Raw genomic sequence first — 126,238 nt, 5'->3', positions numbered from 1 at the left:
TATTTCTTTTTGTTTAACATTAAATATTTCCATTAATTCATTTATTATATCTTTCTCAAATTCTAATTTACTAATTTGTTTAATAATTCTATTATGTCTGTCACATTGTTTTTTAGTATGCCCATATCCTTTGCATTTATGACAAATAGTATTATTAACATGTCTGTCAGTTTTCTCATTATCTGATAACTCAATAGTATTTAAAACTGTTATGTCTCTTTCTCTGTCTGTCTCTATTGGTAAACTTAAAAGTTCTATCTTTTTAGCCAATTCTATTAAACTGTGGTTTTCAGTTCTGTCAATTGTTTGAAGTCTCTCATCAATTTCTTCTTTAAAACTATTATACTTTCTGTCTTTTCTATTGAGTACTTCTTTTACTATTCCTTCTTTTGCTTTTACTACACTATCACTATTACCATAATTATTTTGCCTACTATTGTGGACTTTGACTTTTTCTCTTTCATGTCTTATCTTTTCTTCTATTTCTATCTTCCTACGTAGGGATTCTTCACTACTATTTGGTTTTGGTTTTTGCATGTCCTTTACTTTCCCTACATCTTTCCTATTTTGTTTTTCATGCAATTCTTTCAAACTATCATCATTAAACCTATCATCTATCACTATTTCTTTTTCTAGCTTTCTACGTATAACATCTTCATCTATAACACCTTCATCTTTATGTCTTTCAATTCTTCTTCTATCATTTGTCTCTATTAGGCTTCTTTGTCCTTCAGTGTCTAGTACTGAACTAGAAATTTCTTTTAGTCTGTCATTTTCTATAGTACTTCTATCTCTTATACGTGTTACTCTTTCCTTAATAGGGCCAATTTCTAATCTGTCAGTTGCTTTTAATGTCTGTAAATTCTTATCAACTTCTTTTGAATTACTATTTATATACCAATTATCTGCCATAGTTTCTGTAAAAGATGATCTTTGATGGGGTTCAAATTCTATTTCTTTTTCAAAATGTGAATTTAAAACTTTCATTCTTTCATAGAGGTCCAAAAAGCTATCATTTTTCTTTTCATCTTTAATATATATATTAGATCTGTCAATATTTTCCAAGGACTCCAATTTTCTATTAACTCTGTCTAAAAAACTATTATTGTGTTTATTAGTCTGTCGGTTGATTTTATCTCCTGTTAAATTACTCCAATTATTTGTGTTACCATTATAATTATAATCATCCATATCACTGTCAGAGTCAGTTTCATAATCCATATCACTATTTGACCAATTATCATCTATATCTTTCATGCTATAACCTTCATCATAAACTATATCATCATAGTCCATGTTTCAATTAGTGTGTGCCTAGCCTAAGTGTGAACAAGCAAACAGATGATGAGCTGATAAATGTATTTATTCTCTTTCTAAGCAATTAATAATTACTGGCGGAACTATTACTAACCACTGGTATCCTTGCTATCGGGACCACCTCCTCGGGAAACTCCATTGCGGGACCACCCAAACACACGCCTGTCCGTCGGCTACAACAAAGGGGCTGACCAACGCGAAACTATGGTTTGCCAACGAGTCTCTAGGCTGACCAACGCTAACAAGGAGCAAGTAGTGGCTATGTAGTAATATAAGTTCCTAGTAACTTCTTAATTGCAAAGAAATAAAACTCATACACCTACCATCCATGGCTCTGATACCATTGATACCTCCATTGATACCTCATTGATACCCCACTGACTACCCAGGAGTGAGCACAGCAATAATATAGAAGCATAAACAATGATCAATGGAATGGTTTCATTTGGGGGAGAACCAATTGCAGCTTCAATGACTCAAATAATTTTTCATGTGAAGCTGGAGATTGTGGCAACGAAGTTTGCCAATGACCAGTAGCCAATTCCCCAGTGACCATACTCAATTTCACCGTTAACCAACAAGTACAAACCAATCCCCATATTGTCTCCTATGAACTGAACTTGAACTGAGGGCATAACGTGCCGGTCCGGATCCAACCAGTTGGTGGGTCTCTAGTTGGTGGTGGTACTGGATCATGCCATGTGGTAGATTGTGCTCAAGATTTTAGCAATGTGTGCCCACCTAACTTAGTGGTCAGGGGCAAGGATGGGAGCTATGTTGGTTGTCTTAGTGCTTGTGATGCTTTAAAGGATGCAAAACATTGTTGCTTTGGAGATTTTGCTAGGCCTCAGACTTGCCTGCAGCCTAATGGGTACTCAAGTATCTTCAAGAAAGTATGTGGTCTAGCCCACACTTATCCTGGTGATAATCAACCTCCAATTTATAGTTGCAGTGGGGCAACGAGTTTCAATATCACCTTTTGTCCCGCATAATTTTTGTCAGGCCTCTTCCCCAAAAAAAAAAAAAAAATTGTCTCTTTTGATAGAATAATAAACACTCATACAAAAGATTATACACAGTTCAAATTTCTAAATTGGAAAGAACTTGATGATGAATTGGCTTCGAGAATGGGTGCTACTCCACATGTGAGGATGCTGCTCCTACCCATTGTCAATGCATTGATGTCTTTCGTACCCCACATATGATAATGCTCCCCCAACTATCAAATTATTAAAATAAAATTGATAAATAATTAAAACACTCAATTATCCACTTGATTCCTCCCATGCATTATCAAAAGTAGAGCTAAGTATTCAAAACTCATAGATGTCATGACCATATGAGCAATGTTTACTTCTATTCCTTCGTTAGTATGTATCAAGGATAAGAGCCAGCTCATAGAGTCCAAGAATTCAAGTATTTATAATAAGTGATAACTACAATACGAAATACAAACTCAACTAAATTTGTAGATTGTGATAAGATAAGAAGAGTAATTTGTATCTCAAACGTCTCTGTATTTCAAACTTATTGTATCCCAAATATGTTGTATTTGACCATCTGTATATACATATATAAATGAAGAGCCTTCACCGTATTATAGTCAGCTGAAAACACAAATCAATTCTTTTTTTTTTTTTTTTTATGGCTTCGTTGTCTCTCTCAGCCTCATCCACTAACACCACTATTGCTTCTCTCACCACTCTTACTACTATTCATCATCTAATTACAATCAAATTAACCCGTGACAATTATTTGCTATGGAAGGCTCAAATTGTTCCCTACTTGGAAGGGCAACACCTCTATGGCTTTCCTGATGGGACAACAGCTCCTCCATCACAAACTATCACCGTTGAATCCAATGGTGAAACTCAAGTTCTTCTAAATCTAGAGTTCCAGCACAGGCATCTCCAAAATCAGATGATCCTCAGTGCAATTATCTCATCTTTCTCTGAAAAGATTCTCACTCATGTGGTTAAGTGTACCACTTCCCGTAGTGTTTGGCAAGCTTTGGAGCGCATGTTCACCTCTCAGTCTTGGGCAAGAACAATGCAGATTCATTACCAGCTTGCCACATTATAAAAAGGCAACTCTTCCATTGCTGACTACTTTCATCAGTTTACCAGTTTAGCTGATACTCTTGCCACCATTGACCAACCTCTCAATGATTTTAAGTTGGTCTCCTTGACTCCCTTTTGGTTGGCCTTGGCTCTAAGTTTGACTCCTTTGTTAAAACTGTCATTACTTGTATTGATCCCCTCTCTCTTAAGGACTTATATGGACACCTATTGGCCCATGAGATTCTCCTTGAGCAACAATAGCCCACTGATGATCTTTCTCTTACTGGTGCCAACTTTGCTAACAAAGGGAACTCTGCTCGTGGTGAATGAGAGGTGGTAGAGTGGCGACCATCACGTCCACCACGAGCGGAGTTCCCTCTGTTAGCAAAATTGGCACTAGCAAGAGAAAGATCAATAGTGGGCTGTTGTTGCTCAAGGCGAATCTCATGGGCCAACGGGTGTCCATATAAGTCCTCAAGAGAGAAGGGATCAACACAAGTAGTGACAGAAGAAACAAAGGAGTCAAACTCAGAGCCAAAGCCTTCTGAAAGGAAGGAGACCAACTCAAAACCACTGAGAGTTGGTCAATGGTGGCAAGAGTATCAACTAAACTAGTAAACTGATGAAAGTAATCAGCAATGGAAGAGTTGCCTTTTTTTAATGTGGCAAGCTGGTAATGAATCTGCATTGTTCTTGCTAGAAACTGAGAGGTGAACATGCGCTCCAAAGCTTGACAAACATCACGGGAAGTGGCACACTTAACCACATGGATGATAATCTTATTTCATGGGGCTGTAAAAAGCAAGTTACTATGGCTCGCTCAAGTACTGAAGCTGAGTACAAAGCTCTTGCCAATGCTGTCGCAGAGGTTAAGTGGTTACCAGCTCTTTTATCTGAACTTGGTGCTCCTGTGTCCAAATCACCCATTTTGTGGTGTGACAACATTGGGGCTACCTATCTCTCGATAAATCTAATTATCCATGCTTGCACCAAGCAAGTGGAAATTGATTTTCACTTTGTTCGGGATATGGTTGTTGATGGCTCACTTATAATCCGCTTTCGGTCTAGCCGGGATCAACTAGCTAATATCTTTACAAAGCCATTATCCTTATCTAGATTTGCTCTCCTTTTGGTCCAACCTCAATGTAATTCCCGTACAATTGAGCTTGCGGGAGCGTGTTAAGGATAAGAGCCAGCTCATAGACTCCCAAGAGTTCAAGAATTTGTGAGAAGTGATAGCTACAATACGAAATACAAACTCAACCAAATCTATAGATTGTGATAAGATAAGAAGAAAAATTTGTATTTCAAACTTCTTTGTATTTCAAACTAGTTGTATCTCAAGTACTTTGTATCTGACAATCTGTATATTCATATATAAATGAAGAGCTTCACCATATTATGGTCAGGCTAAAAACACAAATCAATTCTTATTTGTATCTTTACTGTATGAGAGCCATATGACTCATACCCAAGATTTCCAAGCTTATGACTCTAGATAAAAATTTCCAAACTTCTGCCATTGTAGCACTTCTGGGAGCTTCACAATGGCGACTTTCTGGTGACTTTAAGGCAACACTACCACTATCAATAAACTCCCCTAATTAAATTCCAGGAATCCATAGGAACAAAAGGCATGTTATTTGGATATGCTTATCGAAATTCTTGCAATCAAACTTCCTGTAGTTTGAATATGTCTCTTAGATCAACACAGTTTCAGTGTTTCTTGATTCTAAAATGTAATTCTCAGAATAAGGTTTCCATCACTACGCCCAAGTGTTTGCTCGAGTGATTGGACATTTGATAGCATTTAAAATTGAAGGCGAAAACCAAGTGTTCCCTAGCACTTTGGTAACAACTACCTGTTAAACTTGGACCACGTTTGCCAAAGTTTCTTCTATCGTAGTCGATACGTTTGTACATTGGAGCTAGAAGTATTACAACTCCTATTTATGAAATAGGATCTAAGCCTATGTTTTTCCATCTAATTTATTATCTTAGCATATATTTGTACACCTAGAACATATTTATTATTGATTTTAACCAGTAAAATGTTTGAATCATGAGTTATTGAAGAAAACATTTCACATACATAAAGATTTTTCTGTTTAAATAAACATTTTTTTTATATATATAAAGATGACTTTTTTTTTAGGAAATATATAAAAGATGGCTTGAATATATAATGTCCACTACATATGATTGTTTTTATTTATTATTATATATATATTTATAAATTTTATCATCAAGTGTCTATACCAATTAGTTTATTGGACCAGAAGTAATTTTATTAGTTGAACAAAAAAGGTCTAGAACATGGCAACTACATATCCTAACTCATAACCTTTGCATGAAAAAATTCATCCACCTTCAAAGCTAGCTCAACAATCTTTTCAACTTAAATTATCATATGAATTGTTAATCCAAATTCTACTAATTTTCTTCATAGTTCACATATGGCTCATGTTACATCATCCATAATGAATCAACTACCAACTTATTAGACGGAAAGGTACCTCCCCAAGTCTTAGATCTCCGGTTTAAACAAAGGTGGAGAACTGTTCAAGTACTCATATAATTTCTAAATTACACAAAAAAAAACATGTAACATGCACCAACAAAATCACAAACTCTCTTTAAAAAAAAAAAAAAAAAAAAAAACTGTAACTTTCTTGGCCTACTACATTTTATGACAAGAGATCACTTATTCTGTGCAATGGTGTGAATGTCGAACATCCAATAGTTCTGTTGAAACACACAGCCGTTAAGACTTTAGGATTGTCCAATAGCGTTGCAGAGTACAGAGAGAGAGAGAACAGAGAAAGAACATCAAAGGTGTCCATATTGTAATTTGCAAGGTCTCAAAAGTGTTTCTTTTCGTCAATGCATGATTCCACTCTCTGTTTTCATCAATTTCAGAGACTTCCTCTTAGGGTTCCTATCATCTCCTTCTCTTCTTCTTCTTCTCTGAATTTCAACTCAACTCAGCCTCTGATTTCAATTACAAGCAATGGCGAAGAAGAAGAAGATAAAGAACTCAGAGAAAGCAGAGCAAGTTGATAACATATCGAAGTATTCTCAAAAGCCCAGAAGCTCAAAACCCAGACGCCGTTTTGATTTTTCTTTCTTCTATTCCTTTCCTATCTCCAATTCAGGTCCTTCTCTTTCTCTCTCTTATGGCATTAACGTTTTTTATATTAGAAACTAAAGTTGGTAGTTTGATTTTTTCTAAGATGGGAGTTATCGTAATTTTTTTAGGAATTGATTGAGTTGTTCATGTTTCATTGCTTTTTATCACTTTGAGTTAAGCTGAATTATTAATTGAGTAAATCCCATTTGTCTGATATAACTTTTATTATGAATTTGAATTGAATTTTGTCAATTTCTGCTTTCTTAGTTGCAAAAATGGACTTAAATCTTCTGAGGGTATGTTTAGGATTTGTTGCAAACTAAGTAGCTTAGTGGGTTTTTCGTGGATTTCTATTTGTGGCATTGTTATAAGCTGTGTCCCCATGAAGAATTAGGAGTTGCCTTATATAGCTCACAAGATGTCAACTTGGGAATTAATGAATTATCTGTTCCTTTTGAAGATAGGCTGATTGAGGGGTTTATGTTATTTTTTTCCTCCCGAAAGATCGCTGATCCATAGTGTGATTTTGTAGATGTTTATGTACCTTGTTGGATTACTTGCTGCCTATCGGAATTCAGAAGTATTATGAGTTATGACTGTGTATGGGTTTGGATATTGTAATTTATGATATTACCTATAATAAATCAAATATATTCTTCGTGGGTTCCAGTTAGCTCAACTGGTAAAGTCTTTGATTGTTGAATAAGAGATCCAGTGTTGATTTTGTCTTTCTTATAGGCATTAATGGTCCAGTGAAATTATGCTCTTTTTGCTAATTGGGTGGTAGAAGAAGGGGATTTCAAAAAAAGAAAAAGAAAGATCATCTCTGTTACTAGAGCACGTGAGAGGATGATCCTTAGGATAATGCTTTGAGTACTCAAAGGGCTATTTAAGTTTGGAAAAATACTTCTTAAGTTTTTTTTAACTGTGTGTGGGCAATGGTCATTATAGTCTCATCTGTTCAACTTTACTGTGTCTCAGGAATGAACTATTATGTAATGAGTTTTTCAAAAAGCTTATTCTTTTATGAACTTTTTCTTTCAAACAATATTTGTCCACAGGTTCCTCTCTGGGGTCATCCTGTGGTGAAGTTGGATTGTCCAATATCACCACAAATAGTTTGCATGACAGGAATGCTGAGGGAAGGAAATTGCCTGAGCATTCTCTGGTTTGGTGCAGCAAGTCCCAGAATAAGGGACCACAAATTGCTTCCAATTTCTCTGAAACTACAGTTGTAGAAGTTGAAACAATAGTCCAAAATGAAAATTTTGGCTCCTGCAGTGATAGGTTTGTTCAGCACATTTTCATACCATGCAAAATATTTGAATCCAGTTACATTGCAATGATTATCTTTTTCCTTTTTTATACAGAAATGTTGGTGAACAATCAAGTGATACTGCAAGGTCACTGGAATTTACCCCCAAAAAATCACAAGTTACAGAAAGCAATAGTTTTTGCATTACACCAGGGAGTGTTGTGTGGGCTAAAACTGCTTACAAGACATGGTGGCCTGCTGAGGTATGTTATGCTACCATCTTCTATCGCGCTTTCTTGTTATCATTTTTTCCCCTCTTAGATATAAGTTATATTTTCTTTCTGTAACTTGATTTAAGGAACCATGTACAGCCTTTTAATGTAACTTAGGTGATATTTATGAAGGAGATTACGGGCTATCTCATCTAATGTGACACATGAAACATCCTTTTTCCCCTGGTACTTTCTTGTACACATCCTGTTCACTAGATTGTCCCATATTAGTAATAAAAGTCACATGATTTCTGAAATGTTATATTACATGTTTCAAACTTCCAATTTTTGAATCCTTCATTTTCCTCAGATCTGGAAAACAAAGTGTTTATTTCCTCTTCTAGAAACTTTGGAGGTTGGAGGTTTGGCGACAACTTATTTATGGGCTGGAAGAAAACTTGTTATACAATTGGGTTATGCTGGATCTAAGCAGATGATAGCTTGAACTATATAAATGATAACTATCACTTTTCTATTCTAAAGCAGAAGTCTTGTGTTAAATTCTGTTTGAGAGTCTGTTTAGGCTTCAATTTCATTCTATACTTCAAACTTTGTAGAGTTCCTGGATCATAGGAATTTTAGGTAATGTATATAGTTAAGTTGTAAAATATGAAAATTTAGAGTTGAGTGAGAATAATGAGGAAGAGAAGAGAAGAGAGATAAAGAGAAAAGAAAGAAAAGGTTGAGGGCATCAACCGATCAAGCCCACACCTTAGCATATATTTATATTAGGGTTCATAACATGGTTACAAAAATACCCTTACTAATATTTTAGAATAAATGACAACTAGAAGTAACTCTAACATATATTATATTGTATCTTTCCCTTTTTCCAGCACTTCCTTTGTATCCTGTGTACTAGGGTTGCACCCCTTCTACGCAACCTCAATGAATTTTTTACTTATCAAAACCAAGTGAAGATAAGAATTTTTTATTGGTAATTACATATGCACACAGTGGGTCTTGAACCCATGAACTCATCCTCGACCTTATACTTAAAAGGACACAAGTGAGGATACAAAATTTATATACTAGTTTCAATTAAAAAGTCGGTACTTCTGGATTGACAAAAAGTTAAGTGACATCTTCAGATCATGGATGAAAGATCCACTTCAGCTGACTCAAAGAACCAAGATACTGGCAGACATGTTTTAGTTGAGTTTTACGGTAGTCGTGACAAGTAATATTTCTAACCTTCTATGCTGATATTGATGTAGATCTTTTGATGGAAATTTTTTGGGACTCTGCATGGTCTTTGTCTTATGAGCTGACAATAAGCCTTTACTTTACAGTGCTTGGCTTGATCCTGCCAGAGATCTTTCCCTGCTTGAGGATGTGAGTAAGGTTACTCTAATAATTCATGTATAAGCTCAATAGTTCTGTGTTCATAAGTTTCTATGTTGATTTTGATTCTTGTAAACACCATTGCAGCCACTATTAAATAGATTTGTTTGTCTGCCTTTCTTTTTCCTCTCTTATTCACCTTCCTGTGTTAATGAAGGCAATTTCCAGTCTGTCCTTAGATATGTTGTTCACTGACCAAGCGGCTGTTATAATGCAACCTGAACAGAGGTTTTTCATTTGGGGGAAGGGTGGGGTGGGAGGGATGCTAGAAGTTTTTTTCCATGGTCTAGACTGTGATATGTAATGTGCAATTGATATATGCTATGCTTGCAACAAATTTTACATGAATTTATTGTAGTGGAGCAAAAATTTCAATTTGTAGAGCTGTGGAAAATCTCATCACATATAAACTCATTTTAGATTATTGAGGTCAGATCTTGGTGCGATGGCAAGTTCCTTCCACCAAAAGCAGCCAATCGCAAGTTTGAGTTGAGGAATCAGCCTCTCTAAAGAGAGGAAAAAAAAATTGGGGGGGGGGGGGGGTGTGGTTAAGGCTACTTACCATGACCTCTCCCAGATCTTGCAAAAATGAGAGTTTTGTGCACTGTATATGACCTTTATATAAACTTATTTTAGTTATGCTTATTCCTAGACCACCACTTGTCCCAAAAGTTCAAGTTAATGAGAAAGGGTGAATTTAATCACTTAATCATTATTCTTACACTTCCTTCATGTGTGGGATTATAGTCCCCCTTAATAAGATGAGTAAATTGAATATGGTATGTTCTTTATTTGGGGTTCATTGGGTCAGGCCCCGTGGTGTTGTGGAGCTTCTAGCTAGTTGGTCAAGCAAGTCCAACAAACACAGAACTAAGGTGATTTGGAGTATGGTTCCTCATTGCCTAATGTGGGGTATTTGAAGGGAACAAAATGCGTGTACTTTTGATGGGAATGAAAGATTGATTCACAACTTGAAGCTCACAGCTTGAAGTTTTCTTTCTTTTAGACTCTGTTTGAGTGGGCAAATGCTACGGGTGTTTTAACCTTTAATTCTTTGCATAATTTCATTGATTTTTGTTCTTTCACTGCTAGTTAGTTTATATTTTTTACTGTTGCTATTGCACACTGCCTGTGTGCCTTGTATTCTTTCATCTATTTTTCAATGAAGTTAATTACTTATCAAAAAAAAAAAAGTGGGGTACAACGTGTGGAATTTGTAACTTTCAAATGAGAGGTATGCGGAGACATGACCCAAACTTAAAACCACTTGCTCTAATAGCATAATAAACTACCACTTGCCTCAAAATTCTAAGTTGATAAGAACTGGTGAATTCGAATCTTTGCCTAATATCCTGCATGTTTATTGCTCCAGTGCTTCGAAGAAAGGAGCTGTAACCCTATGGAAGATTTTCAAGATGCTTTAAAACAAGTAAACTGATTCTAAGTCTGTAGTTATTGCATTCTCTGCCTAGTCAATGTTGTGTTCATATGTTCTCTCGTATTCTATCCTAATTGCAGGCCTTACAAAGGAAAGAATATCTAAGTTCATGTGGACAGTTGTTTAAGAGCCTTGATGGGCTGAATCACTCTGATCAGCAAGATCAGTCATCTGGTACGTACTTGTACTCTGCCTTAAGATTTCTTATTCTCTGCTATATCTGTGAAATGCCACAAAAAGAGATACAGGGAAGTCACTCTTAAGGTTAATATGGAAATAGTATCACATTCTTTTTCCTAGTGAATGAAACATAATTACAGTTATACAAATAGCCAATAATATATTCTCTCCTTTGGGATCTTATATCTGCAATACTATCAGATAGAATTGGCAGAGGGGATAACCTCTCTGTTTTCAAGAATTTGACACCCTCTATCTTCATCCATCTGATGTGTGGTATGGTCATATAAACACCTTTTTAACTTTTCAATGTTGTCTCCTCAATCTTATTGTTAAACAGGGTATCAACATCTTTCCTTTTAGAATGATGGAAGATAGTTTTGGACAACTCAATAGTTGTAATTTTTCTTGAATGACAGATTCCCACAAGGTCTAATTTTTTAGTACAAAGATAAAACTAAAAAGGAGTTTCTAATTTACTTAGGGACCTGGATGATTGAAAGATGCATAAATGTATCTTAGAGTGGCTAATTGGCGGAAATTTGGCTTTTAGATGTGCATCCTTATAAGTTTAACATGTTTAATGACATTCTTTTTGTTACAGTTCTGCATCCCTCTAAGATATAACACCATTGTACTGTAATGCTTCATAGACCAGATTTTGGGTCTATAAATCAGTTGCCTTTTCACCTTCTTAGTACAACATTGCTTGGTTAGCCGTGTGCTCTCTTTATTTTTTCCTTTCCAATCTAAATTTGGCTTCTGGTTCAAACAGATAAATGGACTTCATCAATTTCAAGCAGAGCAGAGCATGATTTCCTTGTAAAAGGGAGAGGCAAAAGGGAGCGAAAGCGTAAACTACAATTCGATGTGAGTTTCCATCACCATTTTTGTTATTGGTTAGGGACTTATATTTCACAATTGTTGACATGATCTTATTATGAGTGGAGCAACATCACTGTCACGGTTCCATCATTGACACCATTTTATTATGTTCCAATAGCAATATATCATGTCAGTGGTTATGAAAAAAAATGATGAAAAATGTTGATTGTTAGATTCATTGAGGATGTATTGTTTGCAATCTAATGACATTCTTTTTCAGGAGGTGACATTTCCACTGACATCAACTAAGAGGGTTCGACGGTTTAGGATAATGCGGTACCTTGGCCTTAGTGCTCCTATTGGTTCTCCTTTTTGATCAATTCATCATTAGTAATTGTAGAACTCGCCCTCACTTTCCATCTGTAAACAAGACACTATCATTTGAATTAAATAATAAATATATCTAATTTTACTACAAGCATTTATAGCAATTTGGGTAATTACACAATACAACAATCAAGCATTGATTCTCAAAATAATAAATAAATAAATAAATAATATAAAAAAATTCAAGCATTTTTCTCAAAACTGTTGGAGCCAACACCGAATCCTCACAAACTAATCAGGATTGATTATGTGTTAGTTTGGATACAAACGCGTTTGTGTTTGTGCTGGCGCTGCGTTTTTTGTGTGGAGTTTCGTGCACTATTCATGGAACCTGCAAGTACGGATTTCAACAAATTTTTCTTTAAAACTAGATCTCATGGCACTATTTACATATTTAAAAATTTTTCTTGCTATAATGTTTTTAGTTTTCAATTTTCAACAATAAGTGGAATCCAAATAGACCATATATGTATTATTTTGCGTTATTATTATTATTTTTTAAATTTGGTTTTAGCTTCAAATTGAGCCTTAAAGTTTCAATAGCATTAATTTTAATCCTGTAATTTCAAAAACGTCAAAGTCTAGAAATTTAGCAAAACATTTCTATACTGACGGTTTTTTTTTTTTGTGTGTTCAGTATATACTCATAAAATGTTAAAATTGTAATCATTTGAAGCTATACTATAACATTTATATATTTGAAACTTCTCAGTTTAGCTTCAAAAAAATATTAGACATTTGGAGTAGTATTTTTTATTCATAAATTTTTATGAAGGTGAAAAAATTATCACAAAAAAAATTTTAGATCCTAATATCATTTTTTTTATATATAACTTTTGAAAGCTAACAATGGCGTTCTTTCATTTTTTTTTTTTTTTTTTCTCTCATTGTTTAGAACTCTTGTTTTTATTTTATTCTATTTTTTTTAATTAACCTAATATTGTTTTTCTTTAATATATTCTTAAATCTTAACCATAAGAGGCATTGATAAAATATATTTCTTTCTACTTTTTAAAATGAAATTTGACACATGATGGTTTATTAATCACACCAACAAGAAAATCTAAGGAATAAAAAAAAAAATTTATAGGTTCAGTGGGGGAGAGAGGGAGAAAAAGAGAGGGGGGGGGGGGGGGGTTGTTTAATGGTAATTACCATTTAGCATATATATGCTTGTCCCCTTGTGTGCTTTTGTCCATTTCCTCACAACTTTTCCAATAATTAATTATATTTGGGGGACAGGGTTTCTGTAAGACAGCACATTGATTTAACAATCCTGAATATTTCTAATTGTTTCTTAGTGTGTTGTATTTTTCTCAATCAATTAAAATCAAATCAACCACCCTTCTTGCCTATGGTCCTTGAGGATTTTCTGCTTGTGGGATCTGTACTTTTTAATTTTGGTTTGTTTATTTGGTTGTTTATTGGCTTTGCAATTCGTTACTGTTGCATTTGTGAGTTGTGAGTTGTGAGTTGTGAGTTATAGCAGTAAAGCCAGCTAGTAATGTAAAACCATTTTCTGTCTTTAACAATTTGTCTTTGTTGCAAACTTGCAATACTTGGCTCTGTTATTGTTGTTTCTTTATGGAATTTTCTTTTTAATTGTATGACACACAAACCAGTAGGTTTTGAACGTAGGTGCATTTATGGCAAGCTCATTGGCATTGTTTCTTTCTACATTATTTGAATGTTCTGTGCATTGTCGGATTTCACATCATAATCCTTTCCCCTTGTTTGCTTTCATTTGGCAATTTATGAATTTCATTGATCAATATTATTGCGGTATGTGGTTTCAATCAGTGGCAATCTCTTTGTCTGAATGAACAGTAGAAAAATGTAGATGTTGTTGATTCATGTAAAGCATGAAGGTATACTGACCCCTTACTGGTTGGACCGGTAGGCTTTGTGCTTTAACTGAACAACCTAATCTCATACTTGTGCAAAGAGCCATCGATCCATAGTATTAGTGTATTACCGATAAGCATGTTTCTATATGAAACGCACACATTTGTGTAATTCAATAATTCAAAAAGGTTTTTAAATTAGGATAAAACTTTAGATACAAAACCTATTATATCTTAAGTTTTCTAATTGAATTCAATCACATTATTAACTAATACAATATATATAGTATTATCTTTTGTAATGATAATTAAATTCAACTATGTAGCTCATTGGTCAATGCAACCATATTGTTTTTTTTTTTTTTTTTTGAAATGCAACCACATTGTTAATTTAATTGGTAAAGTTAAGCTATAATACAAGCAGCACTATAAGTCTATACCTAAATTTTATCATTTAAACAAATGCGTGTGATTACAACTCACAACTAATGCTTTTACTTGATTTCCAAGCCAATTGATTCTGTTTAGAGTACTTGAAAATTTGTCAAGAAACTTGAAGCTCAACGATATTATTTGTGCCTTTTACAAGGAGGACCAAGATATTTCTCTTGGTTATTGTAAACAGAATTACAGTGATGCAGAATCATATGGAGATTGATGCTGGTAATATTATTCATTTCTTCTAGGGTTTTGCTTCTTTGCCGTTTTACCAAGAATCTCCTATTGGGATATAATGGTTTTTCTCTTTCAAATGAGAATAATTGAGATAATATTCCTGCCAGAGAGATCAACAGAATTTGAGTCCGGAAATATTATAGTGCGTTTGTGATTATTGGACAAAGAAAAAAAAATAATACACCATAGCACTTATCTATGTGAGTTTTGGATAACTTTTGAGTGTTTATATTCCAAGTGACGCAATGGACGTTTGGCACAGTCTATTTCATTTCATTTTCTTCGAATTTGAATGGTAGGTACGTGTACAGTTAAGACTAATAACATGATTGGTTTGTGCCAAACCATAATTTCTTTCTAAATTCTGATGTCTCTAAGGCTGTGACCTTCTAGTTCTAGATTATTATAAACGAAAAAATAAAAAATAAAATTGTGACCTTCTAATTGGAGCTGTCTTCAAAGAGTCTAATGAGGCCTGTCTAGGAGCTGTAATCAGAGATAGAAGGCCATATTATCGCTTCCTTATTGGAGAAAGTTGTTCTTTCCCAAACCGTGGGTGAAGTGGAGGCCTTGGCAGCAAGGAGAGCTATTATTTTTGCCAAGAAAATTGATCTTATGTCCATCATTCTTGAGGGAGATTGCAAGGTACTCGTTTCAGCCTTACAGAGTGAAGAACAACCATTTGCATCAGACGACCATCTCATTGCAGGAGCCAGAACTCATGCAGAATCCTTCCATAGTTTTAGAGTTTCCCATATCTTAATGATGTTTTGATAGCCGATTATGACTAAGTTTATTTTTCAATGAAAGTTCACAAGTTTTCTTCTCAAAAAAAAGAAAAAAAAAACAGAGTTTCTTCTTCTATTTTGACATTGCCCAAAAACATAGTATTATATAAGAATAAGCAATAATCTTGTTACACATTCTTTAACACGCACACTAAATGCATTGTCCATAAATTTGTGAGATAATATTAAATTTTAACTTGAGTTTTAAAAACACAATCTATTTTGAAAACATAATTTCGATACACGCTGTAGTGCGCTTGTGTGTGTGTGTGTGTATATATATATATATATATATAGTTAGGTTTAAGTTACAGCTAGTGTAATTTTAAACAATGTTCCATAATTCAATAACTTATTATTAAATTCATATTTTGATAATCCAACCGTTGAATTACATGTTTTATATGTTCTTAACATGCATACTAATTTACTATTCGATCCATAAACTCATATTTTATGCATTATTTTAAACTACAAAAATTTGAATTTAAAAAATTAAGTGATGATAAGGCTATTGATAAATCCAGTAGTAGATTTATCAAAATTTACATTTAATTAAAAAATATTAAATAATATAATATCAAAATCTAGTAATTAGATTCAAGTTACACCTAGTAATATTACAATAAATGTAACTTCAACTCAATTCATTATTCTTTTCCCTCGTAATGATAATCCAACCGACAGCGACAGTACTCAAGCTGTGGCTATGTAGTGGGGCTCTATTAGTATTGGTGAGCTGGGGCTTAAGTTCCACAGGCAAATAAATGAGCAATGAGTCAATGACTTGGGCCGACAAACTCGAAAAATAATTCACCTCTATATATTTCCAACCAAAAAAAAATAGAAAAAAAAAGCAGAGAATTACAAGACCCACCACAGATCCCTTGACGCTGACGGAACCAGAGGAGGACCCACCACAAAACCCAAAAACCATAAAAAAAGGAAAAAAATAAGAAAAAGAGGAAAATAGAAAAATAGAAAAATACATCCATACTAGCAGAGAATTAAATTAAAATTCTCAAATTATTTTTTAAAAAAAAACCGGTTACAAAATTATTATTATTATTTTTTTAAAATTCCGTTGAAACTTCGTTGAGGGCCCACACCTGTCAAAAAAGACGACCTTCTCACACCTTCACTGCGTTGTTGCTGTCTCTCAAACCCAACCCGGCTTCGTCATCTTACTTCTTTCCTACATTTCATTTTATTCACTTCCTCTCTCTCTCTTTGTCACTCTCATTCTCAATTTTTCGTTATGGCTTCTTCAAGCTCTGGAATCGCAATCCCTGCACCAGGTAACCTTCCATTTTCGCACACACTACTTCTCAATTCGCTTAATTTTTACTTCTTTTCACTCTCTTTAATTTCAAAATTTTGATTTCTCCGGTGCTTTTATATATACACTCAGAGGCCGTTCAGGTTCTCGTCTCGTTGCTAGCTGATGAATCCCCAATCGTCAGAGCCGCCGCCTCCGCTTCTCTCAAGGATATCGCCACCTTGTACCTCTCTCTCTCTCTCTCTCTCTCTCTCTCTCTCTCTGTGTAGTGAATTTGGTTGATAATTGAAGCTAATGCGGGTTGCAATTGTAGGAGTCCGCTACTAGTGCTTGACTGTTGCTGGGCTGTATCTCGAGGAGGAAGACGGGTACTGTTTCTGTTTGAATTTTACTTGAATTTAGGGCTTGATTCTGTTGTTTCTGTGTTAAAATGTGGAGTGTGATTAGTGTTTTTATTTTGTGTGTGTGTGTGTGTGAGTGATTCAGCGTTTTGGGAACATGGCTGGGATTTTTCAAGTGATGGCATTCGGAGTGCGAGCTATTGATAGTAATGATGTGGATCCTCCATTCATGACGAAGCTCGCTAAGATTGCCACGGCGGAGATGATCTCCTCCAAGGTTCTTGTTTATTGCTCAATTCTCGTTTGTGTTGGTGAAAATGCCTTACTTTTCCTACTTTGGTTGGTTTTTGATTGTTAGCATTAGCTTTTTGAGTAGGTTAATTTAGTTCAAAAACCATAATTCTCGATTAGAATTATTGTCAAATGTGTAAATTTGCCATTTTCCAAATAGATTAAGCTTTTGGGACAATCGTACAATGTTCATGATATTAGTGCAACTGTCTCCGCTCTACTTCCAATATAAAAAACTAAAAATTTCACATGTTGGGCCTCTAAAATTAAAGGGGAGTACTTCTTTGTGCTCCTTTGCATAATGAAGCTTTATTTATACAGATTTTTCTTATTTGTAAAAAAAATAAATAAAAGGGGAGTCTGGGCCCACACTTAAGAGTGTTAGAATTCTGTTAAATGATTTAATCTTCTATTTCTTAATAGTTTAAACTTTTGGGACAACTACTAATTTATCAAATTCGAAGTTTGGATTGATACTTGGGTTAATTGTTAAACCTTGAGTAGCTTGTTGATTAGAATTACTATGCGAAGAACTTCATCTTGTTCAAGCTAAGTAAAATTTTGCCTTTAGAATTGGAAAACTTGAAGCTTAATAGAAAGGTAGGAATGGGTCTGAATAATATTGATTTGTCCCAATTTCTGGATGGGTTTTACAAGCTTGTTGTGCAATTGGTACTATTTGACGGGGTTTCGTCTGTTGCTTCTATGCAAAAAAAAAAAAAAAAAAAAAAAAAAAAAAAAAAAAAAAAAAAAAAAAAAAAGACAAAGAAGGGTGTCGAGTGCTCTAACTTGAAAGATTTGACTATAGTAATATGTTATGTTGAAGGCAAAACAAGTTAGTCCTCTTTCCCTTTTAGAACATAGTAGCTTGATATTCATGATTGAGATATCTTATGGTTTTTTAAGTTGGAAAAAATGAGCTGATGAGGGAAATCGGGTTCTTTTCACTGCTTCATGCTTGATAATGGGTCTTCTCAATATTTTTCTTGGACTCTTTTTTTTTTTTTTTTTTGATAAGTAAGATTGTGCTTAGACTTATGTCTGGGAAATTATATTATTATTATTTTTAAAATATGAGATTCTTATTTAATGTTGAGATTGCGTGTACCATTTATTTTCTTGCAATTTACACATTAAAAATTTTATGAAAAAGTTTGACATTGAACGAGAGAAATAGATTTTCAGGTTGAATTTTGCTTGACAGGTGCAGACAATATAACTATCTCAAACAGTTGGTAACTACTATTTGTGTTTAACATGGACATGAGCTTATATGCTTGAGGGTAAAGTAGTGCTATATGAGAGCCTTGTAGCTTAATTGGTTGGCACTTCTTGGTGTTTCCAAGGCACATTTAAAAAAAAAAAAAAAAAAAACTCTTAGTGTTTCCAAGACATCTAGGATTCGAATCCCCCCTACCCAATTGTAACTAATGAATTATTTAAAAAAAAAATGTTATAGTTAAGGATTTCTTTTCTAGTACTTTTGCATACTACATGAGTATTGAGTTGAACTAGCTCTTTTGTTTCCTCATTATAAATTTAGAGTTGTATTTTATAATCAGTTTTACTCAAATGGTACTGAGAAAAAAAAAAGTTTTACAAAAATGGCACCTTTGCCATTATAAAAAAATGGGTAGAGGGTGAGGTTGTGGGTTCAAGATATATTAAGTGAGTGTATAACTTATCAATAAAAAAAGGGGGGAATGGCTTTTTGAAATCTGTAACTTTTGAGGATGTCATTCCTTCAAATTTGGTTTATAGTTATCTTATCTCACGTGCAACTATATGGCCCCCATAGCCAACATCCTATGCAATAATGCAAATACATAATTTTTGTCAAAGGTGTTACTTTTGCAGATTATGTTGCTTGGTGCTTCACAGGCTTCTTTTATATGCTCAAATGTTTTATTCCTGGAACAGCTTTTATAACTCTCTTTGGCCATTCTCTTTTATGTAGGAGATAAATGCAGACTGGCAAAGAGCTGCATCGGGCCTGCTTGTTTCAATAGGATCACATTTGCCTGACTTAGTAAGTCTCTTGACTTGTTGCTTATTCTGAACAATTTCAACAGTAGGTAATGTGAAGCCAACACGTTGAAATATATTTGGTAAAACTGATAATACATTTTTCTTTCTATATTATAGATAGAAAACTTGCCAATGAGCTTAGCTCAAATGGCACCTCCTCTCCTTGTAAGAGCAAGGTAGAGGGTGAGGTCAGGGGTTCAAGATCCACCTGGTGCATGTGTAACTTTCCTATAATAAAAAAATATAGGTTGAAAACTCTGTTGAATTAAAAATTCCTTGATACAAGCTAATGTCATATGGAATGGTCTTGCCCTTCTACATTATTTATAGAAAACATTGTTTAATTAGAAATTCCATTTACAAGATGAATGTGTTATGGAATCTTTATTACGAGAGAAGGAAGCTACGCATGAGACATTAAAAGAAAAGGGACCAATTGGCATATCATAAGAAACTTGAGCAACATATTTTTTCAAAAGTCGTGGATGAAATTACAGATGTGGCTGTTTTGGTGATGAGTGAGCTGGAAAACATTATAATGGATTCTGCAAGGTTTTAAGATTTCATCCAAGATGCTGATGGGTTTATTCAATTTGTTTTCTGCATTGTTATTTTGTATAGTTCCTCCTTATTTTTCTGTAAACTTTTATACATTTGGAATGAAGATTTGCTTGTATCAGAGTTAAGGGGCAGTAACTTGGAATAATTTAAAGGAAAATTTATTGAATTTCTTATAGTTAAACAATTGAAAATGTAAAATGATGCAAATTTTTTTTTTTCAGTAATTATTTAAAATAGATGAAGCATCTCAGAGAGGGAACTGTTAGTCAACATTTTAGAAATGCCGGTAGTTTGATTAATAGAATGGTTTGGATCAGCATTCAGTAGTTTTAACATTGCATATGTGTACTAAGACTATTTACCAACTAACTTAGTGATACTTTGGTGGGGCTAACCCTACTTTACATTTATAGCGTCCACACACTGTGAATATTATCTCCTAATATGCAATCAACTTAGCTTTTCCAAACATTTCTTTTTCATTGTATATGGATGATTCATAAGATATTCCTGATGTACAAATTAATATGTCCTCATTTAGTCCCTGTCTCTCTTCCCTAGCTTTTCACAAGTTCCGTCATTGAGCTTTTTTATTTTCAATTATATGACTATTGATTTTATTGGTTTGGCAGATGATGGAAGAAATATTTCTTCATTTGTCAGGGCCAAGTCCAGCTCTACCAGTAATGGTTCAGATTCTTGCAGACTTTGCTTCTGCCGATGGTTAATTATCACACTTCTCTGTTCTTTGTGCTTTAGACCAGCTTTGGATGTTTCTCAGTTATTACAATTTCTGCTTAAACTAAAGTGTCTGTTATACTTTTTAATTCTATTGAAGCATTGCAGTTCACTCCACGACTGAAAGGTGTACTTTCACGGGTTCTGCCTATTCTTGGAAATGTGCGAGATGCCCACAGGCCAATTTTTGCAAATGGTGTGGTGAATTTCTCTGACCTCATGAGTGGGACAGTTGATATCTGATGCAAGTTCTTGATTTATTTTTTGTAATTTGTTGCTATATTTAGGGTCTGTGTCTTCTGTTGTATTTAATAAGGATTGGAGTGAATGGCTTGTGAGGCTTATCTTTGGCAAACTGCGTGATGTATTCTGTGTTCTGGAACTGGTCAAACTTACATAACATGTGCATCGTGCAGATTGCACTGGCTAGGTTCTCTGCATTATATAAAATGGTTATTTAACTTTGTATCAAGTGAAAAGGGAAAAAAAAGAAGGTAGATTTCATATTGGCTTTCGGTGTTAGTCACCAAAATAAACTTTCAAAGAAAATATTATATATTTTATTTAAATCTAAAAATAAGTTTGACCTTTATGTGATTGACTTAAATTGTCTTTTTCTATTTTGGAGAAGACTTACGCTACTTAAGGAAAAGATAATATATTAATAGGCTTGAATTTGTAGATATGTTTAGCATCAAACTAGACTTATAAAATACGTTGGAGGTTTTATCATAACCTGTGTTCGGTTTTCCCTATCCTAAACTTAAAACACTTTCATGTCCAAACCTATAAGTTAAAAATTAGTATTCATATCTAGTGATCTCATGGTTTTCTGGATCCACTACATTTCTTTTATTTCCAAAGTAAATCTAGGCCAAGTTTGAGCTTAAGTAATTCAGTGCAAGCAATAATTTCATATTCCTAGCAAGATTAAAATTCTGTACATACAGAAATTACAAACAGATTCATTGGATGAATGTCCAACATTTTTCCATTCATGATATGTTCTTTTGGTTGTGTTACAAATTACAATATGCGAGTAAAATATTCTGAATCCTTTTCTTTTTGTTGTCTGATTTTGCTTTATGTATTTATTTTTTATCCTTTTTGACTCATATTAGCCTTGCAACTAGTAATATATGTTATTCTCTTTCAGCATTCAAGTGTTGGTGCCAGGCAGTATGGCAATATAGTGTGGACTTTCCATCGCATTCACCTCTTGATGGTGGCGTTATGTGAGATCAATTTGTAGTTTTACTAGTTTTTTTTCCCCTATTCCCCATATCATATTTTCAGGTTGTTCTGTCTGAAGTAAATATATGTGTTTTAGTGCAGGTCTTTTTTAAATTCTGTTTTTGAGCTTTTATTGAGAGTATGGGCAGTTTCACGGGATCTAAAGGTTTGCATTTTTATTTTTTTGGTTCTTTTGCTGGTATTCTCTCACTCTATGCTCTTTTTGAACCTTCATTGTGTAATTACAACTATACCTTGGTATTAGTCATGTTTCCATTTGTATTCGTTACTATATCTTACCTTGACAAATTTTTTCTCCCTGCTTCAAAACTGGTCTGGTGCCAAATTATTCTTACTCTGTTGTATGTTTTTTGGATGGATCATCTTTCTCTGCTTAATGTTGAGTCGTGCATCCACATTTGGTAGAGTTGAAATAATATGTCTTCCTCTTTCCTATCGCGTCGTTTTAAAACTTTTCTTTTATTTAAATTTTTTGTTTTATTGATTTTGCAGTTTGATGTTGAAAGAATACTTGTCTGAAAAGTTGAATTGTCACTAGAAAAAATGCCTTATGTACATGAAATTTTAAGTGTGTTTTATGCTTTTTCTTTTTTATTTTTTTATTTTTTATTTTTTTTTGCTTTAAATTTTCTAGCAATCTTTAGTGTTTTTGCCTGGTTGATTGGTTGAATTTTCTATACATGTCTTCCATTATTTTTATTTACTTGGATTTTTTAGCAATTTACAGAAGTGATTGGTTTTGTTATTTCACTTAATTTTTGTTTGAAATAGGTTCGTATATCTTCTGTGGAAGCCTTAGGTCAGATGGTTGGCCTTATCACCCGGACACAATTAAAGTCAGCTTTACCCAGACTTGTCCCTACAATTTTGGAATTGTAAGATTTGATATATTAATAATGCTACAAGTTATATGTTTATGAGGCTGCACTGTGTATATGTTGCGTTCCTATCTTTGGTAGAATAGTTACCTGAATTGTGGTTGTACATAGACATTCTCAAAAACTTGTACAGAGAAAACCCATTAATCATATGAAGTCAAAAGGGATGACATTAATATTTTCTGTTTTCTGTGCATCAGGTATAAAAAAGATCACGATATTGCCTTTGTGGCAACATGTAGTCTCCACAACCTCTTAAATGCCTCCTTGCTGTCAGAAAGTGGACCCCCTTTGCTTGATTTTGAGGTAATGGAATGCTCATTCTGCTTGTTTGTCCTCCCTAGTAATAGTTTTGTCGATGTTGGGCTTCTTTAACACCTTTCACATCCTGATGTAAGTGTACTGCATTCCCGTCCCTGCCTTGTACTATAGCAATATGAGTTTAAGCCTTTTAGGTAATTGGCCTTGTAACATAATTCCTTTTCAGGTGGGATTTATTTTGTCGGTTTAGTTTAATTTGGGAGAAGTGGAAGACTTTTGACAGAACTGTAGAGTATGTCCCTAGAAACATGATTCCTTGCAGCAAGTCCAATTATTACTTAAAATGTAATTGGATTGTTACTATCTCACTAAGATTTTCTGATCTTGTGACATTGTTTAGCAACCTTTCTCTTCACGTAGGAGCTTTTACTGTATTTGCCACCCCTTACCAAAAAAAAAAAAAAAAAGGAATAAAAATTTCTCATGAGCTCCTTTCATTCTTACTAATGGGTGCTGCATAGGGCCTTATAATCTCGTTTATGATTTTATTTTATGATGAAATGATGGTCTTTTCTGTTTAAACTTTGTCATGTTGACACATCTGGATGGAGAAAAACTTTGGATTACATTAAATATAGGTAGGGGTAGTAAAATTGGACACGAACTCGACATGACACAACATGAAATTAACAGGTTATGCGTTGAGGCTTAATGAGTTCATGTCATATTCGGATTGACACGACTAATCTGTTTAATAAACGGGTTGGGTTAGTGTTCAACCCATGGAACCTGTCTGACTCGTTTAATTAAATGACATTTTATTAATATAACCTTCAAACCCTAGGTATATAAACTTATTAGTTGTTGTGGTTTATTTTTTTGGACATATTGTGATTGATTATTTGTGATATTGAGATATGCTTTAATTTTGAATGATTATTTGTGATGTAATTACTTGTTAATTCTGAATTTTATATTAAAAATATTTATTTGTTTGTTTTTTCATAATTTTTTTTTTTTTTTCATTTTGATAAAATCTAATAAATAGGTCGACACGACCGACCCATTTAATAAATGAGTTGTGTTAGGGTTAAAGAATCTTGACCCGTTTAATAAATATGTCAGGTTAGTGTTGACTCATATAGTCGGATATTCATGAGTTGACACGACACAAACCTAACATGCGGAGACGAATTGCCACCTCTATATAGGTGTTTTCTGGTTTTTGAGAATTTAGAGGATTCTTTATGTGCAAATACTTGATATAAGCTATTCTTCTATGTTCTTCTATGTCTTTCTTGGCTTTAACTAGTTTCTGTAACAATTTTGTTTTTAAACAGAAACTGTTACTAGTTTGTAGACTTTGTAAATATTATATGACATTAAACAGCTATTCAGTCTCTGAACTCTTTGCAAATATTACATACTGAAATAATTGTTTGGTACTGGTTTATTCTTCTGATGGGTTGCAGGAGCTCACGGTTATTCTATCAAGTCTTCTCCCAGTGGTTTGCATTAGTAGTGACAGCAAAGAGCATTCAGATTTCTCAGTGGCATTGAAGGTGTAATTACCAATTCTGTTTTGTGTAAATTCTTTCAATATAAGAACTTCCATTTCTTCTAGTTAGTGTTGGAGTCCACTGCTTTTTCAAGCTTTCAAATTTGTTGAATTTATGAGGGTTTTTTTTTTTTTTTCCTTTAAATTAGTTTTAGCCAGTGGTTTGACTTTGTTTCTTCTTCATAGGACTGGCAGCAAGTCATTATTCGGTTCATGTTCTGAAATTTTTGTTTCTGACATTTCCTTTTTTCAATTGGAAGGATTAACATCTCATTTTCTTCTCCTGGTTTCTGTGCTACCCCCCTTCTTGGCATTGTTATTACTAAGCAGTTGTAGCAATGCTGATGGATGTTATTTCTTGCCTTAAGCCGTGTTTATCATATCAGTATGCTGTGTCTCATATTTTGATGATGATAGCTATTCTAATTTGGCACTGGACATCTAGATTTTTATGTTTGAATACATGTTTGCTTTGTGACAGACATATAATGAAGTTCAGCGCTGCTTTCTGACAGTTGGTTTAGTATACCCTGAGGATTTATTCATGTTCCTTCTGAATGTGAGTCCCATTTTCAGTTTTCTTTGTTTTATGCCTTTAATGTATTAACTTGTTCTGTAAAGATTATAATCTTATCAGTTACTTTTTTGGTGGATAGTGCAATTCTTTCTTTTTCTTTTTAAAATAAGACAAGTTTTAAGTTGGCATCTTTTCCTGTAGGAGTTCTAAGATATAAATAAAATTTTAATGTACTGCCTTTTCTATTTCTACATATTTCTGCTACCAGAAATGCAAGTTGAAGGAAGAACCTTTGACTTTTGGTGCACTTAGTGTTTTGAAGCATCTCCTACCCAGGTTTCTTCTCTTTCTGTTATCTGCGATGGTTATTCTTGATTCTCTTAAAGGATCTGTCCTTCTTATGACCTCTATTTTCAGGTTGTCTGAAGCATTGCACAATAAAAGGCCTTTGCTTGTCGAAGCAGTGAAGTTGTTGCTAGATGAGCAAGATTTGGGGGTGCGAAAGGCGCTCTCAGAGGTAGTTAGTTATGAGCTAATAGTCTTAGAGTCTTTCTTTCATTTTCTAATACTGTAGTAAAATATTCCTGTTTCTTATTAGATTCTGATTTCTTTGGTGGTAGTTGATTGTGGTTATGGCCTCTCACTGTTACTTGGTTGGTCCATCTGGGGAGTCGTTTGTTGAATATCTTGTACGGAATTGTGCTCTACCAGATCAGGACAGAAATGAGCTTGGGACCTCCAAGGAAGTCTTTGGGTCTAGCGGCACAAATGTTCCTTCCCAATACAAGAGATTGGAGGTTTACATCTGACTTCTATAGATATGAAACTTCAAATTCATTGATTGATTTGATTTATTTGTCAAAAAGAGAACTTCATATTCACAATTTCAGATGGCCCAAGTGATGGGATGGTATACTTAAAAAAATGGTAATTTTTTTTGTTGACAAAATTGGTAAATCCAACACTAGTTAGTGTCACATTGTTTCCAGTTTTCCAGTTATAGTACTGAGTCCTAGTGGATGGATAGCACTTTAAGGGTTAGGTTTGTGGGTTAGAAGCTAGATGTTACCTTACAATATCAAAATTTTGCATATATCTAGTCATTTCTGCCTGTTATGGCCATTTAGTACTAGCTTGTGTACTTCTCAGGTCAAAATTGGGGCGGTTTGTCCAACAGAGTTGAGAGCAATCTGTGAAAAAGGACTCCTTTTGTTGACTATTACAATTCCTGAAATGGAGGTATGTCAGATAGCTAAATCTTTAGTGGTGACTTTACCTTTAGTGGGTTTTCTTGGTTTCTTCATGACTGGTAATTTTGAACCCACTATAACATCTTCCTTCTTCATCTTTTAATATATATCCAAAAATTTTGCAGCATATTCTTTGGCCTTTTCTGTTAAAGATGATCATTCCACGGGATTATATTGGTGCAGCTGCCACAGTAAGAATTTTTCTACAACTTGTTGCATATTCCTTGTATGTGGGGAAATATTTCTATTCCCAGGCTTTCACTGTTTCTTTAAGTGTATGCTTTTGGTGTTTATGTGGCTTGTTGCATATTCCTTCTTAAATAAGATTCTGCCTAATTGTTGTTGGAAGTACAAACTGTGAATGTCTGAATTTATGATGCAATTATTATAAGAGTTGGCTGAAAGTTTTATCATTGTGACTTCTTTTTTTTTTTTTTTAATTTTTAAATTTTAAAAAGAACAAAAACTCTTTGCACAAATTCACACACATGCTGCTTTTACAGGTTTGCAGATGTATTTCAGAATTGTGCAGGCATAGACCATCTCATAGTGATAATATGCTTAGTGAGTGTAAAGCTCGTTCTGATATACCAAATCCTGAGGTAGGATCTTTGCTGGCATCTATAAGGTATTTAGTTTCTGATTTCTTTGTCCACTTTATGACAATAACATCAGCAAAATGGTTGGTGCACATGTTTAGGAGCTTTTAGCTCGCTTGGTGGTACTTTTGCATGATCCTTTAGCGAGGGAGCAGTTGGCAACTCAGATTTTGACAGTAAGCATCACTTGGCCATAATTAGTGTAAATTATGTATAAGTTTCTATATGTCAAAACAAATATGTAAATTGAGGGGTCCGCTATTCTCTGGTCAAATTCATATAAAAATAATTGATAGGAATGGTCTATTTCCTTATACTTGCATAGAATATATCAATGTACTCTACTTTCTCCTGAAAATTGAAGTGTTTCAAGTTTTCTTTCTGGTGCAATCTCCTGTCTTCATACTGCAAATGGGTTGTTTTTACTTTGTTTGGGGTCCAATGGATGATGTCTAAAAGAGTTGTAGTGACATAGGACAATCAGAACAAAACTGAAATAACGGAAAAATAAAAGATATGATCTAGGAGTCAGCACCAAGCGGGGAAACCACTAGGAGTCAGCACCTAGGGTAGACCTAGAGTCAGCACCAGACTAAAGAAAGACCAAACGGCCATTGTTTTCATTCATCAAAATGTCAACTATCTCTTCAAGAAGTATAATAGGTTGCTTATAAAGGATTACTAAACCCTAGTTCTAATTGGCTAGGAAACCCTAATTGCCTTATTACAAAAATAACCTTGCTTCCCAAATTAAAATACTAATAGCCCAATAAATTACTAGAACCTAAAACATAAAAATACAATTGACTTGTGAATATAAATAATATTAAATAATAATTTTCTTGCATCTCCCGCATCATGTAGACTTACTTTTTGGATGGAGGAAAGGGTTTGGTAACCATAGAGCTCCTTTTGCTAGGAATCTGGCTCCTTTATGTTTAATGCGGACACTTAGGAGACTTTATAGATTTTATTTTTGATTATAATTCTTTAGTAGGGTTTGCATCCACAACCTATGCATTCAAAGTCTTTTCTCTTTTCTCTCTGATCAATAAAAAATATTGCAAGACAATAACACATACACTTTGTAATTCTGAATCAAACTTGAAAAGGGATGTGGGAGAAGAAGGGGATTGGGGGGGCGGGGGGATGTGTTTAAAACCTAAAGACAAAATTGGAGGTTTTTGTATTTAATGAGGGATGAGTCTTTGTCTCTGTATTATATGGTTAGTATTCAAAGACTGGAAATTTTGGTTAGAACTTTGACATTTTTCATGAAATTGTGTGTGTGCCTGTGATGTGATGTTTTTAAAAATTATTTCTATGATGCTCCTTACATTGATTTTATTTGGTTTCAATTACAATACTTGAGTGGAAAAATATGTGTTTATTTGTTTTCATTGACTTGCAGGTCCTTTGTTGTCTAGCACCTCTCTTTCCGAAAAATATCAACTTGTTTTGGCAAGATGAGGTATATCGCTATGTGCACAAAACTGATTTGGGGTCTATTTGGGATCCACTATTTTTGCTAAAACTGAAAACTTTTTGCTGAAAGTACTGTAGATAAAGGTAAAAGTTAGTTAAAATAATATAGTGGAACCCATGAATAATACCAAAAAGTGCATTGAGACCCATGAATAGTAGCAAAAATAATCTGAATAGTAAAATAAGTTGGCAAAAATAATCTTTATCAAATGGGCACTTGGAATTGAAAGTTCATATTCAATTGAAGTTTTGAAGCTTTCTAATGAGTACACACTGTTGTGTGGGAGTGGAAAACAAATGAAATGGTTTGGCCAGTAAGCTTAAATAGAAATCTATTCTTTTGTTTTTGGCTCAAAAAATGATAAGAATTAAAATATATATATATATATATATATATTCTATAGATATATGAAAGTGGTAATTGTAAATTAAACATTGGCTGATCTCTTTACAATTATATTGGGTAAAAGTGGGTTAAGTTCAGTTCATTAGTTGACGAACATTGTGGGACCAGGTAGATCTTTGTCAATGTGAGAAGATTTTACATACATTTTAGATCTCTCATCCAGCCATTCATAAAAAAAGTTGGCAAAATTGTTTGGGGTTAAGTTTCTTCTTTTGTATAACTTATATCGTTTACAAAAGTATACAAAATGGTTTTTCATTAGAATCTAATTAATTGTAGTCTTTGCTAAGCTCTAGATTCCAAAAATGAAGGCATATGTTAGTGACACAGAAGACTTGAAGCAGGATCCATCCTATCAAGAGACTTGGGATGACATGATAATAGATGTAAGTCTCTTTGAGTTTATATTCATTCAGATGATATATGTTCCTCTTTCCATCGTTATATTTTGATTAAGTAGTTAAACACTAACAATAAACCCCGTGTGTATATTTTTCTCCTTTTATAAGTCCATTGTAGTTTTTTTTTATATGCAATAAAGATTTATTTATATAAAAAAAGTGCCACCCAAGTATATAGGAAGTATACGATTGGAGACCATACAATTAATTGCGCAAATTACATAAGTCTATTAAATCAATAATCAAACATAGAGAGTGACTACATAAAATAGATATCCAATCCAACAAAGTTTTAAAGAAAAAAAGGTTTAGCTTAGGCATAGTTCTCTTTGTATCTTCAAAGCACCAGTTATTCCTCTCCCTCCAAAGACACCACATCAAGCAATGGGGGGTAGCCATCCATATAGAATCATGTCCTATGACGCCTAAAACAACCTTGCCAACAAGCCAATAAATCAACCATAGACTTTGGCATCACCCAACAAACTCCAAACAAATCCAATACCATAGACCATAACTTCGAAGTAATAATGATCTACTGATTCCCCGTTACATTTGCACATATAACACCAATCCAGAGGCCACACGTCTTCTTCTAAGATTTTTGCCAGTCAAGATTTTCCCTAGGGCTGCAGTCCAAACAAAGAAAGCAATTCTAGAGGGGATCTTCGGTTTTCATATGCTTTTCCAAGGAAAAGATTGGATATTAGTATGTAGCAGGGCATGATAGAAACCACTAACCTGGAAACCTTCTTTCTTATCTGGTACCCAACACATCTTATCTTCCCTACTCCCCCTAAGGCACCATAAATAGTAGCCATGAAGTTTGACAATGGCTCCAATTCCCAATCTTGCATATCCCTTATAAAATTGACATCCTAGTGGAGAACCCCATAGGTAAACATTAATAAATTAGCTACACTCCCCTCCTTTGCATGACTAATTGTAAATAATTCTGGAATACATATTGCAAGAGAGTTCTCCCCACACCACTGATCATGCCATTTCACCTTAGTCCATCCCCGGTTTCAAATTGAATGTAACGTGAGAAAGTGGACCAAAGAGGAGCCCAAACTTGATTTCAATTAACCAAACAAAATTTCAACTCATCCCCCAAACAACTCCATAAGAAATTTCATTGAAGTTGTTTAATTCGGTTAGCCACCTCAGTGAGAATGAGAAATAAAGATAGGAAATATGTTAGTTAGTTAGATAGAGTACTTTTAACTAAAGTGACTCTACGTCCTTGGATAAGTAAATTCATTCCATCCTGCCAGTCTCCTTTCTATCTTCTCTAAAATAGGATTCCATAATGTCTTCTCCTTAAATTTGGCACCTAGAGGAAGTCCTAAATATTTCATTGGGAGCAAACCTTGCTTGCAACCTAGAACATCCACCAACATCTCAATTTTAGAAACTGCTCCCACAGGCACCAATTCCGACTTGCCCAAATTTATTTTTAGGCCCGATACTCCTGAAACCAGAGAAGAATCAGCCGGACAAACAAAAGCTGATTAAGATCAGCATCGCTGAATATCAGGGTATCATCGGCAAAGTGGAGATGAGATACCTTAATAATATTCCCACCGTATCTCCCACATTGAAACCAGATATGCAACCATCATCTACCGCCTGATCCAGCATTCTACTTAGTGCATCCAAAACAATGGCAAATAACAAAGGAGACAGGATCTCCCTGTCTCAGACCCTAGAACTCCCAAAAAGTCCACAAGGGTTGATACTTGAAAAAAAAATAAAGGTTTACATGAGGAATGTTGAAAACATGGCATTCACATTCTTTGAGTTTGATTTGCCAATGAGCTTTAGTTCATTGGGCACCTCTTGCAAGAGCTAGGTGTAGGGTGAGATTGTGTGTTCAAGACCCACTGGGTGCATGTGTTACTTGCCAATAAAAGGAAAAACATTCTTTGAGTTTGATTTACTTGGTATATGACTTGAAAATAATTTTTCTAAATAAGCAACAAAGAGGAGCAGCAAATTTATTTGTGAAAGTTGCACAATTTGTTTACTTGCATTAGGTGCATGAAAAAACAATATAACTATTGTAAAACTATCGATTCTCCCAAAAACTTAAGCTGTTAGGAAATGGTGAATTTAATCACTTAACCATAAATCTAACACTCCCCCTCACTTGTGGGTCTAGATTTCCCCTTAATAAGTGTGGGCCCAACAAGTGGGAATTTAACATTTTAAAAGGGAGATAAAGTAAAGTCAGGGATTGAACTCTGATCTCCTGCTCTGATACCATGTTAAACTACTGATTCTCCTAAAAGGTTAAGCTGTTAGAAAATGGTGAATTTAATCACTTAACCATAAATCTAACAACTATAATTAAAAAAAAAAGTCTTTATCCTTACAAAAGAATTAGAGTAAACAAAAAATTGGTCTAAATTATTTCTAAAAGTTGCACAATTTGTTTACTTGTATTAGGTGCTTGAAAAACAATATAACTCTAATTAAAATTAAAAAAAAAAAAAAAAATCTTTATCTTTACAAAATAATTAGAGGACATTTCTAAGTACCTTAAAAGTAGACAAGATGTGCTGGGAAACTATGGTATCCTGATTCTTACAATTATGTATAATATGTCTCTTTATTATTGGATGACAGTTTCTTGCGGAATCTTTGGATGTGATTCAAGACACCAATTGGGTGATATCTCTTGGAAATGCTTTCACCAAACAATATGAGCTCTATACTTCTAATGATGAACATTCTGCACTCCTTCACCGGTATTAAAAATTTTTAATTTAATATTGCTCCATTAGATTCAGGAAGCATTATTTAATCAATATTGCTTTCTTTTGCACTGGAAGTGATTTGATTTCTTCTTTTCTTCAAGTTGTGAGTGTTTTTGAATACATGATGTATATGTATCAGGGTATTTCCCTGCACATAGATCTTTGGTTCTAGATTTACTAGCACTTTTATGAAACTTGTTTTGGCCATTGTCAATGGAAAGTGAGGTTACACAACCTCTTAACTTTGGGAGGGTATATGTTTTTCTTTTTTCAGGTGCTTGGGTATTCTTCTTCAAAAGGTCAATGACAGGGTTTATGTTCGTGATGGGATAGATTGGATGTATAAACAAGCTGACATTTCAATTCCAACAAACAGGCTCGGATTGGCGAAAGCCATGGGACTGGTATCTTAAGAGTTTGGTGCGTGTTGTTTACTGTTTCCATTTGGTTATGTGTTTATAATATATATTGCTTTTGACTATTTTTAGGTTGCAGCATCCCACTTGGATACTGTATTGGACAAGCTGAAAGATATTCTGGATAATGTTGGGCAAAGCATGTTTCAAAGGTTTGTTACTATCTTGTAAGATAAATGTATTCTCTCTTTTTTCTTTTTGTATTTGCATATATACACACATGAGTATGTACAAATGTACAAATATATAAATATACATGCAAGCTATATATATGTAAGATGGGTTCAAAGTGACACTCTCTTCTCTATGCCCTTGGTTAATTGCTTTTTGTTATGGCTTTCTTGATAGCATGACATGCAATATAATTTTTGGCTTTTCCATTATTGTTAATATGATTGAACTTAGAGCATCCGCATCAATGCATGTAAAACTTTGCAAAATACAAAAAGCAACAAATTTTACACATTTTGCCCCAAAAATCTTCTACATCAGTCCTAAAATTGTGTATATTTACATATTTGCTACAGTAACCGTGCATATATATACACGGTTACTGTAGCTATGTATCCTATTATTTTATTAATTTCACATTTCGCTCTTTTTTTTCTCTCTCTTCTCCATCTGCAAAACCAACTCAGACTTCTTCTCTCTCTCATCATCTTCTTCTTCCTCTGATACACACAAACACACCCACACAGATGAACCAACACAGAGATGCACAAAAACACACGGACCGTTTGATGCTTGTGGATCGGTGTTGCAGCAGAGATCGATGCTTGCTAGCGGCAGAGATCCGTTAAACAAAACGTAGAACCCACCATCTCTCACTGTCTCACAGAACCTGCAAGAGCACTACCACCACCAAAACACAGATCCCACCATCCACCCAACACCATCCAACCATCACCACCCAACCACCACCACCATCACCCATTAAAAAACCACCACCACCAAAACCCGTTAAAACAACGGAAACCCAAAATACAACAAAAATTAAACCCGATCAACCCAAAATCCATAGAAAATCAACTCAAAATTAAACTATCAACTGAAAGCCCATAACCCAAACCCAAAATCAAAATCAAATACAAACCCAATGGTGGCACAACGCTTGAAATCAGATGAGAGAGATCCAACAATGCAAGCTTCGGTGACAGAGTGAGAGCAAGCTTAGAGAAAATTTGTGAGTGTGTGGGTATTGGATGAGAGAAAACTGAGAAAAGAAAGAGGTAAGAGAGTTAAGGGATTTGAGAAGGAGAGAGATGAGGGATTTGAGATGCAGAGACTTTGAGGGATGAGAGAGAGGCAGATATTGAGGGGTGAGTTTGTGGGTGAGGGAAAAGAGAGAGGCGGAGAGTTTGAGGGTTAGGGAAAAGTAGAATAAAAAAATATTATTTATATAAAATAGAATGTATAATAGATAAACTGATGAGGTTGTTTTGTAAAAATGGGTGTGTAAAATAGAAAAAATATGTTTTTTTTTTTTTTTTTGTGTGCAAAATAGACAGAAATTATGCACCATCTGATGTGGTTGCTCTTAGTACCTAAGGAATTAATTGATAACAAACATTGCTAAAATGCCTTTTAGACACCAAGTTTATGTTTAATTTCAATACTTATGTTTGGTAGATTCTAACAGTTACTGCAGGTTTCTTATCAAAATTTGGGGCTGAAATTAGATTATATAGAAGTGCCTATGCTTTTGTTTCAAACAACTATGTTTTCCCTTTTTATTAATGCAGGCTGGATGCTTTAATTGTGCCTTAATTGATTCATTAGAAGGATCTAGAACCCCCCCTGCCCCAATAGAAAAGAAAAATATTGTCACATTTTTTTTTTCTTTTATTTTTTAGTGGTATTTTTTATTGGGTATATAATATCTTCTAGGACAGTGTAATACTTTTTTGGTATTTTAATTTTTTTAACTAGGTCAGTGTTAGTCCCCACTGGCTCCCTTTTTCGTGTGTTTGTAATTTTATATGAGAAACGTGTATCAATTAAGGATATTCATGTGAACAAGCTTTTTATTTCATCTATTGCAGATTCCTATCCTTTTTCTCTGACAGTTTTAGAGCAGAAGAGTCTGATGATATACATGCTGCTTTGGCTCTAATGTATGGCTATGCTGCGAAATATGCTCCATCAACAGTTATTGAAGCCAGAATAGATGCACTTATTGTATGAGATCTTGTCTTTTCTCCTAATGCTTCTCCACGGGGATCTCAGTATATACTATAATTAATATATTCAGTTTCTGATGTCTTGTATTTGTTTATTCCTTTTGCAGGGGACTAATATGCTTTCACGGCTTCTTCATGTGCGCCACCCTACAGCAAAGCAGGCGGTTATCACTGCCATTGATTTACTAGGTCTGTATAATTATGTGAAATATGGTGTCTTAATTTCCTCCGCTGCAGTTTTACATTTTTTTTTTTTTTTGGAAGGATTTTGAGTCTAGGAATTCAGAGTTTGAGTGAAATTGTTCACTAAAAGTGAATAAGGTCTAGAATCCTTGAGAACCAAAAAGAAATGGAAAGAGAACCTCCAGAGGCTTTTATTGTTCTTGCTTTGTCTTTGAAACCTATTGGATTTTCTTTTTGTGAATGTAAAAATTGTCCATTTCTTTACTTAACCAAAATAAATAAATAAATAACAATTGTCCAAAAATTTCTTTAAAAAGCTGCCAAAGCTGTCAAATTACACTCCACATGACATTTACGTTATATATGCTATGCTGCACTCTTTGCAATTGAAATTTGTTCCTTAATAACTAATTGTAATTTGTCACATGTTTTATCAGAAGGGTTTGAACTTATTGAAAAGATAAGCATATCTTTCTTTATGATTATCAGCCTTGTGATGGTGATAATGCAGGTTGTGCTGTCATTAATGCTGCGGAGAATGGTGCATCATTTCCTTTGAAAAGAAGGGACATAATGCTTGACTATATTTTGACCTTAATGGGCCGAGAGGCCCTAGATGACAATGAAGACTTTGTTGATTCTAATCTTGAACTTCTCCATACTCAAGTATATTACTTATCAAATAATTATGTCTTGTTCTAAAGCTATCAGTTATGGTTTACTTTTGTTGGAACTGTTTTAACTTTTCCTCTTTATTGATGCTTTTGTAGGCCCTTGCTTTAAGTGCCTGTACTACCTTGGTTTCTGTGGAGCCAAAACTAACAGTTGAAACACGAAATCATGTGATGAAGGTACAAAATTTTGATAAATTGGATTATGTGTCATTAACAATGAGAATTTTGCCCTATAATATTTGTTTCGAATTCATAATTTTTTTTGACAAATTCGGCAGGCAACGCTTGGGTTCTTTGCTTTGCCTAATGATCCGGTAGATGTTGTTAATCCCCTTATTGACAACCTTATCACTCTCTTATGTGCAATTCTTCTCACAAGGTATTCTAATCAAAAGGTTTTTGCCTTTCCTGACTTGCTTATTCCTTTGAAAACATTAATGTTTCTTCGTCTCTAGTAGTTTTGGTTAAATATATTATATTAATTGATGACATAATTTGCTTTTGCTGTTACTTTTTTCTAATATCTGAATGGAGTATTTTCATAGAGATAATATTAGGTTCCATTTTTTGAATTCTATATTTTGAACTAGACTTTAAAAAATTAAGCGGAAGTATGTTATTGAATTTTTCATGGTTGCTTTTTCTTCAATAAGGAGTACTAATTCTATGGAAGCACTCCCAGTGGCTGAAGTTTCTAAACCATACCCGTGTAATATGTTACTTCTTGCATGCACTCTGTAGCTTTTATGTATGTATAAGTGATCCCTTAATACTGATCTATTTTTTTTACTGAGAGTGAAGAACAGTGGGGCTTATAATACAATCCATTTGCATAGAGCTGTATATATAACTCTATCTGTATGTGTATGTGCTAATTGATCTGTCATGTAAGATTTTACATTTATCTCTTCTAAGTTTCAAAATTATAAAACTCAGTGGAGAGGATGGGAGAAGTCGGGCAGAGCAGCTATTGCATATGTTGAGACAAATTGATCAGTATGTTTCTTCACACGTGGAATATCAAAGGAGAAGAGGTTGTCGGGCAGTATATGAGATGCTTCTCAAGTTCAGGACGGTTTGCATCAGTGGATATTGTGCGCTGGGCTGCCAGGGAAGTTGCATACATAGCAAGCAAGTTGACCGTACTGTGCATGGGAATTTTTCCAACTTACCATGTAAAATTGTTTACCGAGACAGCTTCCTAATCACTTGTTTCTTTCACTGTCTTATGCCAGTTTTTTAAAAATTTTGTTCAACTTTCAGCCGCATTTGTACTACCAAATCGTGAAGCATTGTGTTTAGGAGATAGGGTTGTCATGTATCTCCCACGTTGTGCAGATACTAATTCTGAAGTTAGAAAAGTTTCTGCTCAGGTAAGTGATTGGCAGCAGCTTTAATAGTGTCAAATAAGTTGATTCTCTATGCTGCATTACGAACCATCATTTATAGGTTCAAGTGCGTAGGCTGTATAAGTATACTTCCCAATTTTCTCTTACATCTGGTAGAAAAATCTCATAAACCTTTGTTTGGGTAGATCCTTGATCAACTCTTCAGCATCTCTCTTTCACTTCCAAGGCCTGCAGCTTCCAAGTTTTCTGTGGACATAGAATTGTCCTATGGTGCTTTGTCCTCCCTTGAGGATGTTATAGCCATCTTGAGGAGTGTAAGTTTGTCCAGAAACTCTTTCTATTATTTTCATTGTTTCTTCATTTTATTCTCTTTTGAAGCTGTGGAAGGGGAATTGTGAAACTAGGATGACATTTTTGGTTTTTCTATATGTATAATCAGGATGCATCTATTGATCCTTCAGAAGTATTCAACAGAATTATTTCCTCTGTCTGTATTTTGTTGACAAAGGATGAGGTAATTTTTTATTGAGAAATACAGTTGCTTGTGTTCCCAGATTATTGTACTTTTTAGTCGTTATATTTGCCTTTGAGTACATTACCCGTATACTTGCCTGTAGTCTTTGATTTATTACAAATGAAATTTACTTATCAAAAACAAAAGAAGAAAATTGAAAATTCAGAATCAATGCTGCAATTGCTTCTTCTTACATATCAAGAGCTTCTTGCAGCTTGTTGCTACCCTCCATGGTTGCTCATCAGCTATATGTGATAAAATCAAGCAGTCAGCTGAAGGGGCCATACAAGCTGTCGTTGAGTTTGTTACGAAGAGGGGGCATGAGCTGGTCGAAAATGATGTTTCAAGGTTTTCCTACTTAAAAATTTCTTTAGTATTAAAAAATTTCAGAATTTTGGAAGTGTGTATATCTTCTTCTTTTTCTTTTTCTTTTTTTTTCTTTTTCTTTTCTTAATAAAAAAATTATGAATGAGTTGTGTGTATATCTTCTGATAAGTAGATTGCTGTATTTTTTAGTAAGACTGATGATTTATTGCCAACAGAACAACCCAAGCTTTGCTCTCTGCTACAGTTCATATAACTGAGAAGCATTTACGTTTGGAAACTCTTGGTGCCGTATCCTTCTTTCATTTAGATTCATTAACCTGCCTGATGCTATAGTTAGCACCTATTTTTTGCTTAACTGTCTGTGGCTTTGTTGGATCAACTATGCAGTTATCCTTTTTCTTTTTGGTGGTTCCTTTGTCTTAAGCATATCCTTAACTTCCAAAAGATTTCTTCGTTAGCTGAGAACACGAGTTCAAAAATTGTTTTCAATGAAGTATTGGCTACTGCTGGAAGGGATGTAGTCACAAAAGATATATCTAGACTACGTGGTGGTTGGTCAATGCAGGATGCGTTTTATGTAAGTTATATTTGTTTAACAGTAAGAAAATTGTTGTTCTTAGACATTTATTTTATATTGTCTGTGACATTACCAGTAACCATAAGTGAGTGTTAAGTTCACTAATAAGCAGACAATAAAAAATAAATGCTCAAGTGACTTGCCTCTAGCCAGAGTACACTTAGGATTATGAATTGTGTTTGTATGTCTTTTTTTTCTTTTCTTTATTATCATAATCTTTGTTTTCTGCCTCTCAATTAAATAATCCATTTCGATGATTTATATACTAAATCAACTGTTTATTTAGTTATCTATTCTATACTTTTTGTAATAGGCATTTTCCCAGCATACGGTGCTTTCATCTTTGTTCCTGGAGCATGTGATATTTGTCTTTAGCCAGCCTCCAATTCTGAGAGGTGATTCCCGGAAAGGAGAGAACTCTAGTCATCTTGTTGACGGTCAGATGGAAGATGACGTTCTGCAAGCTGCTATTTTTGCTCTCACAGCATTTTTCAGGTCAGTACAATTGGATGCATTCATCAAGTCTCTACTGTATTATACAGTTGAAAAAATTTTGCAATGTTTTATGTTGTTGCAGAGGTGGTGGTAAAGTCGGAAAGAAATCCGTTGAACAAAGCTATGCTTCTGTTCTTGCAGAACTTACTCTCCAGTTGGGTAGTTGTCATGGTCTCGTGAGCACTGGTCAGTATGAACCACTACGGTGAGGACCTAGCTTATACTACCTGGTAGACCTATCATCATTTAATTTTCTGGTTATAAAGTTCACTGCTTTTCTTTCTTTCTCATTTTTTATTTATTTATTTATTTTATTTAAGAAAAAGAGTCTTGTAAACTGTAGCTTGGCAGCATTACTGGATCTCTTTTATTAAGAGAACCAGGGTTCAAATCCCCCCATCATCACTTGTAACAATGAATTTTCAAAAAGAAAAAGTTCTCAAAAAAAAGAAAATTCCCTTATTTGCTTTTCTTTTTTGGCAGGGCTCTTCTAATTGCATTTCAGGCGTTCTGTGATTGCGTTGGAGATCTTGAAATGGGAAAGGTAAACAAGCGTATGGGCATCGTATTCTATTACAGTGAAGGGAATTTCTAGTATTGTGATTTGTAATATTTAGGGAAAGAAAGATAATATCAGCTCTTATTTTTGTTTATAGATTTTGGCCAGAGATGGAGAGCTAACTGACAATGAGAGGTGGATCAATCTTATTGGAGACATAGCCTCCTGCGTTTCAATAAAGAGACCGAAAGAGGTAATATTCCACTTGGGATATTATATAATAATGTTATATATATATATGTGTGTGTGTGTGTGTGTGTGTGTGTGTCTACATTTATTTTTAGTATGACAAATGAAAAATTCTAACAAGCGGTGGAAAATGAAGTATGAGAACAAGGACACTAGGTATAGGGAATAAAACAATTCAATCATGTTCTATTATACTCATGGTCAATTTCATGTGAAATTGGTGACTTGGCAATGAAAACATATAGGACATATGATTTATTATCTTTCCATTACATCTATTAAAGCATCAATTTTCTTCTTTGGGGCTATAGAGAGTCAGGATTTTGCACTTATCGTCACTCCAGCCTAGAAGTGGTTTATATGATGGAGATGGGAACTAAAATTAGAAATGAAGTTGATACTCATGGTTAATTTCATGCGAAAATGGTGACTTGGCAATGAAAAATGATAGGAAAGATGACTCCTTCTCTTTCCTTTTCTTTGGTTATATAAAGAGTCAAGGTTTTGCACTTTTGATCACTCCAGCCTAGAAGTGATTTACATGATGGAGATGGGAATTGAAATATGAAATGAAGGGTTTGCAAGAAAGATGCTATAAATTCTAATTTCTTTACATCTTTGAGAATATGTTATTTTGCTTGAATTTACCTTCAAAATGATAGTAACTGCAGTTCAATTATTATTATTATTTAAAAATATATATTTATGTTTATATTTAAAGTAACTTCAGTTATTCTGTTTAAGCAGGCTAAGTTCGTAGTTAAAACCTTATATTCCTTTATTGAGTTCCTTAACCTTTATTGAAAGGTTTTAAGTTAATGCCTGAAGCTTTAATGGGGTAACAGTATTCCCATTTTTAAATGATTGGACTTGAGCGGTGTAGCTCATTGGTGAATTTACATTTGAGATCTACACCAAATTTCAACTTAATATTGTTTTTTATAAAAAAAATTCTGTTGCCAGTTTGTAACAGCTAGTATTTTACTGATTTTGGATTTATCTGGAATATTATTGATGTTTGTTATCTTGTGGTAAATTTTATAGGTTCAAAGTATTTGTATAATTTTGAGCAAATCCCTAAGTCGACCGCAAAAATACCAAAGGGAAGCTGCAGCTGCTGCATTGTCAGAATTTGTTCGTTATAGGTATGTATAGAAGAGTCTGGTGGGGGGGAAGACCCCTAATTCTGTCTAATTTTTGGTTAGGAGTGAGACATGTGGCATATATTTGATTTCATGCAGTTTACATGAAATTTCTAAGACCATTGGATTTTTTAAATGCCATGTATCTCACATCCAGCTAAAAATTGGAGCAAATTGGAGGATTTAAATTGGAGGGGGAGCCTCTCCCAAACCAGTGCTCTCTTTTTTGCACTGTTTTGTTTTGTTGTATTTTATGTAATTTTGTATGGAATGTTGCTGCTATTAGTATTTTAATTGTTCCATTGATGGTGTGATGGTTACTATTTACCTTGCAGTTGCAGCTGTCTTTTCCCTTGTTTTTATTTATTTATAAGTATGTAAAGAACCAATTGTGTGTAAAGAATATAAGGATGGAGATGATAACAGACACCGGACAGGGTTGGAATCATATTTGTCCCAATATGATGTGTAGTATAGCATCCCTTCCCTTTTTTTCTTTCCAAACAAGGGTGGAAACAGTGGGGACCCTCTGTGTTTGAAATGGTCTAATTGATGAAGATGAATAAATTTACTGCCTTAGGTAACTGAAGAAACAAAAAGGGAGAAGGGGGAGGGGATAAAAAAGGGGGGGGAGGAGTTCCTTATGGTAAAGGGCTTCATTATTAAGTGAATCTCTTGTTGGCATTTTTCTGACTCAATTGTTTTGGGCCAGATAAGGATAATGTTCTCCAATGTTATTCATTTTTATATTGATAAATTGCGTTCCATGTAGATAGCTGTCTAGCCCCATGTGTTTGATTCAAGTATTTTGGCCCAACTATTATCTTGATTTTGTCAATGTACCATTTGGACTCCTTTCCTATAAAGTGGGGCCCCACTAAATGTTTGGAACCTGAAGAGTAAGTTTAAGTTATTGAGTACTTTCAATTACTTGTGATTTTTTTTTTTTTAGATTTATAAGAGAGGTTTGCTCTTTTTGTTTCTATCATTTTTTTTTTTTTTGAGAATCATTCTGTTTCTATCACTTAATTGTTGTTAGTTTAATGTCTTTTTTTTTTTTTCCTTTCATTAATGTGTTTAATTGATTTTAGCTTATCGATGATTTCAAGTTCTTATAAACCTTAATGTTCTCAATAATGCAGTGGTGGGCTTGGTTCCCTATTAGAGCAAATGGTAGAGGTGTTGTGTCAGCACGTATCAGATGAGTCTCCAACTGTTAGACGGCTATGTTTGAGAGGACTAGTACAGGTTTTATATTTTATACAAACTTTAAAATTGTCATGTGGCATTGATTTTCTCACAAGTAGATAACTGTCAAACTATTTGTATTGTTCTTTTCCTTTTGTTTTTATTTTTTTTTTTTAAATTAAAAATTGGTTCCTATCACTATTTTTTTTTTTTTTTAGTGTTGAAAACTTTTCATGCATTGTTGTCTGATCCCAGTTCTGAAATAGGAACCTATAGTGTTGAGACTAGTATGATAACCAACTACACCATCCAGACATTCCTATCTTTATTTTTAATAAATTTTCAATGATCAAATTATTTCTTTTTGCTGAATAGTTGAACTCTGCATATACACTTGCTTGCAAATTTTCTGGCAGGCCCCACAGAATCATGGACGGCCAAGTACACTCACACGCCTTTTCTAGGCTCCATTTATTTTGGCTCTGTTTTATATGAAAATGGGCTTATGCATATAACTTTTTATGATGTAAACTGTTTTGTATTGAGAGAAACAGAACCTTAAGAGAACTGTTGTGTTAATTTGGTATCTAAATTTGGAAGACACATTGTACAAGCTGAGTTCCATACTAAAAATTTGATGCATAAACAACAGCATATTGTTGGGTTTAGTCCATTATATTTTATAAAAATGGATTTGCATTTGTGTATATGTTTCTCGTTTTCTTTCTTCTTAACTGTTAAGAAGTGACTTTTGCAAATTTTGCATTTCCAGATACCATCTATTGATATTCTACAGTATACAAGTCAAGTCTTAGGGGTAATATTAGCTTTACTCGAAGATCCAGATGAATCCGTTCAATTGACTGCAGTGTCATGCTTACTCATGGTGAATTCCCTTCATTGTGTGTGTTTCATAAAATAATCTCAGTGATTACATGTTTATTTATCTTGTACACTGCTATCTTGATTAATTTGTTTTGCACTCTCTTTTGACATGTCTTAGATACTTGAGTCATCACCCAATGAAGCAGCGGTGGAACCCATTTTGCTTAACCTTTCCGTACGGCTGCGCAATCTTCAAGTGCGTTCCTCTACTCTTTGGCATGTTTACTGAAATAAATTGTTATTTTGGTTCTTGGTATCTCCATTGTTATTGTCATATCGTGATTATCTGATGATATGTTCATATAGACATGCAATTGAATAAAAACATTCTATTGTAATTCTAGTTGAGAAACAAAGCAGCAAAGATGTCATCTTATATTGCAGATTTGCTTTCTTTCACTGCTATAATCTGCTGGTTAATTGATAGGATGTAAATGTGCCTTTACTACAATTTAATATTGGGGTGCAGGGTAGGAGTAGGGATGGCAATGGGCCACGTATTTCTTGTTCCCACCCTGCCTAGAAAAATCATTTCCCCTTGTAAGAGTAAGGTGGAGGAGAGGTCATGGGTCCAATTTGTGTAACTAACCAATAACAAAGAAAGTAAATTCTTGGTGGATGTAGCTTTCCCACAATGCCATTGTTGAAAGAGCTATGTGAGGACTGATTAAGATTGCACTTGCCTGAAGCTGTCCATCCCACCTGAGTGACGTTTTTTTCCTTCAAAAGAATATCCTTCATATACAATGTATTGAACTAACCCTTGCTAACCCTTGGTTAGTTTCTAACATTTTATCATCCTTGCTAATAGTCATGAACTTCCTTTTTATATAGGTTTTTGGTGTCTTATGTTTTGATGTGTATACTCTGCACTGTTTGGAGTAAGTCAGAAGTTAACTACCTTTTTTCAAGAATAATTAAAAATAAATGCAAATACTGATAGTTAACTAAAATGTGATTATAAATAACAGTAGATCATTAGAGTTACATAATGGCAATATGTCCCTATAAGTCTTTTTCACTTGTAAGTGGAAATTTAAATGGAATTAATCTTGAAGTGGAAAATGTGGCGGTTCATGGAAATTTCCTAGATAAGGTTCATACACAGGCAAAATGGCAGCTGCGTTTATATGCAAAATGATAGGTAACAACCAGCGTGTTTATCTATATTCAAATTCTGAAAGAATATCCCATGAGCACCTATTGCTCATTTATAAAGTGATTGTGCAACAGGAGCTAGCAGCTTTTAGTTTATTTCTTTTATACAATGTTGGGCAAGTATGCAAATTGAGGCTATTGATGGTTTCAATGGTTTGTAGCATCTGTATGTTGGTAATTTTCACCTAGTGGACTAGAACATAGAAACCTTGTGTCATCATTGGATACTCTAGGAAATTGGAATGTTTGCCTTTTCTTTTCTTTTTCTCTTTTTTTATTTATTTAATTGTTAGTTAAAAACTAACTATAAATCTTCTTTAGGAGAAGAGGAAAATCTCCAAAATATTTAAAATTCTGGGACATATAGTTTTACATTTATAGATCTAGTAGAAATGAATCAATTCATAGCTTTTTTTTTCCTCATCCTGTCATCCAGATCAGGAAATGAGAGTATCAACGTCAGAAGTTCAGAACATGAGTAGATCTAAACCAGTGAATCATATTGCATTTTCTATATGCAGTTCAATGTTAAAGTAATTTTGATTTTGATACAAGATTGCATCTTGCTTGGAATATGCTTATTACTATACAAAGATAAATAGAATCCTAATCTATATGTTGGGTACAGATGTGCATGAACATGAAGATGCGAGCCAATGCTTTTGCAGCATTTGGAGCATTGAGCAACTATGGATTTGGGGCACAACATGAGGCATTTGTTGAACAGGTCTTTTATTGAGTTTGATTTTACCAGCTAATTTCTTTTATGTGTGCGTGTTGTTGGAGCTGGATATTGTAAATCCTAGTGGAATGTGTGTTTTCACTGTTTTGTCTCATTGAACCCTTGATCCATATTGTCCTTTTGTAATTGGCAATGACATATTTCCAATGATTGTAATTCATTTTTCTTTCCCTTTTTTTTTTTTTTTTTTAATTTTTAATTTTTAAAAGTTAAAAAAAAAAATGGTAAGTTAAATGTGAACTCATGTTTGGTCTTGATTCTTAAGACTTCTCCCGTCACCCTGTTCTTATATAGATAGGAAAGGCCATTTGAACTAGAGCTTAACGATTGGTTTGAGCATAAAACATGTGTGCACAGGGTATTGTAAAAAATCACTATTATGAGTTTCTATTATTATTACCTTTACTTGTTGAACATATTTTTGACATTTTCCTCGTTGATCATATTTTGAATTACAAAGAACATGCTATGTTTTTATTTTTCTACACTTACTTACCTTGATGTCAATCATTTGTAATGCATGGTGGATATAAATTTCAGATTTGGCATTTTTTTTTCACCTTCACCATTCTCAGGTACATGCTACCATCCCTCGATTGGTTCTACATCTTCATGATGATGATATTAATGTTCGCCAGGCATGCCGGGTATTTATTTATTTTTACTATTCTTCCTCTGTTCTCTTGGCCTGAGGCCTGTTGGAGATTATTTAACATAACCTACCTCTCTCTATCTCATTAACAGAGTACTCTTAAACGAATGTTCAATTTGATGGAAATGGAAAGATTGTCTGCTCTGTTCAATACACATTGTTTCAATTCTGATCACCGGTACACAATACCTGATCCTAAAATGGTTTGAGTTTTAAATAAAATATGAATACATCATTTAATGCTTCATTGTGATGGAAACATAACATTATAGTTCCTCATCTATTTCAGAAGTGACTATGAGGACTTTGTCAGAGATCTATCAAAGCAACTTACTCAACATCTTCCCTCAAGAGTTGATACTTACATGGCATCAACAATACAGGTTCACAGCTGAAATACCTCATATTAAATAGGATGTAATACTGCCTTCGATCGTATAGTATTTGATTGTAACGTGATGTTAGGTCAAATTCAGATGACCTCAGTCTTAGCTCGGGTTGGAAACAATTAAATCCTCCCTCTCTCTTCTGCCTTCTCCCATATCTTATTAAAACACTTGACTCATTTTCTTGAATTTCACCACTCTTTAGTGCAATCATTGTTCTATATGCAGAGCACCCACGATCTTAGCTCACTCATCTTCGATTGATGTCACCTCTAGCTTTTCGTGAATGTACATGTTTCAGATATTATCTTCTTCTTTTTTTCTTTTTCTTTTTTTCATAAGACTTGGCATCTTAACATTTAGCCCTCCCATGTTATGGATTTTAAATGCTTAGGATAAACATGACCAAAGAATATTTAATATTTAATATCTCACCTGTAGCATACTCACACAAATATTCATTGATTGAACTTCATAATTCAGTCATGATTGCTAGCCTATAGCCTTCTTGTAATTTTTTTCCTTTTGGTTTAAGAAAATTGTGCTTTTGTTTTTTTTTTTTTTTAGTTGCTTTCCTATTCTTTTTCTTCATTCCAATCATTTCGGTATATTTATATATTTAAGAAAAAAAAAATCTGAAATCTAAGTTCATCAACTTTGAGATATAAGTTTATGCCACTCGAACCAGGGAAAGTGCGTAACTAATTAAGTTAAGTGGTTTTTTAGGGATGTCTTACCTTTTGTTTAAATGTGAAGCATATGCATATCTGAGTTGTTCACATTTTGATTTGGCAGGCTTTTGATGCACCTTGGCCAATAATTCAGGCAAATGCTATTTACTTCTCCAGTAGCATGCTATCTTTATCAGATGATCAGCACATTTTAGCTCGATATTATACCCAGGTATTCTCAGATGTAGGTACTAGCTGTTAGGTGTTATGATTGAACATATTTACAGAAATCGATTCCTTTCTTTCAGGTGTTCACAATATTGGTAGGCAAATTGAGTCGCTCAACAGATGCAATTGTTAGAGCAACATGCTCTTCAGCTTTGGGTTTGCTACTAAAATTCTCCAATCCACTCTCATGGAGAGTAGATAGCCTTGATCGCGTGGACTCAAGTCGAAGAGGTCATGATTTGTAGTCTACTAAGAAGTAGCAATGTACGATGGAAGTGAAAATGATAGGCTTGACTTGCGAGCTCTGAGACCTGCACCATTTAGATCAAATGCGTAGTGATTAATTTGTCTAATTCTCTATTGACCACAAGCCAAGCTCTGTAGTAATGTTCATAAAATGTACAATTGTATGCGATTTAAATTCATAGTGAGCTTAAGTTGGGCGTGGGCGTATTTAGGTTTGTTGTATGAGTAACTATAGTGTTGTTATAAAATTGCATAAGGTGTACACTGGGTGCTCCAAAATAATTTCACCTGCCTGTGATTGTGGGTTGTGATGTTTTGTTTTATTTTTCATCTGTTGTATTTCTTTAATTTGATTATATAAATTATTATTCATTGAAAAAGAAAAAGAAAAAAAAGAATGGACTGCAGTTTCTCAGGAATTTTAGATCACTTGATTATACTTTTTTATAGGACGTGTATTGGATTATTCAATTGTCCTCTTTGCAATCTTAGAAAGCTTTGCTTTCTTTCTTTCTTTACTCCTTTGTTTTGTCTTCCAACAAGATCCTCTCTAATTCTTCCTTCTTTCTTCATTCAATAGTTGAGAGATTTGAATCAAGAATATCCTCATTTTAAACGCTAAGTGGTGTCAATTAGTTAAGCTACAAGGCTCTTGACAGATTTTTTTTTTTTCTATTTTAAATTTTCTTTATTTTGTTTATTTCACAATAAAATATATATAATAAATCTATTTCAAATGAGGAGGGCCTATATAAAACATATTATGTACCCTTTACTACTTATAATAATAATAAACTTGACAGGTTTTCCTCTTTAAAGAAATTAAAGAGGATAATTTCACAAACATAAATGGACAAAATATTCTGAAATAGTAAACTTGACAGTTTTCCTACAACAGATATAATAATGACAGATCCCCCTTTAAAAAAAGAAATTTCACATGATAAAGAAATTGATCATAGTAAACATAACATTTTGAGTTTAATTGACAGGGTTATTTTTCAAAAATGGCATACAGAAGTCACTCTAGTAATTAATAAAGAATTCTCTTTGACAAAAGTTGCTTTGATAGATTCTGGAGTTGACATGAATTGTATACAAAAATGATTAATACCTTTAAAATATTATAAAAAATCATCTAAAAGATTAACTCAGGCCAATAAAGAAGAGCTGATAATTAATTATAAATGACTTAATGTTCACATTTGTAATGACGGATTTTGTTTTGAAATTATTTTTAAAGACCTTTCTTCTAAAGTTATTTAAAAAAATCTCTTTATGGCTTTACTCATTTTTTATGACAGATGAAGGAATTAAAATTAATGTGCTAGTTTTAAGATTCACCTCACCCCTAATCTCGAAAGAAATTCATTCTCTTAATAAAGTCACTATCCTAAAAGAAAGAATATGTAGAACAGAAAGACATCTGTCATTTCTAAAGTCAGAAAAATCACTTGTTAACCAATTGATAGATAATATCATAAAAAAGTTTAAACCGGATATAGAGATAGAGATTTATTCTTATTCTTCAACTACTTTTTTGCATAGGCACCGACATATAGTCCAAACACCTTGTGAAAAAGAATTTAATGGAAAAGATATAAAAGATGAAACTATGCTTACTTTAGTCAATATGAATGGATTGACAGTTTGACAGATATACCAAGCAAGATTGTGATAAATAACATACTCATACTTTTTACAATAGTTTCAAATATTCATACAAAAGATGTTTTAATAACTAAAATCAACCAAACCACTTAAAGTCAATAATAGAAAGAGAAAACAAAAAGACATAATAATGAAATTGATAGACAACCTACCTAATCATTTAAAAAGACAAAAAAGACTATTTACTAAAATTGAAAGATTCTATAGACATACCTATTGTTTGTATTAAGTATAGAAAATATGGACATCATGTTACGGAATATGAAAAAGAAGAAAAAGCTAAGAAAGAAAAAGATAAGAAAAGATAGCACATAGCCATTTACTCTTCGTTCAACCTCAATTCAACTATTAAAGTTAGTTATTTCCAATCCAAAGTTAGCTGTAAAAAAAAGGTTACTTCAAATCCCTGAATTGGCTAAAGTTAGCAGCTTTAGCTATACATTATTCCAACCTTCAATTCTCCTCTCTATGTTCATCAATATGAATCAATTGAATGAACTTCTAACCCTTCTGACACTTTTTGAAAAATTAGTAGAACTGCTCCGAAGCATTTGATTTCCCTTTTTTAACGTAGTAAGTAGAGAAAAACAATTCTTTAATCATAGGTAACAAAAATAGAGCAACTAATCCAATAGACAGAGCTGCAATAGAGCTTTGTTGATAATAAGACCATTTCTTTTCTTAGAGCCCCATAATCTTCACAATAAGCTATTGGGCTTTAGAAGTTAGAACAAGCCCAACTCAAGCTCAATAAACTGTAAAAACTCTGGACTCTCTTTCTTCACTCTCTCAACGTCTACAATGGCCACTTCTCGCTCCTTGTACCGTACAACCACCCAATTCTCCCAAACCCTTCTTCGCACTTTCTCTACCACCCCCAAACCCTCGCATCACAACCACCACCAACAGAGCCACAAGTTCCTCGAGTCCCATTCCTATGTCGGTAGCTGGTGGCACTCCGATCCGCCACGGGACCCCAAGGCCGCCGAGCGCAGGCTCGCCATGCTCCGCCGCGACTACGCCAAACAGGTCAAGCTTGTCCGCAAAGAGTACATCCGCGAGGTCGAGCTCATGCGCCTCGAGCAGCAGCGCAAGGACGAGGCCAGGAGAGAGGCACTTCGATTAGCGAACGAGGAAAAGAAAAAGCTCAAAGCCGAGGCCGCTAAGCTCCGAGCTCATGAGCGCGAGCTCGCCGAGAAAGAGTTCCGCCAAACTCTAGTACGCTTTCTCTTCTCTCTCTCTCTCTCGCTGTTTTTCTCTTAAATTCTTTATTTTGTGTTTGGTTGCCAAGGAAATGTTGAGTTTTTTGTTTTTTGTGATTTGTGTTTGGTTGCTGAGAAAATGTGGGAAAAGAGTTTTTTGAATAGTTGATTTCATGTTTGGTTGCTAAGGAAATTTTGGAAAATGTGGGGGATGTGAGGGTCTTTAAGTTTTAATTTCGTTGTGATTTATGTTTGGTTGCTGAAAAAATGTGGGAGAAATTTTTTGAATAAGTTGAATTGTAGGTTTCTTCATAAGTTGGGACAGAAGTTTACGAAAAGATTTCAGTTACCATTTTGGACTCTGGAGTCTTTACAAGTGTTTATTGTACAAATGCAGTTGAAGGAAAGAGCTGAGAAGCTTGAAAATTGGAGGATGAAAGAAACAAAGAGGGAAGAGAAGAAGAAAGAGAAGAAAGAGTTGCTACACCGGAAGAGTTCCTTGTGGATCGATGAATCTGAATTGGAAAAGAAGATACTCGAGGCTATTGTGGATACTACACCCCTCTGATTCTTTCGCTTTCGTTTTATATTTTTTTTTATTGGAATACCTTTTGATCTTTTAGTTGGAATAATCTTTAAGAAGATTTTGACGCCTCGAAGCATTTTTTGTGCTAGAATATGTAGCTTAGTCATGTTTTGTGTATTGGTGTTTGTCAATGTAGCCTTTTTAGTTTGCAGCTTTGTTTGAATGGTTACTAAAAAAAATTAAGAGATTGAATAGATTTCATTTTGAGCTTTCAGTATGTGAGTGCATGCACTTGGTAGCTTTTATGCAAATATAACTGATCCCTTCGTACTGATTTAATTTTTACTGAAAGAGTTAAGAACAGTGGGGCTTATAATACGCAATCCATTTGCATAGAACTGTATAGATAATACTATCTGATTGTGCATGTGCTAATAGATTATGAGAGATTTCATATATACTTTTTCTATTTATCAAAATTATAAAATTAAGTGGAGAGGATGGGAGAAGTCAGGCAGAGCAGCTACTGCATATGTTGAGACAAATTGATCAGTATGTTTCTTCATCTGGGGAGTACAATAGGAGATGAGGTTGTCTTGCAGTGCATTAGATGCTTCTTAAGTTTTGAATGGTTTGCATCAGTGGATATTGTGCAGCGGGCTGCCATGGAAGTTGCATGCATAGCAAGCAAGTTGACTGTACTGTGCATGGGAATTTTTCCAACTTACCACGTAAAATTGTTTGCCGAGAGAGTTTCCCAATTATTTGCATGATCCTTTAGCAAGGGAGCAGTTGGCAACTCAGATTCTGACAGTAAGCATCTGATGTCCATGATTAGTGTAAATTATGTATAATTTTCTATATGTCAAAACAAATATGCAAATTGAGGTGTGCACTATTCTTAAGAAGCAAAAAGAAATGGAAAGGGAGCCTCTAGAGGCCTTTTATTGTTCTTGCTTTGTCTTTGAAACCTATTGGATTTTCTTTTTGTGAATGTAAAAATTGTCAATTTCTTTACTTTTAAAAAAAAAAAAATTGTCCAGTTCTTTGTAAGAGCTGCAAAGTTAGTCAAATGACTCAATTTACACAGCACATGGCATTTACATTATATACCTATCAAAAAATATGCTAAGCTGTACTCTTTGCAGTTTAAATTTGTACCTTACTGACTAATTGTATTACATCATATGTTTTATCAAAAGGGTTTAAACTTATTGAAAAGGTGAACATATTCTCTCTTTTGATAATTAACCTTGTGAAGATAATGGTATTATTGTGATGTTGATTATGCAGGTTGTCTATCATTAATGCTGCGGAGAATGGTTCATCATTTCCTTCAAAAAGAAGGGACCAAATGATGAGAGGCCCGAGATGACAATAAAGGCTTTGTTAATTCTAATCTTGAACTTCTTGATATTCACGTATGTTACTTATTTTGTCAAAAATTTTATCAAAAAAAAATATACTTATCAAATCATTATGTCTTGGTCTAAAGCTACCAGTTATGGATTACTTTGTTCAAACTCATTTGACTTTTCCTCTCTAAGTATGCTTCTGTTGGCCCTTGCTTTAAGCACCTGCACTACCTTGGTTTCTGTGGAGCCAAAGGCAATGGTTGAAGCATGAAATCATGTGATGAAGGTATAATTTTTTGTTAAATTGGATTATGCATCACTAACAATGGGAATTTTATTCTAAAAATTTTGTTTTTTAATTCATAAATCTTTTGACAAATTCAACCGGCAATCCTTGGGTTCTTTGCTTTACCAAATGATCTGGTGGATGTTGTCAATCTCTTTAATGACAACCTTGTCACTCTCTTATTTGCAATTCTTCTGTCTTCTCACCTGGTATTCTATAATCAAAGGTCTTTGCTTTTCTGACTTGCTTATTACCTTGAAGCATTAATGTTTCTTCGTCCCTAGAAGTTTTGGTAAAAAAATGCATTCTATTAAGTGATGACATATTTTGCTTTCGCTGTCACATTCGTCTAATATCTGAATAGAGTATTTTCATAGAAATAATATTTGGTTCCATTTTTTGAATTCTATATTTTTAATGAATTATAAAATTTTAATTGAAGTGTATTATTGAATTGTTCAAGGTTGCTTTTCTTGAATAAGGAGTACCAATTCTGTGGAAGCACTCCCAGTTGCTGAAGTTTCTTAACCATAAGTGTGTAATGTGTCACTTCTTGCATACTATTTTTTTTTTTTTTTTTTTTTTTTCATACTAATGCTTTTAAGCTTGAACACTATGGCTGTTTCATAGGTCTTTCAGCATGTGTATGCATGCACCTGGTAAATTTTATTAACATATAGATGGTCCCTTCGTACTGATCTAATTTTTACCGAAAGATTTTTTTTTTGAGAAACAGTGGGGCTTATAATACGATCCATTTGCACAAAACTATGTATATACCTCGTGTAATTATCAAAATTATAAGACTTAGTGGAGAGGATGGGAAAAGTCGAGCAGAGCAGCTATTGCATATGTTGATTGTATGTTTCTTCACCTGTGGATTATCAGAGAAAAGGTTGTTGTCATGCAGTGTATGAGACGCTTCTCATGTTTTGGATGGTTTGAATCAGTGGATATCACTTCCCAATTATTTGTTTCTTTTACTATCTTCTGTTTCTTTTTCTTTTCTTTTTTTCTTTTTTAAAATTCTTTTCAACTTTTTTTTTTTTTTTTGAGAATCAATTCTTTTCAACTTTGTACTGCCTAGTCGTGAAGCATTGTCATGTATCTTCCACATTGTGCAGAAACTAATTCTGAACATAGAAACGTTTCTGCTCAGGTAAGTGATTGGCAGGCAGCTTTAAGAGTTGGTTCTCAGTATTAGTTTACTGACAGTCATTTATATGTGCAAATGTATAAGCTGTACAAGTATACTTCCTGATTTTCTCTTACATCTGGTTGAAAATGTCATAAACTTTTGTTTGGGTAGATCCTTGATTAACTCTTCAGCATATCTCATTTATTGAAAAACTCTTCAGCATCTCTCTCACTTCCAAGGCCTGCAGCTTCTAAATTTTCTGTGGAAATAGAATTTTCCTATGATGCTTTGTCCTCCTTGAGGCTGTATAGCCTTCTTGTGGAGTGTAAGTTTGTCTGGCATCTCTTTGTATTATTTTTATGAGATTAAATTCTGTAAGGTTGTGGTGTAAAATCCATGTTTTATTACTCCAATCCCAACAAGTCACATCATCTTATCACATATTTAAAAATAAGTATAATCATACCCAATCAATTCTAATACCCATATATAAATCCAGCCAAATTAGAAATTTATTGAGATATTATTAGGTGTGTTAGGATATATTGAATTTTAAGTAAAATACTAACATAACAATCTTTTATGGAATAGTGTAAAACATGAGTTTTACACCCCTATTCTTACCAAATTCGAACTCTATTTTTATCAGCTACCCATTTTTCTCTTCTGAAGCTTTGAAAGTAAAAATGTGAAACAAGTATGATATTTTTGGTTTTTCTTTGTGCATAATTAAGATGCATCTCCATCAGAAGTATTCAACAGAGTTATTTCTTCTCTATAATTTGTTGACAATGGATGAGGTAACTTTAAAAAAATAATTTCTCAAATGATCAGAAGGAAGTGAAGGAAACTCGTGGATGAAATGCATTCGGATTAGTGTGAATAATTCATATTTGTCCTCTTCCTATTCCGCACCAAAAAAATCTCTTTTCAGTATAGTGTAGGAAACATGGTACGAGTAAATGCTCTATGTTACCATTTACTGCGGCTGAAACTTGAAATGCAGCGTGTGGAATAGCTCCAAAAGGAAAGAGGGCGATGTGAAGAGAAAGACAGCTTGCAGAAGTAAATTGTATCCACAGAATGACAACCCGCAGAAGTAAACTGTATCCACAGAATTGTAAGTTCTATCTCTAACCTTATCATCTCCGAATGAGCCAGAATGCTTATGTAGGCTCTTACACCATAAGCAGGTGCCGTGTCTTTTGTCATATTTAAAAGAAACTAGGAGCCTACTTTATGGAACAAACTCTCAGTCTATCCTCCCCAATTGCCATGGCTTCCCAAGCCCACCAGATTCACTTTGTCTTGTTTCCTTTAATGGCCCAAGGCCACATGATCCCCATGATGGACATTGCTAGATTGTTAGCTCAACAAGGTGTGATAATCACTGTAATCACAACCCCAGATAACGCAACCCGTTTCAAAACGATTCTTGCTCGTGCTGTTGACTCTGGGCTCCAAATCCACATAATTCAACTCGAGTTTCCAAGTGAAGAAGCAGGATTACCAAAAGGGTGTGAGAATATCGACATGCTACCTTCGCCAGACTTGATCTTTAATTTCTTCACTGCAACTAGCATGCTACAACAGCCAGTTGAGAAATTGTTTGAAAAGCTGACACCCCGGCCAAGATGCATCATCTCTGACATGACTTTCCCATGGACAGTGAATCTTGCTAGCAAGTTTCATATTCCAAGGATTTCTTTCCATGGAACATGTTGCTTTTGTCTCTTTTGCTTGCGTAGTTTGCACATTTCCAAGCTTCTTGAGAGTATATCCTCTGAAACTGAGTACTTTGTTGTGCCTGGCTTGCCTGACCAGATTGAAATTAAGGTAACAAAAGCCCAGTTACCGGGAGCTCTCGCTACAAGTCTGAAAGATTTTAACGTACAAATGAGGGAAGCTGAAATGGCATCCTATGGGATAATTATGAATACATTTGAAGAGTTGGAGCCTTGGTATATCAAAGAGTACAAGAAGGCAAGAATGGACAAAGTTTGGTGTGTTGGCCCTGTCTCACTATGCAACAAAAACGACTTGGATAAGGCTCAGAGAGGGAACAAGGCCTCAATTGATGAGCACCAGTGCTTGAAATGGCTTGATTCAAGGGAACCAAACTCTGTAGTCTATGCTTGCCTTGGAAGCCTTTGCAATCTAATATCTTCCCAATTGATAGAGCTTGGGTTGGCCTTGGAAGCATCAAAAAGACCATTCATTTGGGTTATAAAGGGGGGAGATAAGTTGCAAGAATTGGAAAATTGGATTGCAAAAGACCAATTTGAGGAAAGGATCAAAGGAAGAGGCCTTATAATTCGAGGTTGGGCTCCGCAAGTACTTATATTGTCACACCCTGCTATTGGAGGATTCCTAACACATTGTGGTTGGAATTCAACTTTAGAGGGGATCTGTGCAGGCATTCAAATGCTTACTTGGCCCTTATTTGCAGACCAATTTTTGAATGAGAAACTTGTTGCACAAGTACTAAAAATTGGTTTTAGGATTGGGGTTGAGGATCCTTTGAAGTGGGGGGAGGAGGAGAAGATTGGTGTGTTGGCGAAAAAGGAAGACATTAAGATAGCCATAGATAGGTTGATGGATGAAGGAGAGGAAAGAGAAGCAAGACAAAAAAGAGCCAAAGAGCTCAGTCAGATGGCAAAGGGAGCTGTGGAAGAAGGGGGGTCTTCTGATGTCAACATAAAACTTCTAATCCAACATATCATGGAACAAGCAAGTGGTGGAAATCCAAACTAATGTATCAATGTAAAAGTCAGGGAAGGATTTTCTTCATTTCATTTTAAACTGCTTTTTGTTGTCCGATATATTACAAAGTTTTGTGACTTAGGTATCACAACTAGCACATCCCAGTCTCAAAGGATATTCCTAGTAGTCTATCACTGACAGTGACATCATAGTTGGTATTTGCTATGAGGTTGGAAAGAAGCTTTTTTATGCATATCCGAAATATACATTTTAAGTGTCAAGAGTCGTGTAATTTGCTGATATTGCTTAATTCTCCCATATGAGAAAACTTGAATTCAAATCCACTCTCCCATTTGTTGTAAAAAAAAAAAAGGGGGCAATCAAGTGCATTTTAAATATAGCATGCAGCTATGCAACAGCTTGACAGGACATCTTTGTTGCATGACGGTTAGTATTTATCACTGATACAAAATTTTTGTACCACTTTCTCCATCTTCTCATCCAAAAAAAAAAAAAAAAAACCAACTATTTTGTCATTATGGTAACTAAATTTATGGTTTGCAATTTTTATTGTTAAACACTCCACTATTTCTACTTTTTATTAAGGATAAAATTTTGTTACCAAATTAGTTGTAGCCTAAAGCTACAATTTTATTAAATATCTTTTTATTGGAGGTGGATTTTGACAAATCTACTATTAGATTATATTTTCTTCTTATATCCTTCATGCTTGCAAAATTTTTAGAAAATTATAGATCAATAGTTATGTTATCAATAAATTGTTTAAATTGCAAATTTTTGTAGTTTAAAATTGTGCAAAATAATATTTGATTGGCACAAAATTTGACATATGTATCAAAAGCATAAAGAATATAACATTCCAATGATTAGATTTTCAAAATATGTAGTAATGTTAATTTTTTTTAAAGGAAGTTGTAACCTTAAGTTACAACCAATTTTGTAACTAAACTTTTTCTTTCTATTAACGGTATATTCATTTCTTATATATTCTAAACTTTTTTAGTGTGTATTTGTTAATAAATTGAAATATACACAGTTAAGTTAATTTAGTCCTTGAAAATTTTAAAATGTACCAACCGCGTCATATATACTTAAAAAAGTATTATAGGTGTTATTTCAATGAACTGGTATACTACGAAAATGATTCTTCATAAGTTCAATATGGGAATTGATAAAGCATTTACAATTTTTATTGTTTAACGTTTTGATGTACTTTTTAAGTTATACTAGTCACATATGGAAATTTTGAATATTTGTTTTTTTGTTAAGTGAAAAATGAAATTAGTAGATGAGAGTTATGTGTTAGTCCCAAACTTTTCTTAAAATGGACCTAAGTGGATTGAATAGACCAAAGTAACCTGAATTAGACCAAAATGGACTAAATTGACCCTAATGGACTTAATTGGACTAAAATAAACTAAAGTGGACCTAAATGGACTACAGTGAACCGAAATGCATTGAATTGACCAAAGTGGACCGAATTGGACCAAATGGACGGAATGGACCGAATTGCTATGTTGATGTTGCTCGATAGGAGTATATCAACAATTAATGCTATACGTTAGTTTTTAAATATTATATAAATATAGATGTTATATGGGGAATTTTCTTTTGAGAATTTTTTATTGTTTAAAATATTTTAATGTAATTTTTCAATTATACAGGGAATTGATAAAACAAGAAATTTGGCAATCTTTAGTGACAAAATCAACCGTGTCACCCCATAGTGGTTTGTATATGTTTATAGTTATGAGTGATTCCGAGTTAGGGATGATGAATTAGTACAATAATGCGATAGTTAGAATGGAAAAAGGGATTTGAATCCAAAATGTTTTGAAAATAAGATGCCAACCAATTGTCATGTTATAATTTGGCACTAAAGAGTTCCAAATTTATCTCTTAAAGCAGCCCACCATTTTGGCTTTGTTTTTCTTGATAAAATTAAATGGGTGTCCACTGTCCCGTGCCCACTGGCCACGCCTAAAAAGTAAATAAATAGACAACCCAAAAAAAAGAAGTAAATAAATAAAATGGTTGTCGTTTTTTCAAAAACGGTTTGTCTTATTTTCCAAAAACCGTTTCGTTTTGTCATTTTGCTCTCCAAAATCATTGTCTTTAGCATTGTTCCTTTCAATGGAGATGGCAAAGAGTTATTATTATTATTATTATCCACAAGAAACTACTTCTAACTTCTACCTATGAGGTCCACATCGAATAAACCAATTAATATGCTTATGTATTCTCTTGCATCACAAGCAAAACTTACTCAATAAAGAGAAGCTTATCTAGTATTATATATATATATATATATATATATATGTGTGTGTGTGTGTATGTATGTATGTGTCGGTCACTTAATTTGTCTACCTCTAGATCATGCCCATGGCCTCTCAATCCCAACCGCTTCACTTTATTTTGTTTCCTCTCATGGCTCAAGGCCACATGATTCCTATGATAGACATTGCCAAATTGTTGGCACAAAGAGGTGTGGTTGTCACCGTGATCACCACAACACATAACAAAGCCCGTTTCGAAACATGTTTAGCTCGTGCTATTGAATCTGGGCTCCAAATCCGAGTGATCCCACTTGAATTTCCATGTGAAGAGGCAGGAATACCAGAAGGGTGTGACAATCTTGACAAGCTGCCTTCATTAGAGTTGGGCACGAATTTCTTCACTTCAACATGCATGCTACATCAGCCAGTGGAAGATTTGTTTGAGAGGCTGACACCACAGCCAAGCTGCATAATCTCCGACATGTGCTTGCCGTGGACAAGTGATATTGCTCTCAAATTTCACATTCCAAGGATTTCTTTCCTCGGAGGAAGTTGCTTTTGTCTCTTGTGCTTTCACAATTTACGTGTTCACAAGGCTCAAGAGAAGGTATCCTCCGAGTCAGAGTATTTTGTAGTGCCTGGCTTGCCTGACCAGGTTGAATTTACTAAATCCCAACTACCTTTTCCTAGAGATTCAAGAATGAAGAAACTTAGTGAGCAAATAGCAGCAGCTGACTCAGCCTCATATGGGGTCATTGTAAATACTTTCGAAGAGTTGGAATCAGCATATGTCAAAGAATACAAGAAAGCATGGGAAGATAAAGTCTGGTGTGTTGGCCCTGTTTCGCTTTGCAATAAGGATCGCTTAGATATGACTGAGAGAGGTAACAAGGCCTCTATTGAAGTGTATCAATGCATGAAGTGGCTTGATTCTCAGGAGCCCAGTTCTGTAGTCTATGTCTCCCTTGGAAGCCTATGTAATCTAACACCTTCGCAATTGATAGAGCTTGGGTTGGGTTTAGAAGCGTCAAACAGACCATTCATTTGGGCTATAAGGGAAGGAAATGAGTCAAAAGAATTGGAAAAATGGGTTTTAGAAGAGAGGTTTGAAGAAAGGATCAAAGGGAGAGGCCTTTTGATTTGGGGTTGGGCTCCACAGTTACTCATATTATCAAATCCTTCAGTTGGAGGGTTCTTAACGCATTGTGGTTGGAATTCAACCATAGAAGCAATATGTGCTGGGGTGCCAATGCTAACTTGGCCACTATATGGAGACCAGTTTATCAATGAGAAATTAATAGTGCAAGTACTAAAAATTGGTGTGAGGGTTGGGGTGGAGGATCCTTTACAGTGGGGTGAGGAGGACAAGATTGGGGTGTTGATGAAGAAGGAAGATGTTAAGGGGGCCATAGACAGGCTAATGGATGAAGGAGAGGAAAGAGAAGAGAGGAGGAAAAGGACTAGAGAGCTTGGGGAGATTGCGAAGAGAGCTGTTGAATTTGGGGGATCTTCTTACTTCAACTTGATACTGCTAATTCAAGATATATGCAACAAGCAGAATATGGCAAATCAGCCTAACACACTTCTATTATAAGTGATGGCCATCTAATGTAAAGTGCACAATTTGTTATAGGTAATTTGTTTACATTATAGCTGCTGCTTATCTTAGATATGAAAGAAGATTACAGTGCAATAATCTTTCACTTCCCATTGTTTCACCAACAACTTAGTGCCATAGTCATCTACTCAAATTATTAAAAAGAACTGTCCTTTTTTTTTTTTTTTTGGTTTGAAATCCGGGTTTTTTGTTTTTTGTTTTTTTTTTGCTAGGTGACAATTGGCATAGCAATTGGCATAATCTTCGTTCAGTCTGTTCGCATCTATCAATTATAAAACATACTTGTTGTAAATCTTGGTCAATTCAACATTAAGTTTGCTCCACGTAATGTTAGTTGGGTCTCCTCAAAAAGGAGTCATGATAAGATTGAAATTTATTATGGAATCAATTGACTTTTTATAGGAACTTGAACCATTTTTAGTCATGAATACATATATTCATTTAAATTTTTACGTGGCATTTAAAAAATGTAAAATATTTTTTTAATGGTCACGTCAATATTTAATATGTCAATAATACATTTTATTTACCATGTAAGTAATTTTCATCAGTAAGATAATGGTAGGGACCAAAATATAATGCATTTTTTATTTTAAGGTTTAAATGCAGTAAAACTAAAAAGTATAGACCAAAATAGAAATATGGTCAAAATGTAAGGAACAAAAATGCATTTACTTCTTAATACAAGTAAGACAATTCAGCCATGGTTCAATGACTTATGTGCTGTTCCTTAAGTTTTCTTCTTAAAATTCTGCCATGTGACTTCTTAATTAAAAAATACACTTCTATCATATAAAAAAAATTCACATGGCATAATTTTAAAAGGGAAACCTAAGAAACAGCACCTAAGTACTGTACCTAAGTCTTGCCCTTAATTAAAATATAGGACCCATTCAACTTTGTATTAAGGGCACACTTAGCTTATAAACAAATCATTTCCTTAAAAGCAGTAGCTTTAAACACTGGCAATTTGCTTCTATAAAGAAAGGAAAAGAAAGAAAGACTGGCAATCAACTGCAACTTGCTCTTCTTCAGCAACCAAACCACGAAGCCAAAAGACATATAAAAGTCATGGCCGGCTTGCATCAAGCATGATATTGTATATTAATCATCGGTGTGCTCATCACGTCATCTGCACGATTATCAGATAATACAAACAAGTAATAAGAATATACTAAAGAGGCACAAAAAGAATCTCTATAGTATTCATCTAACAAATTTGAACCTTAGCCATTTCAATTTTTCCAACACTAGCTCTAGCTCACAAAAACATCAATGGCATTTCAATCCCACCAGCTTCACTTTGTTATGGTACCACTACCATGCCCAGGACACCTTATTCCCACAACTGACATGACCAGACTATTTGCACAACGTGGTGTTATCATCACGATTATAACCACACCTCTTAATGTCATCCGAATCAAACCAATCATCAACCGTGCCATTGATTCTGGACTCCCTATTCGACTAGTCCAACTCCAGTTGCCACTCCATGAGGCTGGCTTGCCAGAAGGATGTGAAAACATCGATACAGTCCCCTCGCGTGGCTTATTTAGGAACTTTTTTTATGCTGTTAGTAAGTTACAACAACCACTAGAACAAATACTTGAAGAGATGGAACCTAGTCCAAGCTGCATAATAGCTGATAAGAATCTTGCTTGGATAGGTGACATTGCTACCAAGTTTCATATACCAAGAATTTTATTTGATGGAACAAATTGTTTCAATCTCTTATGTTGTCATAATATACTTGCATCCAAGGTCAATGAGAGTGCTAGTGTCTCTGATATAGAGCCTTTTGTTGTTCCTGGTTTGCCTGATCGAATTGAATTAACTAGAGCACAGTTACCTACGAACTTGAATACAAGCTTGAAGGATTTCAAAGATCTTCATGAAAAGATAAATGCTTCTGAAGAAGGAGCTTATGGGGTCGTGGTTAATAGTTTTGTTGACTTGGAACCAGAGTATGTTAAAGGGTATCGCAAGGCAAAGGGAGATAAAGTTTGGTGTATTGGGCCGGTGTCACTTTCCAACAAGGCAGACTTAGACAAGGCTCAGAGAGGTAACAAGTCCTCAATTGATGAAAACCAGTGCCTCAAGTGGCTTGACTTGTGGCCTCAGAACTCTGTTGTTTATGCTTGTCTTGGAAGTCTTTCTCGCCTTACATTGTTACAACTGATAGAGCTTGGGTTAGGCTTAGAAGCGTGTGACCGGCCATTCATCTGGGTGATTAGAGAAGATAAAAATGGGGAGATTGAGAAGTGGATAATTGAGGATGGCTTTGAAGAGAGGACAAAAGGGACGGGCCTCTTGATCCGGGGTTGGGCTCCACAAGTACTAATCTTGTCACACCCTGCAATTGGAGGATTTTTGACACATTGTGGTTGGAATTCAATGCTAGAAGCGGTTTGTGCTGGTGTGCCAATGGTAACATGGCCTATGTTTGCTGACCAATTTTTTAATGAGAAGTTATTTGTTCAAGTACTGAAGATTGGTGAGAGAGTGGGGGCTGAAATTGGTATTCCATTAGGGGATGAAGAGAAGTTTGGGGTATTGGTGAAGAGGGAGGAAGTTAGGGATGCTTTAGGAGAGATAATGACTGAAGGGAAAGAAAGGGAAGATAGACGAGAGAGAGCAAGAAAGCTTGCAGAGATGGCAAAGATAGCAATAGAAGAAGGAGGGTCTTCTTACCTTGACATTGCATTGTTAATTGAAGATATTAGGAAACTATCCATGGGACTTAAGCCTAAGTCATGAGACATTTGTGGCTGCACTATCTAAAATATAAGTAGCTTGTGAACTTTCCTTTTCTTTTTATTTTTGTTTTTGGTTGTGATCATAACTCATTATCAACTTGTTGCCTTCATTTGTTGGTGTAATATTATAACTTATTAGATAGAATATATGTACAATTCTGAAGGTGCAGTGACTTATAATTTTGAATTAAATTTAAATATATGTGTATTGAATTTAAAATTTTTATTGGGAAAGATAAAATTGTTTGGTCTGCATTGTCAATGTAGTCATGAATTTGAAATTAATTGGAAACTAAATGTACTATACCTAAAAGTTGTATCAAGTTTTATCCTATATTAACTTTTACTAGGCCTATTGGCTAATAATGGAGGGTACACCACTAACATCCCAAATATGTAAGTGTCACCATTTATGATAAGGTACGAATATGATCCTTTTCCATTAATTATAATCATCTAAAACAAAAAAACTCTATCTTCTTATTTATCTTAAAAAAATTATCCTCTCAATCTGTTATAAAATGGAGGGATCATCTTATGGATACAATTTTCATTTAAATCTTATAAGTGAAGACCAAAATCTTTCTAATCTAGGTTGACAAGTTTTCACTCCAAAATTTGATTCATATATTCTCATATGTAAACATGGGTGAATATAAAAAATAATAATTAGAAACATATTAAACTTCGTATTGAAGTCCTTGAAAAAAAAAAAAAAAAAAACTTCGTATTGAAGTTGAATACCATACAAATGTTCATTTTTTATATTTTTGTCTACTCTTAAAAGAACTTTGTAACAATATTATTTGATAGAGTATGGCAAATTATTCATTTTTGAATACTTAAAGAGGAAAAAAGAAGAATACTATATTTTCTTACTTCTTTAATGTAATTTATGCTATTGTGATAAAATGAATTTATATAATGTTTACATTTTTCAAATAAGTCATGAAAATTTCGTTGTTATGAAAATATATTGAAAATGAACAATTAATTTTTTAGAATACGATAAAATGATCCATTGAAATTTGTATATGATTTTTTTTTTTTTTATTGCGAATCATAATTTTTACAAGAATTAATAACGAGTTTGGTAAGAAATTTTGTATTAATAGTTTACGATGGGCAAGAGTCAGTTTTATATGGTTTAAGAGTAATTTAATTAAAAACAAGACTTGCTATAAAATTAAATTAGAGTATATAAAATCTAACTAGAATTTTGGATATTTTATTTTTCCTTCACTTTGATGTATTATATAGATTTATAAGAACCTAAGAAGCACCTTTTACTCTGCAAGTAATCCGCCAGTAATTATTATACGTGACCACCTGGTACCCTGGCCCATAGCCTTAAATCTATAAATGATTATTGTCATTTTTCAATGAGAATTCAGCTCTTTACCTCTATTTTGAGACATTAGGTAGTCAAAGAATTCTTTACCCAAAGATACTCACACCCCTTTTCTTTTTCTCTGTTGCGGTGTGTCCAAGTGAGATGCCATATGAGTGAAAGATGTTTTTCTTCTTGAGAAGTTTGAAAGAAGTTGATATACTTTTCTCATATTTTCTAAATCATCATCTTTTTTTTCTTTTCTTTTTTATATATCTATATAATATTATTATCAATGCACTCCATTTAAATTACATCAGCAACAGTGTAACATTTCAGTCTATTTTAATTTAATTCGGTCCATTCAATTAATTTCAGTCTAGTTTGATCAATTTTGGATTAATTGGACCATAAATTGATTCTTTTTTGTAGATTTCATTTTCAATTATGGCTTAAAGATTCTTTATTTTTCTTAATTTTTAGGTTGAAATATATGAATTTTTGTTGGCCAAAGTACTCTTTAGTTTTGGGCTAAAAAATAAAAACAAAATAGACATTGAAATTAGAGATATGGCCCCCCCCAAAAAATCAATAAAATGATAAAAATTCACAAGATTACCTTAAAATTCAAGTTTCAATAATATAGATATTATATTTATATTTGGAGAAAAAAAAATGCTACAACTATAAACTTATATAATATTTTAAACTTAATGTACCATGATACATGTGTTTCATGGAATGGGAGTGTACAATTTTTAAAAAAATATTTTTAGATATGTTCAAATTAGTCAACATATTATGGTATGTTTGAAAAAATTCTTTTTAATAACATCTACTCCATTTATATTACTACGAATTTTTGTTGAATGGAAAATATATTATATGTTCAATTACCTAAAACTTATAAAAATAGAACACAATTTTAAATACAAAGTTTACATTTCTTATAAAATAATAATATATTAAGTTTTTTCACGCATCCTATGAGTTTGCAACTAACTTATTTAAAATTTAAGATATACTTTTCCTATATAAAGTTTGGTTTAGGCTTGATTTTTTTTTCCTCAAATTTAAAAGGTTTTAATTTCATCTTTGAAAACTTTAAAAAGTATCAATATTAGATCCTTGAAATTTTAAAAATATATAAATTATTTTTTTCAATTTATCTGTTAGTATATTTATTCTAAGCATCCTACATTTTTAACTTGTAGCTTCACCACTTCATCCATGGGATATATAATTCTTTTAACAACAAACGGACAAAATGATAAAATTGATATCTTTAAAATATTTAAAACTAAATTACAACATTTTAAATTTTGGTGACAAAAAAATACAATTCAACCTTGTGCAAAAAAACATTTACCATCATTATTATTATTATTTTTGAGAAAGTATATTTACCATTATTAGAAATGGCATGTCGACTAGCTATATTCATAATTAGCCCACCACTTTGGTAGTACCCTAATTTTATTTTATTTTTTATAAAATAATTGTGTTAATACATAAAACTGGCTGTCATTCCTCCACAAACGATCCATCTTTTGTCGTCATTTTTTGTCTATTAGTTCTGGCTCTTTTTCCTTAAAATCATGGACAGCAAGCACCCAAGTCTCTCTCAATATTCACGAACACTCTGGCCTATTCTCTACTTTCAGTTGCTTGATTCCTATTCCTTTCTACTATGATCTTTTCTATGCTCAATCTACATGTGAGAGACGTACACTACTTCAGTTTTCGATCGAGGTGATGGTTTAATATTATCCACAAGAAACTATGCTACCTTTGAACCACATAATCTCTCAGAATAAACCAATATGTTTATCAGCTTATGTAAGCTCTTGCATCACCAGTAAGGCGCCAATGGGGTGTCTCTCTAGTTTAAATCTCACTATTATGTACAAGAAAGAGAAGCTAGCTTATATAGTAAATGACTGTATTTCAGCCTCTTTATTCGTCTACCCCTAGTTGCAAGCCATGGCTTCTCAATCCCAGCCACTTCACTTTATCTTGTTTCCTCTCATGGCCCAAGGCCACATGATTCCTATGATAGACATTGCCAAATTGTTGGCACAAAGAGGTGTATCTGTCACTGTAATCACCACAACACATAACGCAGCCCGTTTTGAAACAAGTTTAGCTCGTGCTGTTGAATCTGGGCTCCAAATCCAAGTAATCCCGCTTCAATTTCCATGTGAAGAGGCAGGAATACCAGAAGGGTGTGACAATCTTGACAAGCTACCTTCACTAGAATTGGGCACAAAGTTTTTCGGTTCAACTAGCATGCTACAACAGCCAGTGGAAGAGCTATTTGAGAAGCTGGCTCCTCGACCAAGCTGCATAATCGCAGACATGACCTTGGCGTGGACAGCTGATATTGCTCTCAAGTTTCACATTCCAAGGATTTCTTTCATCGGAATAAGTTGCTTCACTCTCTTGTGCTGGCACAACTTAAGAGTTCACAAGGTTCTCGAGAGGATATCCTCCAAGTCAGAATACATAGTCGTTCCTGGCTTGCCTGACCATGTTGAAGTTACTAAATCCCAATTATCTTTTTCCAGAGATTCAAGAATGGAAGAACTTTGTGAGCAAATGGTAGCAACTGACTTAGCCTCATCATATGGGGTCATTGTAAATTCCTTTGAGGAGTTGGAGCCAGCATATGTCAAAGAATATAAGAAAGCAAGAGAAGATAAAGTCTGGTGTATTGGCCCTGTTTCACTTTGCAATAAGGACCACTTAGATAAGGCTGAGAGAGGTAACAAGGCCTCCATTGAAGAGCATCAATGCATGAAGTGGCTTGATTCTCAGGAACCCTGCTCAGTAGTCTATGTGTGCCTTGGAAGCCTGTGTAATCTAATACCTTCCCAATTGGTAGAGCTAGGATTGGGGTTAGAAGCATCAAACAGACCATTCATTTGGGTTATAAGGGAAGAAAATAAGTCAGAAGTGTTGGAAAAGTGGATTTTAGAAGAGAGGTTTGAAGAAAGGATCAAAGGGAGAGGCCTTTTGATTTGGGGTTGGGCTCCACAGTTGCTCATATTATCACATTCTTCAATTGGAGGGTTCTTAACGCATTGCGGTTGGAATTCAACCATAGAAGCAATATGTGCTGGGGTGCCAATGCTTACTTGGCCTCTATTTGGGGACCAGTTTCTCAATGAGAAATTAGTAGTACATGTACTAAAAATTGCTGTGAGTGTTGGGGTGGAGGATCCTGTACAGTGGGGTGAGGAAGAGAAGATTGGGGTGTTGGTGAAGAAAGAAGATGTCAAGGGGGCGATAGATAGGCTAATGGCTGAAGGAGAGGAAAGAGAAGAGAGGAGGAAACGAGCTAGAGGGCTTGGCGAGATGGCAAAAAGTTCTGTTGAAGATGGGGGATCTTCTCAACTGAACTTGACATTGCTAATTCAAGATATTTGCAACAATGGTGAATCAGCCTAACACACTTCTATGAGTCGTCACTGAGTTTTTTTTTTTTTTTTTTTTTCCCCCTTCATCTCATATCAAAGTGCATAAGTTTTTGTCCTATTGTTGTTTTTACATCATAGCTAGTACTTATCCTCTTTTTTGTTGTTGTTGTTGTTGTTGGTTGTGTAGCTAGTATTTATCCAAGATATGAAAGAAGATTCATTAAGCATGCATTTACAGTGTAATAATCTTTCACTTTACATTGTTTCATCAACATATATAGCGTCATATATAGTCTTATAAACATATCATCTATATAATATTTAAAAGTTTAAGTGTAATATTTATTATCACTACAAACTTATTGAGCAATATCAATGTAGGATTTTAGTTCATTCGGTTAGCTTGGTCCATTTAATCCATTTCGTTCTGATTCTATTGAGCAATATCAGTGTAGCATTTCAATTTATTCTGTCAGCTCGGTCCATTTGATCCATTTAGGTCCGTTAAGTCCATTGGGTCCACTCGAGTCCATTCTCTCTCTCTCTCTGAGAGTAGAAGAGAGTGCCTCTATAAATTATTAAGTCCTATCTATAAGATCAAATGTGTAAAGCTAAAATTGCATGCTCTTAAAGTCCTTAACAAAAGAATGCTATAATGTAGAAGGAATTTACTACTAAATAACTTTAACAATATTATCCAACAACAAAAAATACTTTAACAGTATTGATACTCTGGGAGGAGAGGTTTGTGTAAAAAAAAGAGTTACTTCATTGATAATTATGACACATTCTATGAGTAATGCTAGTAGGTTCATGATAAAATTACATTTTTCTTATATAATATTAAAGTATTGTATTTTTTTATTTTCAAATATAAGTTATAAATTTATTTATTTATATGTGCTTCCTTTTTTTAGGGGAATATCTGCCTCATTTTTAAGTCATTCAAGGCGAATAGAGGATGGTCCATTTATAAGGAACATTATAAACAAATTCCAATTATAAATTACATTATTTAAAAAATATTTCATCTTATATAATAATTGAATGTAAAATGCATTATGTTTCCTTGTGGGGAAAAACATCCTACAAAATTTTAAACACTTTCAAATAACAAATATAGATAGCTTAATTTAGAAAATCTAATATATTATATCAACTACACTTTATTAGAAAATAATTACTTCATTTTAAGAAGTATTTGAGACTAACACTTATAAATCTAATTTAGTATTTTCATTTTTCACTTAACAAAAAAAAATTTGTCAAATTTATCCGCCCATCAAGTGACTCTATGACTATTTAACGTGAACTTCATTGATTTCTTTTTCCTTGTTAGGTGAAGACAAAAAGGGGATCGAATCCTTATGATGACCATAATATGGGTTTGAAGTGCCACTTGAAAAGAGATTACATACATACATACATACATACATACATACATATATATATATATATATATATATAATATCAATTCAGAAAATAAAATGTCACTTATGTTAATATTTTTAATGCTACAAGTTAGATTTCTAGTGTTGACCCTTCAATAAAAATTTTCATATAATTTGGATTTTATATGCATTGTATTACTAAGTATTGAAGGCTATAGTTGAAACTGAAATGATTGCTGATAAGCTATTTTGGTCATGAGAAATTTATTAGAATCTCAATCGAGCAAAGCATATTTTTAGTCATGCGAGATTCATACCGAAACTATCCTCAGATTGTTGTTAGACGCTTGGTCAACTAAGATCCAAATACGGAAAATTTTCAAATTTACTTTAAAGAGGCTGTTGTATGCCAAACTCTAGCCCAAACTCTACTTCTATCGTAACCCTATATTAACCCTAATCAACCCTAAATCCCCCTTGACTCAATCCTAGAGAGGGAGGATACTTAAAGTAAAGCTTAAAGCAACTGAATTATGAAAGAAATGAAGAACAGAGAGTGAAAGAAGGGGGAAAACTCAGAGAAAAAGAGATGTAAGAGAGACTATATATAGATCTTACAGAATTACTAACTTATTACATTGATATGTAACTAATTACAAAATTCTATTATATACATGTTTACTATAAGAGCACTAGCATTGAAGAGTAAATATACCCCCAGTTGTTATTTTAGCATCTAAACAAGAGAAAAAATCCCACATCCGGAGGTGGGAATGTAAATATGAGAACCAACGGTTCACAGGATGTAAAATATATATATATATATATATATATTGGCCTTTCTCTCTCTTCAAAGACTGGCAATTGCAAGTTGCGGTCCTAGTGGCTACAGTCCTACCAGCAACCAAAACAGAGTCCAAGAGACAAATGAAGGCCAAATGGCCAGCATGCATCGCACATGATTTTTGTATTTGTATGTTATTATTAACTAAAGGAATCACAAGGTTCAAGAAATAAGCACGACTATCAATTTAAAATAAGTTAAAAACAACCACACTTCGTACCAATCATCAACCCTGCCATTGAATCTGGGCTCCCTATCCGACTTTTTTGAAAAGGAAACAAATTCATTAAACCAACCAGGAAGAATCATACAGAGAGCCTGCAAAGCAGGACAGAGCAACATTAACTACACATATCAGATTGCAGAAAAGACAGATCTCGAACTAAACAATCCATGATTGTAAAATCCAAATTGTTGTAGTAACATTGGGCAGATTGCTCAAGTAAATACCGATCCATTAGAGCATTCGCATTGACCTAAAAATATTAAATATAAGGAAAATTTGGCATTCAGCCCCAAACGAGCTCAGCATCCGGAAGTGGGAACTTAAAAATGTAAATTTTTTTCCAGACTTCTACAGTAACATCATACATATATATATGGATAACGGTACTGTAGCAGTAATCTTAAATATGATTATTTAATTATCTATCTCTTACTTTTTATTAAACAATTCGAACACTTTTTCTCCTCTCTCTCTCTCGTTATTTTTCTTCTCTCTTCCTTCTCTCTTCAGACCCAAAACCCATAGTCACCGCACCACGGCGAGCCACCACCCATGCCTGCCCGTCTGTCTCTTTTATGACTTTTGAAAGTTTGCTCAGCGATAATTTAATATATCTTCTCTCTATTTCCCCCCACTTATATGTGCAGGAAATTAAGCCTCAGGTAAAGGAAGATGCAAAGGTTGTGAAAACAATAGGCAAGGAAGAGACAGTCAATGTTGAAAGCGAGAAGCCTAAAATTGTAGCAGTAGAAGAAGCTGAATCACACAAGCCAGTTGTTGCTCGTAAGGAGAGGAACATCAATCTTCCGCTTGACTTGGAAAAGACTGATAGAGATAGCGGCACCGCTAGTGTAAGCGGCAACAAGAAGTCACACTTTCACCATAATGTTCAGAAGCTGCAGCTGCAGCAGTCACAGCACACTCACAATGAAAAAATTGGTAAATTCAACTTTTTTAGTATTTATTTATTTATTTTTGGGTTGGTTTCTTATGGAGAACAACCTGTTTTTTGGATTGGCTGATGAAGCTTCACGATGGCAAATGTGACCCCAGGAGAAGCATAAGTTGGAATGAATAATTATATAGATTCCTGTTAATTGATGTTCTTATTAGAAGATTAGCTAATAAACTATTTTAAATAAAATTTAAATGAAAAATATTAAAAAAAATATATATTTTTTTAAAATTAATTACTTTTTTTTTCTCATAAAAAATTTCTAAATCCTAAACCGATACCAGAAAACTATGACTTGCTCATATGGAAATAGTAAAATACAAAGGAGCTTGAGTCAAGTCGGTTCATATTCAAGAAGAACCACCAGTTGCCACTCCATGTGAAAATTTGGAAACAATTAGCATTAGAAAAATTATTTGAAGAGATAGAAGTATAGAACATTAGTCCCAGCTAGTACCAGCTGCATAATACTAGCTGATAAGAATCTAAACTGAGTGAAAATATGGATCTAATATGTGATTTGAGTTTGTATTTTGACTGTGATTGTGATTTGAGTTTGTATTTTAACTGTGATTGAGTTTAGAGATGTTTGAGAGAGAAAATCTGGAATGGTTTTGTTGTTAGCCATTGTGAATATTGGGTAAAAATTAAGTATTTTAATCGGTGGTTAAATTTTTATGTCAATTAATTCTTTTGCTCATGAACAATAAATCATCAGACCAAGAAAATTACTATTGATTAGTAAATAATTTTTTTGCTAATGAACAATAGCTTAGAGAAACTGTTGGAGCAACAAATTTTGGGTTTAGAGAATTCGTTGGAGATGCTCACATATTATATATGGCAGAGATTGTGCAATAGATGCTGTCACAACATCCAAAAAGTATTCTCAAAAAAAAAAAAAAAAAAAAAAATCCAAAAAGTCACATGCCTTGCATCCCTGTTCTGACTGTAATTGTTTTCTCACACCTCAACAAACTCGATCTATATATACATATCCATAATTTGAATAGTTTTCATGCACAATATGTCAATATTCACATTTTTTTTTATCAATACCCTTTTCTAATCTCTATTCTCTCACCCCATCAGCTCACCATAAAAGACACCTAGAAGTAGAACGGTGCTATTTATCATCAGTCCCTCCTACAATCTCACACTGCAACAATGGCTTCCAAACCTGATCACCAGCTTCATTTTGTTCTGATACCCCTAATGGCTCCGGGCCACCTAATCCCCATGGTAGATATGGCCAGAGTATTGGCACAACGTGGTGTGACAATTACCATTGTCACCACACACCTCAATGCTGCCCGACTCAACATGACCATTGACCGAGCCATTGAATCTGGGCTCCCAATCCAACTCCTCCCACTCCGGTTTCCATGCATTGAAGCTGGCTTGCCTGAAGGATGTGAGACCCTAGATGCTCTCCCCTCACGAGAGTTTTCCAAGAATTTCTTCCATGCAGCTAGCATGCTGCAACAACCAATTGAACAATGCTTGAAAGAACTTCAGCCTCAGCCAAGTTGCATGATATCTGATAAATATCTTCCCTGGACATCTGATATTGCTCACAAGTTTCAGATTCCTAGGCTGATTTTTGATGGAACAAGTTGTTTTTCTGTCATGTGCATGCACAACATACAAATCTCCAGGATTTACGAGAGGGTTTCTGAGTCAGAGTCCTTTGTTGTGCCTGGTTTGCCTCATCGGATAGAATTGACTAAAGCTCAGTTACCCCCAGTCTTCAATCCAGGCTCGGTATTATTGAAAGATCAACTCCAAGCAATTAAAGATGCAGAACTAATAGCGTATGGATTAATTGCTAACACTTTTGAGGAGCTGGAACCAGAATATATCAGAGAATGTAGAAAGGTGAACAGAGGTAAAGTTTGGTGTATTGGCCCAGTGTCACTTTACAACAAGAACAACTTGGATAAGTCTGAAAGAGGCAACAAAGTCTCGATAGATTCAATCCAGTGCTTAAAGTGGCTTGATTCATGGCCTGTAAGCTCTGTCCTTTATGTATGTCTTGGAACCCTCAGTTGTATTAAACCTCATCAATTGATGGAACTGGGATTAGGCTTAGAAGCTTCGAATCGTCCATTCATATGGGTTATGAGAGAAGGGTACAAATCAGATGAGCTCAAGAAATGGATTTCAGAAGAAAGATTTGGAGAGAGAACAAAAGGAAGAAGCTTTCTGATATGGGGTTGGGCACCACAGGTACTGATTCTATCTCACCCAGCTATTGGGGGGTTCTTGACACATTGTGGTTGGAACTCTACATTGGAGGGGGTGTGTGCAAAAGTTCCAATGATAACATGGCCATTGTTCTCTGAGCAATTCTACAATGAGAAATATATTGTGCAAGTATTGAGTATTGGTGTGAGTGTGGGGGCTAAGTGTGCCATAAAGTGGGGTGACGAAGACAATTATGGGGTTATGGTAAAGAGAGAGGATATAAAGAAGGCCATTGACGTGGTGATGGATGAAGGTGAAGAAGGAGAGAAAAGAAGAAAAAGAGCTAGAGAACTTGGAGAGGTGGCTAGTAAGGCTGTAGAAGAAGGATCTTCTTACCAAAATATTACACTGCTGATTGAAGATATCATGCAGACATGTCATCACCAACAAAGCTAAGACATAATGGGATCCTAAAAGTACAATCTCCCAAAGACAAGATTGACAGCAAAAAAAGTTCGTTCAATTAAAAAACAAGGTGGATACAGGGATGGTCCATCTTTGTATCAGATATATTAGAGTACTTAAATTTAAATGCGATTGTAAGTTTTGTAACATTTCGTTTTAATTTGCACAATGAAACATATTTAGATTACTCTTAGGATGCATGGACAAGCCCGTTTTGGCCAAGTACCCGTATAAATTAAATACGCACCCAATAGATTTTTTTTTTTTTTTTTTTTTGGGTACAGCTTGAACGCAATTAAGACAAGTCTCGAACGCAGAAGATAATAATAAAAAATAAATAAAAAAATAAAAAAAGAAGAAGAAGAAGAGATCAGCTCACATCTAGCAATTCCACCATCGTGATTCGTGGATCTCTTCTTAAGTTAGGGGCACAAACCTAATTTCACACGCACTCTCTCTCTCTCGTCACAACTTCATTCATGCCACTAACAACCGTCCATCGTCGATTGGCGACTGATGAGTCACATTACATCCATCTCGCCGTCAACTGTCGACTGTTGAGTATTGATATGTCTTTTTGTCTCTCTCTCGCATTAATATTTGTGTCTCAGAATTTTTTTTTTTTTTTTTGAGTTGAATGTTGGTTGTTGAAGTAAATATCTTAGGTTAGGTTAGGTTATTTATCTTATATTAGTTCAAACTTGTGACTCGTGTGAGTTTTTTTTTTTTTTAATTGATGTGATTGATATAAGAAATTTATTTGTACATGAGTACTATTTTTTGACATTGATAGTGATGTAAATACAATGTATTATTGTGACAGCATTTACTAACATTATTTTATTTATTAATTAATGATATATTTAATTTATTATTGTTGTTATCTAATTCTAAAACCTAAAATAAACATAACTAATGTTTAAATATATATATAAAATATATCTAAAAATAAATATATATTAATTAATTTTCATATCATGTATAGGTCATACCCTAGTTTTACAAGAAATATTGTATTCCCATACACCATATCATGACGTACCTTGTATCATATTGGAACCCGTGCAATATAGGATTACTCTAATCAAACATATTTTAATCAACCCTAATGAGTGGTTTGGGTAATTCAAATATGTACATATTTTAACTGGACGTCCTAGAATACAAATTATTTATATCTCTTTTTATATGCCACTTTATGGTCTACTAATTATTATGTATTATATTTTTATTTTAGTTTCTTTATAAAGTAACTAAGGTTTGAAATTGAAAGCAATTATACACATGTTAAGTAATGATTGGTAGAACATAAAGTGTTATACAAAAAGTGATACAGATGATTTACATTAAATAACAAGTGGTTAGAGTAATCCAAATATGTTTGGTTAAAACATGACTCACAATAACAATAAAACATGTCTTTTTGATCATTAACAGAACTAATTAATTATACCCTTTTTTTAATATCAAGGACAGGCTTATTGCATTCATATACTACCTGTTTACCTTCACTATCAAGCATTATTTACATTCCTGCACTTGTATTTCCTTTTCACACACACTCAGATCGGGCAACTCAGTAGCTCATTCTTTAGCAAAATATGTGAGACATATTGTTGGTTTCTCTGTGTGGATGGAGGATGTTCCACCACAAGTCAATGATGTACTTTTAGCCGATTTTGGCTGATTTCAGTTTATTAATTCAGATGAAGGTTTCTCAAAAAATAAAAAAAAGATCATATTAGTCTATATAAGCTTTTGTATGCTCTTACGTCATGACAAGATAATAATATATATAAAGATTTTACTAACTTGTGCCTTAAAGGCACACAATAATATACTATTTTTGGAAAAAGTTTTATTGGGAATTGAAAAAATTTTGACAGCTTTTTCAATTTTCGATAAATTTTTTTCAAAAACGAATTTGTTATCGTGTGCTCTTAGAGCACACGTTAATCGGACCCTACATATAAATCCAAACAAGAAAGAGACACTATACCATTGAGGCCATCACCTGCATATGTTCAGGAATATCGAAAGACAAAAGGAGTAAAAATTTGGTGTGTTGGTGCAGTTTCTTTATGCAACAAGGAAAGTTTGGACATGGCACATGGCTCATGGTATAGTGTTAATGGATGCCTTTTAGTGAACTATTTTAAGAAAAATTTTATGAAAAAAGAAAAGAAAAAAAAAAGAATAAGGGTCAAGTTAACGAGAACTCTTAAGGTAATTGTTAATAGACTATTTTAAGAAAAATTTTAATACAAATTTTATGAAAAATATAAATGAAAAATGTTAACGAATGCCTTGTAGTTTAACTAGTACCTTCTAGTATTTCTAACAAACTTTGCTTGTAGTTTAACTAGTACTTTCTAATATTTCTAGCAAAGACATCCAAGATTAAAATCTCCCTGGCTTTGCATTGGTGATTTCAATGAGATTACAAGTCAGTCTGAGAAAGCGGGTGGTTGCCTACGGCCAACACACCAAATGGATTGTTTTCGCACTGCCATTCACCATTGTAGTTTCATTGACCTTGGATATGTTGGCTCTCCATTCACATGGTCCCGAAACCACCCTGTTGAAGGTCGTATTCATATCAAGCTGGACCGAGCCCTGGCCAACATGACCTGGAAGGCGCTCTTCCCCAATGCCATTGTCCATTATGTTTCAATGTCATCTTCAAACCACTCCATGCTCACCATCCGAATACAGCCCTCCAGACCTAGAAAACCACAATCCTGACCTCTCTTCCATTTTGAAGCCATGTGGCTTCAAGATCCACGGTGTGCCAATATCATCCAAGAAGCATGGCCCGAAGGTCTCTACAAGTCGGATGGTGATCCAATCACCAACTGTCATGCTAGCTGTCGTGACCAACTTATTGCTTAGAATAAACGTGATTTTGGTCATGCAAGGAATATGATTGCAAAGCTGAACTGGAAGCTTCAAGTCCTTGAGCATCATCCTATTAGCAACGATACTAAAATCCAGGAGGTACGAGCGTCTTTAAACCAATGGTTAGATGCTGAAAATACAATGTGGCACCAGTGCTCTCGAAATTTGTAGATCACTGATGGTGATAGGAACACTTCCTTCTTCCATCAGAAAGCATCAACCCGGAAAGATAGAAACTCCATTCGAGGCATTTGTGATGCAACAAGGCAATGGCGGGAGGATGATCACACTACGGAGAACATCATTCTAGATTAATTTAAGACCATCTTTCGCTCCAATGGGCCTACTAATACCTCAATCCTGGTTGATGCAATCCAACATGTGGTTACAGACAAGATGAACACCTTCCTTACCTGGACTTTCACAGCTGAAGAAGTCCACAAAGCTCTCAAACAGATGCATCCCAAAAAATCTCCAAGTCTCCATGGTATGTCTCCTCTCTTTTATCAACACTTTTGGTCTCTTACTAGTGAATGTGTCACCAAAACTGTTCTAGATTTCTTGAACTTGGGTATTATTCCTCCAAATTTTAATGAAACACATATTGTTCTCATTCCAAAGATAAAAAATCTCACGAGAGTGACTCAATATAGACCGATAAGTCTCTGTAATGTTATTTCTAGACTCACCTCCAAAGTCATTGCAAATCGGCTGAAGCGCTTCCTGCCCCATATTGTAAGTGAAAACCAAAGTGCTTTCATGTCTGACCGCCTCATCAAAGACAATATTATTGTTGCCTTTGAAACTATGCACCACCTTAATCAAAAAAGGAGTGGTAAGATTGGTGAGATGGCCTTAAAGTTAGATATGAGCAAGGCCTTTGATCGTGTTGAATGGGGTTGCCTGGAGGAAATTATGCAAAAAATGGGTTTCAATGATAAATGGGTGAAACTTATAATGCAATGTATTACCTCTGTTACATATTCTGTCAGGATTAACGGGAAACCCCGAGGTCACATAATCCCATCTAGGGGTTTAAGGCAAGGGGACCCTATTTCTCCCTTCTTGTTTCTTTTCTGCACAAAGGGCCTCTCAGCTCTTCTAAACCGATCTGCAGCTGCTAGCCAACTTCGAGGTGTATCGGCTTGCCCACTTGGACCGAGAATCTCTCATCTATTCTTTACTGATGACGGCATTATTTTTTGCCAAGCAACACTAGAACAATGCAGCCATCTTGAGCATCTTTTAACTATATATGAGCAAGCCTCGGGCCAATAGCTAAATAAGGAGAAGACTGCTCTTTTCTTTAGCAGAAATACCCCACAGGACACACAAGAAGAGATAAAACGTCGCTTTGGAGCAGAGGTGATCAGACAGCATGAGACTTATTTGGGCCTGCCATCCTTAGTGGGCAGATCAAAAAAACACCTTCAAAACTTTGAAGGAAAAGCTAGACAACAAACTCTCGGGCTGGAAAGAAAAGTTGTTATCCCAAGCAGGTAAAGAAGTTCTCATCAAGGCAGTTGCACAGGCCCTTCCCACATACACAGTGAGTGTCTTCAAACTTCCAGACCCCCTCTGTGATGAATTGGCTGGGATGATTCGAAGATTTTGGTGGGGCCAAAAAGAAGGTAAAAATAAAATGGCATGGCTGAGCTAGGACAGGATGTGCACACCAAAGGAAGAAGGGGGATTGGGTTTCCGGGACCTCAAGGCTTTCAACCTTGCTCTCTTAGCTAAACAAGGCTGGCGTTTACAAATGAATAGAAACTCATTGGTCCATAGAGTAGTTAAAGCCTGCTATTTTCCAAATACAGATTTCCTACATACGGAGTTAGGCACGAAACCATCGTTTGCATGGCGAAGCATTTTCGCTACTCAGATTGTTATGCAATCGGGCTACTGTTGGCAAGTAGGGGACGGCAAGTCCATTGGAGTGTGGACGGATCGTTGGCTGCCAAGACCCTCCACCTTTCATGTCCTCACACCCTTGACCTTATTGCCTGTAAATACTACAGTGGATTCTCTTATGGACCAAGAAAGTGGTGAGTGGAATCTAAACCTGATCAACCAGGTTTTCTTCCATGAAGATGCCACATCCATCCTAAGCATTCCTTTGAGCTGCCACAAGCCAAAGGACCGCATGATTTGGGCCTTCACTCCTAGGAGGCGTTTCACTGTCAACATTGCATAAAAAGTTGCAAGGACCATCACCCAGCTTTCTACCTCAGCTGAGACATCTCAGAGTAATGAGCAAGCCTGGTTTTGGTGCCACATTTGGAATTTGCACATACCCAACAAAATAAAAAATTTTACATGGAAAGCATGCAACAACATACCTCCCACAAAAGCCAACCTCTACCATAGACAGGTTATCGATGACCCCACCTGTGAGGCTTGCACACTAGCACTAGAAACGGTTGGACATTTATTTTGGGAGTGCAATGTTGCTAAGGAACTTTGGACCCTTTCGGGCATACCACTGGAGAGAACTGGGATCATTCATAGGTCTTTCATGGACCTCATCTGGTATCTACTCTTCAAACAGCACATGGACACCACACTTATTGAATTGGTAATCACAATATCATGGAGTGCATGGTTCAACCGAAACAAAACCCGCCTGGGTGAAGCAAGACAAACTCCGCAAGAAATTCTAAGACGAGCTCGCTCCATATTACATGACTTCCAGCTTGCACACCTACAGCCCACTCAGCTCAAAAAAGCCATGGATGGCCGTTGGATCCCACCTGTGTTTCCTTGGTACAAGGTCAACGTAGATGTTGCAGTCTTCTCTCAGCTTGGCATGATCGGTATCGGTGTGATTATTAGAGACCACCTTGGATTTGTTGTCGTAGTCTTAAGCAAACGCCTCCCTCTCCCATTGGATCCTTTGGAGGTAGAAGCAAAGGCAATGGATGAAGCCACTGTTTTTGCATGGGACATAAGAGTCAGAGATGTTATTTTTGAGTCAGATTCCATGCTGGTTGCCATGCTATGGAGAACCCCACGGACGTCCCGGTCTCTATCTCTACAGTGGTCTCAGGTTTTTGTTCAAGACTTCGTGCATTTCGTAGTTTCCTATCATCCCACGTGAGGCCACAAGGAAATAGACCAGCTCATCCTTTAGCTGCTTTTGCGAAGAATATTGACTCTTTTGTAACTTGGATGGAAGAGTATCCACCTGTCCTTGCATCTTCGGTTTCGCAAGATGCTATGTACTGTTTCGTTACTTAATAAAATGAGAGTATTTCTTATCAAAAAAAAAAATCCCTTCATATCCAACTATTGATGTATAAAATAAATAAATAAAAAAGGCATGAGAGAGAGAGTGAGAAATGTCATGCGCTTGCCTTCATGTAAGTAGAACAAATGACAAAGTTGTCTACGCGCGGTAGCATCCAAATTCTAAATGTTGGATGGATGTATTTTCTTTCTGCATGATTTAAATGTTTAAAACTTTTAATTTTAAATTTTTTGGTTAATTACATTCAAAGTTTCAAACAATCAAATTAATAACTCCCCCACGTTATAGACAAAGATTACATAATAGAGGCACATTACATAGATGTTTCCTCTATTAGAGTTAAGGAAAATTCTATTGTACACATGTATGCATTTACATATTACCAAAATAAAATTGAAAAACGTGATTTAAGCCACATTTTCAATTCTAAATATGTGACTTAAAGCCACGATTTCAGTTGTTTTGGACAATGTGTAAATACCCACAATATGTGTAAGAACTGGGAAAATTATTGAATACTTCAGAAATACCATAAATTCATATTCTCCCTCTCACATGAATTGTGAGCCCCACCATAAATTTAATTAATAGATCTCACAGTTATGTGAGAGAAGAGAGTACATATTTATCGTACTCTGGGAGTACGCAATAATTACCCCAAATACTGTCCATTAGGGTTAACTTCTCTTGTATAGATTCTAGCTCACAAGTTGACTACTCCTGCAAAGAAACACTAACTCAACCACTGTGTTTGAAATTAGGTGATAAATAGAATATGATAGTATAATTATATTTATATATATAGAAGAATTAAGGGTATTTTATTTACATAAGAGAAATTTACTAGGAAATTTAGTATAGAATCTATCATAAATTATTTTTAGGGTTTAAAAGAACATTGGGTTGTATTTTCACAGATTATTAAGTTAAAATGTGTTAAGAAATAATTATTGTATCTTTTCTTTTATTTATATTTTGTTTTTAACACAAAATAGATACTAGTTTTATTTTTTACCTATTAATTTAATCTTAATTCTCTGTATAAATCTCATTCTTAAATGGCAAAATTCTTTTGTTCATTCTTTGGCCCCCTTAAAATGAAATCCATTCTTCTGTCCTAGGTCGAGGTCATCGTTGAGGTTGGGTTTACAGCCATAAGCCATATTGCAGTTGCTTCGTCTCATTGATCACATTCCACCAATTTTAGCTAGCTAGTCTCTGCAATTCTTGTTCACTATTCCCCAATTAATCACACATGTAACAGAAACGTTGGTAGTTTTTCATATAATAACTTGAACCATACGGGCTCTAGCCTCAAAGTGAAAAGTTTTAACAATTTTTTTGGAGAAGTGGCTTAAATCTGTAAGTTTCTCCCACCACATTCACGACTTCTCAGTTCTCCTTTTGTGTGGTTTGTGACTATTATTGCTTTTACAACAACAAAACTTTAGTCCCAAAATTTTTAAGTTGGCTATAGCTTATGGATACTCAACAAATTAGCTGACTAGTACTTCTCCTCCTCCTTTCTTTCTTTCTTTTAAAAAAAAAAAAAAATTATTGTCATCGTCGACATTGTCATGGATAGCTTTGTCTAATTATTCTCCAAAGAGTCACTCATGTTCTCACCTATGTGAAGTCACAAATCAACAAAACTAAGGCCCACTTTGCTATTGATTGTTGAAAGCTTGTACTAGATAAATGTTTCAGGCTTCCACAATAACTCTAAAGCCGCGAGAGGGGTCTAGGATTATGGGGAATTTCTTAATTCTAGATCAGTCTTGGTATTTGGCTACTTGTTACCATTGACCTATCTTTTTATGAGTTTTTTTAATATTAAAATCACATTTATTATTCATATGAGTGACACTTTATTTTTTTCACATTGTAGGCACACATGTGTATCTACATATATATGTGAACTGGCGATTGGTGTATGGAGACACGTAATTAATTCTAAATTTTAACCCTATGAAGTAATTCATCCAATAAATAGTCCATCAATCATAAAGAAAATTCACGATTTTATAATTTATAAGGAGATGAGATTCACCCATATTTTGAGGACAAAATTCAGTTAATCCAACTTCTAGATTCCTTTCGTACTTATTTTACTTGCATAAAAGCAAGCTGGGGGTGGTATTTATTCCACAAATTATTTTACACAATTTTAGACTCACCCCAAAACTCAACTAAAATCCTGATTTCAAATCACAATTTCGAAATTAGAAATCACGACTTCAAACCACGAGTTGTTTTTATTTATTTATTTTCCCTATTGCATCACATCTTCAAGAAGTAGTGTAATGTTGAGGTAAAAAGATCCCCCTCTTCAATTTCCTTTTTTGCCACCTCTGCAAGCACTCTTGCTCTTTCCTCTTTTCTTTTTCTTCTCCTTCATCCATTACCATGTCTGTAGCCTCCTCAACATTCTCCCTCTGCACCATCATCCCAATCCCAAACTTCTCTTCCTCCCCCAAGTGTATAACCACCTCAGATCCCACCGTCACACCAACCTCCAATACTTGTACAATAAGCTTCTCATTAAAAAATTGTTCAATAAACAAATGCCAAGTTATCATTGGTTCTTCTTCTTCTTCTACTTCTTGTTATTTTTTATTTTATTTTTTGGGTCATGGACAACTTTGTCCAATTATTTTCTGAGTGTCATTCATGTTCTCACCGATGTGAATTATGAAGTCACAAATCCTCAAAACCAATGCCTACTTTTCTATGAGTTGTTGATGTTGAGATTTGAAGCTGCAGACACTTTGTCAAAAAAAATTTGACACAAAAAAAAAAAAAATGTTATCAAATATCTTATGATAAATATCACTACATTCATAAGAGTTATCAATAAAATAAAATAAAATTATTGATACTTAATACATTAAGCACACTTTGTTACACACCACTATTTACTATTTCACAAACTACTTATATCCTCACACTCATTTGCTATCTCACTACACTTCTTATTGGCTAGCTATATCACTTCTTTCTTACTTCTTGGATTCAAGCCAACAATTTTACCAGTCAAAAATTACAACTAAAGTAAGAACCTTTCCTTCTCACCAAACCATGAAAAGCATGCAAGGCATATCGCACATGCAGGAAAGTTATCACCGGCCTAATGCTGTAGAGTTGGTGATGACTCCTACAGTTGAAGGCTTGTACTAGACAAATGTTTTAGGCTGCTACAAGAGCTCTAGAGTCTATAGCCGCTGGAGGGGTCTAGGATAATGGGAAATTTTTTAGTTCTATTTATAATAAAAAATATTGATTAGTCATGGTATTTGGCTACTTGTCTCCATTGACCCATCTTTTTATGAGTTTTCTTAATATCAAAATCACACTTAGTATTCACTGACATTTGATTTTATTTTTCACTTTGAATGCGCAAGAAATTAGTTATAAATTTTGACCCTATGAGTGACTCCACCAAAAAACAATCAATCAGTCAGAAATAAAATACATGATTTGATAATTTATGAGAAGGTTGAGATTCACCCATACTCTTGGGGGCTAAATACAATTAATCCAACGTTTAGATTTCTTTCGTACTTGTTTTATTTGCATTAAAGCAAGAACACGTCATCTCTCTCTCTCTCTCTCATGCCTGAATAGCTTGATTTTTTTTTGCTTGTTGCATGATGTCTTCAAGAAGCAGTGTAATGTTAAGGTAAGAAGATCCTCCCTCTTCCATTGCCTTATTTGCCATCTCTGCAAGCTTTCTTCCTCTTTCTCTTCTCTTTTCTTTTTCTTCTCCTTCACCCATCACCATGTCTATGGCCTCCTTAACATTCTCCCTCTTCACCATCACCCCAAAATTCTCTTCCTCCCCCAAGTGTATAACCACTTTAGCTCCCACCCTTACACCAATCTCCAATACCTGTACAATAAGCTTCTCATTAAAAAACTGTTCAGCAAACAAGGGCCAAGTTATCATTGGGATTCCAGCAGAAATCCCCTCCAGTGTTGAATTCCAACCACAGTGAGTTAAGAACCCACCAATTGCTGGATGCGATAGTATTAGTACTTGTGGTGCCCAACCCCGGATCAAGAACCCTCTTCCTTTCACTCTTTCTTCAAAGCCATCTTCCAATAACCAGTTTTCCATTTCTTCTCTTTTATATCCACCTCTTATTACCCAAATGAATGGCCTTTTCGATGCTTCCAAGCCTAAACCAAGCTCTATCAATTGTGGAGGTGTAAGGCGACTAAGGCTTCCTAGACATGAATATATTACAGAACCTGGTGCCCATGAATCAAGCCACTTCAAGCACTGGTTTTCGTCTGTGGAGGCCTTGTTACCCCTTTGAGCCTTGTCCAAGCTCTCCTTGTTGCATAAAGACACTGGACCAACGCACCATATCTTTTCTCCTTTTGCCTTTTGGTATTCCTGGACATATGCTGGTTCCAACTCTTCGTAACTGTTAACTAGCACTCCATATGCTCCTGCTGCAGCTTCTCTCACCGTTTCACGAAAACCAATCAGATCTTTGTTTAAGCCTGGATTGAAGTTTCCTGGTAGCTGAGCTTTTGTGAATTCAATATGATCTGGCAATCCGGGTACGACAAAAGTTTGTGAATCAGAAACACTCTCGCAGACCTTGGAAACGTGTAAATTGTGAGTGCACAAGAGATGGAAACAGTTTGTCCCATCGAACAAAATCCTTGGAACATGAAACTTGTTCGCAGTCTCAGCTGTCCATGCGAAATGCTTATCAGTTATTATGCAGCATGGAGAGGGGTTGAGCTCTTCAAACAACTGTTCTAGCGGTTGCTGCAACAAGCTTATCCCTGTCAAAAAGCTTTTGATAAAGCTTGGTGAAGGTAGAGAGTCTATGCTTTCACTTCCTTCTGGCAAACCAACCTCAGCATATGGAAATTGAAGTTCAGCAATTCTGATGGGTAGCCCAGATTGAACAGCTCGATCTATGGTGGTTTTAATACGGATGGCATTGAGTGGTGTGGTGATTATGGTGACAGCTACGTTACGCTGTGCCAATATTTTGGCTATGTCTGACATAGGTATAAGGTGGCCCTGGGCCATTAATGGTATCAATACAAAGTGGAGCTGGTGAGGTGGTGAAGCCATTCTTAAATTTGCTACTTTTGGGAGAGATTAATGATGAATATGATAGATGAAGCACTTAAAGTTCTGTTTTATATAATTTTATAGTGCCTCTGATGTAGTGTCTCTTTCTTCTTTTGGTTTGGGCTGCCAGTGACGTAAGAGCATACATAGGCTTATAGAGACTAGTTGCACAATGATCTAGGGAATATGGACTTATTGTCATTTTTAGATTTTTTTTTTTTTTTTTTCCTTTGTTTAACCTTAGGATTAGAATGCAACACGTCTGTTCTTATAGAAATATAAAAATAAAAGAATGCTTTCATCAAAAATAAATTAATAAATAAATAAAAGAATGCTTTCATAAAAGTAAATAAATATATGCTTTTAGGACTCCCTCCCATAGCCAAAAGTTAGCTTATGAAGGTGTGGATGTCTGTGGGAGATTTATTAGACTTTGCACTTTGGTGTTGATTTGAACTGGGTGCGAATGGAATCAGTGTCAAGTAAAGAGCTAGTTTTATTTAGTATTTATCTTGGATTGAGGAGCACCCTCAGTACATAGAGGGTGCTATATATCTTATCTGATGTACCGTCTGACTCTTCTTCCTGATTGAAATGACATGCTACTTTCTCAGATAAAGAAAGACAGCAGTGCAATTACACAGCTATTCACCTTTTGTTGCTTCCCAGAAAAATGACAATTTGAGGAACAAATTCTAGGACACCTCAGTTGGAACTTGGAATTGCTCTAGCACCAAAACTTTTGTACTAGTTCACCGGAAAAAAGAAAACTTTTGTACTATGATTTTTGTCACATATCTTTGACAACTGTTTTATCTCCAGTCGCGTCAAGATTGTGGCACGGATTTTCTATATCAATCGAGAGAGATAAGGAGTATAAAAATTTATGTTTATTTTTAGTTTAAAATTTTACTTTTTTTTTATTCTATATGACTACTGACTATTTTTTTTAGAAAAATATTCATGTTAGAATATTTATTCTAAACTTTAGTTTATTAAAATATTAATTTTTTTTCACACACAATAATCATTATTTATTCTCTTTTTCAAATTAATTAATTAATTAATTAATTACAAAATATATATAGTATCAATATAAATTTATATAATTACTATAGTTGTAAATAGATTTTATAAAATTATACATAAACTAATGTGAGAGGTTTTGTGGATTGGTTGGAGAAAATGTAGAGCTTTTTCTATCGTATAAAGATTAATGTGAATGCTCTAATAGTGACATGATCTTGTGTAGTCTTGAGTCGAAAAGTATATGATATCTTACTCAAAGCTGAATAATAGGGATTAGAAAAAAAAACTGCTATTAATTTGTTAACTAGTGCCTTAAGTGGCATGTTGAAGATGCATTAATGCACAATTAATTAAATGTTCTTTTTATATATTTTCAAAAATAAATCAAATTGAACCCATATATACACATACACTACATTGAATTTTGTATGAACAAACTAATGATTTTTTTTTTCCAAAAAATGTGTCTTACATTTTTTTTATGGATAAGATAGAATCTCAATATATAATGTTCACTTCTTGATGATTTATTATTAAGCCAACTAGCCAACACATCAATCGATTTTTGGTATACACGAGGTTCAATAGTTCTCTTATACAATAGCAAAAGACTTTAATAGTTAAATTAATAGGAACTCATTTCATAATTAATTGTTACCTCTATCCCAACAATATTGTTGGTCTAGTTTTTAAAATCCAACTTTAAAAAGAAAATCATATAATGTACTATCTTTTTGTTAAAAAGACACAATTTTCTAAAACTACTTTCATTAATCTAATTCAAATGAAAGAAGAGTGTTGAATTTTAAATGAAGTATAGGTTAAGTTAGGAAATTTATTTATTGGCCTTTTAAAGAGGATTACATATTGGGACATTCTAAAATTGAATAGATTGCCAATAATTTGAGATGGGGGAATATTTACTAATCCTTACACTCCATTTGGTTGGGGTTAAAAGGGGAGGGGAAAATATTGTTTTCCTTTGTCTAGTTCAAGAGAAAAAACGGAGATGAAAATAAATCACTTAGGCCCACAACTTTACATCCGTCCTATTCAAGATGAAAACAAAGGAGAAAAAATATATTCCAAATCTTAAATTACACATGTATCCCTCAAAGTGACCATTTGAGTCAAGCAAATTAACTTCGAATTCCAACCGAGTCACTGTTGTCCTTCCTTATCCACGAAATCCCACATTGTCACCGCCCGGCCACAAAATCCAAAGCCATTTGCCACCTGGCCACCCTATTAGCCTTACGATATATGTTTAAACAAGACTTGCCATGCATGTTGACTTATGCAATAGGTAACTACAGTCATCAATCAAATTAGTGAGAACAAAGGGGATAAGCAAATTTGGTAGATTTTAATTAGTTGTGACCAAGAAGGGTATCCGTTTCTGTTGGAAATATTTAGGTCCGTTTAGTTAGAGGGGTGGAAAAGTGAAAGGATAAAAAATTATAGGGGGATGGAAAAATGAGAGGATAGAAAAGATTTAATTTTCCCTCATGTGTTTCTGATTGGAGGGGTGGAAAAGTGGAAGGATAGAAAATTATGAGAGGGTGGAAAAATGGGAGGATAGAAAATTATGAGAGGACGGAAAAGTGAAAGAATGGAAGACTCTTTTGTTTAGTAGAGAGGAAAAATGAGAGGATGGAAAATGAAGTAAGTATAAATTTACAATTACGTCCCTATTAAATAAAACAAAAAAGTAACATATTTTTTATTTAAAAAATTGTGTGTGAAGTATGAACACTTAATTTTTTTTTTTTTTTTTAAGGAGTACAAGTTAAAGGAAGATTAGCACTAAGAGAGAGAGAAGTACGGGAAAAGATCAAAAAGAAGAAAAAAAAATCGCAAAGTTAAACAAAAAGGAAGATATTTTTTGATAACCAAAAAAAGAAAAAGAAAAAATAGATAGTTGTACAATGGACTAGGATAAAAATCAGAGGAGAAAAAAAAAACAAAAAAAAAAAAACAAAAACAACCAAACTAGGCAGAGAAACGAAAACCCATGTGCAATTGCACATGGGTATTCCAGTCTTTTTAATGCATTGAGTTTTCTCTTCTAAGTTTTCTCTTTATTTTGAAAAAAAAATATTTTAGTGAATCTGGAGAGAAAACACTTGGATCCCACCATATTTTTTTCCTCTCCCCCTTCCAACTAAGCACCCATTAAAAAGTTTTCTCTCCTCAATTTTTCATCCTCCCTAAAATCTCTCCAAACAAATATACCCTTATAGTCCTTGTCCCATGATGATGAAGAACTCCTTAATCCTCTAGCACCAGTAGGACCTTGAGCCCCTATTGGCTATATAGCGTTTTTATCCGTATTAAGTTTAACAAAACTTAATGAAGAAGTCTAATTTAGGAAAAATTATAAAGTTTTCTAGTGGACTACGTCACTTGTCCACCATTCCATTAAAAATCTTTCATTTGTTTAAAATTGCTGAGTCAGTAATTAATTTCTATTTAAAAAATTTATAACTAACAATTTTAAATAAGTATGAATTTTTTAATAGAATGGTAAACCATATCACTTATCCACCATGTGAATCTTATAGTTTCTCCTAATTTAGTGAGTTGAAAGGTTAAAACTTTATTTACTATTTTTTTTTTTTTAAGTTGAAACTTAAAAGGTCATGACTTCATCAACCACATGCCTCGATTGTCACATATGTCAACAGGTCACTTCTTTATTATTATTATTATGAAATGATAAAGTCATCTAAATTATTTATATTTATAGCATCAGGTTAACATAAGTTTTTAAAACAATTGTTAATAAATTATAATAGAAATTTTTTTACACTACTTTCATGAGAAATATAAAAAATTATGAACAACATTTATTATTTTATCATTCTTTCAATAAAATGTTTTTAAAAATAACTCTTAAATCAATGCTCTAAGGGCATTAGTTAACATTTCCATATTTATATACTTAATTTTTAGGCGAAATTACAATATTGATCTCTTAAGTTTACTTTCTATGCACAGTTGGTTCCTTAAGTTTGAAATGGGCACAATTGGTCTCTCAAGTTTTAAAACTGAGTTGTGTTAATTCTTTTAATAATTGCCATTAGTGGTATTATTTACATAGCTAATGAAACAATGACTTCGCATTATTTTTAATGATGTCGCATGTTTTTCATTAAAATATTATAAAATAAATTTACACAAATAATATTCACAACCCAGTACCAAATTAAAAAAAAAAAAATGTATTTTCTATCGATTGTACAAAGCCCTAACCGCCACCGCTGATGGAGACAGCCCAAGCCCTAATCGTTGTCGGCTCCTTATTTCTTTAAGTTTGATATGCTTGGTGTTCGTGTGCCAACAATTATCATCTCCCCTTTGGATCAAGAAAGGGACTAGTAAGTTTTAGCATTGGTTTGTGAATCAGTATGGTCTTTCTATATAGATTTGTTGTTCTTTGTGCTGCATGACCTTTGTTTATAATTTTTTTTTAAAAGCCTTTTTATTAGTATATTTGTGATTAAAATATAGCTTAAAAGGTGGTGGAGTCCTCCTTTCTCATTGATCCCAATTCGGTTACAAAAATTTAACATTTTCTTTGTTGGTGGGCGGTGTAGATTGAAAGCTTTGAGAATTGAATTCTGGTTTTTCCTCTTGCTGAATTTTGCTTTTTTTAGGATTTGGAGCCAGCGGCAGTTAGGGCTTGGAATTTTGTTTTTTGAAAGCTTTGAGAATTGAATTCTATTTTAAAATTTTTTAATAAAAAAATGTCGCATTATTAAAAAATGTTAAGTCATTGTTCTGTTAGTCACGTAAGTAATACTATAATTAGCACAATTAGTAATTCATAAAAAGACTAATACAACTCAAGTTTAAAACTTGAGAGACTAATTGCACATACATGATAAAATTGAGGGACTAAATTTATAATTTGGCCTAATTTTTATCATTTTCACATTCATGGATGGACATCTCTTTTAGAAATTCCATAAAATATTAACAAATGTATATATGAACAAACAGTTTTGCGTGTTTCATGAATACTGACTGGTTCACACTAATACGCATGGCCAGAGTCCAGAGATCGATGTGAGGTCAAAGACATGATTATATTTTTATAATAGCAAAATGTTAAAAAAGAGGTCAAAGACATGATTATGTTTTTGTAATAGCAAAATGTGACTTTCCAAATTAATGTGACCGCACAGCTAGTGAATTCTCAGTGGGTGGAGCCTAATCCATATTGCAAACACTACTCAAGCATGGCAGAAGAAATCTTCAAAAGACTTATGATCATCAAAGACATGATTATTTATAACAGGACTCTTAAAAAAAATTACTCAAAATCTTCATTTCATAAATTAATTTTAACTTGACAACATTGCGTTGTAAGTATTTCAATTTCTTAAAATTATTTGTAATGGATTTTGAATTTATCAAGAATTACCGTCTAAGGAAGCAATATCTATTTATTTAAGTTTAAATCTTTGAACCTTTCTAAGGGTTTATCATCTAAAATTTCATTATTTGTGACAAAAATTGAGCAATAGCTTTTAGATTTTAAACCTATTTTTTCTCTTGTGGATATTTTCCCATTACAGTAATTTGAAACTTATATAATTGAATTTTATAAACTAGCTATATAACTAATTAAAAAATAAAATTGAAAAACCCAGTGAAAACTACCATATCTAAGTACCCAATACCAAACAAAATCTCCATTTATTGTCAAATATATATATATATATATATATTTATATTTATATATATAAGTTTTTGGACAAAATTTAGCTACAAATTAAATTGGTTGTAACCTTAGATTACAACCTTACTCAATATCTTTTTATTAGAAGTGAATTTTGACAAATTTAACATTAGATTACAACTTCTTCTTATATCCTTTATGCTTGCAAAATTTCTAGAAAATTAAAAATCAATAACTATGTCATAAATACATTGTTTAAATTACAAATTTTTGTAATTTAAAATTATGTATAAAATATAAACTTATAAATTATATAGTAAGTAATATCCGATCGACACAAAATTTGACATATGTATTAAGAAAGTAAGGAACATGCAATTTAACTGTTAGATTTTCAAAATATATAATGTAAGGACGCGATTCATAACGACCCGCAATAGTATCGGGCTCGCACGTAAAAAGGCTCAAACAATATAATTTGTAGAGCGTGGGTGTAAAGAACTAGGTTAACTTTGATATCATGAAAAGATTCACACTCACGTATATTGAAAGTTTAGAGCTGGCATAACGATCCTTCTCTCTGGTAATCAATACCGTTCTTTTTCTCTCCTTTTGTTCTCTTTCTTTCCTCTGTGTTTGTCCTCCTTTTTTATTTTCTCTTGTCCAAGATCCCCCCTTTCTGCATGTTCTTCTTTCAATTTATATACCCCCCTTTGTGTTTCATCCTCACCGCACACGTGTATGTTGGGTTTGGAGGATTTCTTTCTGTCCCATCTAGCACCTACTGGAACTTCCTATGGACAGCTGTAAGGCTGCTCCCTTACTGTTCAGGTATCACCTCCACATTAATGCGGCTAGAGAGTTGATTAAGAGGTCATTAATGCGGAGGCAGCTGTAGTTATAAATATTTGTTTGTCTTATCTCTTTCATTCCTGGTCAGTTATTCTATCTTTAGTGGTGACTTAGTTCTAAGGTCTGGTTGCAACAAGACTGCGTTCCGATCGTCCTTGGACACATATTGCTGAGGATTATGGCATCCTCGGACGGATACAGAACTTAACCCTCGTGATACTGACCACCACTCCCTTCAGTAATTACCTTATGACCTAACTTGGCTTCCTCGGACGGATATGCATCCTCAGATGGGCCACAGGCCCAACAATCCTAAACTTAATGGGCCGATTGGTCGAACGGCCCCCACAATAGCCTCTCAAAATCCTACTTTTCGACTCCTCGGGAGAGAAGGTGGATTTTGACGTCATAAGCCTGTACTTACGCGTGTTTTGGGGCATGCCCTTGACGCTTTAGTATCTCGATTTTGGCAGCATTAAATTTTTACAACGCCCTTGTCTCCCACGTTCGACGGTGAGATCTAAATCAAACGGCAGAAGGCTCCCTTGTTTTGTGAGCGGGAATTTCACCACTCACAATCCTCTCATGACTATAAAGGCGTTCTCTAATTGACCCTGTACTTTACCTTCGATGATTACGTGGTTTCAGAGCTCATACATTGTACCAGCCTTTCTTCATCCTTCATTACTCTTCTGGCAACTACAAATAATCGTACTTTGTCCGAGGTCCTTCCTTTGAACCTGTAAGTCCTCTCGTAGTTTCTACCACTTTCATTTCAAACCCAACAGTTTTTTCTGTTAAGTCTTTTTAGAAAAATGGGGAAACAAAAGAATCCATTTCGATGTCTTGTTGAGTCCGAGGAAGGTATTAGAAACTTTCTCTCTAAATATAAAATCCCCCCAACGGTTGGGATGAGGTATGCAGCCCAAGGGGAGTAGGTTGATGCCAGGCAAACTAGGGAAGTAGTTATCCCCATGATCGCCTTTATAGAGGGCGGGATGACTATCCCCATGGGTGGTATTACTAGGAGTTACCTCAATTTCTTTAGGTTATCCCCCACCCAGTGTGCTCCAAATATGTTTAGGGTTTTGGGAAGCATAGATGCTCTGAATAAGATAATGGACCTAAAGCTAACCCATCATGACGTGAATTGGGTGTACAACCTTCATCGCTTAACTGACCAAGGATATTATCTCAAGTCGAGATATTCTGAAGTAAGGCTAATTCAGTGCCTCCCCACTTCAAATAAGAACCTAAAAGATGATTTCTTTATTCTCTCTAGGGAATGGCACGATGGTTTGCCTTGTCCGACAGTAGAGGGAACACCAGGTGGGCGAGTAGTTTTAGATCTATATTATTTAGTTCGTGAACACATTTCGTTTACTTTTTTTTATTATTTTTGTCTCCAACAATTTTAAATTTAGACTCAACGGCTTTGCAGATAGACGCTACACGAAACCCAATCTCAGGTTAGTCAATAAGGCGAGCCTGGATAAGTTATTGAAGGCCGAAATATACATGAATGAGGCCGACGGTCAACTCCGTGCAGCACATTTAATTCTCGGGTATACCCCCCTTTCTTTTAACTTTCAGGCGCCGAAGTGCGTGATTAGAGCACGCGATCCTCGGCTTCACCGTATCAGTGTTGCCTACGAAGGGTTCATTGTTCCAGAGGGTATTCCGCTTCCCCAATACACATCTCGCACAAAACCTCTTTTCGTAGCCAACGTCTCGGCGATAACTTCTTCACCCTTACCTTCCCTCGGGAAAAAGGGAATAAAAAGGGGAAGGAAAAAGGAAAGAGGCGAGGAAACCGTTGTAACAGTATCTGAGTCCTCGGACGATTTCGGGATTTTTGATCAACCCACTAGCCCCGAGGAAGACCCTGACGAGATGGGGATACAAAGAAAACCCCAGAAAAGCTTGTTGGAGCTGATGGAAGGTCAGCCGGGAAAGACTGTACCTGCAAAAACAATACCATCCCAGGCTTCATCTCTTCCAGATAGGTCTCCTCCTCCTGCTCCTCGCCACCCTCCTCGGTCATCTCCACAACCAGCGCTTCCCAACACTGCTGAGCAGAAAAGGCGCAAAGAACAAAAGGGCAAGTCTCGTCCCATTCGAGAGGAGGATGTCCAACGAGCTGCAAAGTAGCAGAAAACTAAGCACCAAGCCAAGCGGGGCCAAGAGAAATCTGATTCCCCACATCTTGGGCCATAAGCATGGTTGCCTGCACTTATGCACGATGGGGAGCCCCTGCGAGATGATGCCTCTATAAAGGATTTTAACGGTGGCATAGGGTGTCACGTAGCCTCGGCCATAGAGGAAGCCTTATTGTTCCCGAAAGATATGGCCGAAATAAAGAATATGAGGAAGAATGAACTCGTCCTCGACAACAAACGATATTTAGGCATGGTAAGAAGCTATCTTCTATCCTTTTTCATTCTATGACTGTTACTCACTAATGTGCACTTTCCATTGACTATAGTGTTAACCCCTTTTTTTTTTTTGCAGATCATCCAAAATACTTTCAAGCTAGACGAGATGCTCAATGCATGTTCCGATTAGCTAGATGGCGAAAGGAAACGACGGGCAACGGCTGTACAGACCTTGACCAAATCTGAACAGGACTTGGCCGATGCAAGGAAGAAACTACAGGCCGAAGAGCAAGCTCGCAAGAGCGCCGAGTTGGCATTAGAAGGCTACTAGAAGCAGGCCGAGGATCAAGCAAGGCTTCTGTGTGAGGCGCATGCCGAGCTAAAGGAGACTCAGGAGCAAGCTCTTACTCTTAAGAAGCACTTGGAGGAAACTCAGAAGCTAAGGAAGCGAGCTGAAAAATTCAAAGAGCAAGCCGAGAAAGCGAAAATCAACGCCAAACAGGCAATGAATGAAGCTGAGCAGAAAGGCTACAAAGTTGGTATAGCTGAAACTGAGAAGGCTTTGAGAGCCGAGGTTCCGGAGGTATGCCGTATCTACTGCGCAAGAACTTGGAGCGAGGCTCTTAACCGTGCTGGGGTTGAAGCCTCATCTGAGTTACGTAGGCCAGAGAACATATTCTATCCCGAGGCGATACGCCCTTCAGTTCTTCAACCCCAGCAGGCTGATGCTCCTTCTTCAGTTATTAACCTAAATGAGGAGGTTTTGCTTCGTGATTCTTCTCCTCGCGGCCAACCGGAACCAGCTAAAGAGGGACTTACCCCTCTAGGAGCTTCCCCAAACAAGACCACCACCGCTTCGGAGGCAGAGACGGCCTCCTAGGGTTTTCAACGGGAATTGGACTCCACAGTTCTATCAATTGGGGGCATTACCAAAGTCAAGGATGGAATCACAACTTCGGAGGCAGACCTACCCGCCAACCAGAACCCATAGATCCAATTGAAATTAAAAAAGTAGAACCTGTTTTGTAACTTAATTAGACACTTAGTAAAGGACTTCCTTGCTTATTTTCTCATCGCTCTTGCGGCTCTATGTTATCTTTGCACTCGTATACTTTGTCATTGTAATTTTGGATGGGTTCATTTCAACCACCTTCTTAATTGTACGCCAACTTGCGTCCCAAGACCTCCCTCTGACTCCTCAATGAATGTTACATGGCATTATTTCCAGTCAAATTTATGATTAAAAGATCTATCACAACTCTTTTACTGTTCAATAATTCAATACATAACATAGGAGGTTAATCTCTACCCAGTTTTGCGGTCCGAGGACCTGATGTAACCTAGTTTCTATTTAACAATTCAATATAAATCATAGGACGTTAATTTCCACTAAGTTTGCGATCCGAGACCTGGCATAACTTAGTTTCTGTTTAACTATTCAATATACAATATAGGATGTTAATTTTCACTAAGTTTGCGATCCGAGGACCTGGCATAACTTAGTTTCTGTTTAACATTTCAGTATACAATATAGGATATTAATTTCCATTAAGTTTGCGATCCGAGGACCTGGCATAACTTAGTTTCTGTTTAACAATTCAATATAAATCAATCATAAGATGCAGGAGTACAGGATGTATGGTTGACGTAAGTTAAAAGAAAATATTTGAATTGAAACACTTTTATTAATAATAATACCTCTTGAGATTATTTACATTCCAAGGATGGAGTACAGGTTTATTATCTAGGTCCTCTAGATAATAGGCTCCTATTCCTGCTACAGAAGTGATCCGATATGGCCCCTCCCAATTAGGTCCCAGTTTTCCCCAATTTGGATTCTTAGTGGCCCCCGGGACTTTCCTCAGCACCAAATCTCCTATGGCTAACGGCCTCATCCTCACATTGCTATCATAGCCCTGCTTGAGTTTATGTTGGTAGTAAGCTAGTCGAAACATCGCGCTCTCCCTTCGTTCTTCAATTAGGTCCAAACTTTTTTCCAACATCGCATCATTGCTACCCGAAGAGAATGTACTAGTCCTTAACGTTGGGAATCCAGTTTCCAAGGGAATGACGGCCTCGGCCCCAAAGGTCATGGAAAAGGGAGTTTCCCCCGTCGAACGTCGGGGTGTTGTCCGATACGTCCAAAGCACATGTGGCAATTCTTCCACCCATTTTCCTTTCGCGTCATTCAGTCTCTTCTTAAGCCCATTGACTATTACTTTGTTAACAGCTTCAGCCTACCCATTGCCTTGTGGATAAGCTGGAGTGGAATATCTGTTTCTTATTCCCAATTCTGAACAATATTCCCTAAAGGCATTGCTGTCGAATTGGAGTCCATTATCTGAGACAAGAGTTCGGGGAATTCCAAATCGTGTAACAATGTTCCTCCAAACAAACTTCTTCACGTCTACGTCCCTAATGTTCGCCAAAGGCTCAGCTTCAACCCATTTAGTGAAGTAGTCTGTGCCGACCAGCAGATACTTCTTGTTTCCTATGGCTTTAGGAAAAGGGCCGACAATGTCCAACCCCCACTGCGCAAAAGGCCAAGGCTAGAGAGAGGGTTAAGAGCCCCTCCCGGTTGGTGGATATTTGGAGCATATCTTTGACACTGATCGCACTTCCTAACGTACTCCTGCGCTTCATTTCGCATATTTGGCCACCAATATCCTTATGTGAGGGCTCGACAGGCTAGAGATCTTCCTCCTGTATGGCTCCCACAGATGCCCTCATGCAATTCCTCCAGTATCGACTCTGCTGTCTCAGGAGGCACACAGAGCAGGTATGGCCCAGAGAAGGACCGTTTGTATAACTTTTTATCCTCGGATAACCAGTACCGAGGAGCTTTCCTTCGTATTTTTTCAGCTTCCATCTTATCGTCGGGCAACACGCCACTTTCAAGGAATTTTAATATGGGATCCATCCAGCTTGCTAACGGGTTGGTTTGATTGACTTGGCAAACCTCCTTCTCCGGTGAGGTAGGGGTACCTAGGTCTTCAACGATAATCACCCGAGGAAAACTTCGCACTGAGGTGGTGGCAAGGGTCGCTAAGGAATCAGCGTGGGTATTTTCACCTCGAGGAATATGTAATACGTCAAAAGACTCAAACTTCGCACGCATAGGCCTAACCCGATCCAGATACCCTTGCATCCGTGGATCTCGGGCCTCCAACACTTCTGTCACCTGACCGACTACCAACCTCGAGTCTGAAAATAATTTCACTGCCTTTCCACTCATTTTATGGACCATCTTCATTCCCATTATCAAAACTTCATATTCTGATTCATTGTTAGTAGCTGAGAATCCTAATCTTAACGATTTCTCGATGATGACCTCCTCGGGGGATATCAACACCAACCCCAATCCTGCTCCCCGTTGGTTTGCGGCCCCATCCACGTACACTTTCCAAAAATACTCTCCTTGTGCGGATATTAAGCCAACCGATTTCTCATCCATGTGATCTTGATTCATATTAACTTCCTCTGGGCACTCGGCGAACTCAGCCACCAGATCGGCAAGGACTTGACCTTTTACCGAGGTACGAGACATGTATTTAATATCAAAAGCACCCAGAATCGTGCCCCACTTGGCAATTCTTTCGGTGTAGTCAGCACTTCTGAGTATGGACTTAAGAGGCAGTTGGGTCAAAATAACCACAGTCTGAGCCTGAAAATAATGCGGAAGTTTGCGTGTTGCATGGACCACTGCCAGTATAGCCTTCTCTAACGACAGATATCTCACCTCGACTTCATGGAGAGATTTACTAACATAATAAACTGGCCTTTAGACGCCATTGTCTTCTTGTATCAAGACGAAACTCACTGCGTGAGGGGCTACCGCCAAATAGGCATACAACACCTCAACTACCTCAGGGTTAGACATGATAGGCGGCCTGGACAAGTAAGCTTTCAACTGCTAGAACGCTTCAGCACACTTCGCGGTCCATTCAAATCCTTGCCACTTATGCAATAGGCGAAAAAAAGGACGACACCTTTCAGCTGACCTGGAGATGAACCGATTCAACGCAGCAGTCATCCCTGTCAGTTTTTGCACTTCTTTTGGATTCCGAGGTGCTTGCAAATCGTTAATGGCCCTAATCTGGTCTGGATTCACCTTAATTCCTCTATGGGTCACCATGTACCCCAAGAATTTCCCGGCACCTACACCAAAGGAGCATTTCGAAGCATTCAAGCGCAACTTGTGTTTCCTCAGTATCCCGAAGATACCCGCGAGGTCTTCCACGTGCTCAGAAACCACTTTACTTTTGACAACCATATCATCGATATAAACTTCAATACTCCTACCTAGCTACGGTTCAAACATTTTCGTCATCATGCGCTGGTAGGTAGATCCGGCGTTTTTCAAGCCGAAGGGCATCACCTTGTAATGGTAATTCCCAATCGGGGTCACAAATGCAGTCTTTTCTTGATCGTCGGTGGCCAGCGGTATTTGGTGATACCCTTGGAAGGCATCCAGGAAACTCATCCTGGGATGACCCACGGTCGCATTCACCAACTGGTCGATCTTCGGCATAGGAAATGGATCCTTGGGGCAGGCCTTATTAAGATCCGTGAAGTCCACGCACACCCGCCATTTTCCAGTCTTCTTTTTTACTACCACCGTATTGGCCAACCACTGAGGGTAGAAAACTTCTTTGATAGCCCCGGCCTGTTTGAGCTTGGAAACTTCTTTTTTACTAACCGCCTCGGCATGTTCCTTTGATGGTCGCCGAGAAGGTTGTCTCCTGAGCACAACGGCAGGGTTCACTGAGTCGGTGACAAATAAAATTTGGATCCACCCCGGGGGCTTCATACGGGTCCCACGCAAAAACGTCCACATTGGCTCTGAGGAATTCCAGCAAACTCGCTTTCTCTTGCAAAGGCAATTTGACCCCAACCTGGAAAAATTTTTCTGGATCATCGGCAACAACTACCTTCTCCAGATCTTCACATTCTACCCCATTGGCTGGCACGTCTAAGCCTGATACTGGAGACTTTAATTGCTATAACTCATTGTCGGCCGTAGCCGAGATTTCTGCTTCTGGCCGATACTGTATAGCCGCTACTAGGCACTACCGAGCAGCTGCCTGGCTCCCTACTATTTCCAGCACTTGGTCTCCGGATGGGTACTTCACCTTCTGATGCAGAGTGGATGAAACCACTTTGAGGGTGTGAAGCCAAGGTCTGCCAACGATAGTCGTGTACAGAGAAAAAACATCCACGACAATAAAGTCCACCTCCACCACATCCGTACCTGACTGCACGGGCAGCCTGATTAGCCCCATAGGAGTGACCAACCTTCCCTCAAAACTTACTAGAGGGGAATTATAGGTTATTAAGTCCTCTGGTTTCAAATCCAGCCCTTTGTACAAATCTGGATACATCACATCTACGGCGCTTCCCTGATCAACCATCACTCTTCTGATATCGTACCCGCTTATCCTCAACGTTACCACCAAGGCATCCTCATGGGGCTGTATGGTCCCAGCCATATCCTCATCTGAAAAGCCCAAAATCAGGGGGACATGCCTCTTGGCTCTCTTCAATGCTTGAGAGTGATCCTCGGCTGGGGATCGGGACACCGACAACACTCTGGAGGGGCAAGATCCAGTCCTTCCCGGGGCCGCAAAGATAACGTTAATCGTACCCAAGGGGAGCCTTGATGAAGCGTCCCCACGCACCTCGGAACCTGCTTGGCTTGCCCTTCCACTGGAGTGATGCAAGAGTTGCTTTAATTTTCCCTCACGGACCAACTGTTCCAAGTGGTCCCATAAATTCCTGCAGTTATCCGTCGTGTGCCCATGATCTTGATGATAATGGCAATACAAACTCGGGTTGCGTTTTTTAGGCTCTCCCGCCATCTTGTTCGGCCATTTGAAGAATGATTCGTTCTTTATCTTCTCCAAAACCTGCTGAACGGGCTCCCGAAATACCGCATTAACAACCTGGGCGTCCGCCGAGCCCGGCTGCCCAACAAAGTCCCTCCTTGGTCGGCTGTTATTATAACGGTCCGACCTGAAATCCCTCCTCTCCTGAGGGATCACCTTGGCCTTTCCTTTCCCTTGAAGTTGATCTTCCTCTACCCTTCTGTATTTATCTATTCTGTCCATCAGCTAGTGCACACTAGTGACAGGTTTACCTGTCAAGGATTTCCTCAAATCGTGATCAGCTGGGAGACCAGCTTTGAAAGTGGTTATAGCCACAGGATCATTCTTTCTCTCTATTTCGTTAAACATTTCCCAGTACCTATCCGAGTAACTCTTGAGAGTCTCGCCTTCTCGCATAGATAAAGTCAACAAGGATCCCAAAGGCCGAGGAGTCCTACTGCATGTAATAAAGCGAGCACCAAAAGCCCGAGTCAATGTTTTGAAAGATCTAACAGAATTGGCCCTTAAGCCATTGAACCACCTCATCGCCGTCGGACCTAAACTCGATGGAAAAATCTTGCACATCAAAGCATCATCCCTGGAGTAAATAGCCATCTTCTGGCTGTAATAGCTTACATGTTCCACCAGATCTGAATGACCATCATACAGAGAGAACGCAGGCTGATGGAACCGCCGAGGATGGGTAGCATCGTCTATGTTTCTCATAAAGGGTGAACTGGAAATTCGACTCAAGGCTTTGTTCATGGCATCGTTTCCCAAGCCCCTACTAGTTGGACTTCTACGCTTACGTCGATGGTGGTGTTCCTCTTTATAGGAGAAAGTCTCGCTTGGCGGAGTTCTCGATCTCCGCCTATAACTAGTTCCATTCGACTCCTCAGATGATGGCTCGGAGCAAGGTGGGGAACGCTCCCGCCATGCATGGCGCAACTCTCTCTTCAAATCCACAATCTCACGTTGCAGATTCCCCTCATGCTTCGCGTGGGAGACGTGACTCTTCCCCCGAGAGTGGCTCCTGGTTGTATGAGTTGTACGTACACTCCCTTCATGGCCTTCTCCTTGTTCGGGACTCCTTCGAGGACCACCATGTTGAGAGCCCCTTGACTCGGCCTGGTGCAGGTTGACATTCTCCTGCTGCGGTCCAGTCGCGAGATGATGTGGGCCTAATTCCTCCATTAGAAACGTTGCACCGGAAGTCCTCCAAGCTAACACAAGCTCTTCCCACAGACGACGCTAATTGTAAGGACGCGATTCGTAACGACCCGCAATAGTATTGGGCTCGCACGTAAAAAGACCCAAACAATATAATTTGTAGAGCGTGGGTGTAAAGAACTAGGTTAACTTTGATATCATGAAAAGATTCACAGTCACGTATATTGAAAGTTTAAAGCTGGCACAACGATCCTTCTCTCTGGTAATCAATACCGTTCTTTTTCTCTCATTTTGTTCTCTTTCTTTCCTCTGTGTTTGTCCTCCTTTTTTATTTTCTCTTGTCCAAGATCCCCCCTTTCTGCATGTTCTTCTTTCAGCTTATATACCCCCCTCTGTGTTCCATCCTCACCGCACACATGTAGGTTGGGTTCAGAGGATTTCTTTCTGTCTCATCTAGCACCTACTGGAACTTCCTATGGGCAGCTGTAAGGCTGCTCCCTTACTGTTCAGGTATCACCTCCACATTAATGCGGTCAGAGAGTTGGTTGAGAGGTCATTAATACAAAGGCAGCTGTAGTTATAGATATTTGTTTGCCTTATCTCTTTCATTCCTAGTCAGTTATTCTATCTTTAGTGGTGACTTAGTTCTGAGGTCTGGTTGCAACAAGACCGCGTTCCGATCGTCCTCGGACACATACTACCGAGGATTATGACATCCTCGGACGGATACAGAACTTAACCCTCGTGATACTAACCACCACTCCCTTCAATAATTACGTTATGACCTAACTTAGCTTCCTCGGACGGATATGCATCCTCAGATAGGCCACAGGCCCAACAATCCTGAACTTAATGGGCCTATTGATCGAACGGCCCCCACATATAATAATATTTATTTTATTAAGTAAGGTTGTAATATTAGGTTACAACATATTTTGTAACTAAATTTTGTCCTAAATTTTTATCTAATTACTCAAAACTCAAACCATCATTTCTGAAATAAAATACTAAATAACACTATTAACCTATCATAAATAACACTATTATATCTTATATTATAATAAATTATGTAATGTATTTTTTTTTTTTTTTTGAAAAAGAATTATGTAATGTAATTGATAATAGACACTCAACAAACGTATATTATATTATTATTTTGGACGGTCAAACAAGCTTGACAATTGTGTTACATCCAAACAAACATATATTAAAAAGACGTAGTACTATTTTGAGGGGAGGCCGGTAAGGAAATTGTTGTTCATGATTGGTATATGTGTCAACATATTAAAAGGACACCTATCCCTTACCAATTTAAAGAAAACTTCTGTTAAGTTCTTAACGTTTCTCTCTCACACGCACGGAAAAAATAAAAATGCAAATCCTTCTTTCTTCAAAACCCCAGCAACGCTCTCTCTTCCTTCCTACGATAATATTTTTCCTTCTTACCCATAGCTCTTCATCAGTTCCAATTTTCTGGTAGTATTTGAAAACATCAGTATATTACTCCTTTTAATGATTTCCTTTAAAAGCTTTTAATAACATGGGGAAATCACATTCTGGCCCAAAATAAATGGGATTCTCCGAGAGCCTTAAAACAGTTAGGTCTGTGGACCCATGACAAATTTTAATTTTTGTGAGGTTGAATCAAAATGCAATCATCTTATTTTGTTACAGAAGATGCAATGAATTATAGCGTGAAATTAACCTGTACCTGTAAAGTTAGTGATTTTATTTTACCTGTGAAGTTGTAAAGTTAGTGATTTCTGGCATTGGAGATGATATTTGAACGTAACTAAGACGTAAATCTCTCAGGCTAGTTAAGTTTTGAACTAAACCATTTAGACTTGTGACATGTAGCATAGAATCATATGACCGATCAAGGGATGTTAACTTGGAAAGCTCTGAAAATTTTGATGAAATCTGGCCAGAAAAAAATTAGTTAGAGGTTGAGATATGTCAACCTAGAAAGATGGCTGTTCTTCTCACTTCTCACTGCAACTCAAAATCCCAAATCACCGCATCTCAAACCCACTTTTGCCAAGACATTGAGACACCACAAAAACCACCGCCACTGCCACAATATCTCTGCCAAACCACCACCAAAACTTCCGCCAAACTCCACAGATTGCACAAATTGTTCAAACCCATAGCCATCAATTTCTCCAACCCACTCAAATTCTTCACACGAATTCAACCCTCATCAAAATCAAATTCCAAAAACCCATTAAACTCCATTCAATGAGAAACCCATAAATTCATTAAAAAAAATGAGGAACCCATAAACCAGAATCAAACCCCAAAAATCCATCAAAGTGATCAAACCCTCGTCAAAATCAAATCTCAAAAACCCAGTAAGCCCCATTCAATGAGAAACCCATAAACCAAAATCAAACCCCTAACATTCATCAAAATCTAATCTCAAAAACCCATTAAACCCATTCAATGAGAAACCCATAAACCAAAATCAAACCCCAAAAACCCATAAAATCCCCATTCAATGAAAAAGCCCAGAAACCTGTTGAAATGGGCCGTGTGTATGACTTTAATTGCCAAGCCCAAGTCAACGTAAATAGAATCCTAGTTGTAAAAGGATTGCTCCTGCCGACTTTAACATATACATATATATATTGTATTAAGTGCAGCCATGTGCCGTGAGATTAAATAGAATTGATTCAAGAAAAATTCCAATTAACCTAGTGAGCAAGCCACATGAGAGAAAAGAGAGGCAGTCAGCTTCTATTCTTAATTTTTCTGTGAGAGAGTGCTAGGGTGTAATTGGGATTTGGGTTTCTTGAGAGTATTCTTGTGCACTATTGTATTTTTCCTGATAATAGTGAAATCCCTTCAACTCCGTGGACGTAGGCAAATTGCCGAACCACGTAAATATTGTCTTGTGCGTGTGATTATTTTTTCTTTGACGTGTGTTTTCTCTATTTATTTTGTTCCTCATAGGTTGGGAATTTTGGTTAAATTCCCTACAAAACCAACCCACAATTGCGAGCTTTAGCCATGGGGGAGCGGCTGTTTTTGGTAGCGGAGTGAGACCGGTGGAGAGGGATGAGTTGGATGTGGCAGGGCTGTGCTGGGCACGAAGGATGTGGCTGGGTATCCGAGAAGAGAGAACAGAGGAAGGAGAGAGAGAGAGAGAGAGAGAGAGAGAGAGAGAGTTAGTGGAGTTTTGAAGAGAGAGAAGGATTTGTTTTATTTTTTCCCGTGTGAAAGAGAGAGAGAGAGAGAGAGAGAGCGAGGCGTGAAGCTTAATAGAGTTTTCTTTAAACGGGTCAAGGACAAGTGTTCTTTTAATATGTTGACACATATACCAAGTTATAGGAAATGTTTGCAGCAAATCCTCATCCTTTCTTAAATGAATTTTACTTTATATCAGGATTCAGGACTCAGGAGTGATAAAAAAAAAAATAAAAAAAAAGACTATTGCTTTCATTTTTGGGCTTTTCTCGTTGACTTAAAAATCGTATCATAACTACTTCCATTTTATTGGGCTATCTTTGGGCCCAAATATTGCTGGATGTTTTGGTCTGAATACCGATTGTAGAACTTGACAAAATCACGACCCAGAAAAAAATATATATAATTGGGCTATAAAAATAAATTCCGAATGGACAGTAATTGGTCACGTGGTACAAGAAATACGAATGGTAGTTAAGCCTTGAAGAGTTAGAAGTTGAAGTTCACACGAGAATGGATGGTAGTGAAGTTGAATAGTGAAAAAAAAAGAAGAAGATAAAACCTTTGCATTTCAACAACATAATTTCATCCTTCAATTCATCCCAAACAATAATTTTGATCTCTCCATTCACACCCAATTCCAATGGCAATGGTTCCTCAAACCCAAAAGCTTCACTTTATTTTGCTCCCTCACTTGTCCCATGGCCACCTGATCCCCATGACAGACATAGCCAAGCTACTAGCCCAGCACGGTGTGACCGTGACCATGATCACCACTCCCCTCAATGCCGCACTCAGTAAACCAATCATAGATCGGGCCATTGAATCTGGGCTTCAAATCCAGCTTCTACAAGTCCAATTTCCATGCACTGACGTTGGATTGCCTGAAGGGTGTGAAAGCATGGATGCCCTTCCCTCCAAGGACATGTTCAGAAATCTCCTTATAGGCATTAGCAAGCTACAACAACCGGTGGAACAAATTTTGGCTGAGCTAAATCCTCGTCCAAGTTGCATAATTGCTGACAAAAATTTTGCCTGGGCTGAACGCACCGCTCTTAAGTTTCAGATTCCAAGGTTTGTTTTTGACGGTACAAGTTGTTTTTCTCTCTTGTGCACACACAATATTATCGTATCTAAGATTTGTGAGAGTGTGAGTGAGTTGGAACCTTTTGTGATCCCTGGTTTGCCCGATAGGATTGAAATTACTAAAGCTCAATTACCAAATGCTGTCAATATAGTCCCATCTAACACAACGGATATTCGTAATGAAATTAGAGAGGCTGAACTAACAGCATTTGGGGTGATAGTTAACACGTTCGAGGAATTAGAACCAGCATACATTAGAGAATTTCGAAAAGTCAGAGGAGAGAAAGTTTGGTGCATTGGACCAGTGTCATTGACCAACCAAGACAACTTGGATAAGGTTGCTAGAGGCAACAAGGCCTCAATTGATGAAAGCCAATGTTTAAAGTGGCTTGATTCATGGAAACCAAGTTCTGTTGTTTATGTTTGTCTTGGAAGTCTCGGTCGCTTATCATCTGCACAATTGATAGAGCTTGGTTTAGGCTTAGAAGCATCGAACCAACCTTTCATTTGGACTATAAGAGGAGGTGACAAACTAGAAGAACTTGAGAAATGGATATTAGAAGAAAATTTTGAGGATAGGATCAGAGGGAGAGGCCTTTTGATTAGGGGTTGGGCTCCACAATTGTTAATTTTGTCACACCCAGCGATTGGAGGGTTCTTAACTCATTGTGGTTGGAATTCAACACTAGAAGGGATATGTGCTGGCTTGCCAATGATAACTTGGCCGCTGTTTGCTGAGCAGTTTTATAACGAAAAGCTTATTGTACAAGTGTTGAAGATTGGTGTGAGTTTAGGGGCTGAGTTTGCTGTACCCTGGGCAGAGGAAGAGAAGTTTGGGGTGGCGCTGAAGAGGGAAGAATTTAAAAGGGCTATAAATCAGTTGATGGAAGAAGGAGAGGCAGCACAAGAAAGAAGAAAGAGAGCTAGAGAGCTTGGGGAGATGGCCAAGACAGCAATTGAGGGATCTTCCTATCTCAACATCAAACTCTTGATCCAAGATGTCATGCAACAAGTGGTCGGCAAATTAATATAAGATCATTTCGGCTGATGCGTGTGGAGTATCACTTACAGTTGTTTAATTAAGTTAAGAGTCTTGTAACTTTGGTCTGGTTTCTCAAAAAAAAAAAAAAAAAAAAAAAAAAAAAGAAGAAGAAGAAGAAGAAGAAGAAGAAGGAGTCTTGTAACTTAACTGATAATTTGATACATATTAATGTTTTTACAATTCAAATCCTCTCTCCTTCAATTATCGAATTATAAATAAATAAAGTCTTTTCATTGGAATCCTTACTTGTTGTGTATCACTTGAAGTATCTCTTAGCTCACAAATTGGTCTATATATCCATTGAATCTAGCCTAACTATGTTATTGGACAAAATTTAAGAATAAATATATTAGGTTCTCCAATTAAATTATAATATCTAGTTGCAATGACTAATAAGAAATAGTATACCAAGTACCAATAATATATAACAAATTTTGTAAAATCCATTTCAAAATATTTTTTTAAAACAAAAGAAAAGGAGAGAGCTCATAGATCTGGAGATTTTTTTTATTCTTGTAAGTTGTAACCCTCTGCTGAATGACATAAATCTATTGCCTCCTCTCCTTTACTTTCAAAATGCACTTTGTTTCTATTGTTCCAACTTCCAAATTAAAGGTACCAAGCCACAGTGCAGAACTCTTCAAATTCAGGATGAGACAATCTTTGTAGCAACTCTAATGATAATTCACAAAACGATCCAAGTCAAATAGCTCTTGAAAACCAGACCGCTTCTCTCTATGCAGTTTTGTTGTATGCCTTAAGAATTCTCAGACTTTGTTTCATCACGAACCAATTTCCTTTTACCTTATTCTTCCTTCCCTCTTGACAACCTTAATTTAGGATGCACGGAAACTTCATTTGGAATATTAATATACACATGTCGTACCTGTATTATAATGGTGTCTTATCTATTATATCAAAAATTGCTCATATTGTCATATCGTACCTGTACCCGTAGTTGTGTCGGTATTAGTATCCATGCACCCTAGACCTTAATTCTTGTTCTTGATCAATAATTCTATTCATTTTTTAGAAGGAAAAAAAAATTTTAATTGAGATGACCAAAATGATGTCCCAGTTGAACCTTTGTGATTTTTTTCTTCTTCTTACTTTTGTGAAGTTTCTGTTGATCTTATTCATTCTAAAAAATAAATAATGAAAAAAGATATCCAGAATGAAAAAACCCAAATTTGAGTTTTGCTTTAAGGATGGGAAGGGAATGTTATTTGGTTGGTGGAGCATCACGTACGTGTAGGCTTTATAAATTCTCTTTTTGTTTTTCTTCTACACTGTTCTATCTTTCTTGATTCATCTTCAATCCTAAGAGAAACCACATCAGTTAGTGTATTTTACACATTTATTTTTACACTAAAAACCTACTTTTTTTTTTATTTTACATATCAATTTTTACAAAACACCCACATCAGTTTATCTATTCTATTGTCTCTTTTATTTAAATCATCAATTTTCTCAATTTTTTTATTATTTCTCTCAACTACCCCCTTTACATATGCACTCTCTCTCTCTCTACCCATTTTTCTGATTTGTTGCTCTCTCTCTATACCTATCTCTCTACTCATCTCTATACCTATTTCTGAACACAAATCAACTCTCCCTAGCTCGGTCAAAGACCGATCAAACTCGGTCAAGCACCGATCAAGCTCGGTCAGATTTCCCTAGCTCCAATCAGGCAAGACCCATCTTGGTCAGATCTCCCTAGCTCCGATCAGGCCGGACCCACGAGCTCTGATCGTTCCAGTCAAGCACCGATCGTTCCACAAGCACCGATCTGTCTCTTTGTTGGTTTGTCCGTGTGGGTTTGTTTGTGTGTAGGTGTGTTTGTGTATCTCTGTGTTGATTTGTCTGTGTGGATGTGTTTGTGTGTGGGTGTGTTTGTGAGCATCTGAGGAAAAAGAAGATAAGGAGAGGAGAAGTTATTGAGTTCGTTGTGCATGGAGAAGAGAGAGAAAAAAAAGGTGCGAATGTGAAATTAATAAAATAATATATGGGCAAGCTAACCGTGTAAATATACACGGTTACTATAGCAATTGTATAAATATACACATCTTAACACATTTTTAGAAGTACTGATGTGGAGCATTTTTGAGGCAAAATATGTAAAAGTAGTGTATTTTTCTATTATACATGATTTTGCATCCACTGATGTGGATGCTCTAAGTAAAGTAGACAATGTCTCTTAGGTTGGCTGCTACATTGCTACTAAAGGTTTTTTATTTGCGAAAAGTTAACGGATACCTATAGGATTGGGTTAGAAAACATTTTAAAAACTTATAGGAAAAAAATAATTAAATTTTAATAGATTTTCATATTTCTCATAAAAGTAATATTAAAATTTTTCCTAAATATTTTATTAACAATTTCCTTTAAAGGGTATCCCTTAACGAGATTTTTTTTTTTTTTTTTTCATAAGAAATATATAAATTAGGCTGGATGGTTAACTTGCGTACCATGTGATAAATGTAGAGATATTTAACACCCACCAACTGTAATGGTTTGTAATAGCAAAATTATCCACACTATTTTGTCGGTTCAAGTTCCTTGCAAGTTGAATAAAAGGAAAGATTCTTGTTTAATTTTTATTTAATCACCAATGTCAATTATATCATGCTACAATGCATTTTTGGTTGACTAAGATATCAGCCATCGGAAGAGCTGAAGCAAGAAAACAAATCACTTTGCTTGGCTCCCAAACATCACATACATTAAATAATTAAATACGTCTCTTACACCAGTCAAAGCATATAACTTGGAGGAGAGGGTAAAGGAGGAGCTGCATTTGCATTGCATTGGTCATGTAGTACAGGAAATAGGAATGATAGTCAAGCTTTGAAGAGTTAAATTTGAAGTTGAACACAGCAATGGATGGTAACTATATATGATAAAACTTTTTGCATTTGAACTTCAACTATATACTCTCATTCTTCAATCAATCCCTAAAATAATTCTGATCCCTCCATTAACACCCCATTACAATGTTTCCTCAAACCCAAATGCTTCACTTTATACTGCTCCCTCACTTGACCCAAGGCCACATGATCCCCATGATAGACATGGCCAAGCTACTAGCACAACATGGTGTGACCGTCACCATAATCACCACTCCCCTCAATGCAACACGCAATAAACCTATCATAGATCGGGCCATTGAATCAGGGCTTCATATCCAACTTCGACGAGTCCAATTTCCATGCACTGATGTTGGATTGCCTGAAGGATGTGAAACCCTGAACGCCCTGCCCTCCAAAGATATGTACAAAAATCTCCTTACAGGTATTAGGATGCTACAAAAACCAGTGGAACAAATTTTGGCTGAGCTAAATCCTCGTCCAAGCTGCATAATTTCAGACAAATATTTTGCCTGGACTAACCAAACCGCTCGTGTGTTGCAGATTCCAAGGTTAGTTTTTGATGGTACAAGTTGTTTTTCCCTCTCGTGCACACACAATATAATCACATCCAAGGTTTATGAGAGTGTGCCCGAAATGGAACCTTTTGTGGTCCCTGGTTTGCCCGATATGATTGAAATAACTAGAGCCCAATTACCTAATGCTGTCAATATAGACCCAACCAACACAATGGATATTCGTAAAGAATGTAGAGAGGCTGAACTAGAAGCATTCGGTGTAATAGTCAACACGTTTGAGGAATTAGAACCAGCATATGTTAGACAAGTTCGAAAAGTTAGAGGAGAGAGAGTTTGGTGCATTGGGCCCGTGTCATTAACCAACCAAGACAACTTAGATAAGGCTGCTAGAGGCAACAAGGCCTCAATTGATGAAAGCCAATGTTTGAAGTGGCTTGACTCATGGAAACCATGCTCTGCTGTCTACGTTTGTCTTGGAAGCCTCAGTCGCTCACCATCAGCACAATTGATAGAGCTTGGTTTAGGCTTAGAAGCATCGAACCAACCTTTCATTTGGACTATAAGAGGAGGTGACAAACTAGAAGAACTTGAGAAATGGATATTAGAAGAAAAATTTGAGGATAGGGTCAGAGGGAGAGGCCTTTTGATTAGGGGCTGGGCTCCACAATTGTTAATTTTGTCACACCCTGCGATTGGAGGATTCCTAACTCATTGTGGTTGGAATTCAACACTAGAAGGGATATGTGCTGGTTTGCCAATGATAACTTGGCCATTGTTTGCTGAGCAGTTTTATAACGAAAAGTTTATTGTACAAGTGTTGAAGATTGGTGTGAGTTTAGGGGCTGAGTTTGTTGTAAACTGGGCAGAGGAAGAGAAGTTTGGGGTGGTGATGAAGAAGGAAGAATTTAAAAGGGCTATAGATCTGTTGATGGAAGATGGAGAAGCAGGACAAGAAAGAAGAAAGAGAGCTAAAGAGCTTGGGGAGATGGCCAAGAAAGCAATTGAGGGATCTTCCAATCTCAACATGAAACTCTTGATCCAAGATGTCATGCAAGAAGTGATGGGCAAATTAATATAAGATCATTTCCGTTGTTGTGTGTGGAGTATCATTTGTAGAGTCATTTCATCGAGGCAAAGAGTGATGTAGCTTAACTGAAATATTTTGATATTTTTAATAAAAATGTTCACACTTAAATCATCTCTATCTCTTGTCCAACTATTGAATTGTAAAAAATTAAAAGTAAATAAAAATGTCATATCGTTGGCTCTCTTGCTTATTGTGTATGTTATTAATTGGACAAAAATTTGGCATAATATCTTAGGTGCTATATATAGGTTCTTCAGTTATCATTTTCAAGGATAATTAAATTCAATGTAACCAAATATTCGATTTTTTTAGAAGAAAAATATCTAAATTTAATTGGGTAATTTAACGATATGCACCTAAGTAACTATACTTAAACTTTACCCTATACTAGCTTGTAATCTCATACATGCACATGCATGGGTATACTTAAAAAAATATACATTAAAATGCATAGAATATACATATATAATTTAAATATTATTGATAGTCATTCTTATATATTTTTTTAATTCTTTAAAAATTCTTGTAATAATATTGTTAGGTAGAAATTGTAAATTGTCCATTTTTTTGTAATTTTTTTTATTTTCATTAATTCTAAACTATTTAGTTTTTTATGCAATAACTCATTTGGATGGATATTTATGATGTATTCCCTCATTTGACTCCAAAATTAAGAAATAAAACTCTCTCTAAAAATAAATAATTTAAAAGATATACATTAAGATACATAGTATAATTTGTATATATATATATTTTAACTCTTTAAAAAGTCTTGTAATAATATTATTAGGTATTATCCTTTTTTATGTTCATTAATTCTAAATTCTTTGGTTTTTGTACACAATGACTCACTTGGATGGATATTTATGATATAATCCCACATTTGACTCCAAAATTAATAAATAAAATTCTCTCTAAAAATAAATAATTTAGAAAATATTGCGCAAAATTAAACTTCAATTACAGAATCTAATTGAATTTTCTCTAAGTTTTATCTATAATTCTCTAAGATTGCCAAAATTATCTATATCCCATGGATCTAGGATATCACCTCATGATATTGGGAGCATCTCCAACAAAATAGTTAAACCTCTTTTCTCTTCAAATTTTGGAGAACATAGTCAACATACTTTAAAATAGACTTTCAGTGGATCTATTTATACTCTAGTCAACACTATAAATAGAGTCCTAATAGTCAAACCTATTTTCCTTAATTGCTTACTGACTAGTCAATAGTCTAGCAATTTGGGAGTATCATTTATAGTCTAGCCAACAATTAAATTAAGTTATAATAGAATTTCTATCTTGTATCAAAAACAAAAATAAACTTTTAATAAATTAGCTAGTCGAATATTCATTTTCCTTAATTGCTTAGTGGCTCTAGAGAGTCTACACACCTAGATATAAAGAAAATTATACCTATTTTAATTATTGGTACTTTTAAGGTTCAAAAGCTATTAAAGAAAAACAAGAAAAAAAAAAAAAAAAGGTAAATAAAAGAAGTAAATGTTTTAATTGAACGGAAATTTTTTTTTTTTAAAATGCAATAATTTATTCTTTTTCATTAAAATGAGTATTGTGGGGCCCAATAATTTAAGGACCAAGCCCAATTGCTCCTGGAAAATCCGAAGGCCCAATCCGAGGAGAGCTGTGGCCCAAGCTCTACAGTACAGAGCACAAAACAATTTTTGGAAGGCAGCCGAGGACAGTTTGGTCCTCGGCAGATCCTGAATCCCACCGAAATGAAGGGATAAAACTGGTACAGGGACGAATTTGTAAGGAGATCCAAAATATCTTGGGAAAGTTATCCTTACTACCCTTCCGGATAAGACCCAACACGTGACAGAGCCGTACTCTGCAGCCTTATCAACCATACCCAACAATTCTGGGATTAGACTGATGGGACAAATATCAGTCTTGTAAAGATTGACCCTACACGTGGACGAAGGACAATGAACACAGACGAGTATAAAAGAAGAAAGTAAATAAATCTAGGGGGGATCCCATCCCACCAGAAAGAAAGAAAGATGACAGGGGGGAGAACATCTCAACAACACCGGACTTCACTGAAGAAGTTCGTCGTTGGATAACCGGGGTAAGACCTCAATGGTCCTCGGATCAACTCCGAGGAGTCCCATCCCATAGGGTGCGACGTCTTAGGGCTTAAATGTTCAGGCCCAACTCCTTTTTCTACCTGAATTCCTATAAAGCCAGGATCGGCATCGCCCCGTGACCAGCGGCTAGCTTTTCAAGCCCACTCTCTACAAATTATATTGTGAGGGATCTTCCGTGCGCGAGCCCAACATCCTTATTGGGCCGCCAAAGAATTGTGTCCTTACAAGTATATAAGTATTAAATTTTGAAATTAATTATATTATAAACTTCATTGAGTAATATTGTTTCTCAAGATAAACTCTAAAGTTTTTAATGCACAAGTAGATAATTGTTTTAATTTCATTATTTTATGAGTTTTAACAAAAACTTATATGAGTTGTACAAAAGATTTTTTTTAATTACTATAAATAATTATTCAGCAAAAAAAATTACTATAAATAATTTAATAATTATAAGTGAAACTTTGACTATGAAAAAATTACAATAACACTTATTTATGTACAAAATTCTTAATAAATAAGCACAATATAATGAATGTTGTGGGGCCAAAGAAAGTGTAGCCCCGGCCCAGGCCCAGTTTATCTTAAGGTCTGCAGCCCAAGCCGAGGAGAGCCATTACCGAGGACGACTTCCTCCTCGGCACTTCATTAAATGCCCAAAGAAAGGAGTAAGCTGAATATAGCGGGCAGGGCCAGGAAAAAGCAGCCAACACAGTAATGCGGAATTCGGCGTCTGACAGACCCATGCCCATGCCCATGCGCCTTTCCAGTAACTCCCAACCACTCTAGGTATGGGTCGACTGGACAGGCCTGCACCCCAAAAGTAGAAATCAACACGTGGATACAAAAAAAAGGGGAACGGAACACCAGTATAAAAGGCGAAACAAACAAAGATATATGAGGGGGCCAAAAAAAGGGTTTGAGGAGGGAGGCTAAGCCCGCCATGTAGTGTTTCCCGTAAGAACTACGACTAAAACCACTCACTTATGCCCAGGTCATACCTTTCAAGCCCACTCTCTACAAATGATATTGTGGGAGGCCTTTTTACTTACGAATCCAATCTTATCTTGGAGTTGTTACAAATTGAGCCCCTACAATTGGTGCCGTCTGTGGGGAGGTTTGTGTCTTGGCATAGGCGATGGTGTGGGACAGTACCTTTGTCATTTCTACCAGCCAGTTACAGTGTGCTAACGTAAAGTTTCGTTGGGGGCTATGATTCTTGACTAGGGGCTACACTTTATAGCGTCAGCCACGCAGATGGGTCAAGGGGCTCGGCCGAGGATCTAATTCCTCTAAAGCCAAAGCCCCATAAAAGAAAAACTACAAGTTTTGGACAGAACTAAGGCCTTGTATGGTCCTCGGATTCAAGCCTCTAGGGAAACCAACTACTTGGACGAAAAACTACAAGTTTTGGATAGAACCAAGGCCTTGTATGGTCCTCGGACTCAAGCCTCTGGGGAAACCAACTACTTAAAAGAAAAACTACAAGTTTTGGACAGAACCAAGGCCTTGTATGGTCCTCGGACTCAAGCCTCTGGGGAAACCAACTACTTGGACGAAAAACTACAAGTTTTGGACAGAACCAAGGCCTTGTATGGTCCTCGGACTCAAGCCTCTGGGGAAACCAACTACTTAAAAGAAAAACTACAAGTTTTGGACAGAACCAAGGCCTTGTATAGTCCTCGGACTCAAGCCTCTGGGGAAACCAACTACTTAAAAGAAAAACTACAAGTTTTGGACAGAACCAAGGCCTTGTATGGTCCTCGAACTCAAGCCTTTGGGGAAACCAACTACTTGGATGAAAAACTACAAGTTTTGGACAGAACCAAGGCCTTGTATGGTCCTCGGACTCAAGCCTCTGGGGAAACCAACTACTTAAAAGAAAAACTACAAGTTTTGGACAGAACCAAGGCCTTGTATGGTCCTCGGACTCAAGCCTCTGGGGAAACCAACTACTTGGACGAAAAACTACAAGTTTTGGACAGAACCAAGGCCTTGTATGGTCCTCGGACTCAAGCCTCTGGGGAAACCAACTACTTGGACGAAAAACTACAAGTTTTGGACAGAACCAAGGCCTTGTATGGTCCTCGGACTCAAGCCTCTGGGGAAACCAACTACTTAAAAGAAAAAGTGCAAGTTTTGGACAGAACCAAGGCCTTGTATGGTCCTCGGACTCAAGCCTCTGGGGAAACCAACTACTTAAAAGAAAAAGCGCAAGTTTCGGACAGAACCAAGGCCTTGTATGGTCCTCGGATTCAAGCCTCTGGGGAAACCAAGTACTTAATGGAAAAACTACGTTACAGGGACCTTGGAATCTATCCGAGGAGAACTCCCCATTAGTAGTTCGCTTAGTCCCTAAACTGCATGGATTCCCCAGTCTACTCTCGGATCCTCAATACCAAAGGAATTGAGGCGATACAGAGCAATATGTTAGTAAAACACAATCAAAGTCTCTCACTGCTCAGCAGCCCCCTTTCTCGGAGGGTATATTTAACATTTATTGTTCTCGGGCATTTGTTTTGCGTGTATCGCACAGCGCTCGGCCACAATCTCGGTTAGTTTTATGCGTTAATTTATTGAGAACTACCATTGCTATATTTGATAATGTCAATAAGTTTAAACTAGTAGGGATATGTTTTAAGACGTGCTTCTGCTCTAAGTATCATTAAAGGCAAGCATATATTTAATATTCATGCACAAAGCAGTTGCTGCAGAAAAGCAAAGTATTTAGAAAGAAATAAACTCATCTTTTATTAAGACAAAGGAATAGTACAGTGTACAATGAAAAGCTGAAATAAGCTTACATTAAAGCTAACTACGTAAGTAAAAAAGAAAAAATACAAGAGAGTAAAGATAAATCCGAAGGAGAAGCACAGAGGAGAGGTTGGCTGCTGTGCCAAGATGTTGAGTAAGGGAGTCATTCCTCAATACTTTTACATGCCCATAACTCAGGCAGCAAAAGAACCCGACGAGGGGCCTGCACCTTCAAAGAAAAGGTGCAGAGAGCACCTGGCTTCCGGCTAGCGCCGCTGAAGAAAAGGTGCAGGGAACCCAACTTGGGGCCTGCACCGTTGAAGAAAAGGTGCAGGGAGCCGGAAGTTGAGGAGCCCCCGCGAAAATTTGCCTGCGACAAGGCAGACGGCGTTGATGGCGGAAATTCCTTCTTCTGACATACCAAAAATCTGGCATGACCAGAACCTGTTTCGGATTTTGACTGAAAAAGGGAGAAGTACCATCTTCCCCCTGTCAAAATGGGGGACTGGCTTGAATCTGTGCCATCCTTGTCTGTACCATATCACCTTGAGGATTCAGTGCCTCTGAAGCGTGCGAAGATCTTTCATCCCCATCCCAGCCTCAAACATCTTACTTTGAGGCAGATGGGTACTAGAACTAGAGATCGTGGATATGGAAGAAGAAGTATGATTTTGAAGGGAACAAGAAAGTTCATGTGTAAGGAGAATGACCCTCTACCCTATTTATACACGGAGCAAACCGGTGGCATTTAACTTGTGCAAATTTCCAAGGAACGCTACGGACAAGGCGGACTGGGCTCAATTTCCAAACTCATCCTCAGCCGTAGGATCTGAAGATCCTCGTGAAGGCGCGCCTCGAGTACTGAAATATCAAAGGGCTCCGCGCGAATGAAAAATAAAGGAGCGTCCCTTGCTTTGGCACGACTCCCGTGTAAATGGAAAATGCAAATATTAATGGAGTGCAGAATCGGAGCAGGCTATAATGTAGGCCCAACATTATCAAAACCCTCCTCCCCAACTAAAAGTCGGGCAGCAGGCTTTTGAGGGGCTATTGTGGGGCCAAAGAAAGTGTAGCCCCGGCCCAGGCCCAGTTTATCTTAAGGTCTACAGCCCAAGCCAAGGAGAGCCATTGCCGAGGACGACTTCCTCCTCGGCACTTCATTAAATGCCCAAAGAAAGGAGCAAGCTGAATATAGCGGGCAGGGTCAGGAAAAAGCAGCCAACACAGTAATGCGGAATTCGGCGTCTGACAGACCCATGCCCATGCCCATGCGCCTTTCCAGTAACTCCCAACCACTCTAGGTATGGGTCAACTGAACAGGCCTGCACCCCAAAAGTAGAAATCAACACGTGGACACAAAAAAAAGGGGAACGGAACACCAGTATAAAAGGCGAAACAAACAAAGATATATGAGGGGGCCAAAAAAAGGGTTTGAGGAGGGAGGCCAAGCCCGCCATGTAGTGTTTCCCGTAAGAACTACGACTAAAACCACTCACTTATGCCCAGGTCATACCTTTCAGGCCCACTCTCTACAAATGATATTGTGGGAGGCCTTTTTACTTACGAATCCAATCTTATCTTGGAGTTGTTACAAATTGAGCCCCTACAAATGTGCTATCTTTTTATGTGTTTTCTAATACTAAAATATCTCGTTGTAATCACATGAGTGACATTTTAGAAAAAATAAAAAATAAATAAAAAATAAAAAATAAAAATTAGATACAATTATGTGCAGTGTGCATTAGATTTCCCAATGAAATTCAAACAAATTAATAACTATATTGAATTTGATTTGTTTTGGGAAATATAATATTGTTTGTGTTGTACTATTACTTAATGACAACATGTGTTTTGAGTTTAGTTAGATAACCTATTATACTGCACCTAATTAATGAACTATACCTAAAGTTTTTGTCCTTTTATTATCTAGATTGGTATGAAGTATTTAAATATGATGTGTATGTGTTGTGTGTGTGCACAATGTGTATGTATTTCCATGAGATTTAACAATATGTGTATTATAATAATACTAATAATAATGGTGGTGGTGGTGTGTGGCACTGATGAATTCCAAAACTACTTCATGGGTAATTGTCGAAGTTTGCACAAGAATTATGTTTTTAATATGTCTGCGGTTAAAATGGTTTATGAGAGTAGTTGACAACTCATTCCAATTATTCATTTATTGCCTTTATAGTTATTCTTTTTCCTTTAAAAAATAAAATAATATTAGTAGTAGTTGAAATAAGATAAGAATAATAATTTATAAAAGAAAATTGAAAATATAGAGAAGAAGAACTTTTTCCTATATAGAAGTTAAATCATAAAAGTATAAAACATCCAACAATGTTTAAGAGAGGTTGTGATGTGACCTACCATAATAATTTTTAGAATTACACTCTTTATTACATATTTTTCATAAAATTGTCTTATTTCTATGTGAGATTATAAATGATCTTTTGCAATTTTTACATGAACCCACAATTTTTTTTCACAAGTCATTATCTAATACATTAGAGTTACGTTACAATAAAGTTGTGGCTAAAAAATGTGTGTTCATAAATTGTTTGGATCTAAAAGGTAACAACATTGGAATTATTTGTACAGCCCCTGACAAGTGTTAAATGTTAATTCATTGTTCGGTGATTTGATGGTGTCTAAGGTGTCCAGTGTGACATTCAGAAGTTGGACAATGAGTATTCAATTGCAACAAAAATAGAGTCAATGGTGATGAGAGATATCCAGCTGTAATAATTTATGCGATGTCCATAAATACTAGAGCTGTCTAAAGAAATAACATAGCAAGATAAAAGTAGGAATCAAATGACAGTATTAGCATATTTAGTGAGAATGAGATCAAAATAGTATGCTTGGCAAAGTTAGTATGATACATCTTGCAAGACTAGGATGATGCATATAATAATGAAATAATGCATATACTATTACTGTATAAACTAATACATATACTATACTATATATATATATATATATATATATATATATTAAATGGTTTGGTTTTATGTTGTTTTCTTGACATAAAACCGCACACCACACTACAGCGTACAATTCAGTCTTTTCATTGTTATTTGCAGCACAATACAATTACTTTATTCTGCGGTTGATTTTAATTAATTTAGATACAATCTCGTGCGATTTGAGCGGTTTGGTAAACATCTATACTCTTGTCCATTATTAATGTTGGGAAATTTAGACCACGATTGATAGAATTAACAAGTTTTAAACCCAAGTTGTTAATTAGATTTATAACGAATAAAACTTGTCAAAACAAACAAACATCAATATCATGCACAGCAGAATAGTAAATAAGACAAGATATGATAACCCAGGAAAACCAATGAAATAAACTAGTTTCACGGTAAAAAATTTGGGGGAAAACCTTCCCAAAAAGCAATTCACTATAGTAAAAAGAAGTTTCAAATCTAGTACAAAACTTTTGTCCCAACACTCTACAATCCCTGTAGATGAACTTGCAACCTTCTACCGCTTTAGAACCTCTGAATTCTTCAATATATGAACGCCACATTTTTGCACAAATCCCAATACGTAACTAACTCACCAACTTGAAGAAGATTGTTAACTGTAAAGTTCTTCACTTTATCAATAATGAAGATCAAGAAGTACTTGGTTACAAAATCCTAAAGCGCAAAACGTAGTAGCTTCTCTTGGAGAGAATAAGGCACTTAGTCACTTTTTGCATGTATTCTCCTTATATTCTCTTATGTGACGACCTTTAAAATAAGCCTTATATATGTCTAGAGTTGTGAGAAAAGAAACACTATACAAATAAATAAGCATGGGTTGAAAATCAGATTTGAAAATCTGAATTTCATAATTCTCGATAGATACAGTTGTCAAGCTATCTGTCGAGACCTCGATAGATATATCTGTCGAGTTATTTGTCGAGATTCATTAATCCTCAATAGATACTATCTGTCGACAGCTGTCGAGAATCTATCCAACTTTAATGAACAGATTTTCTTCACTTGTTTCTTGGTCCAATCTTCATGACTTTAATAGTAGACTTGAACTCTTATTCTTTGAAATATTAAACACATCCTAGATCTACCCAATTACAAGTAAAGTTCGTTTTATCAAAGAATTAGCCAATTATAAATGACATATGTTCCTCACATGATTCACATATGTTCTAACAATCTCCCCTTTTGGCAATCTGTGACAAAACCACAATAAACAAATGAACATATAAGAGAAGTCATAAATCACTTAACTCATACTCACTTGTTGAATACAATAAAATCTATTCTAATACAAACTCTTGAAAAAATTTGCAAGAAGAGAATTCATGGCAAGAAAGACTTTGACAACTTGTATTTCTAAAACACTTTAAACAAAACTCATCAAAACATCTTAGTGTGAAATAGAAATAAAAGATTGCATACAATATAGAAACATGTGTATAAAGATAGAAAAGAAACAACACATGTAGAGGTGGGTGAAGAAGACATACATCATATATATATATATATATATCAAAGATAAACACAATGTATGTAAACATAGTCACAAGACCGATATACAAGAACAAGGAGGTAAACACTCCTCCTAACAAGATGAAACAAAACTCCCCTTACAAGAGCATGTATTTCTTCCCCTAACATGTAGAATCTTAAAAAGAAACCACATTTTCTCCACAATTTCTCCCCATTTTTGTCATGATTGACAAAGGGTACAAAAAGCTAGAAAGCTTCACCCGAGAAACATAAAGATGATCAAGGGAGCACAAAGAATCCATATAAATGTATGAATGTAATGAAACAAGATACTATGGATGACAAGATAAAAGAAACATGCAAAACATGTGAAAAATAATGCATGCAAGAAGATCTCGACAGATCGAGAAGCTGTCGAGCAACTATCGAGCAGAAGCCAACCTCGATGAATCGAGAAGCTATCAAGCATCTATCGAGCAAACAGAAACTTTCTCAATGGATCGAGAAGCTATCAAGATTATGTTAACTTCTGTCAAGAAAGAAGATCAAAGGTCTCGATAGATAGCTTAGCTGTCGAGAGGTATCGAGAAGCTGTCAAGATGTGCAAAAACAGTTTTTCAAAGAAGGGAAAAACATATATATGAATGCAATCAAGCATCCTACTCAACCAACGATCCAAACAACATTTTAAGCTCTCAAAATCATCTTTCAACAAGAAAAATGTCAAGCATTTAAATCCAAAACACACACACACACACACACACTAAACAAGTCTAACCAATTTTATATTTCAAAAACAAGTTAAGACAGTTTAGTGAGCATACATTAACACATGTATTCCTTGTGATGACCAAATCACATTTTACTTGCACATGTATCAAAAATAGCAAAAAATATTGCATGTTGTGTGTGAAAAACATCGCAAGATTACATAAGTGTCTACATGTTATGACGATTTGAGATATGAAAAAATCACTTTAACTCACACACAATCATAACTGCTTGATGGGGACTATCACCTTCGAGGTACTTCCTATAACTCTCATATCTCCTAGAAGACACGCTTGCAATCATATATATAGCATTTTAATTCTTTTTTATTTTACTTTTCTTTGCATATTTTTCTTTTGTTAAGTATATAAAAGAGAGAAAAGAAATATCCAATTATATTAAACTTTTGACATTGCACTTTTGCTATGCTTAAGCATACAGATGTCATTTCATGATTAGCGGGCAACCGTGGTAAGATAGTTATTTATGCCTTTCTCTTAAGATTTTCTAGTTCTTCTCGTCAAACAGAGTGATATAAGTATTAAGTATAAGAGATTACTTAATCGTACTCATCACAAACATGAGCCACAAAACTCACTTGCTTAATTGTGCATAGAGATACTCATCTAAGTTACAAAAGATACAAAGTTTAGAAAACTTTGTTTCAAAGGCCATTCAAGGTACACAAGTACCAATGTACACAAAACACACTGTTTTTGTATTTTTCTGATTTTCAAAAAAAAAATTTGGTGAAAAACAAAATAAAAAAAAATTGAAAATAAACAAACAAAAACATGCTAAGAAAAACAAGGCATAAAACTAGATTGACTCAAAAACAAAAAAGCAAAACACACAAGTAATGCATACTCAAAAACAAGAAAGGGGAGGTAGAAAAAGTGACTAAATCACTTGGAGCCTTTTTCCTTCAACACCTTGGAAGAACCTTTCCATTGTAAACCCTTAATCCAGCGGTGAGGGGTAAGCATTGAACCCATTCAAGTTCGAAAGGAACATGAGGGTTTTAAGTAGACCTCCAAGAGGTGCAAAGAAGAATGGAAATTGATTTTGGTTTCCCAATGAGATCATACTGTTGCTCTATTAAGTGACTAACCATTTATAACAATTTAGTCGAGTATGTCTAGTCACTTCACAATGATGACAAAGATGCTGCTTCTTTTGTTTAGGCTTTTGAGTGTTTCCCTTCTTAGCCCAAGCGTTTTCAGTCTCTTTCTTATCAAGTTTAGGGGGTGCTCCTAAGATAGATTTACCCTTGTCTATATTTTCACTAGCTAAAATAGTTTTCACATCATTGTTCTCAGATTCAACAATATTAGCAGGTGAGACAAAAACAGTAGTACTAGTAGAAGCAATATTAGGAGAAGAGAAATCACACCCTAAACCGATTTGATCGGAAGCAGATTTATGAAGGCTGAGCATCTTATCAAGCTTTGCACTTAAACTCCTTTCCAACTGAGCTCTGACTTGGAACAACTCCGCCTCAAGTTTTTTGGTCTTCTCAGCCAAGAAATTGTTCTCAAATCACAATGCTCCAATGGTCTGATTGGTTTCATTAAACTTCGTGAAAAACTCTTCTCGATCAAGTTCCACATCACTCAGCTTCTTAGTGGCCAACCTATATAGTTTCTCATACTTCTCAAAATCTTTATACAACTTTTCATAGGTTGTATGGATATCATCTTGATTGTCCCTTTTCTTGAACTTAGAATCCACCAAGTCCTCTTCATCATCCACATCTTCAACAATCCCCTCAGTAGGATATATAGTGGCAGTGAAGGCATTTAGGATTCAGTCATCCTCATTATCAGAATTATCCTCAAGCTCAATGTCGCTCAAAGTAGCAACAAATGCCTTGCTCTTCCCAATGGTCTTGAGATACGTAGGGCACTCTTATTTCATGTGACCAAAACCCTGACACCCAAAGCACTTTAGTCCTGAAGGAACAGTGTATTGACCGCCATCCCTAGCATCCTTCTTTCCTTTGTCTTGGTTCTTGAACTGAGACGAACTGGACTGCTCACAGTCTTTGTCAAATCCTTTAGCATTGGCATTCTTCATAAACTTTTTGAATTACCTGGTGATATAGGATTTCATCTTTGACTCTTCATCGTCTGAAGACTTATCAGTATCACTACTCTTAACCTTCAATGCCATGCTCTTGCCCTTACTAGATTTCCCAATCCTTGTTAAACCCAACTCATAGGTCTGTAGATTGCCAACCAGTTCTGTCAAAGGAATTTTGCCAATATCCTTTAATTCCTCAATCGCAGTAATCTTAGCATGAAATCTCTCAAGTAAAGATCTAAGCACTTTTCTAACAATCTTGGGTTCGGGAATGGTTTCCCCAAGATTAAAGGCTGAGTTCACTATGTCCTTGAGCTTGGCATAGAACTCATCGAATGGCTCATGCTCCTCCATCTTAATCTCTTCGAAACTTGTAGTAAGCCTCTGAAGTTTCGAATCCTTGACAGTCTTAGTTCCTTCATAAGTTGTCTGAAGGATGATTCATGCTTCCTTTGCAGTTTCAGTAGAGGATATCTTCTTGAACTCCTCATTTGTGACCACACTGAATAAAACATTTAATGCCCTACTGTTGAAATTAGCCGCCTTAATCTTAACATCATCCCAATCGACTGGTGCTTTCTTTAGCTTGGTCCATCCTATCTCTACAGCTTGTCACACTTTTTCATCTAATGACTGCAAGAAAACTCTCATGCGTACTTTCCAATATGCATAGTTAGTGTCATCAAATAAAGGAGGTATAATAAGAGACTGTCATCTATCTATGACAAAACAGGAGTCAATGGATCACACAGCAAAGATTAAAACCTAATCAGAGTGTGCCTACTCTGATACCACTTGATAGGTTAAGAATGTACTAACCCCTTGTGATGAATTAACTAATTAATTAGTCAAGTTAATTAATTAATCTGATTAACACACAATATGCATGGTAGCACAAAAAATCACCAACTAAGTTAATATGCAGCAAAAAATAAATTGACACAGTAATTTGTTTACGAATAGAGAAAACTTCTAAGGCAAAAACCCCAACAGGTGATCTTAAGGTCACAACTCCTGAAAATTCACTATTATCACAACAAGCGGTTACAAGTAATGGAATCCTAGTACCTTATACCAACCTACAGTTGAACCCTTACCCCAATACCTAATTGGACTTGTTCTATAATGGCAATCTCTCCTTCCAATGCACGGCTCCCAATACGTAACTAATCAATTAATGCACGGATCCAAGTACGTGACTAACCACCAACTTGAGAAGGATGTTGGCTGCAAAATTCTTTAATTCATCAACACAATGAAGATCATGAAGCTCCTTGGTTATAAAACCCTACGATGTACAAATGCAACAACTTCTTGAAGAGAAAGATGAACTAGGGCAAATTGTCTCCGGTCACAATATACTTGTGAAAAACCTTTGCATTAAGTTGTACTCACTTGCATCAGTTGTGATGGCCTTTAAAATAAGTCTTATATATGTCTAAGATTGTGAGAAAAGAAACCCTACACAAATACATAAGCATGGGCCGAAAATCAGATCTAGAAATCTGAATTTTATAATTCTCGATAGATACAGTTGTCATACTATCTGTCGAGACCTTGATAGATACTATCTATCGGCAACTGTCGAGAATCTATCTAGCTTTAATGAACAGTTTTTCTTCACTTGTTTTTTGGTCCAATCTTCATCACTTTAATACTAGACTTGAACTCTTATTCTTTGAAATATTAAACACATCCTAGATCTACCCAATTACAAGTAAAGTGTATTTTATCAAATGATTAGCCAATTCTAATTGACATGTATTCCTAACATGATTCACATATGTTCTAACAATTAAGTCACGATTTTTTTAAGAAATTTGTTATATTTACCCTCCCACGAGGAAACATTTTCCTAACTTTGCTACTATTGAGATGGCATGCCCTTGTGCCCAGTAAAAAAATAGTGATTTAGCTATGTCACCCACCAAAAGAAGGAAAAAAAATAACAATTAAAACCAATTTTGTGACTTATAAATTATAATTATCATCAATCATTTTTCCATGTCTTTTGCTGCGTCTGTATTTTCGGAATAGAAGCTAAGCAAATAATCATCTGCACCTTCCAAACAGCACTTCAACAACATTACGAGTTTTTGATCCATCTGAATTAACTCGTTGATAGTTAAATACAAACTCTAGAGCATTTTGAAACTAGGACTCTACTCTCGTATTCCCAAACAGCCAAGTCTTCTCTAATTCCCACAAACAATTCAGCCATGGTTTCACAATCACAAATTCACAAGCTTCACTTCATTCTTGTCCCTGTAATGGCCTAAAGCCATCTCATCCTCCTCCATCTTGATCTCTTCAAAGCTCGTAGTAAGCCTCTGAAACTTTAAATCCTTAACAGCCTTAGTTCCTTCATAGGTTGTCTAGAGAATGGTCCATGCTTCTTTAGCAGTTTCAGTGGAGGATATCTTCTTGAATTCCTCATTAGTGACTGCACTAAATAGAGCATTCAGTGCCCTACTGTTAAAGTTTTTCGCCTTGATCTTAGTATCATCCCAATCGGCTAGCGCTTCCATAGGCTTAGTCCAGTCTATCTCCACAGCTTGCCACACTTTCTCATCTAAAGACTGCACAAAAACTTTCATGCATACTTTCTAGGTATGCATAGTTAGTGTCATCAAATAAATGAGGTATAATAAGAGACTATCCTCTATCCATGACAAACAGGGGTCAATGGATCACACACAAAGATTAAAACCTAATTAGAATGTGCCTATTCTGATACCACTTAATAGGTTAATAATGTATTGAACCCTTGTGATGAATTAATTGATTAATTAGTTAAGTTTATTAATTAATCAAATTAACATGCAAGATACGTGGTAGCACAAACAAATCACCAATTAAACTAAGTATATAGCGAAAATTGAATTAACACAGTGATTTTTTTACGAATGGAGAAAACTTACACAGCAAAAATCTCTCCGAGTGATTTTAAGGTCATCACTTCTGAGAATCCACTATTATCAAAACAAGCGATTACAAGTAAAGGAATCCTAGTACCTTATACCAACTTACAGTTGAACCCTTACCCCAATACCCAAATGGACTTGTTCTGTAGTGACAATCTCTCTTTTTCAATGTACGGCTCTCAGTACGTGACTAACCAATTGCGCAGATCCCAATACGCGACTTAATCACCAACTTGAGAAGAATGTTGGCTGCAAAATTCTTCAGTTTATCACATGATGAAGATCAAGAAGCTTCTTGGTCACAAAACCCTACGGTGTACAAACACAGCAGCTTCTTCAAGAGAAAGATGAACTAGGGCAAATTCTATCTCTGGTCACAATTTGCATGAACAAGACTTTTCTTCACACTTTTGCAACTTTGCTTAACCTTTGACGGCCCTTAAAATAATCTTTATATATGTTTAGCGTTGTAAAAAAAGAAAGCCTAAACACATGTTCACGAATTGGATGAAAAACAGTTCTGAAAAACTGAGTTTCATAAACCTCGATAAATAGCCATCTATTGAACTAACTATCAAGCCACGGGTTTCAACAGCTTTTAAATCTCGATAGATACTAGCTGTCGAGTTTTAAAATCCTGCACTTTTTCACTTGATTCTTAGACAAATTTGCATGACTTTAACACTTGAACTTGAAACCTTATTTCTTGAAGCATTAAACACATCCTAGATTTACCCAATTACAAGAAAAGTGCGTTTTGTCAAAGGATTAGCTAATTACATAAAATATTAACATATGTTCCTAACATTGAATCACACATGTCCTAACAGAACTAAGACGAGCTAAACTGTTTACGGT

At 35.7% G+C, this 126,238-nt stretch overlaps 11 protein-coding genes and 1 pseudogene across 15 annotated transcripts; 11 read left to right on the top strand and 1 right to left on the bottom strand.

The window, feature by feature from the left end:
• Window positions 1-2,309, top strand: part of LOC115952062 — a 24,760-nt pseudogene extending 22,451 nt beyond the window's left edge.
• Window positions 2,310-6,049: 3,740 nt separating this feature from the next.
• Window positions 6,050-12,202, top strand: LOC115953327. Of its 2 annotated transcripts, none has more exons than XM_031070935.1 (9): window positions 6,050-6,532; window positions 7,569-7,794; window positions 7,878-8,025; window positions 9,126-9,214; window positions 9,327-9,378; window positions 10,751-10,807; window positions 10,897-10,990; window positions 11,772-11,866; window positions 12,102-12,202. In XM_031070935.1, exons 1-9 carry the CDS (start codon window positions 6,388-6,390, stop codon window positions 12,195-12,197), a joined length of 1,002 nt encoding a protein of 333 aa, XP_030926795.1. In that variant the 5' UTR covers window positions 6,050-6,387; the 3' UTR covers window positions 12,198-12,202. The 2 variants fall into 2 exon arrangements, with proteins under 2 accessions (XP_030926795.1, XP_030926796.1); XM_031070936.1 differs by having other exon boundaries at window positions 6,053-6,532; window positions 9,327-9,369.
• A 4,473-nt stretch (window positions 12,203-16,675) lies between these two features.
• On the top strand, window positions 16,676-47,213 carry LOC115952602 (protein SHOOT GRAVITROPISM 6). Of its 3 annotated transcripts, XM_031069776.1 has the most exons (51): window positions 16,676-16,813; window positions 16,927-17,017; window positions 17,108-17,162; window positions 17,281-17,412; window positions 19,384-19,455; window positions 20,648-20,738; window positions 20,854-20,949; window positions 21,910-21,988; window positions 22,089-22,152; window positions 22,779-22,882; window positions 23,086-23,191; window positions 24,619-24,708; window positions 25,186-25,263; window positions 25,490-25,557; window positions 25,639-25,738; window positions 25,842-26,018; window positions 26,371-26,460; window positions 26,597-26,662; window positions 26,975-27,073; window positions 27,172-27,246; window positions 28,482-28,541; window positions 29,258-29,347; window positions 31,994-32,115; window positions 32,399-32,528; window positions 32,613-32,692; window positions 34,583-34,718; window positions 34,828-34,909; window positions 35,415-35,569; window positions 35,674-35,754; window positions 35,856-35,956; window positions 36,514-36,752; window positions 36,841-36,950; window positions 37,112-37,240; window positions 37,366-37,440; window positions 37,655-37,788; window positions 37,983-38,055; window positions 38,213-38,344; window positions 38,658-38,839; window positions 38,922-39,044; window positions 39,323-39,383; window positions 39,496-39,591; window positions 40,632-40,732; window positions 41,872-41,977; window positions 42,690-42,803; window positions 42,921-42,998; window positions 44,589-44,687; window positions 45,278-45,349; window positions 45,447-45,532; window positions 45,644-45,737; window positions 46,536-46,643; window positions 46,720-47,213. In XM_031069776.1, exons 1-51 carry the CDS (start codon window positions 16,774-16,776, stop codon window positions 46,882-46,884), a joined length of 5,187 nt encoding a protein of 1,728 aa, XP_030925636.1. In that variant the 5' UTR covers window positions 16,676-16,773; the 3' UTR covers window positions 46,885-47,213. The 3 variants fall into 3 exon arrangements, with proteins under 3 accessions (XP_030925636.1, XP_030925637.1, XP_030925638.1); XM_031069777.1 differs by lacking the exons at window positions 16,676-16,813; window positions 16,927-17,017; window positions 17,108-17,162; window positions 17,281-17,412; window positions 19,384-19,455 and having other exon boundaries at window positions 20,650-20,738; window positions 20,862-20,949; XM_031069778.1 differs by lacking the exons at window positions 16,676-16,813; window positions 16,927-17,017; window positions 17,108-17,162; ... (2 more) ...; window positions 20,648-20,738; window positions 20,854-20,949 and having other exon boundaries at window positions 21,979-21,988; window positions 22,084-22,152.
• Window positions 47,214-49,316: 2,103 nt separating this feature from the next.
• On the top strand, window positions 49,317-50,558 carry LOC115953384 (trichohyalin-like). Its single transcript, XM_031071014.1, has 2 exons — window positions 49,317-49,774; window positions 50,156-50,558. The coding sequence occupies exons 1-2, from the start codon at window positions 49,358-49,360 to the stop codon at window positions 50,324-50,326; spliced, it is 588 nt and encodes a 195-aa protein (XP_030926874.1). The 5' UTR covers window positions 49,317-49,357; the 3' UTR covers window positions 50,327-50,558.
• Window positions 50,559-54,143: 3,585 nt separating this feature from the next.
• LOC115953728 (UDP-glycosyltransferase 73C1-like) lies at window positions 54,144-56,110 on the top strand. The gene has a single exon (XM_031071496.1). The coding sequence runs from the start codon at window positions 54,303-54,305 to the stop codon at window positions 55,815-55,817; it is 1,515 nt and encodes a 504-aa protein (XP_030927356.1). The 5' UTR covers window positions 54,144-54,302; the 3' UTR covers window positions 55,818-56,110.
• A 2,036-nt stretch (window positions 56,111-58,146) lies between these two features.
• LOC115953774 (UDP-glycosyltransferase 73C2-like) lies at window positions 58,147-59,790 on the top strand. Its single transcript, XM_031071570.1, has one exon. The coding sequence runs from the start codon at window positions 58,164-58,166 to the stop codon at window positions 59,655-59,657; it is 1,494 nt and encodes a 497-aa protein (XP_030927430.1). The 5' UTR covers window positions 58,147-58,163; the 3' UTR covers window positions 59,658-59,790.
• A 1,166-nt stretch (window positions 59,791-60,956) lies between these two features.
• Window positions 60,957-62,441, top strand: LOC115952061 (UDP-glycosyltransferase 73C4-like). Its single transcript, XM_031069150.1, has one exon. It carries the CDS (start codon window positions 60,957-60,959, stop codon window positions 62,439-62,441), a length of 1,485 nt encoding a protein of 494 aa, XP_030925010.1.
• Window positions 62,442-65,396: 2,955 nt separating this feature from the next.
• Window positions 65,397-67,420, top strand: LOC115951240 (UDP-glycosyltransferase 73C6-like). Its single transcript, XM_031068426.1, has one exon. The coding sequence runs from the start codon at window positions 65,754-65,756 to the stop codon at window positions 67,218-67,220; it is 1,467 nt and encodes a 488-aa protein (XP_030924286.1). The 5' UTR covers window positions 65,397-65,753; the 3' UTR covers window positions 67,221-67,420.
• A 2,500-nt stretch (window positions 67,421-69,920) lies between these two features.
• On the top strand, window positions 69,921-73,488 carry LOC115951316 (UDP-glycosyltransferase 73C1-like). 2 transcript variants are annotated; one of them, XM_031068508.1, is made up of 3 exons: window positions 69,921-69,978; window positions 70,298-70,589; window positions 71,698-73,488. In XM_031068508.1, the coding sequence occupies exon 3, from the start codon at window positions 71,773-71,775 to the stop codon at window positions 73,246-73,248; it is 1,476 nt and encodes a 491-aa protein (XP_030924368.1). In that variant the 5' UTR covers window positions 69,921-69,978; window positions 70,298-70,589; window positions 71,698-71,772; the 3' UTR covers window positions 73,249-73,488. The 2 variants fall into 2 exon arrangements, with proteins under 2 accessions (XP_030924368.1, XP_030924367.1); XM_031068507.1 differs by having other exon boundaries at window positions 69,957-70,033.
• A 9,369-nt stretch (window positions 73,489-82,857) lies between these two features.
• On the bottom strand, window positions 82,858-84,665 carry LOC115952420 (UDP-glycosyltransferase 73C6-like). The gene has a single exon (XM_031069595.1). The coding sequence runs from the start codon at window positions 84,498-84,500 to the stop codon at window positions 83,013-83,015; it is 1,488 nt and encodes a 495-aa protein (XP_030925455.1). The 5' UTR covers window positions 84,501-84,665; the 3' UTR covers window positions 82,858-83,012.
• Window positions 84,666-104,188: 19,523 nt separating this feature from the next.
• On the top strand, window positions 104,189-106,036 carry LOC115954269 (UDP-glycosyltransferase 73C6-like). Its single transcript, XM_031072180.1, has one exon. It carries the CDS (start codon window positions 104,307-104,309, stop codon window positions 105,780-105,782), a length of 1,476 nt encoding a protein of 491 aa, XP_030928040.1. The 5' UTR covers window positions 104,189-104,306; the 3' UTR covers window positions 105,783-106,036.
• A 2,698-nt stretch (window positions 106,037-108,734) lies between these two features.
• Window positions 108,735-110,325, top strand: LOC115954076 (UDP-glycosyltransferase 73E1-like). The gene has a single exon (XM_031071935.1). The coding sequence runs from the start codon at window positions 108,785-108,787 to the stop codon at window positions 110,252-110,254; it is 1,470 nt and encodes a 489-aa protein (XP_030927795.1). The 5' UTR covers window positions 108,735-108,784; the 3' UTR covers window positions 110,255-110,325.
• Window positions 110,326-126,238: the final 15,913 nt, after the last annotated feature.

Source organism: Quercus lobata, chromosome 7 (genome assembly GCF_001633185.2).
Source record: "Quercus lobata isolate SW786 chromosome 7, ValleyOak3.0 Primary Assembly, whole genome shotgun sequence".
In the NCBI taxonomy this organism is placed as follows: domain Eukaryota; kingdom Viridiplantae; phylum Streptophyta; class Magnoliopsida; order Fagales; family Fagaceae; genus Quercus; species Quercus lobata.
The sequence above is the reverse complement of the archived record's forward strand: the minus strand, read 5'-3'. Positions and strand labels throughout refer to the sequence as shown.

Coding starts and splice junctions, on each gene's coding strand:
- LOC115953327 (XM_031070935.1), top strand. CDS start 6,388: ATGGCGAAGAAGAAGAAGATAAAGAACTCAGAGAAAGCAGAGCAAGTT. Junction 6,533..7,568: donor CTTTCCTATCTCCAATTCAG/GTCCTTCTCTTT, acceptor ATTTGTCCACAG/GTTCCTCTCTGGGGTCATCC. Junction 9,379..10,750: donor TGCTTGAGGATGTGAGTAAG/GTTACTCTAATA, acceptor TTATTGCTCCAG/TGCTTCGAAGAAAGGAGCTG.
- LOC115952602 (XM_031069776.1), top strand. CDS start 16,774: ATGGCTTCTTCAAGCTCTGGAATCGCAATCCCTGCACCAG. Junction 32,529..32,612: donor TGGCGAAAGCCATGGGACTG/GTATCTTAAGAG, acceptor GACTATTTTTAG/GTTGCAGCATCCCACTTGGA. Junction 45,533..45,643: donor TGTTTCAATTCTGATCACCG/GTACACAATACC, acceptor CATCTATTTCAG/AAGTGACTATGAGGACTTTG.
- LOC115953384 (XM_031071014.1), top strand. CDS start 49,358: ATGGCCACTTCTCGCTCCTTGTACCGTACAACCACCCAATTCTCCCAA. Junction 49,775..50,155: donor AAGAGTTCCGCCAAACTCTA/GTACGCTTTCTC, acceptor GTACAAATGCAG/TTGAAGGAAAGAGCTGAGAA.
- LOC115953728 (XM_031071496.1), top strand. CDS start 54,303: ATGGAACAAACTCTCAGTCTATCCTCCCCAATTGCCATGGCTTCCCAA.
- LOC115953774 (XM_031071570.1), top strand. CDS start 58,164: ATGCCCATGGCCTCTCAATCCCAACCGCTTCACTTTATTTTGTTTCCT.
- LOC115952061 (XM_031069150.1), top strand. CDS start 60,957: ATGGCATTTCAATCCCACCAGCTTCACTTTGTTATGGTACCACTACCA.
- LOC115951240 (XM_031068426.1), top strand. CDS start 65,754: ATGGCTTCTCAATCCCAGCCACTTCACTTTATCTTGTTTCCTCTCATG.
- LOC115951316 (XM_031068508.1), top strand. CDS start 71,773: ATGGCTTCCAAACCTGATCACCAGCTTCATTTTGTTCTGATACCCCTA.
- LOC115952420 (XM_031069595.1), bottom strand. CDS start 84,500: ATGGCTTCACCACCTCACCAGCTCCACTTTGTATTGATACCATTAATG.
- LOC115954269 (XM_031072180.1), top strand. CDS start 104,307: ATGGCAATGGTTCCTCAAACCCAAAAGCTTCACTTTATTTTGCTCCCT.
- LOC115954076 (XM_031071935.1), top strand. CDS start 108,785: ATGTTTCCTCAAACCCAAATGCTTCACTTTATACTGCTCCCTCACTTG.